Here is a 127,594-nt window from a genome sequence, read left to right on the forward strand (position 1 = left end):
ACTACACAGACACATCAAAATAGTCATCCTTCTGAACTGAGCTGACTTGCAGGACAGTAAGGAACTGCTCAGGGATCTCACCCTGAGGGCACTGGCGACCTAAATAGTCCTGTTGCTGCGCTGGGAGAAAAAAGGATGAATCAAAATTGTAGTGATTCTACTGCAGACTAACTACGACATTTAGTGGAAGGAATATACATTTACAGAATTACACATTCCATAGCAAAAATTGTGTATGCAATAAGAGACTAATGTAACACTGCAAAAAAGCATGACACCAGAATACACTTATCCCAAATGCAAATCCTCAAATTTGCACAAATTCAAAACAAAGCATTACTTGGTAACTACCTCCTGATTCTCAAGCATGGTGGGGGATACATAATGGCATGGGTATGCACTTCACACTGGCAGACTTGGGAGCTGTTCAGATAAAGAAACGAGATGCAAATAAGCAAAATCCTACAGAAAAACAGTCTGCTTTACATCTTACATTGAGAGGTATTCATTTTTCAGCATGATCACTAACACCGGTCCAAATCAATTTCTAATTAGTATTTTTAATCTGCTGTAAAAAATATTGCCAGTCCAGGTGTGCAAAGCTTAGTGTTTATAGAGTATAACCAAAAGCTGTCAAAGGTGTTTCTAATATGTATTAACATTCTCCCAAAAATATTTTGTGCAGATAAAAATAACTAATGCAAGACATTTCAAAAAAGTCCAAATGGGGGGATACTTGTGCAATCCACTATATCAGTGTCAGCTTAGTTTCTGTACTATAGGTTTCCAAGCTGTTATTAACAGTGGAATATGCAGTGTAACGAGTCGGTCAGGGAATAACAACATAAAAAAATCTGTCACACGGGGAGGTGTCCTGACTTAAAAATGAGTAGTAAATGGCATTTCATGTGTGAAGATACATTGTGATGCTGGTTTCTTTAAAAAACGACAACATTGCATACATTTATTAGGGATGGACGCTAAATGCCAATACATGCACACCACAGTTCTTTAAAAGTATAGTGTTGACATTATTGCAAACAATTGTCTCCCTGCTGTTTCATGTATTATATTTTTTATTATCATAGGATAAAAAAACATTGACAATTACATGGGATGCCTTGTTCTGCATAATTTAAACGTATACACAGGGGGAAAAGGAATGGCAATGCTTTAGACATGACAGCCTCTTCATGACCCAGACCCACCCCAACCCACTGCCTGCATGCAGCTTCCACTGCGCAAAGGCCAAAAGTCATTGTCAATTCAGACAGCCTGCAAAGACGAGAAGCATTCACAGTAAAGGAGGATGATGGAAGAGGTGTGAGGGGGAGAAGACAGGAAGAGAAAGATGTGACTGCAGCACTGGCCTTAGTTTCAACAGAAGGAGCAGCATAGTCCTCTTGATTGTTACTGTTTTTCATTGTCTTTGACACAAAGTTTGTATACGTATGGTGTGTGTGTGTGTGTGTATATAAATATATAAATAGACATACACAGATGTACAGTTCTATTCTGGGAAAGTGTCCAAACCTTTGATTGGCACTGTACACCTGTGTGCGCGCGTATATATGCATGCATGCATGCATGTGTGTGTATATATATCCGGAATACACACATATATACATACATATATGTGCACATAAATACATACTTATATATACACAATGTATAGATATATACACATACATATATATAGATATAATATATAGATAGATATATATACACACACACACACACACGTACACCCACATACATGTCTATACATATAATATATACATACGCATACACACAGAGCTACAGCACCTTCCCCCACAGGGCAACAGTGTCAATACCTAGCGTATGGTACATGGCCGTGCCAAAGAAAAGAATACAAATAATATTGGTCGAGATATTCCTTTTTTTCTCCTAAAATTTGACGATGCTCTATTGCCATCTGGGGGAGGAAGGGGGGACAAAGGGTTTTCTTTTAAGATATCATATTCAAGTTTTTCTCCTTTTTTCTCTGGTGTATATATTTTTTCTTCTCCCTGTTAAAAAGAGTTCAAACTTTTGTGATCTGCGTGTGCTGCTCCTCATCAAAAGGTTCATTTTCCGGATCAGAGTCAGTGGTGTCAGAATACCGATAATGGTCAGGCTCATTGTCGCTAACATCCGGAGTGACTGACGTTGAAGTGCTTGCCTCAGAATTTGAAGAATCTTCGACGGTTTTTGTGAAATACAGCATAACCTAAAGCAGACAGAAAAATAGGGAAAGCCATAATGTCAGAAAAGGAAACCTCAAAAGTGGTCACCAAATAATTGACCGCAATCGACTGGTTGATTTTGGGCATTCCTAGTTGACTGCAAAACACTTATGAGAACAGAACGGAAGACATTATTTCCTTTTTAAATGACACTGCTTTTGGCAGTAAATGCACACGTTCAAGCTGTCATGAACACCATTTAGGCAGTGTTATTTTTCCCCCTCGAACATTTCAGTTTGTTTTTCAATTGAATTGTTCACATTATAGGTTACATTAAAAGTGGAAAAAGTTCTGACATGATTTATCTTTGACTGATTATTTTACATCACAAAAACCTGGCATTTTAACAAGGGTGTGTAGACTTTATCTCCACTGTATATAGAACAATAATAAGCAATGACCACTACAGTAGTTCTACATTGGACAAAATCTACAAAAATAAAGGGGAATAACAGTAAATAGGGCAAATGTCTGTAAGGTGTTCTTAAACTTTTTCAATCCCAAGCTCATGCAACTATACCTTCATATTATAATTTCATTGCCAATATACCTAATGTATATGCACTGTATACTAACATCTCCCCCTGCTTAGGGGATCCAGAATCCTTAGAAGAATTTGTATGTAGGACAGAGATACTAAATTCTGGCAAATGTTATGAAAGGACATTCTACTCAAACATGAATAGAAATATGAAATGACACTGAGGCCATCTAAAATGTTTTTTCTACTAATTGTTACATATTGGACCTTGCGTTCAATGTGTTATACCGAAACAAAATTCAAACTTGCAATGTATAGTGTTGTTTCATGAGCTAAAATAAAATATCCCAGACATTTTGTGCACCATTGCAATTGGGCACCATTTAAATAAAATAAACTGTCAGTGAGCATGTCTTCTTTGTAGAGCTAATCCACCTCCTTCTTAAAGGTGTGGCATACAAGAAACTGAATAAACAGCACAATAATTATACAGGTGGACATTGTACCGTGGAAAGTAAAAATAACTACTCAACTGTACAGTGACATTTGCAGTTTTGTTACACAACACTATGCTAGATATTTCAATTTAAAATTGGCTTGCTGACTGCATAGCTCTTGCTAAAGAACTGAATGTTAACTACTCTACCATAAGCTGCCTCAAACATTGAGAATTTGGTAATACATTCAACTAGCCGGAAAACCATAGACCATGTGTAAATGCTCTACATTATGGTTTTTCTAAATGTCTGTGTCCCAGTTGTACGTGTTACTTTTATTTAGAAAATGTATTTATTATAAGAGAATGTATTTGTGTATGCCGCTACCTTGTCTCTTTCAAAAACCTCATTTATTTAATATGCTGTACGCTGTAAGGTAACACTCACCTATCTTAAGGTTTGAAATAAAAAATTTAAATAAACTCCCTCCTGCAACTGGACACAAACCATGTTCATAACCTTTGTGTCATCCTGGACTTGCTTTGACCAACAAATACGCCAGTGAAATTTTCATTCTTCCATCTCTGCAGCATTGCTTAAGGTCTTCCCTGTCCTGTCGCTGAAACCCAAATACATGCGTTCATCTCTTATCTTGACTACTGCAATTCCCTACTCCACGGCATCAGCTCATCATCCATAAGCATCAAATGGTTCAAAAATCTGCTAAAAATAGCCAGCCTGTCACCTCACCCACACCAAGGCCTGGCAGCACATCGCCCTTATCCACCGTGAGCGCCACTGACTCAGTCCCTCAACGCATCACTTACACAATCCTTCTGATAACATATAAAGTCCTTCACCACCTTGCCCGTCCGACCTCATTCCCTACCAGCCCATTTGCTCACTGCATTCTGGTACAGCAGGCCACCTTACCGTCCCCAGACCCAGGCTGCAGAGCTTTGGGGACAGGGCTTTCTCAAGAGTTGCTCACGGGGTCCGAGGCTCCCTGCTGCAAACCATCCGGGACTCTGAGTCAATCATCACCTTCAAGCAACGCCTCTAGCCTCAACCGTTTCAAATTGCATTCCTCTAGCCCAGCATATGGCCCCCTCCTTTGTCTCCTGTCAAAATATCCCCTAATTGTGTTATAACATGTCATTTTCTGTCTATCCGTGTCTACAGAATGACATAGCAATGTAAGAATAATGATACTTTAACCAAATCACAAACAGACATGGCTAATTCCAGATGAGTTGAATTTTCTCATACTACACTTTAAACTACAGAAAGTGACCTCAAGTGAAAGGCATTTACATTATGGCCTCGCTAGCAGTACCCAGAATTTAACCTAAAACGGCAGTCTTAACATAAAAAAATATAGATTTAGATTTAAGGATTCTAAAAGTGCTAATATTTTGGGAAATTAACACAACAGATGTGCAACCTTCATATTAATCAAACCAAGGCAATCCTTTACAACCATGTCTTGAAATGGCTCACCTTGAAATTAGGCGAGAAGTAGCGGTTAGCTTTATCTTTGTTGGCCTTGTCCAGGTCATTCTTGGTGAGTGCGAGAATGAGGTAGTCCCTGTCGCTGTCCCTGTGCTCGGCGCTCTGTGGGAGCTGAGGGGCGCCCTGGGGCTGGTTCTGGACGCCGTCCACGTCGTTCACCACCACGGATCCGTTCTCCACCTTCTCCAGGCTCTCCTCCGGTGGCCCAGGGATAAAAAAGGTGTTAACCCAAAAGTGGAACATCTTATCCTGGAAAGTGGAGAGAAAAAGTGAAGAAATGACAGACTGTAATGAATTTGGAATGACGATCAATTGAAATTAAGTTGAACTGACAACCGTAATGTTTATAAACAGCAGGCTAATGCCAGCGTAGAACAGCAAAATGTTGAAAGTACATACAGTAAATTCCACAATTTTTTGGGCTCTGTATTCCAGCACGTGGGATTTAAAATATTGAATGACAATAGGTTGAAAGTTCAAACTGTTAGCTATAGTTAGAGGACATTTTCATTCATATCAGAAGAACCATTTACACATGACAGCATTCTTTGAACATAGTCCCTTTATTTTAGGGTGACAAAAGGACTAAGGACAGATTAACAGGACATAGACAGGACATAGTCAGTGACCTAACATCTACAGACGCTGGGTATCTTCCCTGGGGATGCCCTGCCAGACTGTTACGGCTGCTCAACTCCTGGAGTGGGACAGCAGGACAATTGTTTGTCGATTATGGTAAGCGTTCTTTGATCATCCACTTTTGTGTCTTCCTTGGTCAACCTGGTGGTTTGCCATCAATGAGCTCACCAGCGCTAGGTTCTTAAGGTCTGTCTCTTATCTTATTCTAATTGATCTTATAGACAGCATGACTGACTTTGACACTTGACTTTTTAGGGCCAATGAGCACATTTCAGGTGTTGTGAGCAGAAATACATACATTTCTTTTTATATCTGTGCAACTTCCTGTGCTCATTAAGAGGTAACCCACCGAAATCTACACTTCACTTTGGAAGTTAATCATTTCAGTTCACTGCATCCAATTAATGAAACAAACTGCAAAAATTGTGTTTAAGCTTGACACTTTCATCACCACGGCTAAACATTCTCTCTTTTAAGGAAAGAGTCGCCATACATATTTTTATTCTTTTGCATGGCTTTAATTGACATTAAGTTTTAGAGGAAGACAAGTGGGGACAAAATTGAAAAGTGAAGATGGGTATTGAACCCTGGTCCCCAGCAGGGAGCTGTAGAAAGGCCACAATTACTCAAATAACGTGTCAAATCTTGAAGCAGATGAAGGCAAATTAGGTTCCTACCCAATACTAGATGTATATCTAATAAAGAGGCCAGTGAGTGTATACACATGGATCCGACAACATCACTACTCAACCACAGCTCCAAGTGGCAGCTTATTTTCTTACTTGATCTGTAGTGTCTTGGGCTATGTACGTGAATTTTATTAACTCATTGTATTTGATTGAAGAAAACACTTCACAAAATAAAATGCATTATTATTACAATGTAGCTTAAAAGATTTACAAAACGTAGGATACCCTCTGCCAATTGATATTCAAGCCTGTTTCCCCTGCCTCACCCCCAAGGTTTTACGCTGCTATATTATTGTGCGGGGGAATAGGGTCAGTTCTCCTCCTTTGTAAATCTCAATTTTTTCCTTGCGTCCTGCTCCGTTTAAACTTAGGAAGACAAGAGCCCTTGGACCACGCCTCAGGACTACCAGGCCTGAATGACTCATAGCTGTCCCTGTCCAAAGTCCTCCTGGTGGAGTTGCAGATCAAGTAGCTGATTTTGGCTGCTACTCCCCTTGTCACAAAGCACTTTGTCAACTGCTGATGTAAAAAGGGCTTTTAAAAATACATTTGATTGATTGATTTCCCAAGACTTTTGCCTGTATTTATTTTTATAAAGCACTTTTTCACTAGCATTTCAAAGACAACTTTTTGAGCTCATGTACAAAGCAGCAATTTAATCACTAGCTAGCTAAGAATATCAAATACGCTCAAATCCTGAGAAGTTGAATGTTATGTTTGATGCTATTGGACCTGTGTGTGCTGGCATTTCTTTAACAGAACAATCCAGAAAGAGTTGAGTGGCCATGCACGCTTGCAGCTTAGAGAAAACATTGCCAGCAACAGACTCCAAATGAAAATGCAAAGCTGAGAATAAAGACTAGAAAAATACAACACTTGAATTTACTAACGCAGTAAACAAACACCTGCCTAATAATAAACAGCTATAGAGCTATCCAAAGAGGATGAAATTAAACATTGCATCACTTCAAATCGAAAGTGCTAGAATACAGACTACGCTCAAACAACGGCCATTACAACAATATTTAAGGCACTATTTAAGACTCACGTAAAACACTTAATGTAAAATACAAGTTTAACATTGGCCTCCCAGTACATGTATGACATTAACCACAATGGGGCTGAAACTGAACACGTCATAAAGGCACTGAAGAGATTTATCTGGAAACTAATGGGCAGAAAAAAAAACAAACCTTCTTCATCATTTTGTTTTGCTTGTGAAAAAACTCCACTTTGATGTCCCCACACACGGGCAGCGGCTGGGGAAACTCAAATAGCATGTGCTTTTCTTCCCTCCGTGTGTGTGCCGGGTTGGACGTGTGGATCTTGACTTTAAGTTGATACACCACAAACTGAGGATCTAGAAAGGAGTAAGTGTTTCAGAGACAAAGGGCAGAGAAGGGGAGAAATGTTGACAAATGGCAAAAAAGAGGTACAGAGTTGGAGAGAAGTTGTGAGTTCTCTAAAACAGTGTTATCTAATATAGAAGGATAGAGGAGTAGGACCAGATTACAAGTAACACCGCAAAGGTACTACAACCAAAGAGATGGGGCCCTATTCTGATGACTGCTGTGCCTCCGTCCATACCTAAAGGACAGCATTACATTTATGAGAATTTAAAATATATCAGAGGAAGTATATTGGTTGGTTTGAATGCCACCCCACTGTAATGTCTTAACACTACACCTTACTTTAGCCATGACTGGAAAAAAACCTACATGTCTATATTTTCTGGGCCTACATTAACATTAGGCTATACAAGGGAAGTACATCAAAACGGATGAAAGACTCATTTACCCCAATGCCAATTCCCTTTCTTGAAGCCCTGAGGGACTGGCTCGCTCCTGTTTTTAACGGTACTGTCCCCTTAGAGAGAGAGAAGTAGATTAACAAACAGCTTGAGCCTTCAGAACATCTGTATTGGTACATGCATATGCTAGGATGTACATTATGTACATATGCAACCACATGTCTAGAAATAACATTTTGATTTAAGCTGAGGGGATTCACAAGCAAAATTAATGTGGGGACTTAAGACAGAACATAATACCCATTTCATACGTCTGTGCCTAGCCTATGTTTCTAAAATGAAAAAATGCTAATTTTAAATTAATCCGTTAAAATATAAGGACTTCAATCCAAAAACCTTTATTGTTTAGAAATTAAGTAATATGATTCAGTCTGTCCAGGTACAGAGAATGTCAAACTCAGAATAGGGCCCTTTTTAGGGAGTGTTAAATGGAAAGGAAAGTGTGAGTACAGAGCAGTTAAAAACATTTAAGTGTTAGATAATCACAAATAATGGCAACTTTGTTTAACAGGAGTTATGTTTCTATGTAAAAGAAGAGATTTTCATGCAAAGATATTTACAAACAAACATATTATTTGCATAAAGAAAATAGGCACATTTGCCTGTAAGTAATGCGTTTCCAAACTAATTTGTTGCAGATGAAAAGAAATGTTTGAGAGATGTTGCACACAGGTACTTTAAAGCTAAATTTTTCATGTATAGAATATGAATCGATAAGTTCAATGCATTTCCATCATTAAATTGTGCCCACTGATCTTAGGCCATGCGCCTTAGCCAGCAGCTCACAGCCGAAGTGCAGGAAGCGTGATAAAAGTATCAATCATTATGTCAGAGGAATACACGTTTTATTTTACCTAATTTTTCTCCCTAATTTCATGACATCCAATTTGTGATTAAGGCCATGGGTTCATCACAGCAAATCCCAGTGGAATAGGGACAGACAATCAAGATGTCTCCCAAAGCACCTCCGACGCTGTTCTGTGTCATTACGTTGCACCCTCAACCAGGATGTCTAGACCAGAATCCTAACATGTCGTAAGGAACCCATTCTCCAGGAAAGGAACAAAATACTTGTCACTGCGTACTTTCATCACGGCATTCATAACATATTTCATCACTAGCCAAATAAACTGAATGGTATCCCAAATCATATTGGGAGATAATTGTGCTAGATTTGGGAAGTACCCGGATTGTTATACTTTCATGCAGACATTGCGAAATCGGTGATAGCAGCACTGGACAACAACAGACTAACTTTTTCATTGGTTGCACTGCTGCTCCTAGCCCACTGAAATTTTAGGAGCATGACAAAATGCAGCAGTATAGAAATTCCAAGGAATTTGTCAGGATCAAACTAAATATGAAAGGTTCAAAGCCCAGTGAAAAAGTTGAGGAAACCGGCATCAGCCCCTTAAAAGCAGATCCATGATAATCGTCTCTCAGGGGGGATAATTACACAAATTTTAATGCCAAAGATACCAGAAAAGCATTGAAAGTGATCATTTTCTCTAAAGCACACCACACCAAGCTGTTCTGATTCTTTCATTACTTTCTACACAACCACAAAGTTTAGGCTAACAGAAACACACTGGAGAGTGCATTCTCCAGCAAACATCACAGATCAAATGTGCCCTATTAAACATTGTTTTTAAACGTGTACTGTTTTAGCTATGTTAACCTAAATTCACTTTTCATAACCCCATTTCCGCGAGAAGTGCAAGCTTGCTGGTTGCCCTGCACTGATGCAGCGATTAAGATTACATTTGCATAAAGTTCTACAAAAAGCATGACTTGCCTACCTGAAATGATTGAGCATCATTTACTGTATTTGTTTGCCTATTATTAGCAAAAACTTGGCAAAATTCCACATTCTATTTGAATACACTTTACTTTTATTGGACTAATGCTCTAAATCAGCCCTAAAATAAGCATGACCACCCCACCTTGAGATTCCAGTCATTTACTATATCAGCAATTGTAGCCAACCATCCATCAATGCAAAATAGCTAGCAAATACATGTTATATTTACTAGTTAGCTTATCCACTCAAAGTACATTTTCCTTCTACTTTCCTTCTTGAATCTCATGTTAACATGCGAGTCACCCATACAATCTAGCAACTAGTAGTATTACAGAACTATCCATGATTAATTACAGCCTCTCATTTAGGCAATGCACAAAGTACCCTTAACATTAACCGGTCAGAGTCTGGCTCAAAAATATCCAAACACCAACAAACAAGGTCAGGTATCTATGAATCAACTGTCATCAAGTCAACCAACATTTTTTAATGCAACACTTACTAGTGAAGATGCATAAAATATTTTTTTTATTTCACAGAATGAGGTTATGCATTAGGAAAACATGGAATGACTTCAAAATGTAGAAGTGTAGACTTTGTGAAGACGTAGAGTGAAGGTCTCATCATCCTGGAACAGTGGTACAATTATTGTTCAGTCTCCAAGTACTCTGGTTCTGATTCCGGATAGCAGAATGCCTAGAAATAGTGAAAGGAAGTGCAGATATTATGCAACAATTTCACAGCATTAAAAATACAGGGCATTATACAATTTCTAACTTAAGACGCTAGATCTTTTGAACTACAGCAACAAAGTGCTTCTTCATATACACAACAGCTAAAGATAGAGTTGCATTATCTGACATGAACATGTAAAAAACAAAGTAGTAATTTATTTTTACATTGTCCCAATCTTTATAGGTTAATTTCAGTCAATTTGGAATGCAATGCTCTACGTTGCCTAGCCAGTGATTTTGTGGCACACGTTATTTCAGTAGCAGATGGCTGATTCCTGAGGTATTCTGTTGTCCTCCACCACACCTCAGTTTCTGCTGGGGGGGCATGATGCTTGTTTGAAGAGCAAGTGGGCAGGCATTCACCTACATTGGCTTCTGTTGTGAAAATCTTTGCCACTTATTGTGCAGTGCTTCTGCAATTTGTTTCTATTAATCATTCCATAAACATGACCTTCCTAAAAAGGACTATATTCTTGATACCTTCTTCCTTCCTGAATGTCATTGGGTGATAATGGTACAAATGGTAATTTCTTAACAGTATCATACATACATTATGAAATTACTGAACATTTGTTCATTAAAAAAACAAGAATTTGTTTCATCTTGTGATTTAGTTTGAAGACTAGTAGCGATGGTCCCTACTTAAGTAGACAGTCAAGTCCTGTTGATACTAAACTATACCTTCTTACCATAGCACCTTCATGTATCAATCTGTGATTACATTATTTTTATTAATACATCATGTGCTCATAAATCAATCTCACCTATTATCGAGGAATGTAGTTCGCAAGTTTGAGGACGCAGGTTTTGATTTTCTGAAGTAACCCCTACAGAAAGATAGTTGTTAGAGGGCTGAATGTTGTACAAGTAAAAATATACAAGTGAAATATACATTGGAAATTCATCATACATTTAGAATTGGTAACAATGTTTAAGATAAAATAAGCACATTTTTATATGCAAGTTCATTTCAGTAAAGTAGGCTGCTTTGTGATGTGCCCATTTTCTATGTTGCCTGTTACCCAGTCATTTATGGCACAGTCCTATCACTTTGTTTAGGCTATTGAATACTTATATAGGCCACTGTTACTGTAAGGAGCATATGTAAACATGTCACAAAACACAGACATTATATTCATACAAATACAATCATGTGAAAAAGTATACACTCTGAAAAAGTTCATTACTTGGCCACATGGATATTTGAGTTAAATTACAAATACATTCATTGATAAAGGTAACAATTTAACATGTCAAAAAAACTAATTAACTTTGAGCATGTTATGTAATTAAAATAAACAAATGCAATTTCCTTACATTGAAAAAGTACACCCGTACCTTTACCATCACATACAAGAGAAAATGAAACACTGCTTTTTAACAGAAGAATACCAACCGTAAAGCATGGATGAGGTATGATTTGGGACTGCTTTGCTGCCTAAGGGCCTGACCAACTTGCCATCATTGAATCAACCATGATGATCCATTTGTACCAAAGAATTCTTGAGGAGATGTGAGAACATCTGGCAAAAAGCTGAACCAAAACCCGAATCTTGCAATAGGAGAATGAAAAACAAAAGTTACAATGGCTATCAAAATACTGTGAGGGTGATCTAAAGCGGGCTGTACATGCAAGAAAAGCTCTTGAACATGACAGTTCAAGCAGTACTGTAAAAAAAGTCCCCAATCCAATAAGTGACTGATAGACGCTCACAGCCGATGGCGGCAACACAGGTTATTGAAGCTGTGTGTAGTAATGTTTTTTCCCCTGCAATATGAACTTGCATTTCTATTGATTTTATATTAAATTAACATTTTTAATTATCAATTGTTAAATTGGGTTACCTCAATCTTCAATAGTGATTAAGAGTACATAACCATACATCCAAATATGTTAAAATGGGTATACTTTTTCACATGACTGTAAACAACACTGGTATTTTAAGAATGTTATTTCTAGATTTTCATGCATACCATTTGTAGGTTATAGACATCATCCACAACGATTCAGACGATTTTGGAGCTGTATAAGGCTGACATGTCTTCGGGTCTTCTCCAACCAGCTTCTTTTCAGAAAGCTGCATCAATGTTTCAGCTAGCTAGTAAGCTAACAGTAGCACAGAGGTAGGGCTGTCAAACTATGCTTAAGAAAATGTTCCCATAATTGAAATTCAAATAATATTCAAATAAAATAATTTGGTGTGAAAAATCTGTTCAGTTGTGTCCATTATGTCCAGTAGAATAAATGAGCAACAATGGAAAGTCTGGTAAACGCTAAACCTTTCACGTTAGTTTTAAAGGAAAATTCCACCAAAATATTAGGGTGTATTTTCAGTCTCCCTAAATAATTTGTGAATACTTTGAGGTTTCAGAATTATGCACCATAGCAGCATTCGAAATGTTGTGCAGGGAGAAATCAACCAATGGCTTTAGTAGTGGAACCTGGCAGATGTTGGAGCTGAATTCAAATGTCATTTTCTGTTTAGTTTCACCAAGACTCACTGTTGTACTGATCATGCAAAGTCAATTCTATATGTGGTCATGGTTGTCTTTCATTGATAGTGATCGGATTTCATTCAGCGATGTTCCTATCAGCAGATACATTGATAAATGTACAAGGTGTCAACATGTATCCTCTAAAAGGCTGCAACTCCACAAGCCATTAAATCCTGCTTTGTCCTAGTCCCTCGCCTACACTCAACGGGTTCTTCCAAAACATTATCCCACCATAGACAGGATACTGTTAGCTGGCTAACTTTACAATGTAACAGTGGCTTTTCGTGGTCATTTGAAATAATTTGGGGAAGTGATCCTACATTGCAATATTTAACCATATATGTACAAGAGATTTGAAAGACAGTGGTATGTGGATAGTGATTTTCCTGCCAGGTGAAATGTGTTCAAACACTGACTGAAGAAAGGATTTACTAATCACATCTAAAACCACAAATGTTAACCAGAACCAAAGGGGGGAAAAAAGTATATTGTATTGATTTGGGTATTGCTTCTAGCTAAACAAATAAGTAATTTACTGCTTATTTTGGCTATGTTAAGAAGTGAACTACTGAAGTATGTTGCTAGTAATCTACAGTTTAATCAAAAGCCAACTTTAGAAAACTTTATTTATATAAATATATATTTATTAACATTTATTTCTATTATTTTTTACTTTGTACAAATGGCTAGTTAGTTGTTATAACAGCAAATTATTTGAGCCTTGCTTACGGAAAAACATGCCAGAGGCATTAACTATAGAAACCTATGGACAGCATTCTACTGTATAATTTATTAACAAATTTGAATGCAGTTACTTGCTGTTATTTGAGCTACTATCTGAACATTTAGTGCAACAAAATGTGGTGCTCTTCATAGAACTAAATTGTGGAAAATTAAAGCATGAATTCTTAGACGAGTATGTCTACTGGTAAGTGTGTTAATGATTTGTGTTTACCGCCAACTGTAGTGATGGCCAAATGAGGCTTCATTAGCATTATTTAGCAGGATATTATGCTGGCAGCACTCAGATTCATTATCACAATAAAAGCCATCATTGAAATGTATAACACCATATAGTTAGTTAATCTAGTATATAAAAAAGAACAGAACAACATTGGAACAGACATTAAACTTAATGACAGACTACATTGACAGACTAGATTGTTAAACTATATCACCTTATATAGTTCAATGAATGCTTTTATTTTGAAAATTTTAGTTAGTGCTGCTAGCATAATATCCAGCTGCTAGAAAAATGGTAATGAAGTCTCAAATGGCCATCACTAGTCAACTGTAGCTGGATATAATGCAAAGGTATAACCTAGGCCTAGTCCACACATAGGTATTTTAAAAACAGGATTTTCTTTCACCTTTGTACTTACATACAAGCACTGTTTCATAAGAAAATCTGTCCACATCAAAACAAACTGTCAAGCACTATCAAGTTCATGCCAAACCAACAGGCAGTGATATAAACCTTAAAGCCATGTTGGCCATTTAGTAGGCAAACAAGGGCTGGATGTAGCAGTGACATCCGTAGTGCATTCTGACACCTATGCTCCTCAGTATAGTTGGAAAGTAACTGTACGTGTGTAAACAAGTTTGCAAGTTTAAAACCAGCACTATTTTGGCTATCCTCCATTGCACAAAATCACATGTAAACAAAGGGGATAATGGGGCAAGCCAAAAAAGCTCTGTTTTCAGTGACCTAAAACAGTTTGCATGTGGACGAAAGGCTAAAACGCATTTTTAAAAAATCTGTGTGTAGACTAGGCCCTAGGATTTTCAGCTAATTAAAACTCCAAATTTGCTTTTTCGCTTACTGAAAACTGTGGCTATGAAAATAAATTTTTGCTAGCAATCTACTGTACAATGCCTACTCTTTTTTTGAAGTTATATTGCTGTTATAGCAACAACGGGTGGCATCCTTTATAAAACATTTAGTGGAAAGTGGAGCAAGCATGAAATCTTATTTCTACTGGTAAATGTGTTAATGTTTCTGCATTAACTGAAGAGATAAAGAATAGTTTTGACAAAAAGATATCATACATGGAAACAATTTCTGCTGGTAAATGAGGTTCAACTTTGTTGGCATATTATATAAACAAGGTAAACACAAACGTGTTTACCATTGTGGAATCTGAGCATTAACAATTACAATGTGAATGTACGTTTCATTGGAAGTCAATGTGCCTAGATAATGAGAACAACAGAAACCTCTGTTTAGATTCTCTGTAGGTTGCGCTATGATAACCAGAGGAATGTTCACATTGACCATTTGGCATGGGGGTAACGGTCTTGGAAACCTGATCTTTGCCAGGTAAACACCCTTCAATGTATATATCAGCTTGTAACCAATATTAGTGAGATGAGATTGAGTGAGATGAGATTGAGGTTGTATAAGGAAGACCAGGTCCATAACCCCATGAACAAGACTATCTAATGCTGCAATAAATAACTGAATTACTCTCTCCCTTGACAAACAGGTATGCGATAATTACAACCACTATACGAAACGGCTGATATCTAACACCATTGAGATCTGTTGTAGCTACTTCCATTTGAGACTGTCATTAACCACTATGCCACGGCATTACAAGTTTCAGCAGTCGCTAAACTCCTTTGAGGATTGTGTTAAATTGGTTTACTAGTACCTACTAACTTCTTAGAATTGAGCAATTGCTAGCTAAACTGAAGATGAACTATTCCATGCCAGAAACAGTCGCAATGAAACCGTATACAGTTTCAGTTAAGGCTTAAGATATCATAACTACATTAAGCCAGCAAATGTGTTTGTGTATCCTGACAAAACGCATGCACGAATGCGTACTTCAAAAATCCACCAGAAATAGTCCCAAAGTAACCGTAAAAACTTTTATTTCAGGCTTGCCATAATGTAGATACTAACGGTTTTAGCCAGCAAAGTTTGTCTATACAGAGTAATTCATAATGCGTACTACGCATCGCCTGCGAGGAGATATGAACTCGGGACCTATAGTTCACAAGTCCGCTTCTCTAACCACTACGCTATTTAACAAGGGGTATTCACTCACTCAGTAAGAGACATTCACTCTTCTTAGCCGGCCCCCACTTACGCGGTCCGGCAAAAACATACATTCAACTTAATACCTGCAGGTTGATATATAAACACTGAAATGTATATGACTTAAATAGATGACGTGAATTACCAGGTAGCACCAAACACAATGGAAGCATTTCAAGCAATGACTTGCCAGGACCTTGCATATCCCTGCTATATACAGTGTGCATAAATCCTTCCCCACTACAAATTGTGTGGTTGAAATTGATTTGTAATTTCTTGTCAACCTACATACTCTAAAACGTTTTTCATAGAATTTCTTACACTGACAAAGAGAGAAAAATAAAATGCTGATTTATCATTCACCACTCAATGGTAATTTTCACTGCTGTGTTTGACAGTGACTGAAATTGATCAGGATCTGTCAAGGTTTTAAGGATCAAAGCTAGACAGCAATATCAAAATCTTGCCATAGATTTGAACTAAAGTCCACTCTTTCAGTGAACAAAAAATAACAGTGGCACGCATGTGGGCATAGCCTAGATGTTAGAAAAAGTATGTAATAAAAATACAAAACAAGTATAACCAAATGTAGGTTATTTATATATCAAAGTTGTTTTCGAAGTATATCTGACGTTTAATAGCTGTAACAGCAGCAGCGCACACTGTAATGAAACTTACTGGAGGAAGGCATTAAATGATTCATTCTGAAGCCCAAGGTATAGAGTGATTTCTTCTGGGGTTTTTACAGGTTTGTTCACATGCTTGATTATTTTCAATGTCAGTTCAAGTCTAAACTGCAAATGCCAACCAAGACATCACAAATAACATTATCAAATAGTTTGCAGATTGAGGTCTAAAAACTATCATCAATAATGAATTAACTACAAAATGTGGAGAAAAGAACATTGAAATATATTGAACTGAAGTACTTAAGTCACAGTTTGGAAAAAGTAGGTAGAGTCTTGATGAATGCAGCTCAGCAAAAATATTGCCATGCATTCTATGTTCTTAAATGATTTTTCTGAGAATACAAGATACCACTTAAATGCTTAACTTGAATGTAAACTATCCATGCTCTCGCCACACCAACACACCTGCAACGTTCATTTATTATGGGTGGCTAAACGGCACACTGCGAGAGCTTGCCAATGCAAGAGTTACAGTGGATATAAACATTTTTTTAAAAAGTCTACACCCCCTTGTTAAAATGCCAGATTTTTGTTATGTAAAAGAATGAGAAAGATAATGTGACCTATAACGTGAAACATAAGTGTGCATACACTTAAACTAATACTTTGTTGAAGCACCTTTTGATTGTATTACAGCCCATTTTGGGTAGGAGTCTTTTAGCATGGCACATCTTGACATGGCAATGTTTGCAAACTCTTTGCAAAAGCGGTCCAAATCTGTCAGATCGCGAGGACATCTCGTGCCCAGCCCTATTCAGATGTTCAATTGGATTCAGGTCCGGGCTCTGGTTGGGCCATTCCAAAACCTTAATCTTCTTCTGGTAAAGCCATGCTTTTGCAGATTTGGACGTGTGCTTTGGGTCGTTGTCATGCTGAAAGTTGAACTTCTGCTTAATCTTCAGCTTTCTAACAGAAGCCTGAAGGATTGTACCAAAATTGCCTGGTATTTGGAACTGTTCATAATTCCCTCCACCCTGACTAAGGACCCAGTTCCAGCTGAAAAAAAAAGCCCCAAAGCATGATGCTGCCACCACCATGCTTCATTGTGGGTATGGTGTTCTTTGGGTGATGTGCTATGTTGTTTTTGCGCCAAATATACCTTTTGGAATTATGGCTAAAATGTTCAACCTTGGTTTCATCAGACCATAAAATTTTACCACATGCTTTTGGGGGTCTTGATGTTTGTTTTTGCCAACTTCAGCCATGCTCTGGTGTTTTTCTTTGTAAGAAAAGGCTTCAGTCTTGCCACCCTACCCCATAGCCCAATCATATGAAGAATACGAACACATGCAGCACACCGCCAGTATTTGCCAGAAATTCATGCAGTGCCTTTAATGTTGCTGTCGGTCTCTTGGAGGCCTCCCTGACCAGTTTTCTCCTCGTCTTTTAATACATTTTAGAGGGACGTCCAGTTCTTGGTAATTTCTCTGTTGTGCCATATTTTCTCCACTAAATGATGACGGTCTTCACTTTGTTCCAAGGTATATCTAATGCTTTGGAAATTATTTTGTACCCTTCTCCTGACATATCTTTCAACAATGAGATCTGTCTGATGCTTTGGAAGCTCTCTGCAGACCATGACTTAAGCTATGAGATGCAACTAAGAAAATGTCAGGAAAATCCTATTAGAACAGCTTAACTTTGTGATTAATCAGAGTCCCTTTAAATGATGGGAGGTGTGTAATGACTTCTATTTAACATGAATGTGATTGGTTAATTCTGAACACAGCCACATCCCCAGTTAGAAGAGGGTGTACACACTTATGCAACCAGGTTATTGTAAGGTTATTATTTTGAATTTTTCCCCTTCGAAGATTTCAGTTTGTTTTTCAATGGCTTGTTTTGTTTTTCAAAAAGTGGAAAAAGTTCTGACATGATTTCTGTCTTTCCTTCACATCACAAAAACCTGGCATTTTAACAGGGGAGTGTATATTTTATATCCACTGTATATGCCTATCCTTTAGGTCAAAGTTCAATTAAAGATGAGTGACTTACTGCAGGTGCCTCCGCTGAACATTGGTAGCGTCTCAAACACCATTTTGTGAAAGAGGAGAGCAACCGGCTTGTAGTCCAACTTGTTCTTGAGCAGGTGGCTGTAGTAGTATACATAGCGCCGTTGGCTTGGGATTGTAACACCCTGAAAATTAAATGAAATAAAAATTGTCAATTAAATACCAAACCGCATATACTACAAATATTCTAATTTTAGTAGATTTTACCTGCATCATACTTAAGTGCCATAGAAAGAAAAATAGTCCTATGTAAAATCATTTACACTCCTTACTATAAGCATAATAATCCAAATAAATTAACTCCGGTTTAAACTTTAGCAAATAGCCAGTTTGTCAGAGTGAACACTGCTTCTACAGTTAGTTCCGGAAATGGACACTGATGTTATTTTGGCTGTTAACCAAAATATATTAGACTTAATGTTAAATAATGAATATGGGCTTAAGGTGCAGTCTCTCAGCTTTAATTTCAGGGTATTCACATCCAAATTGGAGGGAGGATTTAGGAATTACAGATCTTTAATATGTAGCCCACACTTTTTCAAGGTACCAAAAGTAATTGGACAATTGACACCAGCCGTTTCAATGACAGGTGTGGGCTATTCCTCTTATTTTTTCATCAATTAAGCAGGTGAAAGGTCTCGAGTTGATTCCAGGTGCGGCTTTTGGTATATGCGGTCAAAGGAGCTCTCAATGCAAGTGAAACAGGTCATCAAGCCTTATGCTGCAAAAAAAAGATCCATCAGAAAATTAGAAGTGGTCAGATCAACAGTTGGGAAAAAACACTCAGAAAAAAGAACGCACTGGTGAGCTCCGCAAAACATAAAGGCCTGGACGCCCACGGAAGACAACAGTGGTGGATGATTGTAGGATCCTTTCCATGGTAAAGAAAAACTCCTTCACAACATCCAGCCAAGTGAAGAACTCTCCAGGAGGTAGTCATATCATTATCCAAGTTCACCATAAAGACAAGAGAGCAAATAGAAAGGCCAGATTAAACTTTGCCAAAAAAAACCATCTAAAAAAGCCAGTTCCATTCTGGAACAGCATTCTTTGGACAGATGTAACTAAGATCAACCTGTACCAGAATGATGGGAAGAAACAAGTAAGCAGAAGGCTTGGACTGACTCATGATCCAAAGCATACAACATTTTTAAAACAGTGGAGGCAAGGTGATGGCATGAGCATGCATGGCTTCCAATGACACTGGGTCACTAGTGTTTACTGATGTGAAAGACAAGCAGCCGGATGAATAAAAGTGTATAGGGATATAAGGTCTGCTCAGATTCAGCCAAATTTAGCAAAGTTGATTGGACAGTGTTTCACTTTACAGATGGACTATGACCCAAAACATTTTGCAATAGCAACCCAGGAGTTTAAGGCAAATAAGTAGAATATTCTGCAATGGCTGAGTCAAACACCTGATCTAAACTCGATTGAGCATGCATTACACATGCTGAAGACAAAACGTAAGGTAGAAAGACCCACAAACAAACAACTGAAGACAGCCGCAGTAAAGGCCTGGCAAAGCATCACCAAGGAGGAAATCCAGCATTTGGTGATGTCCATGCGATCCAGACTTGAAGCCGTCATGGCCTGCAAAGTATTCTCAACAAATGATTAAAAGTGAAAAATGTTACTGTTTGTGTTAATTGGCCCAAGGACATTTGAGCCCCTGAAATAAGGGGACTGTATGAAAATGGTTGCAATTCCTAAACATTTCATACAATATTTTTGTTCAACTACTTGAATTAAAGCTGAAAGTCTGCAATTCAATTGCAATTCAGTTGTATCATTTCAAATCCATTGTGGCGGTGGGGAGAGCCACAATAATGAAAATGGTGTCAGATTCCAAATATTTCCAGACCTAACTGTATATCCTCCCTTATTCTTACTCCCTTGCAGCAAGTCTAGATAGATGTACACTTGTCACGCAAACATTACCCAAACAGCACTGCTGAGAATTTCAGCTTAAAGGAACATATGCAAATAATTTCCAATTCTTGCAAGCAGGCAAGTAAATTTTGATTAGGTGTTCAGTTAAATTACCTCAAATGCTTCTCACATCAAAGCCTATAAATCAACTGAGCAAGTGAAGGGACTTGCTCTCACAGACAATCATAATACAGCCTTTATCAACATTAGGTTAGAGTTAGATATCTACCAAAGGTTAAGCATACATTTGGTAAAATCGTAAAAAAGTAATATGTAAAATTTTTTACATAAGCAGAAATTTAGATGTGAATGTACAACATTTTACGACTTCCTGCACATTAAATTCTTACTTTATGCCTCCATTTATTTGTTAAATATTTTTTCTAAATACAAACTTGTTTTAGTAATCTGGCATCTATAAAGGTATGACCCAAACATAGCTCTTCGAATCTGTAAAGCTAGCAATAATAAATTGGACCGCTAGCCAAGTGCTCTGCCATAGCAGCAATACCTGATTTTATGTTCAAAATATAAGTCCACAGCTGTTTTCTAAGACCGCATAACATTACACCAGTAGGCTGTCATGTGTTTAGGCATGATAAGTAAAAGGTGTGAAAATAAGACGACAATAGCCTTGCATAGAATCTGTCTGAGCTGCAAAATACGATTAAGTGATTTAGGTCAAGATATAAATTTAAATATTAGTCTGGCATGTGCCATTTAATAGCAGTGGCTTGTATATTTTTGATGGCTCTATGTGGCCTGAAAATACTAGTGATTGCATAACATTGTTTTAGTTATTCCGTATTTTAACAAGTTCTCATTCTACAGCAAGAACCTAGGGAAAAAACAAAGACCCATAAAGTAATGATGTTTGAGTATTTGGGACCACAACAAGTGTGTAGGCCTACACAATAACGCAATTTCTATAAGTGACTTTATTACACATGAAATTTAATCACAAATAAAGAACAGTTGCACACATTGATTACACCCTCGCGAAATCCAGTTCACTATGAATGCATGAAGAGAGAAGAGACTTAAATTGAGACCTTGCAAGATACCCTTTTCTGGACGCCCTGATTCCGTTGTTCACACTGCCTATGCTTGTTATATTAGCTTTCCCAAATGTTTCTGGAGAGTTTCAGAAACATTTGTTTTGTACTTTAGAATTGTAAAACAGAACTCGTACAAGCAAAAATATTCATGTCATCCTAACAGAATGTTTGTATGTTCACAGACCTAATTTTACACTTATGTTTCATGTTTAAAAAAACTTTTTGCTGGACCGCAGTAGCGGAGCCAACCGAGAGGAGCGAATGTGAGTGAATGATTGACTATCCCTTGTTAAATAGCACAGTGGTAAGAGAAGTGGACCTGTAAACAATAGGTTCCATGTTCGAATCTCGTCAGTATGCATTAAGATTTGTTCCAGACAGAAAAACTTTGCTGGCTATAACCTTCAGTAGCTACATTATAATAAGCCTAAAACAAAACTTTACGGTTATATTGCACCTATTTCAGGTGGACTTTCAAAGTATGCACCGGTGCATGCTTTCTGGGGTAATATAAGCTAGATCAAAACCCCTTGGGCAGCAAAAGTGTAGGGGATTCCATGATTCTCCTGTCTTTTAACTTGACCTACACCTACACTCACCTAAAGGATTATTGGGAACACCATAATACTGTTTGACCCCCCTTTTGCCTTCAGAACTGCCTTAATTCTACATGGCATTGATTCAACAAGGTGCTGAAAGCATTCTTTAGAAATGTAGGCCCATATTGAGAGGATAGCATCTTGCAGTTGGAGATATGTGGGATGCACATCCAGGGCACGAAGCTCCCGTTCCACCACATCCCAAAGATGCTCTATTGGGTTGAGATCTGGTGCCTGTGGGGGCCATTTCAGTACAGCGAACTCATTGTCATGTTCAAGAAACCAATTTGAAATGATTCCAGCTTTGTGACATGGTGCATTATCCTGCTGGAAGTAGCCATAAGAGGATGGGTACATGGTGGTCATAAAGGGAGGGACATGGTCAGAAACAATCCTCAGGTAGGACGTGGCATTTAAACAATGCCCAATTGGCACTAAGGGGCCTAAAGTGTGCCAAGAAAACATCCCCCACACCATTACACCACCACCACCAGCCTGCACAGTGGTAAGAAGGCATAATGGATCCATGTCCTCCTTCTGTTTACGTCAAATTCTGACTCTACCATCTGAATGTCTCAACAGAAATCGAAACTCATCAGACCAGGCAACATTCTTCCAGTCTTCAACTGTCCAATTTTGGTGAGCTCGTGCAAATTGTAGCCTTGTTTTCCTATTTGTAGTGGACATGAGTGGTACCCGGTGGGGTCTTCTGCTGTTGAAGCCCATCCAGTACCCAGGACTGCCGCATACTGGATGTTTTTCCCTTTTCACACCATTCTTTGTAAACCCTAGAAATGGTTGTGCGTGAAAATCCCAGTAACTGAGCAGATTGTGAAATACTCAGACCGGCCCGTCTGGCACCAACAACCATGCCACGCTCAGAATTGCTTAAATCACCTTTCTTTCCCATTCTGACATTCAGTTTGGAGTTCAGGAGATTGTCTTGACCAGGACAACACCCCTAAATGCATTGAAGCAACTACCATGTGATTGGGTGATTAGATAATTGCATTAATGAGAAATTGAACAGGTGTTCCTAATAATCCTTTAGGTGAGTGTTAGTTACTGTATCAATGTCATTCACAAATGTTTTTGTGCCATGAAATGAAATAGCGTTGGCAGTGTAAAGTTTCTTCAGTCTCGCTAGAAATTCCTCAATTCTTATGACTATTCCAAGTAGTAGGTTAGTAGATACAAGCGAGCCTATTACTGGCTAATAAGCTGTTAAAATGGCCAGTGGCAAAAGCCACAGATGCCATTTGTGGTAGAGGTAAACTTAATATCAAACGTTAGATTAATAATCCTTAATGGTGTCTAGCAACTGATCAAACCTGTAGCACTGTGGCATAGTGGTTAAAGACACTGGCCCCACGTGGAAGACCAGGGTTCAAATCCAGTCAGAGCAACGACATTTATCACTTAATTGCAGGCCGATTGAACTAGGCTTGCCTGGTTCCTTTTCTAGTTTTCCAATCTTACCAATTTACAAACTGATTTTTGTATACTCCAACAATACAAACGCTTCAGGTTCTCTCCTTTATAAGAGATCAAGACTACTATATACATACACTGGCCACTTTATAAAAGCTACATCTAGTTTCTCACACATCAACCCACATGCATCTATTTCAACGTAACTGAGGATAAGAGACTAAAGTCGCCGAAATACCTGGATGGTTTACATTACATGGAGGTAGGTAATTCTCAAACAGTAATACAATTCCATTGATTGGCACAAGCATACATGTAATAAGTCCATTACCATGGGCTTGCATAGCTTGCTGCACAAAGCAGCTACATATGTCAGTGTTCAGCACAACTTTGTGCAACTAAGGAAGATCAAAATACATAACCCCATGAAAGGGATTGAAATCTATGGTTAGGCTAAATGTAGTACATTAAAGAATTTGCAAATTGCAGAAATTAAGACCATGACAAGTCTGATCTAAAGATCTAGACCTATTGTTCTTATGAGATTTCTCACAATGAGTACTTGTGTGGTCTCCACCCTTGGGATATCACTGACCTTCTTGTCCCTCGTCCGCACTTCGCCGTAGAAGTCGAGGGCCTCCTGGGCTTCCTGGAACTTGCCGCGGTGCAGGAGGTAGGCGCATATCATCACTCCAGTGCGTCCCTTCCCTGCCTTGCAGTGGATAGCTGCTACATGATTGTCATCTTTACTCAACCACTGGTCCAGGTCTTCACAAAACGGCTTAATGAGCTCTAGCTGAGGCGGGTTGTGGTCTTCAAAGGGGAATTGTGCAACTATAAGGAGAGAACATTACATTTGGGTAGGTTACAAATACATGTACCAGTACAGATCTATTTGCTTCTCTTCTAGTGACTTTGCACTGAAAACATGTATTACCCCTTTTACCATTATTTTACCAGGTACTTATTATACAATGATTTGTTTCAGGGTGGTGGAAATTGCCTACCTCTGCAGTTGAATTTGGCAGCATCATAGTGTCGTTCTGCACAACTGAAACGGGAAAAACAAAAGTAAACAGCCATGCAGGGGGGAAAAAAGACATTTAAAAACTTTGATATTAGCGGGAAAATGTTTTGTGGAATTACTTACAGATTGTAAATTTTATAATGGTCTTTATGTTTTGAATCAAGAAACCTGTTGAGGTAAATAACTACATTCAGCATAGTCCTCAATTGCAGAAATGTGTAACATTTATTGACATTGCTACTAAATAGACAAAGGCGCAAAATAGTGAAGATTAAAAAAACTGATTGTTTTGTCAAAAGTTTCTAAACCATAGTTCAATTTGTTTTTCATTGGTAAATAAGCAGAGTTTAAAAATGTGCTAACTTCTATTAGATTGCCCATCCCTGTTCCATGTGGATTAATTACAAAGTCCTCACCTGGTGAGGTCATGATTGGCTGTTACTCACCGTACAACATCGTCTATATTGTTTCTGTACACCCCTTCGAGTCGTTCTGCAGGAAATCCCATAGCAATAATGTTGGGATATATATCTGTAGTTACCAGCAGGTGAAGGACACTAAGTTACAACTAAGAAAATCATAGAAAACAGACAAAATCTAAAGCCTAAAACAATCAAATCTCGCTATTGAAATAATCCTGATGAACCCCCAATTCCCTTTAGTATCACTTCCTGGGTATCACCATGCAAAAGGGGCAAACAGGTTTGATCACAAGTATAACATATGGTGTTGGTGTTGTAAAAGCCAGAGGCCCTGAGAACTTAACTCAAAATAAACATGCAGCGTTACCAAAGATTTAGTAACTCAGTTGACAATCTGAATACTTAAATGTACAGAACAAACCAAAATGCACTACTGTCAAATAGTTTATTTTAGCTCACTAGATAGCGAAATCTGGTTAGGTTAGCCACTACTTTAGCGAAAATATCATCTAATTCCAGAAAGACCTTTTAGTACCTCAGACGTTCTTCCACAACTGTGTCATCTGGTACCTCTGGGTTATTGCTATGGAAGTCTATTTCCCCTCACATCACTACATCAGTCTATGGACTACTGTAGGCTAGACATTATGGCTTTAGACGACCATAGCCATAACTGGTAGTCAAGTCCATAGCCATGACTGGTCAGACCTGTCAGCAGACTGACAACCGCTGTAGAGTAGGTATTGTCCAGCTTATCAATTAGCTTTTATGCGTCTCACTGCCTAATGAAAAATGACTGTCCGCATGCTGGGACACCAAGATTATGGTCTGACCAGCCGATGTATAAAAAGGTTAGCTACTGCTTGTTCCATCTGAAGCACCAAGAGGTTCTTATGAACTGGCTTAACTGACACTGAAGAAAGTAAAGTATCACTGGCAGGCCTACTAGTTTGAAGATTAGCAACAGTGGAATCATGCTTTTATGTTAGCTAATATAACAAGGGCCTCCAACAGGTCAACTGAGCTACTGAAAGATAAGAGCATTTATTAGTAGCTTGCAAAACAATTCTGAAGTACATACAATATTAACTTGCTGCATTGCAAACATGAACATCTCATGTACTTAAACCTCTTTGGTTACCCCCAGCCACATATTAAATACATTGCTGAAAGAAATCATGGGAACACTTAAATCACATAAGGGCTTGATGAAAAAAAAATGTAATAAAGATCAAAATCTTTAAATGTACATTGTGCAATTCGTTGAGAAAAGAATTACATGACAACGGTCAATGGAAACCAAAAATCACCAACCGATTCAGGGCTGGATTCAAACCCACATCAAAAATCCAAGTAAACAATGGAAATCACAGGTTCTTCCAACTAATGTGAATTTCATTCTGGCAACACAATGTGACTCAGTAGAGTGTATTGCCCCCACGTGCCTGTATGCACTCCCGACAACATCTGGGCATTCTCCTGATGAGACACTGTATGGGGTCCTTGGGGATCTCTTCCCAGACCTGGATCAAGCCAACAGTGAGCTCCTGGACAGTCTGCAGCCAGGCCTCAAAGAATGTTGTTTTAAGGACAAGGCCACATGCACTTAACAGGGTTCATAATATGCCAAGGCACCAAGGCCATGAGCCAGCACACTAAGAACATAAAGCAAAATAAACTATTACTATAGTGATTTAAGAAAGCTTGTGTCCTGTTCATGCTTTAACGACAAATTCATAATTGATAAACATCAACTTTACATCATAGTTCTACCCTTGTGTCTGTAACAGTTATTAGAATTATGTTTTTTTAACCGATGTTAACTGGCTCAATGTTAGTCCCTTGTCAAGAAAGCCCCAAAAAACAGCCATTTAAAACTTTTAGTCAAATAAATCAAGATATCTTAAGCTAAAGTACTCATATTGTTATGACCGTTGCAGGGCTTATTTAGCAATCTGATTCAGCACAGATCGTTATCTATATTTAAAATAAATGCAACAACTATACAATTGAAATTAGGCAAGTAACTAACATGCTAGGGAGTACAAAAATACATCACTTAATTTAAGATAAGCAATTTATTATAAATGAATACAGCAACATACAGCTCTGAAAACAATTGAGACCACTGCACCTTTTTCTTTCCTTTCCAAAAAAAGTCAAAAGGGAAGGTTTTGAGTGAGGAACAGAAGAGTTCAAATTAAAGAGACCACTGCAGTGAACGCTTCACTCAAAACTTTCCTTTTCAACTTTTTTGGAAAGGAAAGAGGCGCAGTGGTAATTTTTTTTTCCAGAGCTGTATATTTAGTGTAGCTAGGTCTAGGTTCAGATACCAAAGAGAGAATGATTAAATGTTAGCTGGCATGCTAGTCAACTGCAAAGAAAGACACAAACACTAGCTACCTTATAAGTTCAGTCTAGAAATGAGACATTTTAACAAGAGACAGTTAGCTAGCTGTTGAACAGTCATTAACTAGCTAACAATTGTAATAAGATTACAATTGTCTTAACAGCAGCTAAAATAGAACACCAGTAAAAGCACCATACCGTAACTATAGCGTATTTAATACAATTTGTTGACCTTGCTTTAGTGTTGTTTTTTGAACGACCTGTTGTCCCCTTATGCAGACGATAACTTGTCACGGGTAGGCATGGGCCAATAACAATTGAGATATTGGAGTTCCTGCCAAGTGACTGGTGCTTTGGATAGCGATTGGATAGAGCAGTGTACATTTCACTGGCAATGATCCGGGATTTCTTTCTTTCCCCCAAGCCAACAAATGCACAACAGCACAACGCAATTTATTAGGGAAGCAAGGCATTACGGCCACTCAAGGAGGCATCGGCGGCCACAGTCGTCGTGAAATGTAAGCCATGTCTGTGGTGCTACTTGGCAGCGTCAGATGCACCGATACATCATGTCCCAGAGGTTCTTAATTGGATTTGGGTCTGGAGAACGTGAGGGCCAGTCAATGGCATCAATGCAGTCGTCACCCAGGAACTGGCTACACAATGTGGCCATACGAGGCCAGGCATTGTCTTGGACCAGGAGGAACCCAGGGCCCACTGCACCAGCATAAGGTCTGACGATGGGTCTGAGGATTTTACCATACCATACCATCTTCTTCCGCTTATCCGGGGCCGGGTCGCGGGGGCAGCAGTCTAAGCAGGGATGCCCAGACTTCCCTCTCCCCAGACACTTCCTCCAGCTCTTCCGGGGGGACACCGAGGCGTTCCCAGGCCAGCCGGGAGACATAGTCCCTCCAGCGTGTCCTAGGTCTTCCCCGGGGTCTCCTCCCGGTGGGACGGGACCGGAACACCTTCCCAGGAAGGCGTTCCGGAGGCATCCGAAAAAGATGCCCAAGCCACCTCAGCTGACCCCTCTCGATGTGGAGGAGCAGCGGCTCTACTCTGAGCTCCTCCCGGGTGACCGAGCTTCTCACCCTATCTCTAAGGGATCGCCCGGCCACCCTGCGGAGAAAGCTCATTTCGGCCGCCTGTATCCGGGATCTTGTCCTTTCGGTCACGACCCAAAGCTCATGACCATAGGTGAGAGTAGGAACGTAGATTGACTGGTAAATCGAGAGCTTCGCCTTGCGGCTCAGCTCTTTCTTCACCACGACAGACCGATACAGACTGCATTACTGCAGAAGCTGCACCAATCCGTCTGTCAATCTCCCGTTCCATCCTTCCCTCACTCGTGAACAAGACCCCTAGATACTTAAACTCCTCCACTTGAGGCAGGCACTCTCCACCAACCTGAAGTGGGCAAGCCACCCTTTTCCGACTGAGGACCATGGCCTCGGATTTGGAGGTACTGATTTTCATCCCCACCGCTTCACACTCAGCTGCAAACCGTCCCAGCGCATGCTGAAGGTCCTGGTTAGAAGGGGCCAACACGACAACATCATCTGCAAAGAGCAGAGACGAAATTGTGTGGTCCCCAAACCTGACACCCTCCGGCCCCTGGCTGCGCCTAGAAATTCTGTCCATAAAAATTACGAACAGAACCGGTGACAAAGGGCAGCCCTGCCGGAGTCCAACCGGTCTGAGGATTTTATCCCAGCATTTTTGTAACAGCAGTCAGGGTACCGTTGGTTAGCCCTTGCAGGTCTGTGCGACCCTGGACCATCAAGGACCCACTGCCAAACCGGTCATGCGGGATGATGTTGCAGGCAGCATAACATTCACCACAGTGTCTCCAGATACCGGTCCTGCTGCGGGGTTGATGCCCTTCTACGAACCTGTCCCACTCTCCTCCTGTAATGGCTCTTCCTGTTTTCTCCTCCATGCTCTAGGGACTGTACTGGGAGACAGCAAGCCTTCTTGCAAATACTGCCTCAGGCTACCAGTAGCGACAAGGACACTAGCAAAACACAAAACTAAAGAAGAATCGGTCAGGAAGGATAAGGAGAGAGCAACTGTCTGTGGCCACCACTTGCAAACCCATTTTCTTTTTTGGAGTCGTCTTCGCATTACCCTCTCCAGTGCACTGGTTGTCACTTTCACTTGCTCCAAAACAGGTGACAATGATTCACAAACGCTTGATATCCCTGAAGTTCAAATGACTTGGTGTTATACAGTGATAATTACATGTTCCCTTAATTTTCTTTAGCAGTATACAGAGGACTCCTCTCTTCCTCACAAATACTTTTGGCACCCTAAAAATAGAGGGACTATGTATAAAGTGCTGTAAAATCGAAATGGTATCAAAATCATATGCAGGAACACAAAGCCACTATGCAAACACTTTGGCTTCACTACTCCCAATTCAAGTAAAACACGTTTTTTTTACCATAGCAATCTCACTGGAATAAAGCCCTCAGTTTTGGTCATGAACAAGAAAAAAAATTAAATAAAAAAAAAAACACCTAGCAACTCAAAATGGGACTGCTTTATGTCAGATCCCATCCTCCAAAGGCTAGCACAGTGAATTAATCACATATCACAAACTTCATGTGATTGGCCTGTGTGAAACCTGGATTAAGGTTAACCAATTGAATGCACTAAATGGAGACTCCTTCTCGTTACACTAGTGACCCCAATGCAATCAGCAAAGGGGAAGGTGTCACAGATTTATGACACTATATTTCAATATACACTGAAACAAAGTACTGGGTTTTCATCTTACCCAGTGGTTCACCCAGAGGTTTTAGTCATGAAAGTTATGGAGGCTACTTACTCACTTAGCTCAGCTACTTTTACAGGCCCCTTGTGCCCTACAGTGTTTCTTCTTCAGAAGTCATGGCAGACAATATAAAAATGTCTGGTAACTTTAATATTCAATTACCCTGTCCAAAAGGCCTTAGGAGACATAACTGACAGTGGGGTTTGTCCAACATGCCTCAGGACACATGCATCACCACAATCACACCTTGGATTATTTTTGTCGTGGAATAGGTAGTGGATCTAACTTTGCCTGATATTCCCAGATTATTGTACCATCACCATATTACATTTACAGTCACAATAACTAAACCACATCCACCCAATAGGACAATCTTTAAATGTCATTATATAAATTCAAAAAAAAATCAAAATATTTCCAACCTGATTGAGAACAAAAACAACCCAAAATTTTTGATACAGTTGCAAAGTGACCCAAAAAAGCAGCATTCTCCAAGTGAAGTTGGACTTCACTTCAGCAGTGATAAATAAGCCACATGAACTTCTTTGACAAAAAGACCCTGATCATTCGAAAACAGACTGCCCCAAAAATAATACCATTCCTAAGCTCCGGAAATTGCGTAGAACTGACAGGATCTCCCAAAGTTATTGCATACAAATAAATGAGATTGCCTGCAAGTTTCTTTGTGGAAATAGAATTCATTAAATCGTTTTAAACAACAATTAAATGACACGGTTTGTGCTTAATAATCCTCCAGCTCACTCTTCCATGGTCCTCTCTGCTCTACAAAGTAAGGTCTTCTAGGCCAGATGCTGGCATGAAGCCACATTTGAAAAGCAGTGGAAGGGTCAAAATAGTCAGTGGAAGATGATGTCCGGCACGCTCAGCTCTTCTGACTGTTCAGCTATCAGGTCTCCGCTAACTTTAGAGATCAGCTAGGCTATTGTAAGACAAGCACTCACTGTTAATAAGTCCAATCAAATCGATAAGCTAATTTAAGATAATAATCCTAGAATTAAAATAATTACTTATAGACACATCCAAATGTAATCAGTGAAAATGTTCCCCCTTTTCCCCTAATTGCATTGTCAGTACAGCCTTTAGGCTACACACTCCTAAAATGACCAGTCTTGGCCAGTTCTGTGGAAGTACATTTCAGGTAGCACTTGAGAATTTGAAGTGATTAAGGACCACATCTTCAACTTCTCAATGAAATTACATGTTTCTGACACTTGACTGAAGTGTGTAGAGTGCATAGTGAACAGTGCATTAACTGCTCTTTGGAATCAAATAGCCTATTAGCCATTCAGTCTTTTCCAGTGTCATAGCAATACCACTTTTCAGGGAATTGCTTTTGTTCTTTGTCCACTCTTCATTGTCAGTCAATGTTACTGCTGAGGTTTTGACCCGAATAATGTGCCACCACATTTAAGTTTTAGGCTAAAGCTATGGGTTGCTTAAACCCTCTGCGTCAACACCTTAAATTTACCACAGCAAGAATGCTTGTTTCACGCTAACCTTACATTGAAGGGCAGAGCACAGTAGCACCACTCAACAGGTCAGTTCGAGCAGACCATCTAAATGAAACTGCCTGTAACTGGGCAGACTCCTGTATATAAATCTAGCACATGTCAAACCAATCCAAAGGAGGGCCTAATTTATTCTAATACTTTATACTCCATTCATCAGCTAGCAGATAGGGATAATCAAGGTGGATGAAAACAGGCACTATGCAGATTGAGTAATGAAATGTATCACAAGCGAAGCATACAAGAAATACACACTTTAGCTAGACATTCTAGGTAAAGCTAACAAAATAAAATACAATATGTAAAAACGGCAAAACATTACTTAACAGTTAGTGTTTTTGCTGAAATATGTACGAGGGACATTGATAATGTGCCAAGGATCTTAGCTACCGAAATTCTTCATTCTCAACCCCAGAACATGTGCGCATATCCATGACTCTACACAAACACCCCCCCCCCCCCATTACTTGTACGTACATACAAGTAATGTACCATCAATACCTGCGCTGTAGGTTACTGGAATATCAAAATGATACCACCCTGGAGATTTAAACCAAGCTGAAGGATTACCACCCCTGACCATTGTAAAAGTTGTTCCACCTCAAATTTGGCTCACTGTTGGAAAAGCTACAATTTAGATTTGTGATTACGGTCAAACAGAATAGCAATGTCCTTTCAGCTCAATCAAATTTATGCAACATAGCGTAATTTGCTATTGATTCAGAAAAGCAGAAAAGAAACCAGACAAGCCTAGTTCAGCCGGCCGGCAATTAAATGATAAACATTGTAGCCCTCACTGGATTCAAACCAGTCTCCCACGTGAGAGGCTGCGTCTTTAACCACTAAGTCATGGTGCCATACATTTGCCCAATCGCTCACAATGTGTTGAGCATTGTGGTGAGCATTGTGTTAAACTGACTGAATAACTAACTAAAGTTCACCTGCACCACAAACAGCATCTATGAACTGTGTGGCTTTTGCCACTGGACATTTTAACAGCATATAAGCCAGTAAGAGGCTTGCTAGTATATACTAACTCACTAATAGGAATAGTCATAAAAATTGAGCAATTGCTATTAAGATGAGATTAAATAGCTTTGGCAGTTCATTCCATTATTATTTCCATCATTGGTGAATGACATTTATACAATAACCATCAATAAAGGTGACGATAACTGACTTTCATCAAGCGAAAACACAAGAATCGTGGAAACCCCTACTCTTTAACTGCCAAATGGGGTTTTGATAAGTCTATACAGTTATACCCAAAAAGAATGCATGGATGCATACTTCGAAAATCCACCAGAAATGGTTGCAATACTGTATAACGGTAAACAGTTTTAGTTTAGGCTTACTATAACATAGCTACTGAAGGTTGTTACCAGCAAAGTGTGTCTATCCTGATCCAAAAAGCATGCATGGACACGTACTTCAAAAACGCACCAGAAATAGTCAATTTAACCGTAAATAGCTTAATTTTAGGCTTACTATAATGTAGCTAGTGAAGGTTGTAGCCAGCAAAGTTTGTGTCGATCAGGAACAAATCCTAATGCATAATTTGTTTGGACTGTGACAATAACCAAATGTGGGACCTATTGGTTGCAGTTCCTCTTCTCTAAACACTACGCTAAGAAGGCAGTCAGTAAGAAACATTCGCTCTTCTTGATCGGCTCAGCTTCCACGGTCCGGTAAAAATGTTAAAAATTTAAGACATACATGTACCATATGGTACGGGTAAAAATGTCTACCATTACAACCCTAATGTAGAGTTTTTTGTTCATGGTGGATATAGCCCAATACCATTATGCAGGCATATACCATATTCATTAATGGATCCAAGGTAAACAAAAATATGGGTGTAGAGCTTTCCTTGGAAAGACCAGGGGCCGTATTCACAAAACCCTCATACCACAACCAGAACTCCTAAACAGCACTAAGTTCCTAGCCAGGTTTTCGCTTAATACCTATTCACAAAGCCACTAAGACCAACTTTTACTCCAGAATGGGGAGAGGTCTTAAGCTAGGAGAAAGGGCAGGGTTGACCCCATTGCTAAGAATAATGTCATGTTTCATGAACAAGCCTACTTACTATGCCCACAGTGATTGGCTGACAGGGGAAGGGCCTCTGTCAGTGAATTCATCAAACCAATACTGTAGAACAATGTGTCATGTTGCCATATTGAAATAAAGATATTAAAATAAAAACGTAGGCTAAGTATTATCGATTAAACATGAAACCAAGAATGACATGCTGACATTAGCTGGACATGACTAGTAAGTCTCTTACATGTCTGGCAGCATGTAAAGTGTTCACCTTCTGAGGGTGAAATAATTTGTTCAATTATGTCTCTCACCTATAGCACCAACTACACCAGGTGGTCCAGCTATGGCCATGAAGTCAGCTTTCTTTGTAGTTGGCGAATGAGGAAACCGAATGATTTGTCAGACGATATGCGGTCTGGAGAGCACATTTATTGTTCAAAGTAATAATTCTACTGACAGATGACTGAGTAGTTTGTGCTGCATAACTGCATTTTCTCTGCGGCCAAGTAGCATAGAATTGTCACAGCCTTGATCTCCGAAGTCATTAAGTCGTTTCTGTTTGTTGATGACATGACTGCATCAATTACTAGCGCTACTATGATCACAATACCCTCGCAAGGCGATACCTCTTTAAAAGCTCAGTGTAATTAAATGTTTCTAAAACTTCGTGATTTCGAGGCGGATTGCTGGCAGCAGCCCATTCAGGATTGTTTGTGATTTGGTCATAGTGATTTATGAGTCCTCTTGACTACTCCTAACTCATATTTAGCTGGTTTAGACTTAACTCTTTGTGAAATACTGTTAGGCCAAAAAACTAAACATTCTAAAGTTAGGACTGACATGCCCATACTTTTTTTAATTTACTCCTAAAACAGCAAGTTAGGAGCTACTTTTGTGAATACGGCCCCTGATGAAGACCCATGTAGAATAATATTTTTAATAAAGAAACGTGGAGGAACATGAATGTGCTTGCACTATTTTGGCCTATCACTGGACAGTGTAATGAAATCATGTACTTTACTGCAGCAGACCAGCAAGGATCATAAAATGCTTTGGGTGACCTAGAACAAGCAGGCAGTATCAAAAAGGACTCCCTTAAAATATCGGTTAAAGATATCTTTGCCTCAGCTGGCTACAACACCACCCAAGAGCTTTTCCCTGTCAGGGGAAAAGAGCCAATGTGACCTGCCACGGATAGGGTTCAGGTAAAGCAGCCCAACGAGGGCATCTAGGTTAGCCATTAGCTACCACCAGTATAATGACACCGCCCCCATGTGACCATGTCCAATATTATCCATGTACTCAATCTAATGTAAATATCTCTTGAAATTGATACTTCTCTTGAACACCTAGATTGGTCAATGCATGATTTTTGGATCATATCTATCCCACTATAATACAAACAGCCATTGGAACTTCAATAGATGAGAGCAGCCCATCTGGGTACTTCGCCTTTGCGTTATACTCCCGCCCATTTTTCAGTGACTACAAGATCTGATGTCTTGACCAATTAATTCATACAAAACAAGAAAACCATATTGCTTTTTAGCTATTACGAGCACAAACACTATGGCCAGTCAAGCAAACTATTTTGTCATATAGAGACTACTCAAGAAATAGGAGTTGAATGTCCATTCAGCCTGCCAGTTGCCGGAGGTGTCACGTTCTGATATATACAACTACCTTATTGAATATCCAGGTAACGCATTTATGACATCGGTCACTTTATTTTGCTGTTTTGTTAGCCTGTCCAATGTGATTTTAGCAAGCTAACTAGCTAGCACCCTGCAACTTCAAAGTAGGCTACACTAGACAACAATAATTCCATCCTCACCCGTCACATACAGTTCACACACACAAATGTACTGATTATCGATTCATCACACCAAATAATTTGTGTGAGCGCAGTGCACCAACCCAACATGAATTTTCATACTCTCATACAGGGATTTACACAGCTGGCAAAACACAGAATTACAACTCCCTGAAGGCTCACAAGTATTTTGCAAGTGGGTGGGTAGATGTTGTGCAGCAACATCTACCCACAAATATCAGTATTCAGGACCCAGGTGAAGTGTTTCCCACAGACAGGTTTCGACTGGACAGGACCCATAATTGACCATTTTCACCCTCTCTGTGGATGGCCTGAAGCCACAGATCCCTTTTGCTGTCCTTTGCTTTTTTTTGGGAAGTAAAGAAGTGTAAACTAGGTTTTGTTTCTCATATTCTACACACAAGACAACACATCAGCTTTTAGGCATGGTACCAGTAATATTTCCAATTTTGCAGCGTTGTCTTCAACACTTTTACAGCACTAGTTTTTCCCCCAAAAGGGGGCGTGGTTGTTCGGAACAAGAAGTGACATAGCCGCTCTTAACCATAATTTTAATTATTTTAATTTAGGCTAGATGTAGCCTTTTATCATAATCATCATCGACAGGGAAGACAAATGGGCGGCTCACCCTCAGCACCAACTGCATAAAGAAATATTGACCATTGCAGTTTTTCGAAAAATTTTAATTGACTAAACGAACAAGACTGTTTTTATATAGTGAAAACATCAAGCAATTCCATTCTCTATATTAGGATACATTGGAGCTTTTCTCTTTGATTCAACTTTACTCCCATAAAGTTAAAACACCTAAATATGTAGGTCAGTAAACCAAATCAAAGGATTTAGGTATGTGGTTTGTAGTGACACACCTTGTACTTAATCTTCAGGTCTTTGTGTTGCTAAGACATACTAAACAGTACTAAAAACACTAAATGGCACTCAAATTAGTTAGATTTGGTAATTTAATCTAAACGTGTCTGAATAGCCTCATTATAAATGAAGCCATTACCTTTTAATTGACCAGCTTCAAACAGGCATAAAACAAAAAAAGTTTCACAAATATTTCACAACAATTGCACTATTAGTCTGTAAATTCACAGGTCCCAGTATTCATGTCATCTATGAATGTTCTCTAAAATGGACCTTGTTACAATTTCAGTGCTACATCTTGAGTGATTACATTTTGCTTCATTAACTGCATTTCATCTTGAGGTACCTGTTATTCTATGAAGTTATAGGTCAATTTTGGTATCCTGACAACACTACTGCCATTCATCAGGACGTTATTGGGAAGATCCAGTTACAACTGAGTAGAAAAGACAGACATTGCTTTGAATAATAATTTGGCCATAGTCCCTGTAACATGCCCTAGACTGCTTGTAAGCATTAGAGGGGGGAACATGTTCCTTAGTCATACTTTTAACTGAAGGGGTCATAAGAGAAAACTGCACAAACCATTCCACGACTAGAGTCAAATTCATAGGAGTTAAATAGAAAGTAGTCTGTATGTGCCTACCGATAAATAGCGGTCCGTGGCGAGTCCTTCTGTAACTTTGGTGCTATGAAGTAGTGCCAATGCAATCAGTGGGACTTATTCCTTAAGGAATATGCCACAGACCAGCAGGAATTCCTTTACAAACAGGAGGGTTTAGAAATGCTGTCCTATTCCACACGCAAAAAATGCCAGTGTTTAGAGTAACGATTAAATCGTATGAATTGACTTGTGAATGTAGCAGGATAAATACATCTAATATCCAAAACATGGTGTTTACCAATCAGACCTGTTCTAGATACATAGAGATACATCTGAGAATTGGAGTACTACACATCACCAAGCTAACAAAACTGGGAATGAGCACTTTTGCACTTGCTTGTTATAAATACAGCAAGCGCAGAACACCATGTGGGCATAACTAACATTGTAAACAACTATTGTTTTAGTGTGTCTACTTTAGACTAGTTAGTGGCATTCTGTTAGGGAGACAGCATCTGTGTTCTCTATGAATGCTGGACCTTACAGTATATTAATGAACAGTGAAATTCAAATTTGCTCTTTCTATTAAGACGTATGTTAACACATCTATCCCTTTTAACATTAGTAATTAATACATTAAGTTGAGCAAATGCGAAATACCTTATTAAACTTAAACTTTATAGCTTACATAAAAAGGGTGAAAAGCAGCAAATAGCATGTATGCTCATTCTTTCAGCATCTCTTAGGGTCTTGGCATAACTAAAGGATGCTAGCAAGGAACACTAACCTATTCTCTACATATTTTGACAGTCTTTTCAAACAGGACTTTTTCCCCCATTCATTTGTAATATTGGTCTACTGCTATGTGAAGTAGACTAATCAGCACCTTCGGCCCAGGGCATGAAATTAAGGGCAGCGTGTTGTCACAGGGACAAAATGTCTGGGAGGGTTCAAAACAGACCGGGATAGTTGTGGGAATATATGCCAGATAAACAAAATGCTACAAGAGAGGTTGCATACGAACATGTTTAAATACATGTCTGAAAGACCACTATATTTAACTTATAAATATATATGAATTATTCACATTACAAAACAGTAATGCATTCCCTCATCTTGGCCATATTTCTGAAAAGACAAAAACACGGAGGCAGAGAGGGCGAGGCACACCTGATACAAGCAGTTTTTATAATATGGTAACAGTAATATATAGCCTAATAAGTAAAAAAAAAAAAAGGAATACAAATCTCAGTTCTGGACAGTACAGGGAGACGTTACACATTCTGATGCCAAAATCTACCCACATTTGGTGGGTGTTAATTTTAGGCACTGCAGACGTGATTGAGAGGATCAAGTATATCAGCGCATAGGTGGTGCCAACATATAGCCCACACCTTGCCTGCTACACTCATTCATTGCAAGAGCTGACTGGGCCGCCTTGTTAACTCCCTACTCATGCTGCACACACACATGACGCTAACTAACACACCTGAATAATCCAACACAGTATGTAGACATTTTGGAACTGTCCACTACTGTTTACGAAATGTCAATATAAAGCAGGGTTGGACAGTATGCAGATTTTCTTATGTCACATTTCTATCCCAGGGATTACAGTATTATCATTGTAGACAAAAAGGCAAAAAAATATATTACAATGCAAAAAAACCTGCATAAGTAGTGAGCAAATAAGGCTAATCAAACTTATTTAAAGGCGTGAGGGGGCGTGATTGATACATGGCCATGTCTATGAGCTGTCCTTAGGCAGGACAGAATGTTGTGTGGTTTCATACAAACGACCATTGCCATGTATTACTAGAAATATAGCACAAATAAAGCACATTGTTTTAACCCTGAAATGGCACATGTTATTCAATAAAGGTGATTGGCTTACAAAAATCAGGAGGGCTAGTTTACATTCAAAAACAAAGACTGAAATATCTGAGGTGGGGCCTTGAGGAGAGGTTTGGAAAACCCAGAGCTAGATAACTACTCATTTTGGAGTTTTTAACCTTTACAAGCAAGTGAACATTCTGCAAATTATCACAAGAGCAGCACGTTTTGGGACAACAATGGCCTGAATCAGTCATGCCTTGGCTTAGCATCCTTCAGCAGGCTAGTGAGATTCTACCAGAACATGACCTAACAAGCACATCAAGCCAAGCCATTCTGATTCTGTACCACAATGCTCAATTAAATAGACATTTCCACTGAAACTGACCCACTTGGGAGATCTTAGAGCAATTTCCACACAACCATGAATGACCTTGCAGGCACCACCACAAGGAGCCCCTAACTCAAGGAACTCCCCCTAAGTCACAAGGCGAAGGTCTTTGACATCGCTACCTCCAACTGAAGACCATCCCTTTGCTATATTGAAATATCCTTGGATACAGTATACTGGCTAAAAGCAATAAAACAGCAAACCATGATAACATTAGCTTCCAGTTTTACAGAAACTGTTCTTTAAAGCAGATTGTGACAAAAACGAATTGCATTACCACATTGCTGACCAACTGTAAACAAGATGACCATTTCAAAACAATATAGCTAGGAACTGCAAACTCCTTTCATGATGTAAATGGTGGGCATTACATTATGTTATGGTATCATAGAAACAAAGTAACACAAAAATACAGCAGCCAGTATTCATCAGGTTGCCCTCACAAGCAGGGATACAAGAAATATTTCCAATTTCAATGTGATTTTGAGTTGTGTTCGTTTCAATAGTAAATACAACCTAACCGATGAATGATTTCTTTCCACTTGTCAAAACGAACTGCACACAGCAAATCCCATATGATACTCAAAAACTGCTTACTATTTTTATTTTAGGCTAATATCACAAACGGTTGCTGAAATTCTGAATATTGGTTAATTTGGACGCGTCGAAACGCTTGACTTCTAGGCTAGCTTATCAAAAACATGGGTCAAAAGGTGACAGCGACAGTATACATCGTTTGTTTTAGGAATAACTATTTTAAAATATTTTTTATAGTACTTAATCAGGTAAAAACTGCTGCTTTTGAATGTCTGAATACTAAAAGTACAGTAATGTACAGTACAATGACTAGCAAGCAACAAGACTTGTTAACTAGATGCGAGTCAGTAGTAGTTAATCAACTGTTAACCAATAAATCAGTTTGGGAAGGTCTACATCATGACTGACATTTATATGTATATGCACATTAAATTGACTGGTCAACCCCCATTTCAAACAGGCGTTTTGTCTTAGCAAATTGCTACTGTCTGTAGTAAGTTAACGTAGCTACAAACATTAGCCATCATCACAATGCAGTTGATACACTAACGCGACTAACTAGCATGAAAATATATCGTTACTGCAGGGATCAGTAGTTAAGAAAAGGATACACGTTAAGTCCAAGTCGAAACCATCTTCTTGGTATCTCCTTTTGTTCCGGCTGACCATTTCTTTTATTATCGCAGCCATTGCAACGGTAACGTTGCGTTGGTGACAGGAGTCTCTTGAGTTAAAATGTATTAAACGTTGTGTTTGCTTTCACCTGCCTCTGGATCACCCTTTGCTCTTCTGATTTAGCAATTTCCGTGTGACAGACTAGAAAAACTAGCTGCGGCTCTGTCGTTGCGGAGGATTAACTAGCTAGAATGGGTCCTGATTTCTGGATCATAAAGACGGGCCTTGCTCTGCTCCTCGCAGGCCCGACTTTCCCCAATTCTGGAATCTGGCTTGAAACTCTCACCTGAAAAATACATACAAATCTCCCCCCTCCAAACCTTGAGGTAACCCCTTGATCTACCGTTGCTGCCGTGATTGACCGGCCAGAGGAGAGAAAACTCTCCGGCTCTTGAATTTGAAGACTAACCTCCGAATAACCAGAAGAGTACTGTATCCACTCAGACGTAGCTAGCTAGCCAGCTTGTTAGCAACAGCAGCTAACAGCCCATTTTAATCCAACAACCTCCTAGCGAATCAACATCTTCTTCGATTTATTGCCAAAATACATGCGAAAAAGTGACAGGCTCCACCGTGCATGTATATTGGCTACAAATATGAAATATATGCACAGAGCCGTTTGACATATATGTCCCTGGGAATCATCTTCTCGCGTTCCTGTCCAGCAGTACTCAAGCTTCCATCATGGCTTCCAACCATCCAACAACGGAGAAAAAAGAAGGTAGAGCAGGCTAGGTTTTTAAAATAAATATCCTACCGCCGCACATAGTTCTAGAGAAAAATATAAAACAGTTTATTCTGTTCAAATACAATGCATTTACATACTCAGAATAACTGTTTAAGTAAATGCATTTCAAATCGGAGTGTATTAACCATGTAGTTTTTTTTGGTAATCAGCAAAATAGAATAGTCGGCTAGTTCTTTTGTTGGCAGCGGAAGGACACAAAAACAGCGCAGGAAAGTCTCTTATCTGTCGAAGTGATCACGTGTTTTTAATTAGGGAAGTTGGCAAAATGTCACTTTTTTGCATTTTAATATCGATTATTTCAGTCTGAATTACATCCTTGTATATTCATCCAATAACACAAGACATACACCATCATTTTAGTATATTATTTCTATGATTCTTGTTTACCTTATTTCACTTATCTATGTGGGCCAATTGAGTCCAATGGAAAGTGACCACTGAGTCAAAAGCAACACCTGTATGTGTGTTTGTGTGTGAGTGTGTGTCTGTCCGTCTGTATGTCTGTCTCAGTACAGCCACCTTTTTAACTTTGTTTAAAAAATATGTATTCATAATATTTATTCTAATAAAAGTCACAATTTGTTTTCTCATGAAGATGGGTGTCAACGTGATTGATGTGAGTGAGGCAGTGGCATCGTTAGGCGTAGTTGTCCGAGGCTATAGCCTCGGATCTTTTATGAATAGCCCCAGATCTGAAATTGACCATTAAAAAAAATGACTACAAAAATAAATAGACCCTGATCTATTCATCTATAAATCCGATCGCGCATTATGTTAATGTTTGCGTATAGTCCGCTAGCATGCGCCTCGAAATCTTCTTCTAGCATGTACATTCAGACCCCTATACATTCTGTCCCGAGGGAGGGGCGGGTCTGAGCCCCAAATGTATTGTGATCCTAGCACCGCCTCTGATGTGAGGTACTACAAATGTGTAATACATTTTCAAATGTATTAGGCAAGGAAGGCACACATTTAAATAGACAGATTATTAAAAACTTCTGAAGCAATGGGAACAAAACAATTGCTGAAAACATTAATATGCCACTTACCACTATTAGAGCAATAATTATGAAGTTCAAAACCAGTGGTAAATCTGCCGATACAACTGCATCTTGCCGCCATGCACAGTTAAGAAGATGGTTTTCGAGACATAGAAAAATCCAAAGGCTATAGATGAATAGTTGCAGAATGTGGTTGCTGCATGTGGTCACCAAGTCTCCAAATCTACCATTAGATGCATCTAATTAGATGCCCATGACTTAACATTCACCATCCATACAGTGACATATAGTGGCAGCATCATGCTGCGGGGATGCTTCTCCCCTTTCAGATGAACATAGATCCCAATAAAGGCCAAAGCAATATTGGAGTGGCTCAAGAACAAAAAGTATACTATTTATGAATTAAATGACTTCATGTGTGCATGCAATTATATAACATTACAAATGTTAAATCTTTGAATAGAAATTACATTTCAGATTGCAATTAAATCAAAAGGATATTTTTGTGTGGCACACAAACTTTGCTTATGACTCTAGTTCTTTGCTTGCTTAGCGATATATTGTCACATAAACCATTTTGTGTACATATTACTTTTAGTACTAATCTGATATCATATTTTTTCCTAACAATCACTTGACAGCAGAGAGCAGTGTTGCATTTTCAATCTTGATATAAGCAGCAATACATGTTCTATTAATCCATGTCATACCAACAACCTTTCATCTTTATCTGATTTATTAATTTATTTGTAGAAGACATGAATAGGTATATAATGTGATCTGATACACAAATAAACCTGGCACCTTGTGAGGCAGCCTTGACTGAGTCAATTCATTTCACCTCCCACATGTCCATTGGTAATGCCTATTGGTCTGCCCTGTACAAATCTTTAATGCGCCAGTGTGCCTGTTTCCATACAGGAAGAGGCAAAGTTTCTTATCTCTTGCCAAAATCTTCAAATGCAGGCCTGTCTTCACAGTTATAGGGACATATGTTTGTGTTGTTAACACAAGGACAGAATCATCTAATAATTTAACCTATATGCATATACAGCTCTGGAAAAAATTAAGAAACCACTGCACCTTTTTCTTTAATTTCCAAAAAAGTTGAAAAGGAAAGTTTTGAGTGAGCTGTATATACAGAGCTGTACAGAATATACAGAATCTCACAAAAAGTGAGTACACCCATCACATTTTTGCAAATATTTGATTATATATTTTCATGTGAGAACTGTGAAAAAATCACACTTTGCTACAATGTAAAGTAGTGAGTGTACAGCTTGTATAACAGTGTACATTTGCTGTCCCCTCAAAATAACTCAACATACAGCCATTAATGTCTAAACTGCTGGTAACAAAAGTTAGTACATCCCTAAGTGAAAATGTCCAAATTGGGCCCAGTTAGCCATTTACCCTCCCCAGTGTCATGTGACTCATTAATGTTACAAGGTCTCAGGTGTGAATGGGGAGCAGGTGTGTTAAATATGGTGTCATCGCTCTCACGCTCCCTCATACTGGTCAGTGGAAGTTCAACATGGCACCTTATGGCAAATAAGTCTCTGAGGATCTGAAAAAAAGAATTGCTGCTGTACATAAAGATATAAGAAGATTGCCAAGACCCTGAAATTGAGCTGCATCATGGTGGCCAAGACCATACAACGGTTTAACAGGAGAGGTTCCACTCAGAACAGGCCTCACCATGGTCGACCAAAGAAGTTGAGTGCACATGCTCAGCGTCATATCCAGAGGTTGCCTTTGGGAAATAGACATATGAGTGTTGCCAGCATTGCTGCAGAAGTTGAAGGTGTGGGGGGGTCAGCCTGTCAGTGCTCAGTCCATACGCCGCACACTGCATCAAATTGGTCTGCATGGCTGTTGTCCCAGAAGGAAGCCTCTTCTTAAGATGATGCACAAGAAAGCCTGCAAACAGTTTGCTAAAGACAAGCAGACTAAGGACATGGATTACTGGAACCATGTCCTCTGGTCTGATAGACCAAGATAAACGTATTTGGTTCAGATGGTGTCAAGCTATACACTCACTATTTTTCATTGTAGCAAAGTGTCATTTCTTCAGTGTTGTCACATAAAAAGATATAATCAAATATTTACAAAAATGTGAGGGGTGTACTCAATTTTGTGAGATACTGTAAGTATAAGGTCTACTTTCTACTAATTACTCCTACATGGTGACTTGAGGCTAACAATTTTTCTGGTGGTGGTAATATTGTGCTGTAGCTCCAACCTCTCAGAAGTCTTCTGCATAGGGGCCACTGACATTTACAAACCGATTGAGTTCTACTGTGGCTCCTTTTGGTAGAACACTGTGGTGTTGATCTCCTGTAAACCAACATTGGTTGAAAGAAAGGAAAGCATTGAACCTAGCAAAGGATGCTAGGCAGCAGTTTAGTTTCTCATCCACTGGGGGCATGCAAAGCAGTGCTACCTCCTCCCCTCCATCTAAAGAACACATCTCCCCAGTAAGCTATGTAAAATCATCAAAACCCAAATCTCTGGCTGAGATCACTCTTAAATGGCCAATCGTTCCCTTCCTCCCTCACCTGTAACACTTAGGACAGCTGAAATCATGGAGGCCGCAGAGTCATTGATGTCAGACTTTTGCAGGAATAGAACCCCTCTCTCAAGTGTATCTGGCTGCAGTCTGCAAATGTGACTGTACAACGTGGGATAAATAAGTGCAGCAGAAGCATCATCCAAGCTAATACACACAAGGAAATAATTTAAGGTTTGGTATAAGAAATGTTAAAGCTGCATGAGCGTCGGCATTGTCCATATTTCTCTGGAAGCAAGCCCTCATTTGCTTTAAAAGGTCTGATTTCAATTTCTGTTTAGGTTGTGCATGTGATGCATTATTTCCTACAACGTTAGGCCTCATGAACATGCCCCTGGAACCAAACTGATAATAGCCCACTCCCAACATACACAAACAACCCTCAACGGACAAATCTATAACCCAATCTATAACCAAATATATTAACCCTTCCCACATACATAACCCTCAAATGGACAAAATCTTGTACCTTACATATACCTTTTGTTATTTTTAGTAATTTATTAATGCACAGTCTACTTTTTTATGCTTAGTCCACTGTTCTTAATTGTTTTTTGTTCCTTTATTCCTTTTGTATTGATTGTTGCACCAATGGCCAGAACAAATTCCTTGTTTGTTATGAAACTTGGCAATAAAACAATTTCTGATTCTGAGAGTGTGTACCCAATGTGTTGTACCCACATGACCGACTAAAAGGGAACCACACACAATCAAATACATCTGCCGATGCTGCATCAATAATATCATTACCATGCAATCTGAACACTTTTGCTTTCTAGTTGTCAGCAGTCACCTTCAGCTACAGCTCTGCCCCTAAAGAACATTACCCTCTGAGTATTGAAGCTGTGTGCAATATTGCTAACATGAGTATTATTATTATTATATTTGTTGTATATAATGCCACAACTACAACTTATATCTTGGTTCCATGTGCTAGCATGTCTTGCTAATGTGTCCCTGTTAATCTATAAACTACTGACCCTGTAAACTACTAACCTTTATTTACTGGATATTGTCTGGTAGAACCCCATTTCCCAAAAAGTTGGGACGCTGCATAAAATGCTAATAAAAACAGAATGCAATGGTGTGCAAATCATTTATCCCTATATAAACCACCAGGTTTACTTTTTTAGCATTACACAACTTTTCCAGTCTTTTGTTGCTTCTGTCCCAACTTTTTTGAAACGTGTTGCTGGCATCAAATTTAAAGTGGGCATATATATATTTTTAAGAAACAATAAAATGTCTCAGTTTCAACATTTGATGTTGTCTTTGGAAAAGAGGTTGTAATTATAACAGGTTTAGTTCACATTCCTTGTTAAATACCTGCAAATTATATTGTCTCCTTCAGTGTCCATCGGACTGGTCTATTATCCTTTGTGTTAGTTACAGTCAGAATAGTATTTTGTAATATCCATTACATCTTACATCTATTGCTTTAATATCATGTTTAAACACTGGATGCTCCCAGGTCATGCCTTTTTGTGTGTATGCTGATTTCCTAATGTGTTTGTTGTGCTATTATGCCCTTACTATTGACACTGTCTACTTTTCTAATAATATTTTCTTCTTCCTACAGATACCACACATGAACGCAGAACCTTGTATTTCTATTTCTGTGGGGAGCAGAAAACTAAAAATGTGCATTCCCTAAGCCTAACTAAACCATAACCTCAATAACATTCATGCCTAAACTTTAAACCTTTACATTTCATTCTGAAACCTAACCCCTAAACTGGACATTGATTTTGTCCTTTTGGGGACTGGCAAAAGGTCCTAATAAGTTCACATATTTCATGTTTCACTATCCCTGTGAAAAGGTCCTAATTTGATTATATTGTTGGGGACATGAGACATAACCATGACCCAGAAATCCATATTCCCTATTACCTAGCCCTAAACCTAACCTAACTCCCAATTTAACCTCAACAACTTTAATGTTTAATCTAAACTGCCTACTGTAGACCTAAAAGTAACTCAAATTCTAGCACTTAGCCCAATTATAAGTATTTCCCTGAAACTAAGTTGATTTCAAAGTTTTACTATATTTCAGGGGATTTCATTTTCCCTACATGTACACATAGATGTGGATCAAACACAAACACACAATCACCCATGTTCAGAACTATTCCATTCTTCCGGCTTCTGTGGAATAACATGTTAACAGCGGTTCCACATGGTTTACTAGCATTATACTACACTGAACATTTCAGAAATATAACCTTACATTTTGGTGAAATTGGTTCTGTGGTCAGAGTGTCATTTTTTGCCAGTTTTGGATTATTGTGCTGCTAGAAGATCCAAAAACCTAGTTTTATTGTAGCCTCCTAGCAGAGGCAGACAGTCAACGATGCAGTGTTTCCTAGACAAGATGCCAGGACATTTGGCAGAAAAACATCTCCACAACATTACATACCCACCAGTTCACAATGGGTACAAACATCCCTCTTTTTATACAAAACCCACCTCTTGTGTTTGATGGCAAAAATCTGAACCTGGTTCCAACCAAAGTTTCAATAATGCTTAGAAACTGGTAAACAGCTGCTAACATTTAGATCTTGTAGAGTTTGTTTAGGGAAGACGTCCAAAAATAGTGCTTTTGTAAAAGTATGAAAACCCCTGACCAATTCTGTCAAATAATTAAATTAGCAATGTTACACTGATATTTTGTTCTGTTTGATATTTTATTGTAAAATGCTGAAAATCAAACTCAATAATTGTGAGGTGATATTGATTTTCCTTCTGGAAATATTTTTAAACAATATATAAAATGTACCTGCAAATAGGAGAATAAAAAAAATGCACATTCAGGCACCCTGAAAAAACTATGAAATCCTAATAATGAATTCCTCTTAAAAGTGAAATCTAAATCCTAGCAACATACCCATCTTAAATAGGCATACTATATTTAGAAAAATTCAGGGACAGAGGGGGACATATTTAAATAGTAAATTCTATTGATTTGAAATCAAATAATGAAATGAAACCAATGACTCACAGATAAAATCAAACAAGAAACATTCAGCCCTTGATAGAGCTCTGGTGTTTGGGTAACTAATAACTGCGTAGGCAGCTGTATAAGTGCTATCTTGGTTACTGATCCTTTTGTAGAGAGCTGTAGAACTCAGTCAGGACCTTCCAGGCCTTGGGTGCCATGAATCCATCGGGGGGATTCTCCCCGTTCCGTGCCAGTTTCCTCATTTTGGTCCCTGAAATGAACTCAAACTCAGCATGCCTGGGAAAGGCAGATGAGGGGAAGAGAGATGGCTGAGTGATTAAGACAAAGACAAATAATAATTATCAATGGCACTTCCTGAAGAGAGATGGCTGAGTGATTAAGACAAAGATAAATAATAATTATCAATGGCACTTCCTATTGATAACATTCCCATTTCCCACCACAGGCTTGGTAAAAAATAATCTGTAAATATGTATTACAAAAGCCATAATCAATCTTTCACATTTTGCTCACCGATCCTTGTCATAGAAATCCATGGCCTTCTTGGTCTTGTTGTAGGCGGCCACTCTGAAGGGGATGATCTCTACCGAGGTGAGGCCTGGGGCCATGGTGAGTACCTTACGCCCATGCGTGGGTTCATACATGTCCTGCTTGGTCTCTGGGTGGGGCATTCCCGCTGGGTCCCGACCCACAATGTAGAAGTTAGCTCCAGCAATCATCCGGGCCCTGCAGTGCCATTGTACCTGAGGAAAAAACAAAAGGGGATTCACATTACAGTGTTAAACCCTTTTAGCGCTACTAGGCTAACGCATTAGGCTATTCACAACTCTAGTGTTGTCACGCGACAACATAGGGGGATTTATTCACTATAACGGACTAAATACTGCCTAATGCCCCCAGCCATATAAACATGAAACACTGAACATAGAGTATGGATGTGTTGATGGCTTCATTGAGCTGTACCTCTGTGGGTCCAGCGTACATCATGGGGGAAGGGAAAATAGCCACTATGCTGCTTGTTGGGTCCAATACCCCCTCTTCCAGTACTGCAGCATGTTGTTTCATGCGCCAGTCCAGGGGCACGTCGTCATCTTTGGTCCATCCCCCCAGTGGGTGCAGCAAGAGGACAGGTCTCTTGTAGCCCCGATCCAGGAGCTGTTGCTTGGTGTGATGCATCAATAGGGCATGACCGTTATGGACCGGGTTACGCAATTGAAAGGCAAAGACGGCATCTGGTGGTCATGAAGAATAGGAGAGATACTGAATTTAAAGGGATAGTTGGTCTAAGTAATATTTGGGCGGAATTCCCCATACTGTGCATTGTCTGAATACCATGGTGTCGTAAAGCACAAAAAGCCACCCCAGCCTCGGAGCATAACTGGCATTGTCAAAATGTATGAGTGGAAAAGCTAAAACATGAGCTATAACAAACCTACTTCTTCAAAAACACTAACAAACTTCAATGTAGTTTGCTTCCAATCAAACAAACTGATGAAGTTATATTCCCTCCAAGCATGTTGCAATTTTTGTGATAAAATTATTGTTCATTTGCAAAGATACTTCCCATTAATGTTCAATTCATATTTATTTCCTGCCCCAAGGGGAACTTTCTACTTGCATCACTTCGTAACTTCCAATGGCTGTGGCTGTTAGAGAAATAGTGTCTGTTCTCAGTAGATAGAATGCAGTGGCTATTTCAACACAATGTAATTTAAAAAATATAATTACTAATGCAACAAATAACTAAACCTAGTCTTCGCTCTCAATGCAGTTTTTGTTAAAGCAGTCCAACTCTTTCAGTTCATGAATTCTGACAATGCTAATGAAGCAAAATATAGCATTACATTTTAAATACAGTTCTAAATAATTACTTATTATGGATTGTGATACTATGGGCTTTCAGACACAAACCAGCTTAGGGGAATTTCAAACAAATATGATTTATACACTAGTGGTTGTAAGGAACCTGTACTTGGTAACCTGAGGAAAAATCAAAGATAATTTCTAGTCTGTGTCATTTGCATTCTGTTTACTTATTGTTCAAGTCAACATAATATTTGAGCCCACAACAAAAACAAATATATACATTTTACGCATGTTTTTATGTATTAATAACTATACATTTAATTTGTGGATAAATAAATGAACCATGCATAGTGAAATGTTGCTCATACTATCTTTCTTCAAAGTTGCACACAGAATTGTTTATATTTATCATGCAAATGTAATTTACCATGGTCATTATTGCATCAGGTCCTTAGTCAAGTGTGTTTTTCGAGAAATCAGAAAAACACAATTGCTTTAGCTATTCATGAACTTTAATTTAATGAGACAAAATGTAAAAATAATAATATTTTATCAAATGTGCCATTACTATATTTGTACTTGTCCCATCCAGTTTTAGTAGAATAATGTTTTGTAACCTGCTTTCATTTCTTTAAACTTCTGCTTGAGCTCTAGTGGAGTGAAGCGGTATTGGTCCAGGCCATCATTCCATCTGATTCGCCCCAGCACCTCCAGGTCACCACCTACCAACCAATCACCTCCCTCCATCACCATCTATAAAAGGTGGTTATTGTTGTAGTAATATGAATAAAAAACCCAATATATTTTATTTAAAGGATATCGATGGCATGTCACAAAATTAAACTTGAATTATAACTTTCAATACCTTGAGCTCTTAGAATTGGCAATCACAAGAATTTGCACAATGTTTCTTAATGGAAATATATATGAAAATGTGTAGTTCATCACAACCTTAATGTATGGGTGCTGAGAGCAGGTAGTGCCCCACTGACGGGCACATCGCTCTTCCTTGCGATGCTCGTAGAATTCTGGCTGTCTCAGAATGGCAACGCATGTTCCCTGGAACTCCAGAGCTAGCGCTTCACAGCCGTCCAGCCTCTGCTTGGCCTCCGTGGTAACAGGCAGGACGATGGGAATGGCCTGGTTGATGGTTCCACCTGAACAAGGGAAACGTGTAATGACCGAGGCCAGGGTTTGTGCTGACCATGTGAAAAAACCAAGGGAAACTCAGGGCCCTAGTTTTTGGCTAAGGTAGAAAAACAATAAGGGATGACAATGTCATATCCATCTACTGTCCCCAGCTTTACTGGCTAAGTATTGTTAGGTGTGCACACCTGTAAGGCAAAGCACAACTCAAAATTCCTTACATACCCCTTATTAGTTATTCAATTTTCCTGTTCAGATGCTGTTTACATCTGTAACTATAAACTTTTAAAATCTGCACAGGTTAACATGGATTTAAATTGGAACTATGTAAGTACCAGGCATATTTGCTATTCAAAACGGCCATACTTGGAATTAAGCTATGTTACCAACTTTAAAGTTTCAAGGCTACTGTATTCTAACTTGAAATTCAATTCAATGTCTATTAGTGATAAACTATTGGAACTATTGGAATTTGCTGAATTACGACACCACTAACTAACAACAACTCTTGAACCGTTCAACCAAAATTAATCAATTATATGTTTCACAAGTTTAGACAATCTCCACTCAAAATGTTTAAAAGCTTAATTGGCTATGACTACTACCATAACTACAGTAGCATAAATGAATCCACTAACAGTACTTTATTTCTTGAACTGTTTAAGCTAGAGACACAAAACAAAGTTTGTTTAATATATTTAGCGTATCCCAAAATCTAAATTAAGCTTTTTAAACGTAAACAAGCTGGCAAGCACACCGCATTTACTTCTGTATATTCATTTTCTAGTTATTAAAACTTCTACCCCCTCAGTAAGCTGAAACTCCATAAACCTTGATTGCAATGTGTTTTAGAAGGTGACAGAAATGACAGTTTATCACGGGGACTGAGCACCATGCCATCCAGGACCTCTACACCAGGTGGTGTCAGAGGAAAGCTTGCTCATTCACATATATTATGTGTACACACACACACACACACACACACACACACACACACACCTGTCTTAGGACCTGAGACCTAACTCTGAGCCAGAAATCCATGTTACCTATTCCCTTGCCCTAAACCAACCCACCAATCCTAAATGGATGAACCATTTAAAATTTATAGCACATTTTGTACGTTGCAGTCATAGTGTCCCAGACTGACAGTTTGCACTTCCACCCCATTGTTGTATCATTTAAAATCCTAACTGCTTGAATACAGAGCAAAAAATAAAAAAATAAATCCCCCTGTCCATATACTTTTGGAGTTCACTGTATAAATACATATATCTGAACTACATCATACTCCTGCACTTGGACTTTAATCAAGTTATTGTTATTTGTTATTGCTATTTTCCTAAAATGTTTATTTTTGTGTTTATTCGTTTTCTATTCCTATATTTTACTTTTGAACTGCTCAGTTAACATTGGATTTTCATAAACGTTTGTGTTTTTTACCGTCGAGCAGGCAGCCAAAATGCTGCACCTGGAGGAACTCCCTTTCCCTCATGAAGCCCTTCAGTGGGGTGGCCCAGCCCTCAGCCAGAACCTGCAACCACTGGAGGTCCAACTAAACAGCACAGGCACAGGAGACAATATGTCACACTTTTCAAGAATCAGTTAAATAACAGTCAATCATTTCCCTTGACAGCTTAAATGTAATAAATATTGGCAGCCACTGTATAGAGTTCCACAGGAGAAAAGTAAATGACAAGGAGTTCATTTGAGCATGATAACTGTTTCTTTACACTTCCAACCATTGTGCTAATGCTCACAAAGCTACAACCAACATCATTCAGGACGGTAATCATCTCATGTGACTCTGGGAAATAAAATACAGGACATCTCTGCTAAAATCCCAAACTATGTCTATACAAATATGAGACAAAGTTAGAATATTACTGTCCATACATTTTTCCTACTAACTATTTAGTACTCTTTGACAAAAACAATGGATATCTGTGGCCCTAAGTGGTGCAAAGTTGTTTGAAAACTATTCAAAAGGATTCACTGCTACATAGCTGCTAAAGGCGCCTCCACCAATAATGGATTCTGGGGTGTAAAGACATATGCAATCCATACAATATGTTTGAACGCATTTCCTTGTAAGAATTTAGGAACTTTCCACAACATTATTTAATCTGTTAGATACTGTTTGAAAGCAAAAAAAATTGCAGACTGTGCCAGGGGAGGCTAGACTTGATCTGTGATTTAAGACAGCTCAGTATACAAACAGTAGCTATAGCATCAAACAAACAAGTCAGGACCATCAGATAACAGTCAATATAAAATGGGTTGGAATGTATGAAGATACAAGAACACGGGTCAAGTGAAATCAGACTGTTGAGGCAGGAAAGCTTGAGGCAGGGAAAAGGGTAGTTCCAGTCTGAAATAAAACCAGCATTTGTTTTAGTATTAGTTTTAGCAGCATTAGGTAGGAGATGTTTGGACAGAGGAGTGGTTCTTTCAAAGTCAGGAATATGAAAGAATGTAATGGTACCTATTGTCTGAAACATTAAACCAGATTAAAATGTCCTCCTCAGCTCGATATAATATGTAAAATAGATAAGAGTTGATCATTGACCTTTAATTTGGTGTTGTCAGAACACTGACAACCTAAAACTGAATAAAAAAGACCTCATGTCAACTCTGATGACATAAGAGATACTAGGGGAAAGGTTTTATATTGTACTTTACCTCTGGAACAAGGTCTTAAATGTACCAGGTAATTTCAAACTGCAAATGAGTGTGTGGGTGAAGTGGTCAGAGAAAGTATTATATAATCACATACCTCAGATTACAGGGAACATTGCTTGATGTGAAAGTCAACATTATGCAAATAGAATGATGGTAATCAGACGGTTTTATTAGTAAAGCGCCATGTTGAATGGAAAGCTTATGGCCAGCCTATTAAAAGTCTAGATTACAAATTATCATGGTCATTGAGACAGAGATACACCAGTGGAGCATCATGGGGGAATAACAATTAAGACCAGTGGTGTGTTAGGAGAACCAATTTAGGAGAAGCAGATGAGAACTCATTCATGGATTTTTCCTGTAACAAAAGCACTTTCAAATTGGACTTGAGTTAGTGACCTAAATGTGACTGAGCACAGATCTGTTTAGTGGAGAGATGTCTATTGTACTCTTTAAACGTTATACTTCCACTCTGTATAGAGTTAGTTAGTCAGAGGACATTATAGCCTGGTTTTGAAAATGATTTACCTGTTGGTGTACAGTAGTATATTATGAATATTCTGGTCTCACCAGATTTAAAAATAAACTACACAAGCTGCTTTCTGACAATTGCATCTGCTGAATCCCCCCAAAATCACTATATGCATACTGCTGAGTCTAGTGTAATATTATAATTACTGGTCTGTTCTTCTTATATATTGTTTATTTATTATATTCTATTTCTTCATTTATATTTTACTGTATTTACGTTGCTCTGTGTACTGTCCTCTCTTCAATGCCTGGGGCCAGGTCGTCGCTGAAAATGATGTGTTCGCAATCGACATACCGGTTTAAATAATGGTTAAATAATAAATAAATAAATATTCAGTGATGTGGTGAAAGTGAGACGAATCACACAGCAAGAGTGTACCAAGCTGTAACTATGAAAGAAGGACCTAGTGAGGAAGATATGGCGTGGGAACATTTACTAATCTAAAGGTGGATAGGAGAAGTCTTATTGGCCGGGGTGTGAGGGATTTGTTTTCCGTCTTGTCACTTTTTTGCCCATGTGTACTATTGCTACATATCTAGAAGATTTTTCCTCAATAGACGTGTAAATAGAACATATACTACAATCAACGACACAGAGAGATGAGAGGCTATAGTGAGCACAAATATTGATTCACGGCTATTTGGATCGTGCAAAAAAGATTCAGATTGCTAGTAAAGACTTATGTTACCTTGGTGATACTGATGATGGGAAGTTGGCTAGCGCTGGACTGAGCGAGCTTCAGCTTGTTGTCCGGAACAAAGAGTTCATTAACCTCCTCAGTGATTTCTCTTGGAACAATATTCTGCACAATTACAATGAAAAAAGAAACTAATGAGAGGATGACAAGGGGCAGGTGATGCATTTTTCTAGGTTTGTTTTGCCTCTTTTGACGTTCGTTTTATTTGGTGTAATTTCAGTAGATTCTCCTCCAGAGCAACTTACAGTTAGTGAATTGTTGTCAAAAAAAGGTTGCTGTAAAATACACAAAATTAGTTCTGATTTGTCTGCCATGGCTCATGTCCCTGCTTCCTTGTTCACTGTGTGCAGATGTGTGAAGATTCTACCGCAGGTCTTGAGAATCATCTTTGGAAAATGGCAAACATGTTCCAACTACTACCAACAATATTGCTGTCTAGCACTTTGATGCCATTGAGAGGGAATGCTACCATGCTTACTCTTAATGATCTAATCTATAATTATCAATAATATAGTGGTATACATTATACCAATAAAGACTGATATCATCAAAGATTCCTTTCCTGACTTGGATAAAAACATATTTTAATGAAAAAACTAAAAAGGTTACATTTTGGATTTAGTCAGAATGCTGGAAGGAAGTGGAATATATTTTAGGATGTTTGACATGGCTTGCCTGGAAAGAGTCGAAAAAAGAACAGGCGAGGTATTCATCAATATTCAATAAGAGTCTAATGAAGCTAATGTTACTAATTTAGTTTAGTTAATATTAGAAGCAAAGTTACATAAAGCTCACTAAAATTTCAAATGTCTGTAGTGTAGAATTAACATTATAATGAGCCATTTTTATGTTAACTATACCAAACTGTATGAATTAGGATCATCTTTGTTCATTGATAAACTTCTTAATGTGAGGTAGTACATAGTGAACTGTATGCTCTGTGTTGTAACAACCATGCGATTGATATCTTAGTGTTCTGTTTGCATGGCTGGTTACAACCTACTTATAACTAACTGGGTAAAACTCATTCAGCATCATTTACTTGGTGGCTAAGTTAGTTAAACATATTTTTGTTGAGATGTGAAACTTCTGGTTATATCCATCACCCCAGTTCTCTAACAATATGAGTGAGGTATCTAAATATGGGATATGCCCCCATCTAATTAGTCAAAAGCTCTGACTAATTAGATGACTCGAAACGTATACAATACCCTCCATAACAGTTTGGACAGTAATTTCAAAACCAATATTTTTGCTGTACACTCCAGGCATATAAAAATATTCTTTAAAAGATTAATGAGGCATAAATATAGACTGTCACCATTTATTTCTGTTTTAGCACAAATGTTTTACCAACAACGAATAACAGCACTTCTAGAGTTCCATCCTCCCATGTCTTGCAAGCATAAGTATCAGGCCATCACAACTTAAAGCTAATGTAAGAAGTCTAAAATCTAGCATTTAGTCACAAATCCCATGCATGCTATAACAGTGGTGAGTTATTTGACATGTTTTACCAAGCCATTACTGAAGTAATTTTGAGCTGTTGCTTGTTTTGGGGAGATTCTGACTACAGTCTCCTCTTCAGCATGTGAAGAGCATGCTTTATCATATTTAAATCAGGAGATTAACTTGGCCAAGCTAATACTTTCCACTATTTCCCCCTGATGAACTCCTTGGTTGCGTTGACAGTGTGTTTTGGGAAATTGTCCTGTTGTAATTGTGAAGCATGGCCCAATGTGTCAGGTGGCATTTTCTTGTACATTTGTAGCCGAGATGCTTCTTGTAACGTTGAAGCATGGAGGCAGGACAGATTCACAGGGAGAACAGAGGACGTTTAATAAAATAACTAAAACTTAACAGAAACAAAAAAACACAAGACAAAAGAAAACAACTGTACAAATTGGGTGTTAACAAACAAAGACAAGACGCACTAGATAAGAAGGAACTTAAATAGGGACAGTGATCAGGAACACAGCTGAGGGCAGTAACAGCAAACAGTTTTCCATGCTCCAAATGAGGGAGAGAGAGCGTTGGATCTCACTGGCATGGCATCTGTGCTAGGACGTGAGACTTCTGTATACTTCTGAATTATCTGCTGCTTCTGTAATTCATTACTTCATCAATAAAGGTAAGTGAGCCCACTCCAGAGACAGCAATGCATGGCCATGCCATGATACTACCATCACCTTGCTTCACAGATGAGGTGGTTTGCTTTAGATCATCTGCAGTTCCTTGTTTCTTGCCCACTTTTGCCTTCCCATTACTTAAAGGTTCACCTTCATCTCCCTCGTCTCCGTCCATAAAACGCTGTTCCAAAACTGTACTGGCTGATCTCTTTACTGTTTAGGAAATTCTAATCTGGCCTTTCTGTTCCTTGTTGTTGCGAATGGCTAAAGACACCAGCTGATTCTTTCTTTTTCACAACATTCCAAACTTTTGATTTGGCTATGCCAAACCTTTGTGTTATGGTCATATTGAGTTCCTCTTTTAGCATCCAAATCGCTTGCTCTTCTTTCATAGACAGCTCCTTTTGTGTTAGACTGTACCTACTGTACACCAAACTCAGACTCCAAAGGCAAGAGCAAAGGATAGAACTGAGACAACACATTGAAAGCTCTTTCATGTGTGTACAATCAATGCAACAGGAAACATGTGATCAATTAGAAACACCTCTCTGCCAAATGTCCATATACTTCAGTATATAAATATACAGTACTGTTATTCTTAGTTGGCAAAACACTGATGTTGAAACAGCCTGAAATAAAAGGTAGTGAACTTGTGCCTCATATTCATTATATTTTCATATGCCTTATGTGTATAGCAAAACAGCAATCTTGACTTTACTGTTCAAATACGTATGGATAAGCTGTCGGCCATGTTTACCTGTTCTCTAAGGAGGTCCACCAACAGCTGGACGCACTCATTCACTGAGATCTCTCCTGTTTTCAGCACCAACTCAGCAGCTTCGGGCCGCTCGTACCCTGAGTCTATTCCAGTGAATCCTGAGAATGCAGGTACAGTGAACTCCTAATGTATTTGGACAGTGACAATGTTTTGGTATTATTTGGCCCTGTATTCCAGCACATTGGATTTAAAATGGTACAATGACGATGGTGTTAAATAGCAGACTGTCAGCTTTAACGTGATGATGTATAAATCCATATCAAAATTACAGCACGTTTTGTACATACCCCCCACCCACATTTTAGAGTGCCAATTGTATTTGGACAGTTTGTAACATTGCTCTTCCTGCAGGAGTGTTTGTTAGCATGATTATTGCATGAACAAGAGAGCTGTCTAGTCATGACTTCAGCCTTTGCATTTGGAGTCTGTTGATGGTGTCTGACAACATGAGGAACAAAGTGCCATTGCAAGTCAAGCAATGACATTACACAGATACATTAGAGATGGCCAACATCTTAGACATGCCAAAATCAACTGTTTTGGACATTTATAAAAAGAAAGAAAGCACAAACTACCTGGTAATCCAAGGAACATCTCAATAGTAGATGACCAAAAAGGGCTCACAATAATGAGCCCTTATTGACTGATCAGGGACTGACTGATCAGGGACTGACTGATCAGGGACACTCTCTAGGAGGTAGGTAGGGATGTGTCAGCCACTACCATCCGCAGAAAACCTCACCAACCAATATACAGAGGCTGGACAGCAAGGTGGAAAAATTTTCATCAAAAATCAGGATGGCCTAAAACATACTTAAGAGTTCTAGAAAAATGTACTGTGGACTGATGAAAGATCAACATTAAGGCAATAGGAAAGTTTGAACAAACAAGAAATAAAAACTAGGCAAGCCTTGTAAGACCCGGCCATGAGTAGAAGTGATTGTGATGAACAAGGGCATGGGATTGAAGAGCAGCTATTTATGAGCCATTGTCAGTTTTTTTGTGAGAAGTGGCCAATACTCTGTCGCTGTGCTAATCCAAAACATAGTGTATGGAATGCCATTTGCGAATCAAAAATTTACATTTAATGTGTCAAATTAGAAACTGGCCAGATTGGATATCTGGTCTCCTCTCCCCTAAAGATCGAAATGTGAGTGTGTATGCAATGGCAGTCCTTGAGCATTCCATGAGTTCTGAAGCATTTTGGTGAGGACAGGATTTGTTGCTCTCTTGTCTCTCCCCAGCCTGCATGTACTTTTTGCCTGCAAGCGTTTCCCATTAAGTTTCTGCCATAAAAAAAGTCCCCCCAAATATATAAGCTTTCTCAGTCATTAGAAATTATTTTCAAAAAGTTTATTCATTCATATATAAATGGGACTGATGTTATTTTCCTTATATATTTCCCATATAAGTGATATATTGATGTTAGGAAACTCAAATGTAAATAACGGTCTAAAATGAGTATGTACCTTTGATCTCTCCAGCACGGGCTTTTTTGTATAGTCCCTTCACGTCACGACTCTCACACACCTCCAGAGGAGCATTGATAAAAACCTCAAAGAAGGGTAGACCAGCACCCTCAATGATCTTCCTTGCATCATCACGGTCCTTTTGGGAAGAAATTGATTATCAGAATTCTGTCTAGTATACTTGATATATGGCATGCATTTTAAACCCGAACGCTCTCTACATAACACAATACCCCAATACCAACCAAATGGTTAGACACCAGAACAAATGACCCCTGACCTTAGCGTAAGGAGAGATGAAGCTGGTGATGCACACGAGTCCAGCGTCTGCAAACAGCTTGGCCACCTCTGCAATGCGTCTGATGTTCTCCTCTCGGTCAGTTGCTGTGAAGCCCAGGTTCTTGTTGAGGCCGTGGCGTACATTGTCCCCATCCAGTGAGTAGCATGGGATACCATGAGACACCAGGTACTCCTCCAGTGCAAAAGCTATGGTGGTTTTCCCAGCACCAGACAAACCTGGGTCGGACACATAGAACATGTCCTGGTGACATTAGCCAATGATCAACAGTAGCGACATGTAATAGTGACAACACAGAGTATTGGCCATTGTTATCAGTTTACCTGTTAGCCAGACAGTGCAGCCTCTGAAGCCCCCTCTGTTTCCCACCACCTGGCCTCTCTTGCTCCGGCTCACATGGTGGGGCTGGAACACTACATTGGTGGATCTGTTTAGATCCTGAGAGTAGAAGACACAGTAGAACATCATTGATGTGTGGCAACAACAACTAGTCCATATTCGTTCTCTTTAATTTCCATTCAGGAAAAAATACAGCACTTTTTTCCCAATGTAATGAAATCCCATCAATTCATTAAAACATTAATGTGAAGAGAAGAATTTAGTTTTGACTAATCTCTGAGTCAGTGGCCACATTGATACCATAACCTGTATTTCGCCATGTCCAATTGTATCTATGGCCTTGTGACTTCTCAGCAACTCCCACTAGGTTCATAACTACAGCAAGTCTTCCTTATGAACAATCGATTAAATTCACTTTTAAACCAATTTTAATGACATTATTTATAGACATGGAGCTACAACCGTATTAAGCTCCTAGACGCAATCAGTCACAATGCACTACGATTTAATACTGGTGATGAGATCACTACACAACACTGTATTTTGAAATACAATGTAGACTGTTCCTCTTTACATGTTTATAGATTGACTCATAGCACGCTTTCTGTATGCAAAGCTCTTTTTCAGTAATTACCACATAACCTCTCATCTCTATTAACCTGTAAAAGCATTTCCCACTAGAGACAACCCATCGACTGGATCACCTATTGTTACCTTCAGTTTCCACTATGCTGAGAACGTTTTTATGCACTGAGCTTGTGGAATCATATACTGTACAGAACACATTGAAGCAGATAGAGCTAGTGCTTTTGAGACAATTCCAAACATTATTTGTAGAATGTCTGGGGAGTGTTTATGTTTCTTTTTTTATGATTCAAAGATTTGGTTTTTATTGCTATTTTTCCCTTTCTTTATGATATGTTTATTTTCTATGTTCTATTCTTGTATATTTTCACAAGTTGTTTCTGTAAATGTACGTAGGGTACTCCTGAAAAAGAGGCAGTGGGTCTCAAGAGGTCCTCCCTGCTTAAATTAAGGTTTCGATCATAGTGTAGGCATCAGCACAAAGCTATATTGCTTTTTACACACTCTTCCAGCAAGGAAGTCATGCTGGTCAAAACATGAGGGCATGCTCACTCACCTGATGACCTCAGCCCAAGTGAACTTTGAAAGAAGCTGGAGTGCTATGTAGGCAATACCTTCTTGCCAATGTTCATTTTGGCAGGTATTTTAATCTCAATTAGTTCGACATTGCATCACGCTACTAAAACTCTGGACATCAAGTCAACAGTAAATTATCATTATTAAGGCTTTCTGAATCATGATGAAAGTAATACGTTAAATATCTTAAATATTAGTTCTTTAATAATATACAAATAATGCAATGACTACACTGTGATTAAAATCACTGTCATAGTAGTTTGTCATTTCAGTGGAAAGTACCTCTACAGTAACTGCCATACTGTGCATACTCAAATAGCCTTGTCCAACTACTGTACACTGCTTTTTTCTTGCTACTCTGCGGCTGCAAGCTAACAAATGTCATTTAGTGTGACAAGAAGGCCAGAGCTCAAATCTGCTAATGTTCTTTTTTATTCACAGCAGAATATTAATAGTCATAAATGGACAACTTCTGGAAAAGCATTATTCCTGCAAGACATACTGTATGTATTAAAAGTTAAACATTTGCATACACTGTTAAACTGTTCCCAAATCATAATTTAAGCTTACACATTTAATTTAAGCCGCAAATTGAAATATACAAACTCACAGGATTTTGGCAACAAACATGAATCAAGAGTCAAACTAAATAAAATAATGCCTGGTTCATGAAACATTATATGAACCATTGTAAATTGAACTGTGAATAGGCCCCTGCAGAATTAGTCAGACTGGGACTATCTGTGGCAGGCTGGATGGACAAGGCACTGTTGGGTGCTGCTTGCCCCCCCGCCCCCAGGGACAGAGAGACAATGTGGCTACTGTGCTCCCACTAGCCCAGCGATGATGTGGCAAAACAAGAGCCTGCCTGATATGCACCTCCTCATCTACCTCCAGTTCCTCTTGTGCCCCTGACATTTCCTACCAGAGCCTACTCCCAATAAAATTATCCCAGTCCTTACACTACCCCACCCAGTGTGGGTTACACAAACAAACTCCTGTCATTTACCATAGCAGGGCCCCAACACCCACACCACAGACAGACAGCCTTATATAAGCAAAAGGCACTCTCTCTCTGGTCTCTCTCTCAACATCTCCTACCACACACCAGAGCGACCAGCCAGCCACTTTCTCACACAGAAGAGGGTTGTGAAGAAAACTCCAGGTACACTAAGTGCAGTCTCTCAGGTGGATAGAGGCAAAAGTGTTCCATGAAGATTTACAACAAATATCACAAAGTATTCTTTTTTTTAAGACAGAGAAATGCTTTACAGTTGTCTGTGTGTTCCACGTGCTTCCACGTAGTGAAGCTATGAGATTGCAAATTCAAGTAGTGAAATAATGGGATAATTTTTCACCTCAACGATGACTTTCAAATAATTCAGAGGTTAAATGTCTACAGAGTAACATAGGGCTATAACCATATTAGCATTATTTCCCAATAATTACCTACAGTCCTAAGCAGATAAACGTGGTCAAATTAACAGTACCATTGATTGAACCCAAGCAAACAACCAACACCAGATCCTAGATGTTGCCATTATTATATTTTCAACATGAATACTGCAGAGTAAAACATGTAACACAGGTCATGTTAGAAAAACCTAGACTAGACGGTAAAAGGAGTTTTAGACATCCAAGCCATTCAGCTTTATGAGGGTATGTTCACTTACCAGACAACCTCAGTTAGCTATGTAGACCCTCAAGCCTCCTGATGGAGTCGCTAGTGCACAAGATCAGGAAATCACTGGCGCATGGGCCCCCAGATCTTGTGCCCCCACCCCACACCCTTGCTGTGGCTGCGGGGGTTTCCTGTATGTCATGCCACCTCCAGCGATGGGAGAGCAATTCAATTCACATAGGTGCTCCCCTCCCCCATGGAGAATATGCAGACTACAGTGGTCCTCTATTACTTTGTTGGTACTGCGTGGAACACATAACGGCAGGATTGTGGGTTCCACTCCTGGCACCCACACGTAAAAAAGTGTATGCATGACTACATCGCCTCCGATAAAAGTGTCTGTTAAATTGCATTTTATGACTATTATCGACACTGGGATACACATTTCCCTGTGTACAAAGAAATGGTGTTATTATTTGGTTTTTGTTTACTGTACGTTTTTTGTGCCACGCAAACTTAATCATCACTTCCTCAACAGTAAAGAATTTTCAACTACTTCATAAGGTTTTTAAAAAATATATAAATATAAAGTCTTCATTAAGGCTAGCACTGAGGACCTTCACAAGTTAAATCAATTAAAAGCCATAAGAATAGTGCTGTGACACTCTTTATACGTATGGTGAAACTCATAGATAATCACTGGGGCACGCCGCCCCGTTGGAATCTCGACACCTTACATCAATAGGTCCATTTGATGAGGTCTCTGTGGAGTAAGTACTTATTGTAAAGACTTCAGTAAGGCTTTAATTATGGCTCACTCTAATGTGTGCACATTAAATGAATTAAATTATTTCAATACTTTCCCAGAATATTTCAATAGATCCCACTTACCTGTATCACACGACTGATTAGTGACAATGACACTCCAATTGATTGAAGAATTTTAAGTATAGCCAACCACTGCATCTTCAATCTGACCTCTATTTACAATCATTGATAAACATGTTCCAAAAACATGTTCTCCACATAAATCCGATTATGTAACTCATCAGGACAAGTATAAAGTCCTACGCGACCGCAGAAACACACGTGTCGCACACAGCACAGTTTAAGGTGCATAAAGCCATTATGTATGCATGCTATTAGACAACTTTCTAAATAAATGACAATATGGTGCTCTAAGAAAATCTATACAAGCCTTACCGTCGGCAGCTTTTTGAGATTCGACATCGTGCCAAACCCTATGGACTGTGGACCTTGAGAGTTTATCGACTCTGACAACCTTTAGGAATGGGTCGTTTCGATGATAGTCATTGAAGGACACGGTCTTATAAATGACCACGAAGACACGTAGCATTTTTGGACCGGCCCAGCCTCCAATCCTCTTCCAGAATTAAGAAACCTGCATAATCATAGTGCCGATTTATGAAAAATAATCTGCCTGGATATACCAGATTGTAGTTTATTTATATAGCTAGGATAAGTGCGGCTGCCGGCAATACACCACGCCTGTTGAACAATGCGGTGACTGGGGACGATAAATGCTTTTATTTGTGGATTTTTTAGCACTGTATGTTAATTCCAATACTTCATTAAGTAATACACTATGTACTAACTGGGTTCTGTAGTTGCCCCACCTAATTATGAATGACGAGCGAATCAGCACTGGATAAGAGCGATTTAAGATAAACAAAAAAAGTTGATGTAAAATAAATAAATAATATTAATTTGACAAATAATATATATATTTTTAAAATGTAGTAACTTTTTTAAACAGGTACGTATACCTAAATGGAAATAGGGAAAACTGTTTTTAATGAGAAAATAAATGTTATGGACACTAGCAAAGAAAATATGAATTTGAATAAATTCTCCAAATGTCCAAAATAGGACAATCACTATGAGATTAACTTATAGATTCTCAGCTTTTATTTTAGGGTATTTGTGTTCAGACTGATTTAATCGTTTTGAATGACAACACTTTATGCATAGTCCCTCCATTTTAAAAGACCAAATATATTTCGAGTGATTGGTAGCTCAGCTGTTTTTTTGGAGAGGTGTGTGTCTTTGCACAATTATTCTTTCATCACAACAGAGCTACCAAAAGATCTAGGGTTGATTCTAGGTGTGTCATTTGCACCTGGAGTCTGTTGCGGTTGTCTCTCAACATCAGCAGCCAGTGCCAATAAAGCAGGCCATCAAGAGGCTAAACAAATCTGAATAAAATGTATCAATGACATAGTAAAAAACAAAATGTGGGGTCAAAATCAACCATTTGGTACATTGTTGAGAAGCAAGAACACACTGGTTAGCTCAGCAATTGCAAACAACTAGACAGACCATGGAAGTACACTGTAGTGGGTGACAGAAGAAAGCTTTCAATTGCATAGAAAAAATACAATTTTCAAATGTTGAACTGATCAAGAACAATCCCCAGGATTAATGCATAGATGTGTGAAAGAGTATCATAAAGAGAAGACTATACAAGTGGAACCTCAAAAGGTTTACTACAAGAAGCACATCCCTGGTAAGCCTCAAGTCTACAATCAGTGAAAGAGTTACTACCGCTTTTGTAGGATGAGTTAAAATGAATAAATTATAACTTTAATCAGTGAACTCCCAAGTGGATGTAATGTTCAGGTGCAACTCTCAACACTTACGCCAAATTTTTTTTTTTACACCAAGCTCTTTGTTTTCCTTTGTTTTTCATCTATTTTTCAGTTTTCTTGTCTGCCATTAGATTAGGTTTGCTCAAGCAGGTAGGCACTGAATTGCTTTCATGCAGTTTATAACAAAGATTCTGTCCAAAAAAAATTATTACCAGCCGTTTGGTTAATCTATTTCCACTATTCCTTATGGGTGAAGGCAGACTATGTGTGAAAATAGAATTCTCCAGAGTTTACAAAGTGCACACCATATATCATTTACCATATATATACTGCAGTATAGGGATTATATGGACTAAGCCTCTAAGAGTGTGTTTATGAAAGTTGTTAACTTTAATCATAATTCAAACTGTATACTGGTAAATAATTGTAGATTAGAAAACTTGTATAACTTTTTCATCAATCAGTAAACCAGAAGGCTGGAAATAATTCTTCGAAGCTGGGTGAGCAATCCACTGCCCACATATCCCGAAACATAGAAGACAGTACGCCCAGTACACGGCTTATACGTTTTGCCACCATATGGTCTGTAGAACAATACTGGTGAAAGGTAAATATTACTTTAAAAGTTTTTGCATTGAGATTAAGCCAGAAATGTTTAATAGCCTATGTCTAGTCTAATTTTGATGGGAAATGTGGGAATAATCAAGATAACACTACTTGATTAAATGCCATGAGTATAAAGCTCCACTGATATGGTTCGCTAAGGTTTGGGAATAGAAAGCCAAGATGATGCCTTCAAATTGGAATAACTGAGGACACAAAATAGCAGCTGATTTCTGTTAAGCATTGAATAAGTGTTTCTCACAAGTATTGATAAAGTCAGCCAATTCAGCTGCAGCATCTGAAGTTTAAGTTAGTAATTGTAAAGGTACTTAAACTATTTGGTGCCATCTAGTGGTAGCCTAATATGTTGCGGTGGATAACAGTTTAAAATGCAAAAGGTTTTCTTAAGTTGCTAGGCATGAATTGGGAGACTGCAGTCTTCAACACTATTGTAATTGATTCATCCCTGTTTTCATTACAATTTATGCTTTTTACTTCTCTGTAAAAATTGTTAAAAAATTGAGAACTATGTATTTCTGGTGAATTTCACTGTGATTCACTGTATTACCATTCACAGGGCAACATGAAAGGATGCTGAATTGAATCCCTAGAATGAGAAGGTAAATAGTTGGTCATTCTGTCCTTGAGTAAGGCTGTAAACCCTATTTGCTCCAGGGTTCTTTTCAGCAATTGTTTTCTGAGGTTTATCAGAAAGACAAAGATATTCAAAAAAAACATCCACACATGCGCACCAACCTAATTATTATTATAAACCCCTGAATGAATGCTGAATGGCAAAAAAGATATACTGATGCCATACTCAGCTGTTGTAAAAGTGCCTTGGGCAGTCATTAAATAACAACAATCTTTGAGTGCAACTTTAGCAACAATGGGTTTCCAAAATAGCCCAGATTTTAGCTAAATATTTGGGAAAATAGTCCCTGGTCATTGTAACAGTGTGCATGGAGTACTGATGGTGTATGCTTTTAATCAAAGTATATTTATCACAAGGATTTAAATGAATGTATATCTTTTGTTCTACTGTTTTAAATTAGGAGTTTTGAAATGCCTTTATTTGTAAGAAATCTATAATTTGTTAAAACCAATTTTTATTCAATGATTGTGCAAAGGATACAATTGCACATACATTTCCCTCTAAAGCAAATTCTCTAGCCTAAAGAGTAAAGTAGGGAACTACCACAAATCTGGTAACACATTGCTCAAACCACATGTATAATTTTTATGCACTTGACTGATAAATCTAGAAAGTCAGTCAGGTAACTAACACTGGCTAACTCATTTTGATGGGAACAGATGACACTCCTTCTCAAAATTACAGCCCTGGAGCAGTTCCTTGTAGTGCTCTCTGACATCCTGGTATAGCGGAGCTCCCTGTACTCCTTGGTGAACAGCCAGGCCAGGGAATTCTATAGGCCTCTCATTCAGCATTGCCTGAAGACGGAGCTCCCCGTTGCAGTCATATAGCACCAGGACCAGGTTAGCAGCATAGGGTAGCATCCTGCTGGTGCGGAAGGCACGCTGGGCCTGGTTGACATAGTTACTAGAAGTCAGGGGCATGCTGTCCTTGAAGAATCCCAGCAGGGTCAGTAGAGGCAGGAGTGTCTCAGCATGACCAACCTGGATGGTCACTGCTTCTGTCACATTACTGCCAGACCTGGGGAATGGAACGGTACATAAACATTATACTTCAGCAGGGTTATTATTTGCATTTTTCTTTCCGTCAAGACACAGGTACAGTACACAGAGGCATCAGGCGAATACTTGGCAGGCCTTTGAGACACGTGACCCTCAAATTAGTAATGTTTTATATGTATAGATTTTACAAATAATGTAAAATAAAATCCCTTAACTTAATAATTAGACCCATATTTAATACTAATCATATATAAACAGTATTTTGAGAGGGCAGACTGACTAGAAGAGGCATAGTATACCGCTCCATAGTATTTCCCTTTTAGGTGGTTGACATGCACAGATTAGAGCAAAGATGCAACAATATCCAGCTCCCAATTTTTTTGTTTCAATGAAAGTCAACGATGCCATCTCCTTAGATAGACCATAACGAAAATAGTCGATTGTCTTTACAATGTTTAAAGAGTTTTGACAATCTTTGGTGTCATACAGTTAATGTAATGGGCTGTTGTTTCAGGAGGTCCGTTTATAAATAGTTTTGATCAAGATATGCAGGCTATTGATTCTGCTTTGATGACTCAATAAAAAGAAAAATGTAAGTTGTTTCTCTACTATGCTTACCATGTAGATAGCTAGCAATTTTGTAGTTAGCTTTAGCCAGTTGGAATCCATGAATGGCTACCAATCCCCCATTCACATAATGAGCAACTAAAAATCAATTTCAGGCTAACAATCATGTTGAAGCTTGGTAATGAATACTTGCTGGCAAGGTAAGTAGACTGAATAAGACTTTTACCCAGATATTAGAGAAAATCCAGAAGCATCCATTGTTTCTTTATAAAAGGAACAACCAGTCAAGGATATAAACTTTTAATGTGATATTCAGATTTTCAATCGGTTATGTCACTTGCTTTGAGATTATGAGTGCTTTCTCTTGTTCAGCAAAGACTGCAGCTTTTGAGGGGCGATGGTAACAACGGTTTCTGGGTGACAGTTATGTTTGTGTTCAGATGTTCACATCTTTTAAATTGTTCCAAAAATATTATCAAATATTACTCTCAAAGGTGCTTTGACCAAGGAATTCTAATATTTTGTATTTATTACTCTACTTCACAATAATAATAATAGAAAACAATCCACATAAAGGTAAGAGTATGAGGTGTAGATAAGCGGGCTAAACAACACTCTGCTGCCCTGACACAACCAAATATGAATAACTTAAAGGGGAAGTAGAACTGTGTGCAATATGGCCTAAGAGGCATAAACATTCTTTTTGAGCAATCACAGCTGCAGGTTTGCATCATCACCATTACAGACACCTGTATTTATGTTTTGGTGTGGTGTGGGAGCCACATAAAAATGTGGTCACAGTCCAGGGCAAAGGCGATGTGGTAAGACGATGGGGTGTTATGGGTGTATGATTGCATTATTCTTTTAAATTCTGTAATGACTATAGTTACATGACTCAGCAGGACATTTTACAGGACACAGAATGCAAACAACAAGGTTCATTTGCTATATTCTATTGAGAGCTTGTTTTCTGATGGTCTTCTATTTGTACACTATTACAGTTTTGTTTTTACTACATGGACAATACCCTACCATCAAAAAGCTATAAGCATTACTGGTTGTACACAAAGTAAAGTAACTCTCCTGTTGTCATGTCAAAAAAGGACAGGGCTCCTTTAAAACAATTGCATTCGAAAGAGATTTTGACCTGTACTGGCTGCCGCAGGCAAGCCAAGATTAATGCTAAAGTGTTATTGGTGCTTTTGTTTGGCAGCATAAAGTGTAGCCAACATATTGCTAATTATTTCTTAAGTAGATCCTTACTCAAGGATTTGTGTGAAAGCATTAACTTCTTTAGCCTACAAGATCTACAACCAAGTTGTGGGGGAGTAGGGGAGGCACGTTGGAAATGTCCTTTAAGTGGTTTCAGTGTTGGACTGCGACGCAGCAAGAATGTTGCTGAAAATGCACATGGAAAGTTATTGGCTGGTATAAAACCAGTGACTTATGAGATCTTCTTGCATGACATGTTTTTACTGGCCTGGGCCCAGCTGACTAGCGGACCATCATTAAATTGGACCTCGGTACACTAACAAAGCGCCTATTCACACTACAAGTTTTAAGATGAAGAATTTCTGCAAGATTTGAGTCTGCTATCATTTTAAATCCTATTTAAACTCGGAAGGTAATTTTCAACCCTGCTCCGCAGCACAGATAACCTACTCCGATCACTGCTGTGTCAACACATTGCCATCGCCCAACGCAGGGTTGGAGTGGGACTAAAAAATGTCCCTGGACTTTGACCCAGACAGACACACCACAGCCACCCTGTGAATACTCCACCGCCCCGTTGACAAAAGCATTAAAGCCATTGTACACCAATACAGTACTATTTCCTGAGTGCTACAGAACACATACTGTCACTCCCTGAGTGAACTGGGCCTATCATCAACTTCAAACTGGATATGAATGAACAAAATAATTACAAAGGCCACCAATTTTGACAAATTAAAAAAACTGCACAGCAGCAGCCCAACCAATTAATTAAATTCATGAATAATAATGATACACCTGTATTGGAAAAGCAGCACAACGCTAAAAGTAGGGAATTAAGCTTTGAATATACATTAATAGACATAGGCCTACTAATATATATGATTTAACATGACAGGGCCATACATAACTAGTAATACTGCAAACTGAAGAAATATAAAGATCAACATTTCTGGTATAAAAAAAAGTGAGCTGCACTCACTTTTGAAGTTACAGGCTCAGGTACATGATGAAAATATGAAATACATTATGTTGTTTTATTAAACAAAAGCTGAGGAATAGGGCTTGTAATGGTTTACATGTACACTAATAAACAAACCGTCAGCATCATGATACTCTAGTTAAGCCCCGTGCTTAACTGCTAGCTACCGCTACAAAGAGGCACGCTCCCATTCATTTCCAACAAGAGCCAGCTAATCACGGCGACAGTGGGCAGAGCTTATGGAGATAGATTTCTATCAAAATGTTCTAAACATCTAAGTATCGAGTCACAAATATATACAGCGAATACACAAATACACAATGCAAATGAAATATATGCATATAGTCTCACAAACATGTCAAAATCCGAAAACAAATAATGAATCGTTAAGCAAAACAAAGGTTGATTAGCAAATTAATGTTCAACTGTTTTTAATGTTCAAACATGTTTTTGTGAATGTTACAGCATATGTCACCTGCACGTTAGGTAGTGTAGCTAGCATTAGGTTAATTTTGGACAAATGCTAGTTTACATAATTGTTTAAATTCAGAAACACCACCACTTCTTCACAAAATACATTAACTAGAATGTACATTATGACTTCCTCACCAAAGCATGCTATTTCGTTTTTTGGATCTTGGCAAATGAGTGCAGTGATCTATTTTGATCTCTGTTTGTAGAGTTTGTTAGGGCATAGACATCAGTTTGTTGGCATCAGCTATTTTAATTTGTACAAGTTAATGGAACCTTTCTGTTAATGGCACTATGAGGTCAAAGCTGCTTGTAACGTGAGGCCGCAAAAACTGCTTGCAACCGGAATTATTTTAAATATTTTTCTCTACAAAGACCTCTAGGACGTGAAGGCAACCAGTCACTCACCTGATCTCACTGGCGACTCTATCCAGGCGGCTGAAGACATCATGGAAGAGGATGCAGCTTGACTTGCTGTTGATGTCTTGACCATAACCTCGTTTCCAGAACTGCTTCAGATCATTTGCATATTCCAAAACCTTTTTGGAGCACAGATGCAGAAGTAAACCACGGGATTAGATCATTTATGTTTTGGCCGTATAGATCATTTCAATTTTCAATACCCTGTAAGTGGGGTACTTGTAATACCCCACAGGTATACTACAGAGCATGTTGTAGACTAGATTTATGTACAGTTCACAATGGTGAGTGACACCCACAGATAGCATGGAGCTGTGGTGGATGTCACCTAGACTGTCAAGTTGAAGCACAGGATACAAACACATAGCTAAGCTAAAAAAGAATACACATATTCATATGGTTTGCGGGATTTAAATACATTCACAACTGCAAATGATCTGATCAGCAATAACATTATCTAACAGTAATCAGACAATGGTATGAACCTCCTACTGAAAGGCATTTACTACCTTTCAAACCTTCCTTAGGGATCCCCAGCTAGTCCATGTATTCAATATTTTCAAAAGCTAGCACACTTGAATCACTCTGTCTACTAATTATCAGGCCCCTTACTGCTCGATTTAGGTAAACTAGTCCATGGCTACTACTAAGCTGTTAAACGTCTGTGGGTCCCCAGGAGTAGTCTGAGAACCACTGATTTAGGAATATAGATAACGTACCAATGCATCCTCCTCATCAAGAAGTTGACACCAGGGGGAGTTGATTGTCTTGATGGCAAACTCGTAAGCACACAGGTAAAATGAAGCCTCTGCCATGTCTATGGGGGGGGATGTAATTGTAAAGTGACCCAAGGATCTGTACCATGCAAACATTGAAATAATTACCACAGACCTGTGAACGTCTGTTCTTCGATATAGAAGAACACTGAAGTCCCACGGCTAAATCTTCCCTATTTTCCCCACTCTCATAATAAATAATCTAAACATATTTAAAGAAAATATTAACAGATTGCTTTTCATGAACGTTTTGTTGTTGACTGAAGGAATGTGTATGTCATAATAGTTAACGACAGTGCATTTTTATGAGAACTTCTCAAGTGTGACAATAAAATGTTTACTAAAATGAGACCAAGTGACAAATCATGGGTAAGCTCTGCCCATTGTCATTCAGACCAAAATAAGTCAATTTTAAAGCTGTGGGGCTTTAAAATACAGGTTAATTGCTTTTTCAAAATGGGGACAGGACACATTTCCCCATAAGTTACCTTTTTGTGATTTAAATACAGTTAGGGGAAAAGTCAGAAACACACAAACGTCCGCAAACAGATTGACACAGATTATAGATGCAGACCTGAGGTAATGTTGCTGTAGGGGACCAGAAGCCGGTCTGCCAGCTTCTCCTGCACCCTTCTCATGAATGCACTGGCTATGAACTTGTCCACCTCAGCCAAGGCTGACTGGTTCTTGTCAACCGTCTCCACAAACCTGGTGCATTGGTCAAAGAACCTCATCAGGGTGTCATTCACCTTGAAGTCAAGATCATCTTGAGAAAATGAAATTAAAAGGTCAGTCAAAGGTTATCCTCATGCCCCAGCGTTTGTGCATAGAACATACAGTATAAAATTGTGTAAACACTTAATATATTAATAACGAGGACTTAATAAGGCTCCAATTCTTCTTGAAACGCTGTCATCCAACTCCTGAACTGTGTGTAGTGGAATATTGCACCATTCTTCAAGAAGAAACGCCTCCGGTTCGTTGAGGGATGAAGGTGAAAATCGACTTTGCACTTCAAGCTCTACAACATCCCATAACGTTTTTGCAGCATAGGGTGCACCTGTTGCCCTTATATGACCACGCAGAGCATTCAGCAGACCCAATGACTCCCAAAAGATGGCTGCCCATACCATTACCGATCCCCCACCATGTTTAACAGTTGGCAGCAGACACTGTGGACTGAAGGCATCCTTTCTCCACACGTAAACCCGTCTGTATGTAGGAAATATGGTGAAAGATGATTCATCAGACAATAATTGTCGTTATTGTTTAGGGGTCCGGGTTTTGTGCTGCTTACAACCAAGTTCTGCGTCTTTGTGACTTGGCCCGGGATATAAGGGCTGCCATAAATTCCAGCTTTGTGAAGCTTTTGATGTACAGTTTTTGTAAAAAATGTGCTGTAATATTTACTCAGTTATTGCTTTATATAGTTTACATCCAAAGTACAAAGCCAAATCAACAATGGAATACTGAAACTTCTAATTTACTTTCATTTACTGATTACTGCTGTATTTCATACAGATAAAAATAAAAATTATAGTTAAAATGTTTGTTTATATCCATGTTCCCAAAGTGAGAACTAAGGTACAAATCTTGAAAGGTAGATTTAATATATAACTTCTATCACAGTTCGAAAAATCCTGTAAAAGCTTTGTGTATGCTGTGTCGACAAGAGGAAAAAATACTCATGTAAAGTCTCTGATATGACCAAATGTGAAAACGTTCACAGGGTACGTCATAGACAGAAATGTTACACAAAACGGCGGTCAACCAGAAAATTTCTCCATCCAGACTGGAGAAATACAAAAGATGCTGCAACAAAGACAAAGTTCCCTAAACACTCCGGGGCTCTTTGATTAATGCAATATAATTACAATACGCATTTTGCATGGACTTTCATGCAAACATAAACATACAACCTCGAATAACACTCACCTTCAATATCCCACAGCTTCCCCAGTCCTCCGTAAAAAGAAACGGTACTGTTGACACATCTGTGCTTAGAACTAGTTATGAACTTGATATGACCACCTTGTAAATTCTCCTTCGATATCAACGATGGGAACAATTTTGACAACCTAACAGCCAAATGCCTGTGGTCGAGGACTCCCTTCTGAACGAGGCGGCCATCCATCTCATCAGTGTACCACATCTTCCACTGCCTAATGTTACGCAGCCAGCTCTCTCCTTCAGGTGCGTTCTGTACCAGGTTGTGAAATGCTCGCATTTTCTTAACGTTTTTGGTCGTCGGGTACCTTGTGCCGTGTCGTATGATAGCGGTTAGATGGATTTCGCGACATTCTTCAAAGGAAGGATTCACAAGAGACTTGTTTACAGCGAGTATGTCATCTACAAGGTAAGGGTTTACTTCCTCGTATCTTCCTTTTGTCGTGAAATATTTAGCAATTGCTGGAATGTCATGTCGAGGTCTAATCTGGACATTTAACCATTGTGAACAAGACGAGATGTAACTAAAAAAGAAATGCGCAATAAGAGTTTTAATAGGAATAGCAAACATTACTTAATTTAAACTAAAACGTGTGCGAAATGTCCAGCACTCACCCCCGTGATTTGAAGTTAGTGTGTGTTGTGGGGGAGGAAGAGGTCAATGATGATGCAGTCTTCTTTACCCAACATCTGTCCAAGGTACGCTGATCATTAAAGGGGCACTGTGAGATTCCAGCCTTTAAACAATAACACGACTTGTCTCCTCGCCTCTCTAAAACCGGTTTTGTTTCTCGCTAATCTTTGGTGGTTTAGGGTGGGAAAGATAACAGCCAAACTGCGAGTGTCTAAAGCGAGCATAAGGGGATTACAAGGCAATTCAAACTGAAGACGGTCCTGTGAGAAAGTGAAAATTTAAATATGTCAGTCACTTTTTTGCTGGTTTCCATGCTAGTATAGTACAGTAAACATCTTATGTATTGCCCCTTAAAAAAATTAGCAAATGGATATCATATTTGTCTGGATAGCATATTTATAACTGTATTGGAACGTGTTTATTTGATACCATTTGAGGAGAACCCTTTTAGTTTTATATTCTATTTAGAACCCTCCGTGGTTATTAAGTCCTAAAAATGGGTACCCTGAGAACTCGGAGAAAACATTTCGTACTATTACCTCTTCTAATAGCATTACTCTCTATACCCCATTAAAGCAATATGGATAGTTTTGGATTCTGTCCCACAATCTATGATTTAGTCATAGAAAATTACAAAAATTACCAAACAAATTACAATAGTCTTATTTGAAAAACAACTACAGTTTTGTTTGTAAGTTAAGGACTTGCATGAGGATTGGATTTGTTTAATATTACAACATACACAGACATTTTTCCTAAATGTTGCTAGTATACTTTTTATTATTATTATTATTATTTTATCTGTTTCATGCATTTATGCTTGTATTAATAAAGACAGTGGGAAAGACATTGGGAAAGATAGAACAGGTTTTGCAGAAAGAGCAATGGGCCGGATTCAAAGTCATGCTGCAGCAGTACATGTACACCAGTAACAACAACGTAAACAGCTCCACCAACCTAGGCCGCACCAGCATACAACAAATCCATTTAATAAGGGCAGAGATGCTGGCATCTTATAAGTATATCCAGGATCTCTGTTTTGGCAAATATTAATCAGCAGGCTGAGTTATCTTTCCAAGAGTTCGGTGGTCAGTGTCCTGCTGACACTGTGAAAGATGGTCTTTTGCATAGACAAATAGTCCCAAAAGTGTTACTAACTTTCACCAAGTACAGTGCCCACCCCTTATATTGGCACACTTAGTAAATATAAACAAAATGGGCTATGAAAAAAGGTCTTTATTGTTTATCCTCTTGATTGTTGATTCAAAATATTCACAAAAATCTAACCTTTAATAATAAATAAAAAATCTTAGCATTATACAAATATTTTTCTCAAATAATGTGTGTGTGCCACAATTATTGGCACCCCTTCATTTAATACTTTGCGCAACCTCCCTTCGCCAAAGTAGCAGCGCTGAGTCTTTAATGCGTAACGAGGTTAGAGAACACATGGCAAAGGATTTGAGACCATTCCTCCCAACAGAATATCTCCAAGTCCTTCAGATTCTGAGGTCCACACTTGGGGACTCTCTTCAGCTCATGTTTCTTGAGATCCATGCTGTTATGAATGTGACAACAAAACCACACCTACAGTATGTGAATGTAGCCACATTAAACAACAATCGTGGATTCATGATTCTCCTACATTAAGGCCCCCATTGGAAGTGATGCAAGGTTAAAAAGAATGGCACTATGCCTCATTCGTACTACACAATTACCTGAATTATCATTAAACATCTTACAATATCTGCCCTGTCCAAGAAATCCTGATAGAGAATCTACAATTCTCCAACTTCTTTCAACAACATTTCTGATGCTGCCAATTATTAAAGTGCTACTGTACAACATTCCCAGTGATGGACTATAAATGTCAAGGACTAGCAATCACTTTTTTGTTTTTACAAAAAACTTACTTGTTCTGTTTTTTGTATTTTTTATAAACTATTTATTGTTACCTTACATTTCCTCCATATTGTGATATACATGTATTTCATATATTTTCATATGGGGCACATTTTGAAGCATACATCAAACAGATGACGTCTAATATTTTCATAAACACCAAGTCATTTCTGTAGAAGGAATGTCATCAACTTTCTAATATAATTCACAGGGAAATCCATCTGGAAACAGGCCTTGCCACTCTAAGGTTGGATGTTATCTCGTATTTCTAGTGTCAAGTGATGCAAAAGGGCACATGGTGATTGGAAGGGACTCACCACTAGTAAAGTGGTGAGTCCCTTTTGTGTGGAGACCAAGCAGGTTAGACTGCCCAGTGTTTACTGAAAGGGAACATCTGTGTGACTCCCTTGATAAGGAGGGACAGCTGCACCTGTCCAGAGAGTGACTTGCTTACATATTAAAGTGGGCTACCATAGCACCAGTCTTGCCTGCCACCTCTCTAATACCCTGATAGAACCAGCATTGAAGCCAGCGTGGATACAAAAATAATCTGTTGTTAATGTCCGTGGGAAAAGAGTATAACTATCCATTCACAGATCTGCCAAAGTATATGGTCGCTATCTATTTACAACCCTGTTTCCAAAAAAGTTGCAATGCTGTGTAAAATTTCAGTTAAAACAGAATGCAATGATATGCAAATAATTTAAACCCTATATTCAATACAAAATAGTACAAAGACAACATATCCAACATTCTGTTGTTTCTTGAAAAATATATGCCAACTTTGAATTTGATACCAGCAACATGTTTCGAAAATCTTGGGAGAGAGGCAACAAAAGACTGGAAACATTATGTAATGCTATAAAACTAAACCTGGTGGAATATTAAACAACTTATTAGGTCAATTGGCAACAGGTCAGTAAAATGATTGGGTATTAAAAGATAATTCCAGAGAGGATGGGGAGGGGTTCACCACTCTGTGAAAGACTGCGCGGGCAAAAAAGGCAACAATTGAAGAATACAGTTTCTCAGCGTACAATTGCAAAGAGTTTGGGGATCTCATCATTTACAGTACATATCATCTCGGCCTTGTCCGTACATCATCTACAGACAAGGCCGAAAACCAATATTGGATGGCTGTGATCTTCCGGTCATCAGGCGGCACTGCATTAAAAACGGACACAATTCTGTAGTGGAAATCACTGCATGAGCACAAGTACACTTTAAAAAACCATTGTCTCTGAACACAGTATGTCGCTGCACCCACAAATGCAAGTTAAAACTCTACCTTGCAAAGAAGAAACCATATAAAAACAAAATCCAGAACTGCTGCTACCTTCTCTGGGCCTGAGTTCATTTAAGATGGAATTAGGCAAAGTGGAAAACTGACCTGTGGTCCATCCATCCATCCATCTTCTTCCGCTTATCCGGGGCCGGGTCGCGGGGGCAGCATTCTAAGCAGGGATGCCCAGACTTCCCTCTCCCCAGACACTTCCTCTAGCTCTTCCAGGGGGACACCGAGGCGTTCCCAGGCCAGCCGGGAGACATAGTCCCTCCAGCGTGTCCTGGGGTCTTCCCCGGGGTCTCCTCCCGGTGGGACGGGACCGGAACACCTTCCCAGGAAGGCGTTCCGGAGGCATCCGAAACAGATGCCCAAGCCACCTCAGCTGACCCCTCTCGATGTGGAGGAGCAGCGGCTCTACTCTGAGCTCCTCCCGGGTGACCGAGCTTCTCACCCTATCTCTAAGGGATCGCCCGGCCACCCTGCGGAGAAAGCTCATTTCGGCCGCCTGTATCCGGGATCTTGTCCTTTCGGTCATGACCCAAAGCTCATGACCATAGGTGAGAGTAGGAACGTAGATTGACTGGTAAATCTTTCTTCACCACGACAGACCGATACATCGACTGCATTACTGCAGAAGCTGCACCGATCCGTCTGTCAATCCTGTGGTCTGACGAATCAAAATTTGAAATGATTTTTGGGAATCATGGACGCTGCATCCTCTGGACTAAAGAGGAGAGGGACAATTTGGCTTGCTTTCAATGCACAGTTCAAAAGCCAGTGTCCGTGATGCAATGGGGGTGCATTTGTGCACGTGGCATGGGTGATTTGTACATCTGTGAAGGCACCATTGATGCTGAATAATATAGGTTTTTGAGCAACATTTGCTGCCATCCAGATGACATCCTTTTCAGGGAAGACCTTTATTATTTCAGCAAGAAAATGCCAAACCACATTCTGTTTTCATTTACATTTTAAACAGCATCCCAACTTGTTTAGAAACAGGATTGTAAGATAAAGGCTGAGGTAGTTCCTGAATGTCTGTTGTGTATGTAATATGAACATTAAACCAAAAGAGTCAAATAATTTGCAGCAGGTGTAAATTCAGAGAGAAAGATAAGAGAAATTGCAGTGAAACCACCTCAGATGGGGGTGGTGAAGCTAGTAGACCTCTTCCCTTCACAGAGTGCAGAGTGGAATACTACTGAAAGGAATGGAGAAGTTAGAACAGTAAAAAATACAAATAGTTTTTTGTGTATTTGATCTCAGAATGCCGGTATGACATTAACTTAAGTTACTATAGCTTCAAAACTCCACATCACCACAAAGGTAATCAGAAAAAAATGACAGGTCACACACTGGGAGAGGACTGAGACACAAAAAAAGTAGATTGATGATTTGTGGGACTGGTATCCCAAAACCATGATGTCAACATGCTACTGCTAACAGAAGTTTCCTCCACTGACAGTCTGCCTGCCCATACGAAGCACAAACCACTGATCCGCTGCTTTGCAAACAGTCCTTGACAATGTTCCAAGGTTAAACAATGTGGAGTAGGGGTGTTAATGTGCATAAATAAGAAATAGAAACCTGTTGGTTTAGAACTGAAAGTAGAAAGGGAAAGACAGCTTGACATCATGGTGCCGCCAGTGTAATAAACCTTTACTTTGAAGGGGGACTTTTACTTTGAATGCGTAACGCAAATGTGACTAATCCTTATTGCGGCAAGCTCAACATATGTCAAAACCTTCTACTCCCACTAGTGTAGCTGTTGTGAACCTAATGAAAACAACACCATATCATACGTTACGTCGAACGGTGTTAGATGTGTGTCGTCTACTGATCGGAATTTAAGGAAATCTTTATTACTTTTATTTTAAAAGCAAAAATATTTGTTCCCTCTATGTACGCCCTAAAACGACGCCGCATTCTTCTACGGTAGCTACAAGTAGCCAATGTGATGTTTTATGGGGTAAGTGTCATAGTTAAAGTAGATGGCAAGCAACTTCAATTGATAAAACATTGACTGAACTATGAAGCCAGTTGTTGGGCATTCGGGTTAGCTATTTCTCATGCTAGCTATGTAACTGGACCTTACATGGACTAGCAAGCTAAGTAAAGTAGCTATGATTTTATTCATTGTCGTGCTATTGAAACACCTCTATAATCTAAATTTAAACTGAGATTGTTAATCTGTCTGGATGGCGTGGTCAATAGTGGTGTCAGTTTTGTCAAATGCCCCAAACGATCAGTCCAAACAAGATCTGACAAATAAACTCGTAGACTAAACTGACATTTAAATTGGGCCTATGCTAAAGGAAGCCAATTTGTTTTTAGCAAGCATGCTATTTTTAGCTTCTTTCACAAACATTTCGAATATCACAATTCCCAGAACGCACAGTTGACACAGATTCAGAAATATATGAGTAGACATACGTCCGCATACGCTGGAACGTGTGATAATAGGGGTAAGAAAAAAAGTAATAAGCGCCCATTCGAGTTTCGAAATTAGTCAGTATCGACCATTCAGGTTTTGTGGTTATTCCCTACATACAATAACGGTTTACATTAGTTGTTTATAATGTTTGAAACAATATACATTGGTAGTAAAAATGTTTTTTAGGTTGTGAGATTAACATTCGAAGGGGTGTCAGGGTCAATTTATCCCAGGATTTTCACTCTATTCCGGAGTCACATTGACCTGTCTGTAATATTGGGGTCAATTATTACAAGTAAACAGCATGGGTCAATTTCCTCCACGGTTGAAGCGGCATTGTCTACTTGACTACGGTCAAACGTTGCACATGCGTTTATAATGTGTGAGATTAAGGATCTGTTTACTGTTTGGTTTTTTTGCTTTGGGGAAGGTTGTGTAAGTTGTACTGGACATATAGAAGAGGCTATGTTTACCTATGCTATAATTTCTTCGATCCCATTTTAGAAGTTAGGATTTCTACGCTGTAACACCGAGGTGTTTGAAAATCGCAATTCATACTTGAAGGTGCAGTATTTGCCCAGAAATCGCGATCCAATATTTTATCCAAGTTGTGCCCTTATAGTGAGCATTCTTTTGCTGTACTTTTCTTCCCTGGTGTAGTAGATAATTAGCAATTCAGTACTTCTTTTATTTACCAAACAGTAGATATTGGCACACCGATTGTTTTCTCTATGTATATGATTTGTTTTTATTGATCTGCATCATGATAGCGATTTTGAGTTGTATTGGCACTTTTGTCCTTATTATTATTATTATTATTATTATTATTATTATAATTATTATTATTAATATTATAATACATTATATTTATATTGCGCTTTTCAGGGACCCAAAGACTGTAAAAAAGTGACATAGAAAAGAAAACAAACAGAAACAAAATAAATACTATGAGAAAACAACAAAGATTGAGAGTGTGGGATTTGGCAAGGCTATGGGTTGGTGATTTTGAACAGATGAGTCTTGAGGCGTTGGTGGAAGATGGGGATAGTCTCAGAGTTACGGATGGTTTTGGGGAGAGAGTTCCTGAGACGAGGAGCAACCCTACAGAATGATGCCAAGGTTACGTGCGTGGGGGGATGGAGAAACAACGGTGTCATCGATGCTGAGATTGAAGGTGCCAATTTTGATGAGGGTGGATTTGGTTCCAATGAGTAGTTCTGTTTTGTCACTGTTTGGTTTGAGGAATTTGTCCTTCATCCATGCAGTCAGGCAGGATTCAGTATGGGTCAGAGGTGGGTTGGTGAGAGACTTGGTGGCTAGATATACTTGTGTGTCATTAGCATAGCAGTGAAAATTTAGGTTGAAGTGGCGGAGGATTTGACCAAGGGGAAGGATGAAGATGATGAAGAGTAGGGGACCAAGTACTGAGCCCTGGGGGACACCTTGAGTGACTGTAGCTGAGTCAGAGTTTAGGCCTTTGAGTGAGATGAAGGTTTGGTGAGTGAGATGACGGTTTGGTTAGTGAGATAGGAATTGAGCCAGCCAAGTGTAGTTCCCTCAACACCCAGCCCCTCGAGCCTGGTGAGCAGAATCTGGTGGTTAACGGTGTCAAAGGCAGCACTTGAGGAGAATCAGGATGTGGAGGGAACCGGCATCAGCAGAGAGGAGAAGGTCATTGACCACTTTGAGGAGTGTAGTTTCGGTACTATGGATTGGCCGGAAACCACACTGAAGAGGCTCATATAGATTATTTTTTAGGAGGTAGGCTTGGAGGTGTGAGGCAACAATTCTTTCAAGACTTTTTGCCAGGAAGGGTAGATTGGAGATGGGGTGGAATTTTTTAAGGATGATGTTGTCTAGTGCAGGTTTCTTTAGGATGGGGTTGACAGCAGCAGCTTTGTAGCAGGGGGGGACAATATCGTTGGTGAGGGAGAGGTTGACTATGCTTGTGATGTGTGGGCAGAGAGCAGGTATGGAGGCTTTAAGCAGGACTGTGGGAAGAGGATCGAGTGAGCTGGTGTCTTGTCAGACACCAGCAACTGACTTCAAATGCAAAGTGTAGATTCAGCTTTGAAGCCAATTGTCCAAATACCTTTGGTACCCTAAAATGGGATGATGACATAAAATCATGCTGTTATTTCTAAATGATTCAAACAACATAACTACCAAGTGCTTTTTGACTGCACTGCATTATTATTGCTGTTTATCTCCAATTCTTAGATTAGCAAATTGCCACTCCATGGTCCAGTTCAATCCGGAATTGGACACATTTTGGGGTTTCTAATCAGTTTTCGAGTGGTAGAGATGAAAATAAAGCATGTGCGTTTAGGCCGAGAGAGTGACCTGATTTACTATTAGTTACAATTGGGCTTCTCTAAATGTTCCTTCACCTTGGGGAGAGTGAAGCAATCCGCAAACACTATTTTTACACCTGCATCGGAAGAGGATATAGCAGGCTGTGTATGCAGCCAGGCATTTCTTTTATAAATATACAATCAATGGCAACCTTAAGGACTGCCAAACTTTGTACATACATGGAGAGAGAGGTTGACATGGAATGAACCAGGGAGGTTTGGTTTCATAAGGATGAACTCTGGTCATTGTACTCAACGAATGTTCTTTAATTATAAAAGCATTTGGGGCAGGAGTATTCATCTCTGGCCCCTGAAGCCAGTTTGTTTTTCCTCACCACCATCTAATCAGGAACATGTGGTGTGTGCAATTAATGAGGTAGAACAGAAAACCAGCAGGCTCTGGCCCTCATATGGTAAAGCCCATGATGCATCTACAAGCCTGAAATTGACGCCAGTCACCTCAGCTGCTCCAAAGGGAGGGCTTGTTGGCCCAAAATGTTATTTCTACGTTACAATCTCCACAAATTGTATAGAAGTGTGTTAATTTGTCAGCATGTTCGCTTGTGTTTGATGTCTTGAACATTAAGATATTTGTGTAGTGCACATTTATATAAAAGGAATCACATCATGAAAGTATTCTTGTAAATATATGTTCACATTCATGGTATGACAGAGTGAATGTGTGTTGATTTCAGTGACTATTCTGTATAGTATACAATAGGGCTGTCAAAATACCTCGAATATTCCCTCATAATATTCGAACTAGTCGAACATCTGGTTGCGCATTTTGTCAATTACGCGCATTATGTCAATAACAGGACAAATTATTACAAAGAGACAGACTACCTATACAAGTAGTTAAGTTTAAACATATTTGACAACGTATTACCTACACAAAAACAAGTGAATCAAATGATGACCAAGACCGCAGACCTCACGCTCGCTCGCTCAAGCACTTTCTCTCTCTCGCCCTCACGCTCTCTGCGCAATAACGGTTTAAAATGAACAACAATAAACATATTTTGAATGCTGATCAAGAGTTTTGTGCAAGCAGTATAAGGTCGCGACTATTGTCCCAAATATAGCAGGCTTCATTCAGTGATTGAAACAAATATTAACATGAATTGAAGTTTCACAGTTGTAGAGTATCCAGTAGAAGTAGACGAATATCTTTCAAACTAACTTTGTTGAGCTGAAATGAAGACAGATTCAGCAACTGCATGGCCTATTTCTCGCTTAAAATGTTTTCAGAAACACGTTTCAGTGAACTATTTTTGTAAAATATGAGATCGAATTCTCAACGAGCCGCCATGACAATGTTGAAATTCTCGAGTAGCCAGACCATCCAATCAGCTGCTGGTCAGGGGCGTGGAGCATCAACCATGGCTGTATGACGTCGCGACACCACGCTTCAGTTGTGTCGGACATATGGATCTGTACCCGTCAGGCGCGCTAGCGCGCCCACTCGCAAAGCAGGCAGCCAGACAACCACTGCTACTGCAAATGTTTTTTACCACATTTTTTTTTAAATTCGAATACTAATTTTCACCTTCGAAATTCGTTTTTTAAAACTATTCCTATATATATATTCGAATTTAGAATATTCGTTCACAGACCTAGTATACAAATGCAGCAACCCTTGTTAGTTTTGAAGTAAAATATAATCTGGGCAACAGATTTTTGATTAATGGCGTTTAAGTGTATTCCTGTGAATCCCATTTCACAGGAATAAGCCCCACGGTCCTATGCACTGTTGGAGTGACCTCTGTTGTAATTTATTCTAAAGATGTGTCGCTTAGACATTTCCTTGTTTTTGAAAGAAAAGCAAATTTTTGGTCCATTTTAAAATAACATGAAATTGATCAGAAATTTTGTGTAGATGTTAATTTGTTTTCAATATCTACAGAGGCCCATTATCAGCAACTATCACTCCTGTGTTCCAATGTCACGTTGTGTTTGCTAATCCAAGTTTATCGTTTCAAAAGGGTAATTGATCATTAGGAAACCCTTTTGCTACAATGTTAGCACAGCTGCAAACTGTTGTACTGATTAAAGAAGAATCAAACTGGCATTCAGACTAGTGCAGTATCTTCAGCATCAGCGATAGTGAGTTTGTTTACAGGCTCAAAATGACCAGAAACAAAGTTTCTTCTGAAAGTCGTCAGTCTATTCTTGTTCTGAGAAATGAAGGCTATTCCATGCTAGAAATTGCCAAGAAGCTGAAGATCTCGTAAGGGTAGTGTAGCTCTGAAGGGCCAGCTACATGTTGATATGGGATTGAACATTTGTTTGCCTGGAAATGCTGAAGGGTGTTTTGAGATTCCAGCAAAACATTTGTTATCGCTGAGGGAAATCATGATTTTGTCTAAACTGCTTCCCAATCCTGAATCGTGCAGCTCAGCATCCTGCTGCACAAATTGCTCATCAACGTTACATATTCATTGAAAATGACTTGGAGTGGCGCTTCCACAGTGTGTGCTCTTGGTAGCCGTTTCATGTTCTTAACTGTGTCTATCTGCTTAAAAATAACAATAACCTGCCCCATCAAATTAAGAGTTAAAAAGTGGGTTATCTTGAAGCACACAGTACTTGTTTAATATTTAACGTCATCCGTTCCCCTTTTGGTAGTAATCAGTTCCAACAAGATTCAGCTGGTACTTATAAGGGAGTGAAATTTGGTACCCATCCCTAAGTTTTACAGTGAGTAAGTTTGTTTTAATTTTAAAAAGAATCTCTGCCTCAATCAATATTTAGCAAAAACGATAAGTCTATTCATGTTGCTGTTTAGATAGTCAAACACAAGCAAGCCCCAAACCTAAAAGTGCCTGAATGGCTTGCCTAAAACTACTTCCTACATTGTGATTATATTTGGATTAACCTACTGTCACAACTGACCACTTAATTGTGTAACATGTTGATATGTGTAAAGTCTTAGACTACACCATTTTGTCATTGTTTTGGGTCAGTGGTTATGTAGCAAATATTACAACACCAAAAAGCTGTAGCCTGGTGTAGGATACAGTTGTGTTCAACAGCAGTGGCTTTCTGTAAATTTTACACAGATATTACTGGTCATGGATGTTTGTTAAATATTTGCATTACTACCTGGGTTTGAAGGCCAGGTGGCGTAAGTGATAAAGGTGAGATTAGACAATAGTGATCACACTGGTTAAACAACATCCTTCTCAAAAGATAGAGTTCCATAATGGAAGAGTACCATCATTTTCTTATTGGTTCAGGTTCAGATAGGGTATTCCTAAGGAACAGTTGACATGCTTTCCTTTCTCATGGCATTGGGTTATGTTGATCAGACTGGCTTAATTAAGTGAGACATTAAGACAATTAGTTCTAGAACAGGAGCTGACCTGTTTTAAAATCCCCCTGAGCCTGTTGAGTGTGTTTTCTACAATGTGTAGCCTGCTACTGGTACTCTATATACTTCGCACTTCTGAGGTTTCATGTTTCTTATCACCATTTGATCATTTGTTTTTTTGAAAAATGTGGAATGTACTAATGCTATTCATGGTTTCACTTTAAAGATAAAGGATGAATGAGTTTTGTCCTAACGTATTGTTGAGCTGCTAGCTCAGAATGGGTGGAGTTATCTCCAGGGACTAATGCTAATCCGGACAAAAAGGAAGAGAATGAAACCGAGACCACGAAGGTAGAAAGAGGAGAGACTGAGAAATGGAATAAAGGGACGGTGAAACAAATTCAGATCTGTTTCTCTTTCTCTCAGCCATGTGTTTGTGATTACACCATTTGAAGGGTGAAGAGAACTCACAGGCATGATATAGGTAAGTCCTATGCCACAGGTGCCTATTGGACATGTAATTACATTTGTCAGACCAGGAACTTTGGAACCTGGGGTAATGAGTGTGACGCTTTAACAACCTGCTAACAAAATGTGTCAGCAAGCTACATTGGCTTATTGTCAGCCTCAGTGCAGAATATGGATATTTTCTGAGGATTTGTTCACAATTTGCAAGTCAGAATGTCTTCTTTACATCCCTGAAACAGCCTACTTGTTTGGGAGAAAAGGTTCAACTGTGTGACGTGCATTACGGTATGCAGCTTTTAGGTTCTTACCTTTCTCCTCCTTCACACCATTACTTAAACCTGGACGGGAAGAAATATCAGCATGTAGGGGTATCGTTGGACTGAAATGTGTGGTGTGTTCGAGCTCTTGCCAAGTCATTTTTAAAAAGCCAGAAATGTCTGCCTCCTCCCATGATCTGGTATATGTTTGCACTATGGCATACCGTTGTTAGCTACTTGAAAAATACATTTGAAGACTCCTGATGCGCTACCATTTTTAAAGAAATGTTGTTTCTGGAGTATACTTTGTAGTTTGATTCTGTCAAATGTTATGGTTGTATAAACATGGCATTACTTTGTACAATATCAATATGCTAGGAATTACGTTCATATACAACTCATCTGTAAAACAATAACCATTACATTCAAAATCAACATATCACCAGTGCTACTACATTCAATATAAAAATATAACCATCACCCCACCCCTGCCTTTTGATTGTGTCAAACTTGCAACCACTGGCCACAAAGCAAACATCCACTCCCTGTGAATATGCTAACAATTCCCCTGGGGCCTGGTTCCAACGGTGACAGCCCAGAGTCATACAGTTGTCATCCATGTTGATACTGAAAGTAATCTCAATGAAATGTAATCCCAGTGCCCCCATGTGACAACGTCAGTCTGACTCACTCTGGAGCAATTTTCCTTTTCTATCCTTAACAATCTCAGTTAGGTTTAGATTTGGCAATTTGGCCATTCCAGAAAGTTAAATGTGTTGCTTTTCATTTACTGTAAAGCTGTGTCAATTCCTGATGTTTTGCTATTGTTGGAGGAATTAAATGACAGTTCATTTTACTTCAGCTATAAAGAACCATAAACAAATCCAAGTCTAAATTGGAATTACAACTGCATGAAATACTCAGGAATCTTCTTGAGCATTGTTTTGTGATGAAGCAAGTTTAAAGTATTTTAATTATAGGAGACCAGCTAAGTGAGCATGGAGTTTTTCTTCTTGAACTCGCCTTGACTGAAAGCTCTTTGCAATGACCCTTGTGTTCGCTGCCAGGTAACTAGGTAAACAAAGGCCCACATGTCATTGATGACTTGAGTTATGATCCATTTTTGTGCCTCAAACCATTTTCTGAGTAAACATGGCCTTCATTGTTCATGGACAGTTGTGTATCTGTAAAAAAGCAGCAGCAATATACATGCAATTGCCATTCAAATTACATAAGCGAGTTCACTGAAACTTCACAATTTATGTCTAGTTTGAGTCACCTTAAGCTAAGACATAAGGGAAATACAATATACAAAGGGTGTACTTGGCAATCTCTTTTGTTCCTCTGCATTGGTTACAATTCCCCCAAATTTTTAGTGTTTCCAAGATGTTTCCAAGTGGTTGGTAGCTCACTTTGAGTAGCTTGCAAAATAATTCCCTTAATGTATTCCACAAAAAAAAAATAAACACCTCTCACAAGGGTCAGACATAGTCAGATTGCCAGATAATGTCTACTTTTCAAGTTGGAATCCCAAGTTGAATGACCATTAAAAAAAAAAAAAAAAAAAATCAGTCATATTTGGGTTTCAGTTGTCCTGAGAGCTCTGACATTTGAGGTCAGCTTTCATAATACAGTTCAGACAGCCACTGTTGAAATAGCTATGTAACATTGGCACCCTCAATTCACCTCAGGAAGTTGGGATAGTGTAATAGCAGTTTTGAAATTCAGCTCAGATTTTTCTCTTAATGAACACAGTTGTGTTATTTTTAAATCATGATTTGTTGAATATTTAGTCATAATTCTGGTGTTCTTTGGCAGGAGGTTCTGCAATAAGCAGTGCACTCATCAGAATTTTATGCTCCTACCTATTCATTTAAGAGGATTTTTGAGTCTGACAGGTTCTGCTGTGTGAAAGACAGCTTAGTTTGTGCAGGCTCTGACTTCTAGTGGTGGAAATGCGGGCTACAAACCTGCTCCTGCGTATGTCAAACATGCTTAACAGCCAATTAGCAAGCGACACTGATGCATTCTACATTACAGTGCTGGAAAGAGGAGAAGTCATTTCTCGTGTAGATGTGCGTTTTGTTACGGTTTCCTTTTTGCTCTGTTTAAAAAAAAATTGGGGTCTTTTGAGTCTCCTGGCAAAACCTATTGACCATTCTCCACAATTAGGCTAATGAAGAAACTTCCTCCAATTTCTAATAACATGCTGCATTCATCTTGCCATACATTTTCACAAGATTCCCCATGTCTTTAGAGCTCACACACCCCCAAAACATCAGTGAGCCACCACCATGCTTCACAGTGGGGATGGTATTATGTTCACTATAGGCCTTGTTTTCCTCTCTCCAAACATAGCGCTTATGGTTGTGACCCAAATGGTTGTCACTCCAAATTAGTGTGCCAGATGCTGTGAGGTGTGTCAAGGTGTTTTTTGTGGCATTGGCGCAGTATAGGCTTCTTTCTGGCAACTTGACCATGCTGCTTATTTTTGTTCAAGTGTTGTTGTATTGTGCTCCTTGAAACAACCACACTGTCTTTTTCCAGAGCAGCCTGTATTTCTCCTGAGGTTACCTGTGGGTTTTTCTTGGTATCCCAAACAATTCTTCTGGCAGTTTTGTCTGAAATCTTTCTTGGTCTACCTGACCTTGGCTTGGTATCAAGAGATCCCAGATTTTTCCACTTCTTATTAAGTGATTGAACATTGGATATCTTTTTATATACTTTTCTATCTGTATAAAGTTCCATTACTTTGATACGCAGGTCTTTTGACAGTTCTTTTCTGCTCCCCATGACTCAGTATCTTGCCTGCTCAGTGCATTCACGTGAAAGCTAACAAACTTATTGACTATTTATACACAGACACTAATTGCAATTTTAAATAGCCAGGGATGTGGGAAATTAACCTTTAATTGCCATTTTCACCTGTGTGTGTCACCTTGTCTGTAACAAGGCCACACATTCAAGGGTATGTAAACTTTTGATCAGGGCCATTTGGGTGATTTCTGTAATCATGATTTGAAATGGAGACAAACAACTATGTGATAATAAATGGTTTCATCTGATCACTATCCTTGAATATCAGTCACTTTTTCAAAATCAATGCCAAAATTTCACACTTTCTACTAGGGTATGCAAACTTTTATGAGCATACCTGTACGCTTTAGGGGTGTGAACAAGTCGAACTGTCACGATGTCGACAAGGATGGCATTCTACATATCTACAAGGGAATGAACATTTTGAAAGCTACCAAAAACTCTCTACTACCGATTGACTCACTTGGCGACAGTGTTGACGGGTTATTTCTCACAGACTAAACAAATCTGGCTAACGCCCAAGTACAGGAAATGATCACAGCTAACGAAAGCATACCTGTGCAACCTGGCAGCGTCTCTACCGGCTGAAAGGGTTTTCTCGCCTACGGGCCTGGTAGTCAGTCAGCCTGCTATTCTACTCCCGGAGCACGTACGTCGACATGCACATTTTTCTAAACAAGAATAAATTATCATAATTATATGGACATTTCTTAATGATTCTTTACATTTTTAAGATCTTACGTCTATGGATGCGCTAGCCAGATGTTGTTTGGTTTTTGTTAATTAATTTTATATAATTTATTCCAGTTGAGCTTTTTCCAAGGATGTTTTTTTATTCACTTGAACGTGTCGGTATAGGTGGTATTTGATTTAATGCAGACTGTAACGTAACTCTGTTAGTCTATATATTAAGTGTAGTTTGGTTTGGAAAGTATAGTTTTAAGTGACTGTAAAAAAATAGCTGCCTATCGTCTAATACATTTTGTATTTTGGTGTTATGGACAGAACTTTAATGTTAGAAAGACGTTAGCTAATTTAAGGCAATTCATACATACCTCTGCGCAAATTAATGGAAGATAATGCACGTTTTCTGACGACGTTTATAGTTTTGCGATTGTAAGTAATGGAAAAGCTTGTAACAATAATTTGAAGTAAATCCCGATAAAACACTAACTACTCGACAGGCCTGTGCATTAGGTTATTTCCTGCCGTTTTGGCATTTTTCAGTCTAAATGTCTCTTGAGTAAAAATATATCTTGCTTAATTGTTTATACTAAAACGTTATTGAGCTTAACTACATTTTTAAATAAGATGTTGAATTTATCGCATAACATATTACAGAACATATAAAGTACCTCTCTTCTTGGCACGAGTGGGTGGGGACTACTATTTGACAAGGAATTATCAATTGTAAAAATATTTGGCATGCACATCCCCATACGCATCCGTGCACGCTTTTTGGGGTGATATAGATCACAGCCCATTGCGCAGTAAAAGATGGGTTTCCACGATTCTCTCATCTTCACTTGACGACAGAGTTGTCACCTATATTGAAAGTTTATTGATGTTATTCACGAATGAAAGAAAAACGAACGTTGTTGTGCCATGAAATTAAATAGCTTTTGTAGTGTAAAGTTAATCTTCAGTCTCGCTACTGGTAAGTATATAAAATCCATCATATATATGCTATTTGTGGTGGAAGTAACCTTTAGAAATGTTAATCTGTTTAACACAATGATTAATGGTGTCTCGCTAAATATTCAAACTTGGCTTGATGTTAATGCATGACAAAATCATCTAATGTCAAGACGCAATTTTCTGACGAGGTACAGTATGTACCAGTCGTTCGCAATACTGGCATACGAGCTTACAAAACAGCACGCACTTCACCAACATCCGCAAAGTACATACTTGTAGTATGTAGGTCTATGTGATTTGAGTCAAGCGTAGTGGGTAGCTATTAACTATTATTGTATGTACGACCATAGACAGGAATCTGTACGCAAGAGTACACTTTAGTTCTGTTAATAAATATTCTGTTGTCCATGTCATTTCAGCAAAAATGTAATGGCTGATGTAAAAGTTGCATTCCCGCTGTTCAAATGGCGTAATTGTTAAAGACAGTCTGCAACATCGGAAACTGCGTCTCGAAACAAGCCAGGGACGACAACATTCATCCCTTCTAATCGCTGATTCCTTTTCTGGTTAATACTTGGTCACCCTACCACATTTACCTATTTAAATGCTTAGTCTGATCCTGGGGCCATGTGTAAACTGTGTTCCTATTTACATACACAGAACTGTTTGGCTAATAACTCTTGCACAAGCAGGGCATTCTCATCAGGGTTATGTTGACCTTTTATAGTGTGAAAAATAATATAATAATTTTTTGGGGGAAATCACATTTTGGAGTGCAGTGCACTCTTACACCACAACGGACACCACAATCTTCCTTTTCATTAGAACAAAACCATCCACACTCATTTGCCAGTTGTACAAGTGCCTGAATCTAAAAAAATCAAGAGATTAAGGGGCTTGAAGATGCATGCTGGTAGTCCACTGCTCAAAAAAATTAAGGGAACATGTAACCACAGTTCAACACCAAGTCATTTCAACATCAGGGATATCAATCTGTCCAGTTAGGAAGCATAAGCGATTGTGAATCAATGTCAACTGTTTTGGTGTAAATGAAAGTAAATACGGGTGCACTGGAGAGGCAACGGCAAGACAACCCCCAAAAAGGGAATGCTTTTGTAGGTGTTGACTACAGATAATTGCTATCTCCTTGTCCTTCCTTACTGATTATTCTCTAGGTTTGCGTTTTGTTAGTGTCCTTGTCACTTTTGGTAGCATGAGGCTGCACCTGCAGCCCATTCAGGTTGCACAAACACTCCAGCCCCTCCAGGATGGCACATCCATCCATACGTGCAGTTGCAAGGTTTTCTGTGTCTCCCAGTACTGTCTCAAGAGCACGGAGGAGATAACAGGAGACTGGCAGTTACACGAGGAGAGCTGGACAGGTCCGTAGAAGGGCATCAACCCAGCCGCAGGAGAAGCACTGCCAGAGCCCTACAAAATGACCTCCAGCGGGGTACTGGTGTGAATGTTTCTGACCAAACTGTCAGAAACCGACTCCATGAGGGTGATTTGAGAGCGCAATGTCCTCTAGTGGGACCTGTGCTTATAGCCCAGCACCATGCAGTTCGATTGGCATTCGCCAGGGAACACCAGAATTGGCAGGTCCGCCATTGGCACCCTATTCTCTTCACAGATGAGAGCAGGATCACACTGAGCATGTGAAATAATCTGGAGATGCTGTGGTTAATGTTAGGCTGCCTGAAACATCATCCAGTATAACCGGTTTGGTGGTGGGTCAGTGATAGTCTGGGGAGGCATATCCTTGGAGGGTTATGTAGTTTGCTTCTACAAACACAATAGCACTTTATAGATTAGAGTAAATACAAATAAACATCAGCACAATAAAACATGTTCTGTTGTTCATTAAGTAAGTGATATCATGTGAGGTAGTTAGTAGAAATGTAGAAGGTATAACTTTGATTAAACTAGACAGAAAATTATATAAATAAAATAAAGTGAATTAGAAATGTTATGAGAAAGATTGTTGGAATTCAGTGTGTTGACATTTACTCGATCTTCATTTAGGCAGAGAGTCAACTGAGACCTAAGTCACAGATAGACAGGAAGCCTGGTATGCCACCGGACGTAAGACATATTCTGATGCATCAGGGTGTAATTTCCTCCCTCACAGTGCAGAGGACGCTTTTGGAGTGAGATGGAACTGTACCGACATTTTAATCGTTTTATCATTGTATTAATATCTGATCGCCATTACATTTTCTGTTCACCTAACATTCGTAGATGAATAAAGTAGTTTATTTACCAAGAAGGCCTGGTGAATTGAGTTGTTTCACATTTCAGAGTTGAAGTTTCCTGTCAGAAATTAGTTTGAATGTGCCAATATTACCCAATATAATATGCATAACAAGAAACGTTCCTTTAAAATATATATATATATATATCTTTGACCAATGCAGATGTAATGGTAAATACATTGGTACCTACAGTACAGCTCGGTTCAATCTGCAGTGTTCAAATTTCATTAATAACCTGTTTATAATAGTAATGTGGAATCTCAGGGGTTTCAGTAAGGCTTGTGTCTAAGTATTGTACTTTATATTGGCATTATTCCACAACCCCTTGTGCCTTTAGTGCTATTATATGTATATTTTTCTAATATATACAGAACTAAATAAAGAGTACTACCTTGTATATGAATTGCTTATTTGGCTCCTAGAGACACGCAAAGAGATTTGGGCCAAACTCAAGAGGTAAAATGTTATCGATAGCCTTTCTGGACCAATTTGGGTTGACCGAATTACTCAAGGGCAGGGCAGATTTTTCACCATGTTGGCTGTGGGATTAAATCCAGCTATATTGTTGTAACTGGCCCAGTGTTCTGTAACGTTAAGAATACCTGCCACCCAAAATAACTGCACAAATGATGGTGAATGCTCAAGCTTTTAGAGCGATGATATGATTAATTATTATCCACCATATTGCATGGCATATCCCAGTCAATCTCTGGGCTCATGCTCATTTTAGATTAACTGAACCGATGTGGAAAACATTTGAGATTATTTTTGGGAATCATGGACACCCCATCCTCTGGGCTAAAGAGTAGAGGGACCATCCAACTGGTTATCAGTGCACAGTTCAAAAGCCAGCCTCCATGATGGTATGGGGGTTCACTAGTGCACCATCTGTGAAGGCACCATTAATGCCAAACAATGTATACAGCTTTTGGAGCAACATATGCTGCCATCCAGATGTCTTTTTCTGGGAAGACCTTATTTATTTCAGCAAGACAATGCCAAACCACATTCTGCATGTATTACAACAGCATGGCTCCGTATTAAGAGTCTGGATGCTAAACTGGCCTGCTTGCAGTCCAGACCTGTCTCCCATTGAAAACATTTGGCGCATTATGAAATGAAAAATACAACTGTTGAGCAGCTGAAATCCCATATCAAGCAAGAATGGGAATACATTTCACTTTCAGAACTACCGGAATTGGTCCCCTCAGTTCACAAACACTTAGAGTATTGTGAAAAGAAGAGGTGATGCAACACAGTGGTAAACATGTATGCAAACTTTTTTGAAACATGTTGCTTGGATCAGATTCAAAATGGGCATGTATTTTTCTAAAAACAGTAACATTTCTCAGTTTCAACATTTGAAATGTTGTCTTGGTATAATATATAATAAATTATTTGCACATCATTGCATTCTTTTTTGGAAGTGGGGTTTTAGTGTAGCAATCATTTGATCTACAATTTTTTCTATAACATTCACCCCGACATCTACAGACTCTTTCACGTCTGTCACATTCTCAGTGTGAACCTGCTCTCATCTGCCAATTCTGGTGTTTTCTGGCCAATGCCAATTGAGCATGTAGTTATGCCACCCTCTTGTAGCCAGTTTCTGACAGTTTGGTGAGAAACAAAATGGGCACCGATGTGCAAAAGAACACACCCTGGAAAGAGGGAGAACTCTACCTAGATGGCCAGCATTCCAGAGTCACTGTTGACTTTGAGACTGGTGTTTTGCAGGTACTGTTTAATGAAGCTACCAGTTGAAGACCTGAGGCGTCTGTTTCTCAAACTTGACACTAATGTATATCCTCTTGCTCAGTTGCCTCAGGTCCTCACACTTCTTTTTCTATTCCGGTTAGTGCCAGTTTGCGCTGCTCTGTGAAAGGAGTAGTACACATCGTTGTACGAGATCTTCAGTTTCCTAGCAATTTCTCACTTGGAATTGCCTTCATTTCTCAAAACAAGAATAGAGTGATGTTTCTGTCCATTTTGAGCCTGTAATCAAACCCACAATGCTGATGCTGAGCATAGTCTATAGGCCAGTTTTATTGCTTCCTTAATCAGCACCCCAGTTTTCAGTGATGGTAACACAATAGCAAAAAATGGTTTTCTAATGATCAATTATCCCTTTAAAAAAATAAACTTTGGAACACAGGAGTGATGGTTGCTGATAATGGGCCTCTGTATGCCTATGTAGATATTTCATTGAAAATAAACAGTCATTCTACACTGTATTTCCGATCAATTTGATATTTTAAAGGACAAATATGCTTTCCTTAAAAAAATTAAAAATTAAGTGACCCCAAACTTTTGAAAGGTGGTGTACATCTGCGATACTTGGATTCATTGGTATATTTTTTGTTGCTATAGGATATGTTATGAATTTGCAAAAATAATGACATTAATTTGTCTTGAACCCTAATTGATGCTGCAATTCACCTAGTGTCCATGTGGGGGGAAAAATCTAATAGTTCCCCTTTAACAGATCCCTAAAGAAAACAACTACTACACTAAACAAAATTATAAACGCAACACTTTTTTTTGTTTTTGCCCCCATTTATCATGAGCTGAACTCAAAGATCTAAGACTTTCTCTATAAACACAAAAGGCCTATTTCTCTCAAATATTTCGCATAGCCATTGAAGAGGAGTGGACCAACATTCCACAGGCCACAATCAGCAACCTGATCAACTCTATGCGAAGGAGATGTGTTGCACTGCATGAGGCAAATGGTGGTCACACCAGATACTGACTGGTTTTCTGACCCCCCCCCGGACCCCCCTATACAGTGAAACTGCACATTTTAGTGGCCTTTTATTGTGGCCAGCCAAAGTCACACCTGTGCAATAATCATGCCGTCTTATCAGCATTTTGATATGACACACCTGTGAGGTGGATGGATTATCTCGGCAAAGAAGTGCTCACTAACACAGATTTGTGAACAATATTTGAGAGAAATAGGCCTTTTGTGTGCATAGAGTCTTAGATCTTTGAATTCAGCTCATGATAAATGGGGGCAAAAACAAGTGTTGCATTTTATAATTTTGTTCTGTGTATAATTGCTTGTGTTCATTTCAAAGTTTTGATTTTTGATTTCAGCGACCAGTAGTACTAAAATTCAACAATTTTGTTTGCTCCTTCGGGTTTAAGGCCAGGTGTTTTGTAAAAGCACCTTGTGACAATTGCTGATGTAAAAATGGCTTCATAAATACATTTGATAACATTTTATTGATTGATTGATACTAAAGGTGATGTTTTCTTTCTATTTTGTCTACTTTTCCAGAAAAGAGCAATACGGGAACCACACTCAAGTAATGAGGTGAAGCACAAAGAGGGCTAAAGCAGCTTGTAACTACTGCTACTAGTTACCGTCCATACTCTGCTGCATGTGAGCCTTGAAGACTAACCCAAGGAGGAGAGTTGGTCCTCCGAGTGTACTCATTCAATGCTCCAGAAACGCCATGGGCCACAGCTGGGGAACGCCCAATACGCCTTAGACTACCACATCTCCTGCACCCCTTCCATCTCCGTCCTAGGCCCCCTCTGACCCCCCCTTCCCCATTGGCCAAAATGCAGAAGGTGGGGCAGTGGTCGGCAGAGGAGGTGTCCCATTGGCTGAACGAAGAGGGGATGCAGGAGTACACCGACTCCCTCCAGCAGATGGACGGCTCTGCCCTTCTGCGACTCACACAGGCCGACTTCCTGACGCCACCGCTGTCGCTGGTCTCCTCCGACAATGGGCGGCAGCTCTTGGAACGGCTGGAGACCCTACGGATCGAGCACCACATGAATGGCCATGCCAATGGCAATGCAGGGCTGCCAAATGGCACGGCCAAGCCCCAGCACAACGGCTCGCTGGGGCTCAATGGCTTCCGGAAGGAGATGGTGCAAATCCCTATCCCCATGGCTGTGGTTGAACGCTCTGGCTTCCCCCAGGAGTGGGGAAAAACCGGCGTGGCCTTTGTCTACGCAGTCTTCTGCTTCGTCACCACCTCCGTGATAATCTCTGTGGTCCATGAGAGGGTGCCGGCCAAAGAGCACACCCCACCGCTGCCTGATAAGTTTTTTGATCTGTTTGACCGGGTGGAGTGGGCCTTCTCTATCTGCGAGATCAATGGCATGCTGCTAGTGGGGCTGTGGTTGGTGCAGTGGATCCTGCTTAAGTACAGGTAAGACTACAGAAATGTGCTATTGGAGTAGACCCTTGGAGCAGCCTTTGCGAAATTTGAGAAAACAAATCTGGGTATGGCTGCATTCCAGACATACTATATTGCAAATGTCTGCTAGGTCCTAGCACACCTTTTAGCATATCAGTCATTGGTTAATATGGGAATCTGTTTACTGTACAGTCATTGATGTGGCATGCAGCCATTTTCTGATGCAATTGAATGTCTGCCTTGTAAGTATGCCAGGAATGTGACCAAAGATAACCATCCAGTAACCCTGTATCTCTGTTTCTAGATCAATTATTGGACGTCGTTTTTTCTTCATTGTGGGCACCCTCTACCTGTATAGGTGCGTCACAATGTACATCACTACTCTGCCTGTTCCAGGGATGCACTTCCAGTGTTCTCCAAAGGTTTGTCTCCTCCCAAATCCAAGACACAATATGCCTTTTGCTTATACACGCTGTGCCTCGCTGTGACTATTTCTGTCAGTGATGTCACTATGCTATAGCACTTTGCAACTCAGTATTTTGACTCTTTAGGCATTTTGTAATTAGTTGTAGTTTTCTCTCAAATTTTTTTTTAGCTTCATTGAAAATGGTTATACTGAAGATATTGGAAGGGAATTAAGTGTGCCGGGCTGCATTCAAACCCATACATAGTCTGGCATACAATTATAGACCAAAAGTTGTCAGCCTTGTAGTTTTCATAAATAATATTCAGTATTTCTTTAAAATGTTAAAACACCTTATTGTATTTTCAACATCGCAGATAATATTTGTTTTGTTAATAAGATAACAATATGTTTTTCTAGCCCTTAGTGAGCTTGTTGCACCTTTCTACTGGCACTTTGGCCCACTATTGTGGAACGGGCTGTTCAAAATGTTAATTGTTTTAGGGTAATAGTTCCCAACTCTGGTCCTGAAGTACCCCCAACAGCACACATTTTTGTCATAGCCCTGGACATTCACACACAATTCAACTCAATGAGAGCCTTATAATGACTTTAGTAGTAACTCTAAGTAACTAACTATTGGCCAGTTTCACAGACAGATTAAGCCTAGTGTAGGACTAAACAATCTAGTTCAGTAGAACACTCCATTGAGCTGGTTGTTTAAGTCTTAGACTAATAGGGCTGTGTCTGTGAAACCGGCCCTAAAAAGCTTAACTTAATTTCAATCTGCAGTACTTGCCTGGGGCTATAATGAAAATGTGTTTTGTTTTGGGGTACTTGAGGACTAGATTTGGGAAGCACTGTTTTAGGGTACATACCAAACTGCTGTTTTCAGCTGTGGCTATAGGTTATGGATGTTATTCAGATCTGGACTCTTCCCGTCAACATTTCCCAGCAGTTTAGTGTTAATTGTTCACCATTCTAGGCTGTTTTTAATTTATCGTCGTTTTCTTGCAGGAAGACCCACAATCACTTTGTTGTTAGCTTATAGAATTGGAACCCATTGTGGTTGTCTGTTACAGTAGCGGTTTGTGACAAGGAAGGTTTTGTTGCTTAACAAAAACAATTCCTACTCTCTTTGTTGCTGAAGGCCAGTTGGAGGGATGTGTACTGTACGGTTTTAATGTTTCCACCCCCACCCCCCGTTCTATCTTCTCTGCCCCCTTTTCCCACCTTCCAGCAACAGATGCAGGCTTTTCTATGTACTATAAACCTGTTTTTTATTAACCTTTCTTAATAATCATAAGCTACCCTTTTTGGCATATACCTCCTGTGTGCGTGTGTATGCACACCATTGTGTGTGTGTTGTGTTTGCTAGGACACACCACCTGATTTAACCGGGTACCACCACAAGACCCATTTTTTGCATATTGCAAACATAAAGCGTATTATTGGAGAGCACATGGACATGTGAATAGTTTACTAGGCATTTTTTTATGATTGACACGTCAAATATTATTCACACAATGTGTATGTTGTTATAGCTGTTTGGAGACTGGGAAGCTCAGATGAGGAGGATCATGAAGATGATCGCTGGCGGTGGCCTCTCGATCACCGGATCCCACACCATGTGTGGAGACTACTTGTACAGTGGTCATACTGTCATGCTAACGCTAACCTACCTTTTTATCAAAGAGTGTAAGTATTACATGCACCCAGCCATGCTAACGCTAGCCTCTCTGTATCAGAGAGTTTAACTACATCTTTATGACGCAATCAATTGAATAGCTCTTCACTCGCCGACCTTTTCTCTGCTTTCTTCTTTTTCACAATCTAAGACAGCCAGTTAGCGGTTTATCACTGCTCAGTACAAAGGTTTTGGAATTGCCGCAACAGTTTGCATAAGCAATAGAGAGATAAGCTGATTTTCTTATGCATTTGTTTTCAGTGAGCAGTGGTCGCGTGATGTTATTGAACTATCCTGATTACTGTTTATGCTGCAGTGCCATCTTGTGGATTAATGTGGAAGTGTGGATTGAAAGACTAGTATGGGCTAGCAAACAAATGTTGCCTCAATGTCCCAAAATAGTTTGGGAAATTTGCCATGCTCCCTAGCTTTTATTTTGGTTGTTATTGGCAAGCGGGACGCAGGCAGGAAACATATACAGTGGTCCTTTATCATTATATCACAGTTTTTACAGTTTCTGTAAAAGCACTTTGTGACAACTGCTGTTGTAAAAAGGGCTTTATAAATACATTTGATTGATTTATTGATTAATGTACTATGAATTATGGCCCTCATGTCAGGATCCTGACATGTTTGACATCCCTGTCCTACAGTTTGTTTCAATGATAATTATTATTTTGGTAATTAACAATATGATGCATTTGCATAATAACTATCTCCTTATATTCCATTCATTGCACCGTCAGATTCCCCTAAGAGGTTTTGGTGGTACCACTGGTTCTGCTGGACTTTGAGTGCAGTCGGCATCTTCTGCATACTGCTGGCCCATGACCACTATACTGTGGATGTGGTGGTAGCCTACTTCATCACAACACGCCTCTTCTGGTGGTACCACACCCTGGCTAACCAGCAGGTGGGGAGCTAGCCCATCCATCTCAATTATCTCGCCTGGCTTATGCTGAGAAGTTGTGTTGACTGATTTTTTTTTCCTGTTGCATTTTCATTCAGGCACTGAAAGAGACGTCTCAAAGCAACCCGTTCTCCAGAGTCTGGTGGTATGGACTGTTTCAATACTTTGAGGAGAATGTCAAGGGTATTGTCCCCCGGAATTATCAGCTACCATGGCCGTTGCGATTGTCACCGTGGATCCGAGGTGTGAAGTACAGCAGACTGGACACCCAGTGACCCAGGTCCTATGACGGGTGGGAGCTGAGGGGATAGACTTCCTGAAGAGGAAGGAGGTGTTGTTTTGCCAAGACATTGCTTCTCCCTTCATGTGTATGGTTCTGAAGTCCAACTGACTAGCACTGTGACCACTGTCTGTTTTACTTTTCCTTGAAAATGTAGAACACTTATTTCATAATTTCTTTTTCTTTGGACACTGTAATTGCTGCTTTGTCTGCGGCAAATTTGGCTATAATTTCAATATATTTCAAGAATTTTGGTTTGTTTTGACTATATCTGACAAGCGAGTTAAATTTGTTTTCTTAGCATACTGTTCCTATAAGGTCTACAGAGTTCAAATTATGTCACAGACATTATTCTTTTACTAGAAAAATGCCATACACAGTCTGAGACTTTTAGATGCAAAGTTTTCATTTTTTACAAATGTTTTTGTTTTGTAAAACTGCAACATGGCAATGGTGAAAAAATAATTTTCTAACTTTAATCTACATTATTTTTAAAAACAAATGATGTCCATAACAATATTTTTAGATTTCTACCTTTTTCAAGATGGAACACTGAAAGCAGAAGAGTCTAATGTGGTAGTTTTTCTAGTGCCTTCTTTCGCTTGATTGTATAATGTGTCTGTGTTCCTCTGCCTTGTGTGTCTGTCTGTCCACAAGGTTTCTAATTATCTTTCATGTCCTGTCGCATGAATGTAACAATAATAACGCCAGCCTTACAGTATATGACAATTGGTCTTCCCCAAACAAGAAATGGTGACATGTGAAGTATCCTGTCTATTACAGTATTTCTTTCTTGTTTTCCAAAGTCAGTGTTTTTATAGCAGTTAAATGACTGTTAGGTTTTTGGACATTTATTTTCTTGTTCGGTCATCATCCTAACATCAGGAGGTAGTGTCCCCTTTTTGCTGAGATGTCTGTGCAGGACAGGGGTGCATAACCTCAGTCCCAGAGGATTTATGAAGTCCTAGTAGCATGTATTTTTGACTGTAGAGCTCTTTGGTTTGCTAACCATATTTTATGAAACATCAACTTTAGTTGCTAACTTAATAAAGGCCCTGAAGGACTAAACTGGACTAAAGTTGTGCAGCATACCTACACATCTTAAGAGATTTGGATCCCGTCTCTTGTCAAATAGTAGTCTAAAGACCCACATATTGTGTCTTAGAGGCTGATGTCGATGTGGCCAATAGAACTCTGTTGCTGAATGTACCCTGCGAGAATGTCTTACTGATAAATCTATGATTCAAGGGACTACCAGTGAATGTCTTAAAGACAAATTAGGTTTAGCCTCAGCTTAAGAAAGGAAGCAGCAGCGGTTGTTGTCCACACACAGCGTCACCTTAGTTGTGGTATCTTTAAGTGGTAGATGACCATCTCTTTATTGATCATTGTACATTGAGGTTCACAAGGGTAACATGTACCAATGTAACAAACTGCTAATCTCATTGACAGTCTGGAAAGTTTAGAAATATGAATGTGAATGACAGAAATGTCTCTAGACTTCTTGATTCAACCCACATAATATTGCTGTAACAGGAGAGTAGTTGGGTGATAATGCCCAATGGCTCTTTTTATCCAGCCATTTCTCTCTTAGGAGAAGCTAGAAGGGTTGGCATTGTTAGGCCAAACTACAAAAGAAATGTAATTTGTCCTGAATGATGGTCATTTAAGTCAATATGTTAATGTTTATGAAAGTATGATATTTGGACTTGAAATGGAAAATCCTAGAAATACACCTCCAATTTCTCAAGGAGTGTTTTCATTTTCTTTTTTTGTTAATATTATTTTCAGCCTATGTTTTGATTGAGGCCTAGTTTTTCTTTTTAATGTTTCCACCCACCCAGTGAGCCAAACAACTTCCCTGTAGCGCTTTCCTAACCAAATGTGACATGTGAATTTAACACATACAACTGAGAAATCAACTTGAGCAGCCTTTCAAATGGTAACTACTAGTGGGTTCCAGTCAGTCATACTTTAGTCATAGTTTAATTCTCCAGCTTCAGGAAATGACCTCTGTAAAAATGAAACGCTACAACCAATATTTAAACAGTCTGTTTTGATAAAAAAAAAAAAACAAACATGAATTGCAGTTGACACAGCTTGTTAGACATGCACCTATCAAATCAGTGAATGCATCAAAATATATTGAGGCTTCACAGCTGGTTATTATCCACCTCATGCTTGTTTACGAATGCATCACTACACTTGGCTGGATATGGAGCAAATGCAAATAGAAGGTGCACTTGTGTTTTTGCACCAACATTTTTACAAACCAGATCTCATATTCCTTTAGATTTTTTGTTTTTGAAGTATTATATAGTTTTTCTTAATTGCTCCAAGATGAATGGTTTTAACCACTGCATGTACTGGTAGTAAATGTACTACTTTGGTCCAAACTGCTTCAATGTTGGTTATTCATGTTAGGCTACAAAACCAGATCATTTCACTGTTCCACATGTGTATTAGTATCATACTTTTGGTGTTTTCAATCATTTCAGAGGTCTACTGACATTTGCTGCACAGTAAGAGCCATACTTTGATTTGAGGTGAACATACTCAACTTAGTTGGGAAGTGGAAGGAAAAGTCAGATTGTGCTTTGAATATATATCAAAATAATTTAAATGTTTAAGGGAGAGAAATTAGTCCATGCTAATCAATGACAAATACTGACAGTTGATGTAATTGTATGTTTACTTTGTGAATCAACAATCCAATTAATGTATTTTGTGGTGTATATCAGATGTTTGTAAGCTATGATGAATATGACAGAGGATTATATCTGGAAAGCTTTCGAATAAAATATATATATATTCAGTATTTTTAGCAGTTTTCTTTGTAAATTATTAGAACCGGACAGATTATTTGTCATATATTCCACTTGGGTAACAGAAGGGGGTGCCATTACACAAATTCTGAGAAGGTTTTAACATGCAGTAGCAGTTCATGCACTACCTATTGTCTATTACTCTGTAATACTTTGTACATTTTTATATGAAGAGAGTGGCCTTAAAAACACAGGGTATACATTTGTTTCAAGCGAATGTTTAGACCTCATTGCTGAACATTCCTGTTCTTTGGAGTGAGTTTAAAAACCCTGAGTATCATCTGAGTAATATGTTCAAGCGATCTTCATCAGGGAGATAAATGAACCTGTAATTTCTGGGTGATTGGTCTGTCACTTGGTTGGTCACATGGTATGACACTAGGTGCATCCCAATGGAGGAATTCAAACTGGGTTGAATGTTTAAATTTATTATTATCATCATCAATCATCATCATATAATACTTCCTTTTATGAAAAATGTCATTTTTAACCTAGGTTAAGTTTAAGTAGTTATATATGAACTTAATTGGAGATGCCAACAGTTTACAAACAAGCAACGGATTGAATCCTATTCAACAAAATACTGCCAAACAACTAGACCGTAAGGTTGGAAAACCAAAAAGCATGGGAGGAACAGGAACGGACATGTAGCCTTACTTCTTCAGCTTCCGTTGGCCCTGCGGTTCGAACCAACTGCATTTCACATGTAAACGTAACCTTTGTGGTCAGCAGAATCGTAGTGTCCGGTGCCATTCCAGTTTGGAAGACTGCGTTCATTCGTTTCAACCAGCAGAAGAAACACCAGCTGGATTATATAGGGCTCAATTTCCAGGTGCACTAGGGGTAAATTCCTATTCCTTACCCTGGTGGCAAGAATGCAGAACTGTTCTGCAATTGAAATGGATACTGCTATATTCATTAAGGCCAGCTTACCAACATTTCAGGTAAATGGCCAGGCTCCACTCATAACAGCAGAGAATATTTGGTTAAGATTTACCTTGAATATCACAAGTATATTACACATCTATAAGCATTTCATGAGTGTCTTAACATGTGCCAACTACATTATTCAAGTTAAATGAAATGTCCATTGCATTTCTGTAGCGCATTCATTTCATACTACACAAGAACCAGGCTTGCCATCAGATCCCAGCCCTGAGCAATTTATTCCCAGTCTCCTCACTGAGGTCAGCGATGCTTGAAGATCACCTAAGGGTTACAGTAAATACTCAGGATACATTTTGAGGATCATATTGTGTTGTCATTATCCTTCCACAGGAATAGCCACTGCTAAGAAATGCATTCTATAAATGCATTTTCTTGAAATTATATTTTTTACCAAAATATTTCCTCTAAAGGTGGATTCCACTCACATAATCATTGAAACTGCCAAAATTCAAAAAATGTGCTCTCACCTTGTCTAAATGTGCCTTCAACCCATCTCAGACATCACTACCAATCATAAACCCAGTCTAAATGAGGTTCAGCTGTGCAGCAGGTCCTTTGTGGTGGGGGATGCTTGCTTTTAATAGGCTACAGATTTCACTCTTATTTTGTGCTCTAAACTGATTAACCTGTAAGGTGGAACTTTTCATAATATGACCAGTGTGCACCTTTGTCAATACTGACATCAAACAATAATTCAAAGATAGTATAACTCAGAATACAATGATTGTTTTGTTGTTTTTTGATTGTTAAACTGTTCAGGATTTTAACTTCAGTGCATTTATTCCTTCCCATACAGAAAGATATTAAAAATATATTTTGGTATATATTGGACATTTTTTGTAACTGGCAATTAAATGTTTTGTGTTTAAATGCATTTAATACATTTGAGTATGTATGTCTAAAAGTATTTGGAATAATACATTGTAAATGTAAGGTGAAGTGTATTTTGTAAATGTATTTATAACATGTATTTTAACACATTTAGATTTTTTTTATTGTATTCATTCTATTACATTTTTTACAAATTTTTAAGCCAGGAAATTTCAGCAATTTTCAGATAATGTTGGGTAAGCGTACCTTTTTAGCTGATTAAAATCTTTAGACAATTTTGATATACTGTTTACTGCACAACTTGTGTATCAACAAAGTGGAGATAGATTCTCTTTAAACACTCCCCTTCCATGTCAGGTGAAGATATTTTATTGTGGAGTGCATTTAATGGGTAGTCATTGTACCCCTTAGGCTTACTTGGAACACCCATGGGCTTGGTCATACTGTAATTTTGCATTGGTATCATTTTGGAATGTGTAGCAGAGTTACTGAATATTTGAGACATAACCAGCTGGTTTCTGTCTAAAAATGTTATAATCCAACAATTTACAGCAAAGGACTTACCGTGACTACGAGTGGAAAGCAGAGGCAGCTGAGGGAGGCAATTCCTGATAAAAGATAAAAAGGACTCACTTCTGCTTTCCTCTTTACAGAATCATGGCTAAATAAATTAATTCCAGTGCAGTGGATTGCATCCGAGAAAAATGCAATGAATCCAATAATCTGTGTGTTTTCCTATCAACGAAGTTACTGCGAAGATGTCACAAAACTGTCTAAATCATACTCTCCAGATGTGGAGTATATTTTCATTCACTCCAAATCCCCAGTGGGAATTCTGAGGTAATGTACCCAAATTCTACTACAACCATCATGGTGGATTTTAACCACACATGCCTCAAAAAAGATTTGGCTTACATAGAAGGGAAGGAATATTGTGAGTCCATCTGTCAAAAAGCTGAAGTTGAACCAAACATGCAACAGGACAATAACTCAAAATACAGTGGGGAAAACTAGTATTTGATACACTGCCGATTTTGCAGGTTTTCCCCACTTACAAAGCATGTAGAAATCTGTAATATTTTGCATAGGTACTCTTCAACTGTGAGTGACGGAATCTAAAACCCAGAAAATCACATTGTATGATTTTTAAGTAATTATTCAGCATTTTAGAATCAGAAAAGATTTCAGAAAAGCATAACTTAATATTTTGGACAGAAACCTTTGTTTGCAATTACAGAGATCATATGTTTCCTGTAGTTCTTGACCAGGTTTGCACACACTGCAGCAGGGATTTTGGCCAACTCCTCCATACAGACCTTCTCCAGATCCTTCAGGTTTCGGGGCTGTCGCTGGGCAATACGGACTTTCAGCTCCCTCTAAAGATTTTCTATTGGGTTCAGGTCTGGAGACTGGCTAGGCCACTCCAGGACCTTGAGATGCTTCTTACGGAGCCACTCCTTAGTTGACCTGGCTGTGTGTTTTGGGTCGTTGTCATGCTGGAAGACCCAGCTACGACCCATCTTCAATGCTCTCACTGAGGGAAGGCGGTTGTTGGCCAAGATCTCGCGATACATGGCCCCATCCATCCTACACTCAATACGATGCAGTCGTCCTGTCCCCTTTGCAGAAAATAATCCCCAAAGAATGATGTTTTCACCTCCATGCTTCAAGGTTGGGATGGTGTTCTTGGGGTTGTACTCATCCTCCTTCTTCCTCCAAACACAGCGAGTGGAGTTTAGACCAAAAAGCTCAATTTTTGTCTCATCAGACCAAATGACCTTCTCCCATTCCTCCTCTGGGTCATCCAGATGGTCATTGGCATACTTCAGACGGGCCTGGACATGCGCTGGCTTGAGCAGGGGGACCTTGCGGGAGCTGCAGGATTTTAATCCATCATGGTGTAATGTGTTACTAATGGTTTTCTTTGAGACTGTGGTCCCAGCTCTCTTTAGGTCATTGACCAGGTCCTGCCGTGTAGTTCTGGGCTGATCCCTCACCTTCCTCATGATCATTGATGCCCCACGAGATGAGATCTTGCATAGAGCCCTAGACCGAGGGAGATTGACCATCATCTTGAACTTCTTCCATTTTCTAATAATTGCGCCAACAGTGGTTGCCTTCTCACCAAGCTGCTTGCCTATTGTCCTGTGGCCCATCCCAGCCTTGTGCAGGTCTACAATTTTATCCCTGATGTCCTTACACAGCTCTGTGGAGAGGTTAGAGTCTGTTTGACTGAGTGTGTGGACAGATGTCTTTCATACAGGTAACGAGTTCAAACAGTTGCAGTTAATACAGGTAATGAATGGAGAACAGGAAGGCTTCTTAAATAAAAACGAACAGGTCTGTGAAAGACGGAATTCTTACTGGTTGGTAATTGATCAAATACTTATGTCATGCAATAAAATGCCAATTATTTATTTAAAAATCATACAATTTGATTTTCTGGATTTTTGTTTTAGATTCCCTCTCTCACACTTGAAGTGTACCTATGCTAAAAATTACAGACCTCTACATGCTTTGTAAGTAGAAAAATCGGCAAAATTGTCAGTGTATCAAATACTTGTTCTCCCCACTGTATAGCCAAAGCTCCTACAAAAAGGCTCAAAAAGAAATGCATGCATGCAAGAAAGCCTGCAAACATGACCGTTTAAGCATTGCTTCAAAAAAGACTGAGCAAAACTATGCATGTAAGAGACCGACAGACAGTAACAAGAAATTGCTTGCTTTTTCCACACAATGAAATTGCATTTTTGTAGATTTTCTTTATGAATAAATGCTAAGTATAATCTTTCACATTCATTTGTAAAATGTGGTTACCCATCTGTGAGGTAACCTTTGTCTGTCAACAGTGTTAGTGACAATTACACACATATACACATATACATATATATTATATATACACATATACATATACATTATATATACACATATACATATATATTATATATACACATATACATATATATTATATATACACATATACATATATATTATATATACACATATACACATATATTATATATACACATATACACATATATTATATACACACATATACACATACACATATATTATATATACACATACACATACACATACATATACATATACATATACATACATACATATACATGTCCAAATATTTGAAGAAAAATACATATTTTCAGGGAGTGTACTTACTTTTTCACAACACGACTGTAGTTTTCAAACCAGGCTAGACAGTTTTCTGATATCAATAGACTTAACAACCTAGTGTTAAGGATGGAAGTGTTGTCAGAGCACACATCAACATCAACAATACACCCATGGCTAGCTCTAAAGACTGACTAAACCGCACAATGTGGGACTCCTAACTACCAGCCATTTAAAAACCTCAGGCAGGAAGGAAACGGGTGTTCCTCCTTTTTTTACTTGAGCATATCCTAATTAAGGTTGCTTAGTAACCAAAACTCTAAAGAGAGATAAGGAGCAATTAGTTCACTTAGGACAAGGAGATGACAGATAGGTCTATAGTAGATGGCAACGGTGGGAGAGATGTTCCTAGAGAATTCTTCAAAAACAAATTTAAATTCTTAAAAGCAACAGCTCCAGCTTTCCAAGCTGAAATTTTGAAAACATAATTGAACGCTGAGCAATAAATTGACCTAATGTTCAAAAGTACATATGCATAAATCCTTGGATTTAGTGGTAACCGAAATCAACATCACAATGTCAACATCTTCAACTGCGAACAGATTATACAATGGGGCCTTGATTTTAATGTACATTTCCAGAAACAGGTAACAATCATAAGACAGGAATACAGCTGTGAACTTAGCACACTGGACGCTAAGCATCGGAGAGAGTTTTATTAATGATCAGCATTTGATAAAACTGTTTCAATACCAGAGTAGACAGAGGTAGAATAGGAGATTTCACAGATTATAATCAGCAATGTTCAAATGTATATGGGTAAAATTAGATGCCATTTGACTTCTTAGATGATAGAGGTAATGAGCTCTCTATGCAGAAGGTACTCAGTCGATACTTTCTCAACAGAGCATATTACTGCGATAGAGGTTCCCTCCAGTGGATTTTTTGTATTTTTTATTTCAATTAAAATGTTGTCCTTATAACTTGTTAATGTGAATAGCCCACCTGTTTCTCTGGTATGTCTGTCTGCTAATCGTTTTATCTTGACTCCTTTACCTTTTCCTTTCCATCTACTTTCAACTCCCTCTGATACCTTCTACACTTTGACTTCTCCATATCTTTGTTAAAATCCTATTCTCTAATGTCCTTTTTCCACACTGTATCTCAGTCTTAGCCCTTTAAATCTATTTCAATGAACAAGGAACTGTTCCCCTTGGTATTTTCAGGCATGTTTATAACTGCTACCAGTTGGACATTGTAGTAAAAGCTGAGGAGAAATAAATAACCCCAGGTTGTTAAACCATGAGTTGTTGACACTGTGCATGTGGTGGCCTGCTTATTGTCCAGCTGACCCAGGAATGTGGAGCCCCTGTGGGCATGAGGCAGCTGAGATCTATTTCACAGCCGAGGGAAGGAGGAGCATTACTAAGTGTTTACTTTACATACACCCACACTTAAGATAGGAGACAGACTTAAAATGACACCTAAACATATATGGTCGTGCAAGTTCCGAGAACTGCTTCCGGTTCTAACAAGTGCTGTTCCATTAAGTTTTCAGCAATGTAAACGTTAAGATTTTTTTCTTCTTCATATTTCGACAGACAATATAGTTATACACAGAGCTAGCCCATTCAGCCCTATACATGAATACAGGCCACCTGTATAGAACAAAGGTACATTAAGCACCTGAGGGTCGGCTTATGAATGCACCACAGAGGGGTTGAAGAGACAGGCGTCAGCTTAGCAGAGGTTAAGGGTCACTTTCTTCCTTGCCTACTGGTCCTAAGGCCCTGCGGCCCCCTGAGTAATGGCTGTCTCTTTGACTGCCTGCATCTATCTTTGGCCAGGGAGACTTTTACAACAACGTTACAAAGACAAAGATGGCAGGCAGGCCTTTATCCAGCCGCGTGCAACCAGGCCTCTGATGTGACTGACATTAGTTCCTACAGTTGCATAAACATACCCAGGATGCCTGCTACTTAGCAATGCCATGATGGGGATTTTTGAAATGTCATGTTCGTAAAGCCTGGTAAGTAGCAGAGAGGTATGTGGTGGGAACAGAAGTATCATAGGCTATATGATAGCTGTTGGTCTAACTAGCTAAACCCTGCCCAGACTGGAGCAGAATATATTTGCATTCTGGAATTAGGTCAAGCAGGAATACTGTACCTGTGCGCCATGGAGGAAAATAATGCAGAAACCAAAGGAACCTGCCTGTAATGACCAGAAACAATATTCATAGTAATGATTCTGCTCTATTGCAATAAATGAAGCCAGTTATACAGATCCTGGTTGCCCCAATGCAAAACATAATGTAAAGCTTATCTTCAACAGACCTCTTCTATAAATAGGAGTATTGTTCCGATGATGGCATGACACCTTGCTAGTTATCTAACTGAAACGGATGTTGTAACATGTTTTTCTGAGGGGAGAACACCGTTGGCATCCATCAGCTATAGTTTGCTATTTTTACCCAAGTAAAGTTGATTTTATATTCAGAGATTCAACGGACATTCAACAGCTTGGTGATGATTAAAAGAGTTTATTGCCTTTTGGACCATGTGAATGTATTTGCATGTTCAGAAGATACGAATGCAAATACACTGTTCCTTTATTTTTAAAAGTTAAGAACATTATGATTTGCTATAATGACCAGGCCTAAGGCATTACTGCGCAAGACAACAGAAAATTCCAGCTAAATGCACTATGTACAATTATACAAGGTTAGAAAACAGATAACACCAATTAAATACAAAACAAGTTTGTATATATGATTTCATTAGGTTTGCTATATACTAGAATTTTTCAAAGTCCAGCCTAAAATAGAATATTTTGTTTCTATGATATTATTTTATTTTATTATTGCAATATCATTGGATTTTTCAATGTTAGAAACTGTGTATGAAATCTAAGTGGGATGTGTTGATCAAATCCAAAGTTTTAAAAGTTGTCCAGTCTAATACAGAATATTTTGAAAGGTGATAGTTGTCAGTGAAGAAAGCAAGTGATTTTTCATGTTTAAATATGTTTACAGCGAATGTCTGTTGAATGTCCGTCAAATCTGATTATAAAACCAACTTCACCTTGGTGCTATTTTTCCTCACCAGCTGTCCCAGCGTTTGAGGCACTGAGGGTCTACTGCATAACACCCAATAAATCATGTTGACATATCCATTACAAGTGATAGTGTAACCACTACTTAAAAAAACGAATGTATGTTAAATAATTAAGTGACGTGAAGTCATATTTAAGTGCTGAGGTCAACAAGCTAATCTTTATTAACATTTGAAGACTCAAACGGCGTTCCATCATTTTGTTGGGTCGTCCATCCTTTACCAGGGTGCAAGTGCATATGTCTATGGGTCTGTCAAGCTGATCTCTTTGTTGAGATTTCACAATGTATCAGCACTTGAAGACATACACAAGAAATACACTAAATATTTAATCTGAGGGATTCAACATAACTTTCTGGATCACAGCTACTTTCAGTATATGCGGTTTCTTTCAGAAACCTGTGTCAATGGCTGAGGAAAAGACTCTAAACAAAACATGGACAGACAGATATTATCCACCTGTCTCTTCAGTCCTTTACCTTTTCACACAGATCTTACCCTTTTTCCAGTGCCACTCAAAGACAGAAACAGAGGAGCTGAACAATAATCATCCAGGTGTTGGAGGTTCATTGGAACATGTTTTATCCTTCACCATACCTTGGGTCCAAACATTTAAACTGAGAAGTAATTCCACTGGAACAGAGTGAGGCCAAGTCTCTTCTTGAAGAGAACACGTCCAAGGACTGTTGAAGGCTTGATCAAGAAAACACTGGAATTAGTGGCTGCAGACCGTTGTGTGGGAGGTGATGTTCATTCTCTCATTTGATTTGATAAATATTTTTCCTGTGTTATCCAGTGCGAGTATAATAGGAAAGTTCAACACAGCGCTGAACTTGGAGCAAACTTCACACCCTGACAGATTACATTACCACCATCACATCGTAAGGTGTAATTACCTTGCTTGACTACCTTTTGAAGTTAGGGTATATAGGAATACAAGATAGCTGGCAATGCTCCCACATTCATGAAACAGATGGTAATCTTGGCAGAAGCAGGATTTTTGTTTGACTAAATACATAGCATAGCAGCAGTCTCTCTGCTTTTTCTACAATGAACACCACCCTCCATTTAAACCAAGTGGAGGCACACTAGGCAGGATGTCACAGGTGCCGGCAATCAATAAACTAAAGGTTGTCTGGCAGTCAGCTCACAATTAAAGAGACAGGCAGCTCACTCTAACAAACTCCAGCTGCGCTCAACCAGGCCTATGTGACTGACGTCAGTTCCTACCATTGCATCAACTTACTTGGGTTGCCTGCTTTAGTTCCATGGTGGGCATCTTTAGATGATCGTGTTCGTGAAGCCTGGTGGAAAACGGAGATCATTTTGACGATAGAACATTTTTAAATAGCCCAAGGGTGTGAATATTTCTGGACATAACTTTGAATACGGCACACAATGCAATCACACAAAACTTCAACTAAATTCTACTCTTTCAAAAGAACATGAACGCGGACATGTCACCCATTGAGTATGTTTGCTATGCTCTAGGTTGATGTATATGACAGGGTTCCAGTTCCTGACTATATCCAACATCTTCACACAGCCATTGAAAATAGCGGGACAACATTCCACAGGGCACAGTTAAAAGCCTGATTTGTCACACTGTATGAGGCAAATGAAGGTCATACTAGATACGGACCTGTTTTCTGATCCATGCTGTTGCTCATTTTTTCAAGGTATCTGTGACCGATACTGGCATGTTTGTATTCTCATAGATTCAGGCACAAAGACTGGATTTCAATTAACCGATTTCCTTATTTGAAGTGTAACTCAGAATTCTTTTTTATATTGTTATATGTTGCATGTAGATTTTTGTTTAGTGTAATTTGACCAAGCCAGTGGATTTGATATGAAAATAATCCTTAGAAAGTTATAATTTTAATTAAGGGCCACATACCATTGTTGAAATAGAATTGCTGAGATAATGGAAAGATTGTTTTGCTAAACTCTAACCCTAACCCTTGAAGTGCAGAGCACTATATTAGCCAATGCTAAAGAAATATGAACTGCTCTAATGGTCCTCTTTGTAGCAAAATATCAATTTTTGCAGGTTAAGCGAGCAACAACTAAGCAAGCCAAATATAAAATTTTGGCATGCAACCTCTTACTCTAAAAGACCTATACCTCTATCCTCCAGCATTTATATTCTTTTGGACCTCAGTGTTGCTTTTCAACCTAGTAGATCACACTACACTACTACAGCGCCTCGGAGTGCTGTGCCAAACTGTGGAACTTCCTTAAGCTGTTTCACCTCCTGCCTCTCAAACCTCAGGCAGTAGGTCCCCCTTGGTGATTTAAGATCATAGGAGTAAAATATTACCTGTCCAACCAGAGAGGGATTGGTGCTAACTTCCTATTCTCTTCCTGCTCTATATGCTGTGAAATGCTTGATCTTGAACACTTTACAAATGTAATTCATTATTATTACTGTGATATACAGTGCTTTTAAAATAAGGCTGTAACCTAACAAATTGTGTAAAAGTTAGGGGCCTGAAATCTTTCCAAATGTACTGTATGTAATATCTAAACAATTCTCCAAATCTTTACTTCATGAGAAAATAGTCTATGGAAATCTGTGAGTGACATAGTTCAATTGAAATGCAAACACTAGGGGCCGGTTTCACAGACACAGATTAAGACTAGTTTAGGACAAAAAAAACAAGCTCAATGGAGTTTTCTATTGAACTAGATTTTGTAGTCCTAGACTAAGCTTAATCCGTGTCTGCGAAACCGGCCCTAAATGTGTATGCATAGTTCAGCACAGTGACAATATATACAGTTAAGTGTGACAACTGAACCAATGAGCAAGAAACATATCTAACTATTGTATGATTAGGTATTGACCTATGTAACTATGCAAGATCTCCATTTATTACAGAATGTGCTGGTCTCGCGAATACAGATTAAGCCTAATCCTGGACTAATAACTCAAGCTCAGTGGAAGTGTCCATTGTCTTGTGAATCTAATACAACATATAACAAAATAATTTAACACAGCAGAAGTGGAATAAGCAGCAACATTTGCTCTGACTGAAGTCATGATTTGTGTTTCTTGTGGTAGAAGACTTCTAGTCATGTGAGAAAAGATCTGTGTATTCTTCTACCAATCAAACTGTGAACATATCACCGGTAGCACATGTTTTTTGCTTTCCCCAAAGCACAATAATCCTTTTTAAAACTGCAGGGATATCGTAGAAGATCATTTTAAAATAATTGTGTTCTTTCTGAATGGAATTGAATTAAAATTGAATTTCTGGTGGGTGGATACATTTGTGCAGTGTTTTAAAGAATAGTTCGATTGATGGCCACACATTTGGTTTTCTATCCTTATGGGGAACAAAACGAGAAATATATGTTTCTGGTACCCTCACCCTGAGGAATAGCCTATAATCAATCGAACACATTTTAAGGGATCAATCAATGTTAGAGTTTACATAGCTGGCCAAAAACCGAATTAGCATTTTACCTTATGGGTTATGTACAGCCTTTGGAAAGAGTTTCTAAACCATTGCTTTACACTTCAATATGATTGTGCTAGATCTCTACATTACATTGCAAGTTCTGTCAGATATTCAGTCATCCCAATTAATCCAATAACCCCTGATCTTCCAGAATCTGAATTTTTATTTAAACATAACCCAAAATATAATGATGCGTAAGGCTATTCTGTTATTTTTGTTTCATTCATGTTTTTAAGTGCTTCAAAACATTGTTGAAAAAGAAAAGGCAATTACTCGAAAAGGGTATTGACATTGTTGTATATAAAATTAAGATATCCGTAGCTTTTAGCGCATAAACTAAATCTGCAGTAGTCTGATGTTTTGCTCCACAACCATCAACATTAACAAAATGTTGCAGAAACCCCAGGCACGCGAATACACGTTTGCAATCGTGAACACCCGCAAAGAAATAAGATTTTCCCTTGCAAACATAACCTCCGATATTTAGGGCCATTGGATTTTCTAAACACAAATTAATTAAATAAACTGTGATTATGAACCTGCACTCTTAGCTTAAAGTAAATGACGTCACCAGCCAATGATAACCAATATACACAATATTCAGAGATGCAAAGCAAGCAGAATCACATGGCCTACCTGTATAGACGGAGTTCATGTGGCTGCGTGAAATGCGAATAATCATAATTTGGCAGAGTGCTTCCCAACACACACCTTTTCTCTTCAAATGTTGTGGTAAATTCCATACACTGTTTTATCTTGAAGTCAGTGCCATGTTACAGCTATCTAACAAATAGTTGCCTAATCTATTAAACAATCCCTGTCTAAGATCTTCTGTGCGTTTTGTCCTGCCTGTGTTGTTCGGTGCATTTGACAAATAAACCTTGAAACTTGAAAAAGACATAACACAAGGTAGGCCTATTGCCTACCATCATTGTTCTGAAAAAAGATGCATTGAGTACTTAACTAAATAACATTTTATATGGCTCGGCTAATATTATCGTAGATATACTCAGTTTTTACTAGCCATCCAATCAACCAAAACCGGAGAAAATTAAATTAACGCTTCATCTGTCACTAATCTGGTTATGCCAGCCCACCTTTGCGCACATGATGATTAGGCACACAATTCTTATTTTGGTTGAAATAACAATATTTTTTAAACATTAAAAAATTATCTCAAACGTGCAACGTGTCATAATTATTTCGCGCACCTATTCTTTTTATATTGAAGTAATCCAAAATGAATCGTACATTTTTCGTATCTGTTATCCGATTACAATATTGTTGTTAACGTAACTGATTACATTTGCTGTTTTTTTGTAATCTGTTACAAGTAACCGATTAATTGTAATCTGTTACACCCTAACTCTGCACACAAATCAAAATGTATAGAATCAGATGGAGCAGGGCTGGTTATCTCTGCACAATAAGTTGTTTTCTGGGAAGGCTCTCACATTACGTGCTTTTTGACTCTCACACAACTTGCTGGTCTTGCATCACAGTAATCGAAGTGAACTACTCTGGAGAATATACAGTCTGAAATCACTCAAGTGACAAGGTTGCATGGAATATCTTTCTCCTTGTCTTTGTAGTCTGCAAAATATGGACAGGGTCCTTAGCAAGCCCTATAAGTAACATCACCATGTGAAAGTTAGGAATAGTACTTCCTGGGTCCTCCCACACACTACACAACAAAGCCTTTCCCACAAGAAAAGTTCAGTTCCAATAGTAACACAGATAATAATAGCTTGTGTTTGTGAAAGGTGAGGGGGGATTTTACTTTTAGTGTGCATGATGTTAAACATTACAAAGGGTCTCAGTTGATGAAATATCTCTAACATGTGACAGTTCTTCACCTCATATGACCCGGTAAAGAAGTACTGCAACAAACACTGACCATGGCAGGCATAGTATGTATGTACACTATGTGTGTGTGTGTGTGTGTGTGTACAGGTGTTTTGAGGTGTATTAAGACAGTTTCTCCTCTATATCTGCACTCAGCATGGATTTTCAACAAGGATTTTCATTGATTCTCCACCACCGGGTTATTTTCACCCTAACATTATGAACATAATGTTTTTATAGAGGCCCTTGAAACTATTACATTTCATAAAATTTTCGTCTTTTGTTTTTTATATGTTCATAAACACAATCTTAAATATATTATCAAGTTTCATGCAGATCAAAATAACCTAAACGGTACTGTATTTCAAACATATCAAAGTCTTAAAACGGGTCAATTTGACCCTAACATAACTTGAGGGTTAACCTCTACCTATGTAATATGTTCGGTGCAATGGATTCCCGGATCCCTTCTCACACACTAGTGGAGGAGGGGTGCTTTTTACGCAGCACCTGTTGAGCAAGATGGACCTGGCCCAAGGGTGGACAGGAAATGACTAATGTCTGAGGGGTTATAACAAAGGTCACTTTTGTAAAATGTGAATAGTTTCACACAATACGGACCCAATTCATACACACACTAATTAAAGTGAGGCATTAGGTTGGTAATATTAGAACCACAAAATAAATATAAATATTCAAGTGTTATGAAATTATATTTTAAAAAATAATAACAAGAATACTTTTATCTTTATATATATTTATTGAGCATTTATGCAAAAAAAAAAAAAAACATTTTACAGACACAAAATCCCAGGTTACACCATCCAAGGCAACAAAGCATTTTTAGATAACATCTATGAATTGAAAGATGTATGTCTGAGGCACATTGAGAGTCTTTCACATACATTTGTAATGAAACACATTAATATAAATGATTTTCAATCACATCAACTGTTCAGATCCAGATCTCTGTATAGTTCACACCTCTGAATGCAACAAAGCATTGTCAGATTGCTAAAACGAAATGCCATGAATGAAATGAAAAATATGCTTAAATGACAGATGTCAGTGTGTACTCACAGAAGAGGTAAAAAATTTAACATATCAAAGGAGGACACACAAGGATCAATTATTGGTCCAAATGTATTTCCCCTTTACATAAATTATACTGGTCTATCTGCTGAAGTTTGTAACCTACATCTCTATGCAGATGACACTGTGTTATTTGCTATTGGTCCTACAGTTGACCAGGCTCTTTGTGGGCTATGGTCTGCATTGAAAGTCCTGTAGAGATTTTGTTGGTGTTCAATTCTAAAAACAAAACAAATGTGTGTAATTTTCTAAATCTAATATTTCGGTTTGATTACTCTCAATTGTGCTCAAACTGAACATGTCCCAGCATAGGTGTACATATACCTGGGCATATGGATAGATAGATAGATAGATAGACAGACAGACAGACAGACAGACAGACAGACAGACAGACAGACAGATAGACAGACAGATAGAAAGAAAGATATACTTTTTCCTTTAAAAAGAACATGTAGATGAACTTGTTAGAAAACTGATGATGAAAATTGTGTATATGTCTATATATGTATATGTATATAATTATATAATATGTCTTGCCTTACAGCAATAATATGTCTTGCCTTAATTTGCTTTGTGGCAAAAAGCTAATTAATCAACTGACTTTCATGCAGGTTATTATTGTGATATAATTTATATGAATGCTTCTATCTCTGTTTTAAAACCTCTAAACACAGTTTATCCTAGTGCATTTCGCTTTATTTCAGGTGTTAGTTTCTGCACATACAGTGTCATTGCTCTCTATGTCAGAAAGTAGGTTGACCCTCTTTGAAGTCACATAGATTCATGCATTTCACACTTTATGTTTTTAAAGCTCTCCTGCACAAATTGCCACCATATATTACTTGTCTGCTGACATACATAAATAAAAACTAGCAAACATAGCCTCAGGGATGGTTAACTCTAGAGATCTTTAATCTCCACAGAGTTAGGTAGATCAGCTTTTTGTTTTTCTGCACATTACATTTGGAATAAATTCCAACATAATTTTAAACTGAACAAATTGGTCCCTCTAGGGTAATTCAAAAGGATGATAGAGGAATATTTCCATGAAGAAAGTTTTTGATTGTTATGAATTGTTTGTTCATATTTTTATTTCGTTTTTATTTGGGGTTGGTGCTCTCCATACTTTCTGTTGTTCATTACTTGGGTCGATGCAAGGCTATGCTGAGGCATAGTAAATTTCAAAGTAATTTACTGCAACTAAAGATTAGCTAATATTTAGCTACTGTAGTTGCAATCGGTCAAAATGTACAATGGACTTGAGACACTAGCATGGAGGTAACAACTAATCGTAGTTTAGGAGACTTGATGACCCTAAGATTTAACCAACTTGATCCTTTGAGAATATTTTTAGCTTTCTATCTTCCTCACTGTATGTTGGGGCAAAATACACTTGGATCCTCTTCCAAGCAAGTTTATCACAGCTTCAATTCAATCTTACAGCAGTTGTAGGCCTCATGAACATACCCCTGGAACCAAATTGACTATAGCCCGCTCCCCACATACATGCAGAACCCTCAACAGACAAATCTAACTCTTTCCCACACACACACACACACAATCCTCAACTGGAAAAATCTATTACCCCTCCCCACATACATAAACAATTCTCAACTGGACAAAATATTGCACCTTATACCTTACCTATACTTTTTTGTTGTTATATTTAGTAATTTATTAATGTACAGTGTACTATTTTTATGTTCAGCCCACTGTTCTTATTTGTTTTACTTCCCTTATTCCTTTTATATTGTATCGATTGTATCGAAACGTACTTGGCAATAAAAACCCTTTTTGATTCTGATTCTGAATTGGTTTAAACCTACTTGCCCGATGAGTAGAGGTGGATATTTTCAAGGTGTGTCGTTATTTTTTTTCTTTGAGCAATTTTACATAAATTAAAAGTTCGAATTTTCATTTTTTCATTGTAAGATCAGGCTGATGAACAACATTGATGTTTTTTGTAGGCTTTGTTTCTCATCTTTATCAAGGGTGACAATAATTCTGGGGGGAACTGCATGTTGGTCTAGTATATTTTACAACATGTTTAGGCAAATTGATTAGGACTCACCCAACACACTTTTCCTTCATTATATAACAAGATTAAGTGATTATGTTAGCTGTTTAGTCTTGTAGTAATCTTGTGCACCTCTACTTAAATCTTTACTTTAGCCATACATGTCATTTAAAAGAAATACACTATACTGTAGCACGTTTTTGGACTGTAGATACAAAACACAACAAACAGTAGTGGTATGTTTGACACAGCCACTTAAAGATCAAGGGGTCTATTGCCTGTCTGCATTCCTGTGTTAACTCATCTGTGTAATGAATCTAGACCCAGAATTGTACTGATTTATAAATTGCTGTGCTCTCTCAGATACATTTTTAGATGTATGTCTTTCTTTCCCATTAAGGTGACGTGTCTACATTAATATATAAGCTATTTACAACGGGTAAAGCCGTAATACAACATTGCATTAATCCATTTATATACAAAAGTTTTGTACATGAGAGAACTTAACAACTACTTTTTTGGCTGTGTTGCGTTAATAGGAAGGCTAGTTTTTAAAGATAAAGATAACTAACCATTTAGAAAAAGCTAAGACATTCATACGTGCAGCTGAAATTTAGTAATCTCAACGATGTATTTTCATCTATCTTTCAGAGCAGAAAAAAAAAATCAACGTCATTTTGCTTACTGGCTTTTCATCTTCATTGTATCCTAAAACGAGTATCTATCCGGTATGATGACGGTCTGCGCACCCGAAGAATAGGGGGCAGCTCTAATTGGTTTCTCAATGAAGGATCATCACTAGTTCTCTTGAGGGTCACGGTGTCTGTGGATCTGCGCTACGCGGAACTGTCAACCACCCGCTAGGCTGTTATAAACACCGATTTAAATCTGGTCTGTTCAGCACCTTCCGAAATTAACACGTGGATTGCAAAGAGAGCCTACTCCACACGCACGCAGGAGCCTGCTTCATGTATTGGAAAGAACGGAATTTTGACCAAAAACCTGTTTAGGAATCGTTGCCTGTCTGGTTAATATTCAAGGGGAAATCGTAAGGCTGAAGTTTCCGCAGATTTCAAAATGAGTAACCTGGAAGATGACTTTGCCAAGATTTTAATGTTGAAGGAAGAGAGGATACGGGACTTGGAGATGCGTCTGGCGGGCAGGGAGGACGAGATACAAGAACTAAAAAGGAAACTGCACAAATGTCAGTCCGTTTTGCCCAGCGCTCAACTCATACGACCGACGACCAGGACTCGGGCACAAGGCATCTCTGCCGAGCCTCAAAACTACCAGGACCTGTCGTCACAAGCCTTTCGAAAATATGCAAAGTCCGACCGGTAAGATTATATCGGCTATTAGGTTGTATTAAAGGAAACAAGTTTGATTATCCGTCTTGTCAACGAGATGTGCTATTTTTATTGGTTGCATTTGATTACTTTAAACACATAGGTAATCAGTGTCAGCCTACTGGATGTATCTGACTCAATATTACAGCAGGGCAGAGCCCTAATACTGGAGATGGAAACGTGAATGGGGCATAGCGATCGTGTTCAATCCTGGGGCTGATGACGTAACTCTAAGGCAGCTTCCGAGATGCGTTTGTAATTGATCCGATCCATCACTGCATTCCCACCGGAGGTGGAGTGGAGGAAGCACTATGCATTATTGGCTTTTAGTTGCTGCTGAGCGCCCAAAGTGTACGTATACACTATATATATATATAATCCTCCATCAGACAAAAGCTTTTGGCCTTATGCTTTCCCATACACCTCCTATTGCACAATTTCACCTTCGTGTTTGATGATAAAAATTATAAGGGTTTATTCTTTTATGAACTGACTCCATAGGTTTGATAACTGACTGTAAAATTGTAACACGTCATGAAAACCAACACACAACGGATTTAAATGCCTATTCTGTAGGCCTGTTAAATCATATATATATATATATATATATATATATATATATATATATATATATATATATATATATTTGGTCTATACATTAAATATAAACTATGTCACTAAATATAAACATATTTGGATTTACTCCTGACCATTTTACAATGGCATTTTACTATATCATGACCATGAAACGATTGTTTAGGATATTCCACACATGCTAGGGGGAACTTGCTAATTGGTTGTGGAAGTTGGTGGAAAACACATTGAACATTTCAAGGGGCCAAAGGAGGCTCACAGAAATAAATGATTAAATTAACTCACAGAGATTTATTAGATATTTAAAAATAAAATTATGACTGTATAAAAAGTGTAATCTTAATGGTGAAAACAGTATAAACACAATACCCATCCCCTAAAAAGCTGATTGTATGTACTTCATCCTCACAGCAATTGTTTCATTTAAAATCCAAAATGGTGGAGCTGAAAGAAAAAAACTATTTATTTACTGTCCCAGTGCTTACAGAGGGGACTATTTACACTCTATGGCCAAAAGTATGTGGACACCAATATGAGGTGGTGGGACCTCCCATTTCAAAATCATTGGCATTAATATGGATTTGACCCCAGCCCCAGTTTGAAACTATAACATTCGGCACTCTTAGGAACTTGTGTCACAATTAATCCCAGAGGTGTTCAGTGGGGTTGAGGTCAGGGATCTTAGCAGGCCCCTTGAGTTCCTCCACACCAACCTCATCTAACCATGTCTTTATGGACCCTGCTTTGTGCACAGGGGCACAGTCATGCTGGATCATGGGGACTGTGGTGAGTGATGCAACAGATGATAGGCGCTTCAGCACTCGGCTCACCCCTCTGTAAGTTTGCATGGTCTACCACTTCGTGGCTGGGCTGTTGTTGTTCCTAGACACTTCCACTTAACAATTATAGAGCTTACATTTGACCGGGGCAGTTCTAGTAGGGCAGAAACTTCCCAAACTGACTTTTGGCAAAGGTGGCATCCAATGACAGTGCTGAGCTCTTCAGTACAGCCCATTGTGCAACCAGTGTTTGTCTATAGAGATTTTATGGCTATGTGCTGGATTTTATGCCCCTGTGAGCAATGGTTGTGTGAAACACCTAAACTCAATAATTAGTAGGGCGTGCCCACATACTTTTGGCCATATACTGTAGTGTACATATATACAACCCTGTTTCAAAAGATTTTGGGACGCTGCGTAAAATGTAAATAAAAAGCAAGTGCAATGATGTGCATATCATTGAAACCCTATATTCAATAGAAAATAGTGCAAAGACAACATATCAAATGTTGAAACTGATATTTACAATGCTGAAAACCAATATTGGATGGCCATGATCTTCAGGCATTCAGATGGCACTACATTAAAAACAGACACGAATGTAGTGGAAATTCCTGCATGGGCTCAGGAACACAGTACATTGCTGCATCCACAAATCCATGTTAATACTTATCATGCAAAGAAGAAACCAAACATAAACAAGACCCAGAAATCACAGATTTCTCTGGAGTCAAGCTCATTTAAGATCAACTGAGGCAATGTGGAAAACTGTATTTTTGGAAATCATGGACGCCGCGTCCTCCAGACTAAAGAGGAGTGGGACCATTCGGCATCTTATCAGCGCACAGTTCAAAAGCTAGCATCCATGATGGTATGGGGGTGCCTTAGTGCAGATGGCATGGGTGACTTTAATGTCTGTGAAGGCACCATAAGTGCTGAAAAATATATACAGGTTGTAGAACAACATATGGTGCCATACCGACAATATCTTTTTCATGGAAGGCCTTGCTTATTTCAACAAGACAATGCCAAAACACATTCTGCATGTTTTACAACAGCATGGCTCCATATTTAAAGATTCTGGGTGCTAAAATGGCCTGCCTGCTGTCCAGACCTGTGACCCATGGAAAACATTTGGTGCATTATGAAAAGAAAATTTGACAAGGAGACCCTGAAATGTTGTGCAACTGAAAGCCTTTTTGGCAAAAATTGAAAAACATTTCACTTTCAAAACTACAGCAATTGGTCTCCTCAGTTCCTAAACGCTTACAGAGAAATGTTAAAAGAAGAGGTGATGCAATACAATGGTAAACTTACTCCTGTCCCAACTTTTTAAAAATGTGTTGCTGGCATCCAATTTAAAATAGGAGTGTATTTTTCCAAAAACAATAACATTTCTCAGTTTCAACATTTGATATGTGGTCTTTGTACTATTTTCAATTAAATATAGGTATAAATGATGTGCACATTATTACATTCTGTTTTTATGAGCATTTTATGCAACGTCACAGCTTTTTTGGAAACAGGGTTGTAAATTAAGGCAATAGTTACAGTGTGTGTGTGTGTGTCTGTGTGTTTGTGTGTTTGTGTTTGTTTGTGCGTGCGTGCATTTTTTGTGGCATATGGAAACGTGCGCATGTGCCAGATTTACTTGCCATCGTCCTCAGGTAAATTGGTATTGATAATGTTTTCTTTTAATAGTTACCTGCTGATGCCCAACCATATTTTGCTATGTTCCACCTGGTATATTCTATTACATATGCTTAATAGTAAGTTGAGAGCCTGACTGAATTCATTTCATGATTTCAATGAATTTCTTCTGGACGAATAATCATCATACCTGCTAGTATTGGTGTCCCAAGGCAACAGGCACCTGATGAAAACCATGTATTTCTTTACTGATTAAAGAATAGAATGGGTTTTGATATTTTACAGATCTGTCTGTCCCGACCTGTTTGTAGCTCCACTAGGGGTCAGAAACACTGAGACAGTGACCTCCATTTGTGTCAGAACCTGGCACCAGCCCCCATCGGATTACATAGCCATAGAGCAATGGATCCTGTTGATATTGATCGCTATAGGAATGGCTGAGTTGGAAGAATGGTGAGGTGAAATGTAGAGCCTGTTTCTGACAGAGGTGGTTTGAAGGGCATAGAGAAGCTAAGAGACAGACAGCTACTGTATCATCAGACAGGGTTTGAATGCAGGGAACACAATTATTTCCGGGTGGGGCAGAAGCCGGTGCTCATTTCCTCAGGAAGGTGCTTGGTCGATGAGGCGAAAGTAGGATTCTAGTCTATTTTTAAGCTATTTTTTTGTTATTTTCCATGTGGACAACATATAAATGTAGTCTGCATGGAGATATAGCAACATGTATGTCTTACACCAAGACTAGCTGACTTACCCACTACTGCTAAGTTGCTACAGTGGGGTGAGTAGTTTGTATGTCAGTGAGAAAGATTAATGCAAATTAGTGCATCAATAAATAATTCAAAAACAAAGCTACACAGTGGCTTCCGCTACTATTGGCACCATTGGTAAATATGAACAAAACAGGCTACAGTGCCTTCCACTAAAATTGGCGCCCCCTGGTTGATGAGTAACACAGGTTGTGAAAAAACTAAGTTCTTACTGTTTATTCTGTTGGTCTTTCATTCAAAATATTCACAAAAATGTAACCTTTAATTGAAGTAAATTATTTTTAAAAGGAAATATGAAATAATCAAAAATGTCTCCAAAACATGTACCACAATTATTGGCACCCCTAGAAATTCTAATGGAAAAAATGTGTATGTAAAAAGTATATTCCCATTCATATTTTACATTTTTAAGTTCTCCTCAGTGATTTGGAACACTTAGGTGGTAAGCCATGACTTCCTGTTTCACTGGGGTTTAAATATGAGGTGAAACAGGGGCCAAATTCCCATATTCATCCATCACAATGGGAAGGAACCTATAATACACAAACCAGGAAATGGCTATAAGAAAAAAGCTAAATCAATGAAAATGCCAGGGCAAGAAGGTCTGTGCATGGTTATGTCCAAAGGTCCTGGACAACTTGTTAGGATAGAAGATGTAATTGACTTCATCAAGTACCACCAGGTATTAAATCAAAACCTGACTGCCTCTGCCAGGAAGCTGAAACTGGGCCGTGGATGGAAGACCTAAACCCCCATAGAAAAGCATATGCATGGACTTTGGAATCTGAAGTATCTGGAGAGATACTGTGTAGAAGAATTGTCTCAGATTCCTTGCTATGTTCATCCTGGCAAGTTCAACCTGCGAAAGATGTGTTGGTGCATTTCTACTCTGCCATCATAGAGTCCATCCTGACCACCTCCATTACCGTCTGGTATGCTGCAGGTACTGCCAAAAACAAGGGCTGGTTGCTGCTCATCATCCGCTCTGCAGAGTGGGTGATTGGCTGCAATCTGTCGTCTCTACATGACTAACACACCTCCAGGACGCAGAGGTGAGCGGCAAAGATTGGGGCTGATCCCTCTCACCCTGGATATGTACTATTCTGAGCTCTCCCCTCTGGCAGAAAGTTGAGACCAAAACCTCTTGCCACAAGAACAGATTTTTCCTACAGCAGTAGGCCTAATGAACAAGTCCCCGGAACCAAATTCACTATAGCCCACTTCCCACATACACACACAACCCTGAACTGGACAAATCTATATCCCCTCCCCACATACACACAACCTTCAACTGGCCAAATCTTGCACCTTAAATTTTTTGTTATTTTTTAGTGATAACAGTCTTCTATTTTTATGCTCAGTCCACTGTTCTAATTTGTTTTTATTTCCCTTATTCCTTATGAATAGATTGTTGCACCAATAACCAGAACAAATTCCTTGTTTGTTGTGAAACTTACTTGGCAGTAAAACTCTATTTGATTCTGATGTTTTCTCCAGCCTAATTGAGTATTATAGGAGATTACTTTGTTATCTTGGCAAAAGGAGGTCGCACAAAGTATATAATGAAGGGGTGCCAATATAGGTGGCACGCATGTATTTGAGAAAAATATTTGTTTTAAGATAACATTCACATTTTTTGTGCAATTGTTTTACTTTAATCAAAGGTTACATTATTGTTAATATTTTTAATGGGAGATCAAGAGGATGAACAATAAAGAAAACATTTTTCACAGCCCATTTTGCTTGTATTTACCAAGGGTGCCAATATTAGTGAAATGGATTGTATAAGTGTTATGATGGACTGAACGTGTTTTTAATCAGAGAAGTGTTCTGGAACATCTCAAGTTGTGTTCATATTCAGCTATCACATATAACCACAAGAGGGCAGTTTTGGTCTATCTTTAAGTCATGATAATATCTGGTGACTGGCCATTGTAGAATTGAAAGAGGTTGAGGCCATTCAAACTGTAAATGTGATTGAGGTACAGTCCTGTATTATGATGGTCTTTACTTATGTCTCTTTTCCCTTATGGTTGTAGCAGGCAATGATGAGGACATTTCATTAGTAAAGATCAACCAACATGACTCAAAACAATTGTTGTAGTTCTATAGCTTTATTATACATATCAAACATACAAAATGGAGAAAGTGTTATTTGTATTGGATAGGGAAATAAAAAATGCTATTTGTAATTATTTTCTCTAAAATAAAATAAGGGTCAGAATTATGGACAACTCTGTTTTAAAAACATTTCAATTCCTCATCTCGAGATAAACTGAACCTTTTTCTAAAACATTTTGGCAAATATATTGTACTCTGTGCTTACAGTAAGGATTACAGTCTAAATTGAAACTACAGGTTAACTGAGGTGTCCAGTGAAAAAATGTGTCTTCTGTGGTTTGTTCTTGGTGTTATTGTCTTGTTAGAAGATCCACTTGCAAGTGTCAGCCTCCTGGCAAAAGCTATGAAAATAGTTCCCAAGATGCTAGTCATTTTTACATTGCAGGACACTTACAATTTAGAAAGGAAAAAAAAACATAAATGTTTGATAAATTGATAAATGTTAAAACGAAAAGGTCCTCTGTAAATACGCATCCTGTGTACATTAAAATCCCAGTATTAGCTGCAACATTGAACATTTTGATAGGTCCAGCTGCTTGATCAAGAAAACAGGAACTGGTTACATAAATCTGTGCTTTTTCAACACAGTTCTGTGC

The 127,594-nt window shown here is 38.8% G+C and overlaps 4 protein-coding genes and 1 long non-coding RNA gene across 8 annotated transcripts; 1 reads left to right on the plus strand and 4 right to left on the minus strand.

The window, feature by feature from the left end:
* Positions 1 to 1,718: 1,718 nt before the first annotated feature.
* On the minus strand, positions 1,719 to 41,403 carry ptena (phosphatase and tensin homolog A). Of its 2 annotated transcripts, XM_010870117.4 has the most exons (10): positions 40,439 to 41,402; positions 25,083 to 25,167; positions 24,760 to 24,804; positions 24,617 to 24,660; positions 24,205 to 24,443; positions 18,573 to 18,714; positions 7,802 to 7,870; positions 7,198 to 7,364; positions 4,665 to 4,925; positions 1,719 to 2,230 (listed from the first exon to the last, which is right to left on the minus strand). In XM_010870117.4, exons 1-10 carry the CDS (start codon positions 40,515 to 40,517, stop codon positions 2,045 to 2,047), a joined length of 1,317 nt encoding a protein of 438 aa, XP_010868419.1. In that variant the 5' UTR covers positions 40,518 to 41,402; the 3' UTR covers positions 1,719 to 2,044. The 2 variants fall into 2 exon arrangements, with proteins under 2 accessions (XP_010868419.1, XP_010868420.1); XM_010870118.4 differs by lacking the exon at positions 7,802 to 7,870 and having other exon boundaries at positions 40,439 to 41,403.
* On the minus strand, positions 10,292 to 12,305 carry LOC109615872. The gene is made up of 3 exons (XR_002196875.1): positions 11,746 to 12,305; positions 11,114 to 11,176; positions 10,292 to 10,311 (listed from the first exon to the last, which is right to left on the minus strand). It is a non-coding gene; the product is annotated as an uncharacterized LOC109615872 (long non-coding RNA).
* A 5,537-nt stretch (positions 41,404 to 46,940) lies between the features above and the next one.
* LOC105010649 (bifunctional 3'-phosphoadenosine 5'-phosphosulfate synthase 2-like) lies at positions 46,941 to 63,826 on the minus strand. 2 transcript variants are annotated; one of them, XM_010870114.4, is made up of 12 exons: positions 63,326 to 63,595; positions 59,637 to 59,751; positions 59,296 to 59,531; positions 59,016 to 59,154; positions 57,526 to 57,644; positions 54,631 to 54,744; positions 52,172 to 52,283; positions 50,537 to 50,742; positions 50,203 to 50,338; positions 48,743 to 49,011; positions 48,293 to 48,522; positions 46,941 to 48,055 (listed from the first exon to the last, which is right to left on the minus strand). In XM_010870114.4, the coding sequence occupies exons 1-12, from the start codon at positions 63,398 to 63,400 to the stop codon at positions 47,914 to 47,916; spliced, it is 1,893 nt and encodes a 630-aa protein (XP_010868416.3). In that variant the 5' UTR covers positions 63,401 to 63,595; the 3' UTR covers positions 46,941 to 47,913. The 2 variants fall into 2 exon arrangements, with proteins under 2 accessions (XP_010868416.3, XP_010868417.3); XM_010870115.5 differs by lacking the exon at positions 63,326 to 63,595 and adding an exon at positions 63,638 to 63,826 and having other exon boundaries at positions 46,943 to 48,055.
* Positions 63,827 to 66,738: 2,912 nt separating this feature from the next.
* On the minus strand, positions 66,739 to 74,448 carry LOC105010648 (multiple inositol polyphosphate phosphatase 1). The gene is made up of 5 exons (XM_010870113.5): positions 73,666 to 74,448; positions 72,305 to 72,496; positions 71,674 to 71,771; positions 70,943 to 71,073; positions 66,739 to 67,321 (listed from the first exon to the last, which is right to left on the minus strand). Exons 1-5 carry the CDS (start codon positions 74,246 to 74,248, stop codon positions 66,943 to 66,945), a joined length of 1,383 nt encoding a protein of 460 aa, XP_010868415.2. The 5' UTR covers positions 74,249 to 74,448; the 3' UTR covers positions 66,739 to 66,942.
* A 4,765-nt stretch (positions 74,449 to 79,213) lies between these two features.
* Positions 79,214 to 103,286, plus strand: LOC105010646 (phosphatidylcholine:ceramide cholinephosphotransferase 1). 2 transcript variants are annotated; one of them, XM_010870111.4, is made up of 6 exons: positions 79,214 to 79,467; positions 96,318 to 97,203; positions 97,496 to 97,613; positions 99,139 to 99,292; positions 100,028 to 100,194; positions 100,290 to 103,286. In XM_010870111.4, exons 2-6 carry the CDS (start codon positions 96,605 to 96,607, stop codon positions 100,464 to 100,466), a joined length of 1,215 nt encoding a protein of 404 aa, XP_010868413.1. In that variant the 5' UTR covers positions 79,214 to 79,467; positions 96,318 to 96,604; the 3' UTR covers positions 100,467 to 103,286. The 2 variants fall into 2 exon arrangements, with proteins under 2 accessions (XP_010868413.1, XP_010868414.1); XM_010870112.4 differs by lacking the exon at positions 79,214 to 79,467 and adding an exon at positions 85,762 to 86,083.
* Positions 103,287 to 127,594: the final 24,308 nt, after the last annotated feature.

Source organism: Esox lucius, chromosome 6 (assembly GCF_011004845.1).
Source record: "Esox lucius isolate fEsoLuc1 chromosome 6, fEsoLuc1.pri, whole genome shotgun sequence".
NCBI lineage: Eukaryota > Metazoa > Chordata > Actinopteri > Esociformes > Esocidae > Esox > Esox lucius.

Coding starts and splice junctions, on each gene's coding strand:
- LOC105010648 (XM_010870113.5), bottom strand. CDS start 74,248: ATGTTTGCTATTCCTATTAAAACTCTTATTGCGCATTTCTTTTTTAGT. Junction 71,074..71,673: donor TTGATGAGGAGGATGCATTG/GTACGTTATCTA, acceptor TGCTCCAAAAAG/GTTTTGGAATATGCAAATGA. Junction 67,322..70,942: donor AGAGTCGCCAGTGAGATCAG/GTGAGTGACTGG, acceptor TCCATTCCCCAG/GTCTGGCAGTAATGTGACAG.
- LOC105010646 (XM_010870111.4), top strand. CDS start 96,605: ATGCAGAAGGTGGGGCAGTGGTCGGCAGAGGAGGTGTCCCATTGGCTG. Junction 97,614..99,138: donor ACTTCCAGTGTTCTCCAAAG/GTTTGTCTCCTC, acceptor ATGTTGTTATAG/CTGTTTGGAGACTGGGAAGC. Junction 100,195..100,289: donor ACACCCTGGCTAACCAGCAG/GTGGGGAGCTAG, acceptor ATTTTCATTCAG/GCACTGAAAGAGACGTCTCA.
- ptena (XM_010870117.4), bottom strand. CDS start 40,517: ATGGCTGCGATAATAAAAGAAATGGTCAGCCGGAACAAAAGGAGATAC. Junction 24,444..24,616: donor TGCCAAATTCAACTGCAGAG/GTAGGCAATTTC, acceptor CTCTCCTTATAG/TTGCACAATTCCCCTTTGAA. Junction 4,926..7,197: donor AAAACAAAATGATGAAGAAG/GTTTGTTTTTTT, acceptor TCCACTTTCCAG/GATAAGATGTTCCACTTTTG.
- LOC105010649 (XM_010870114.4), bottom strand. CDS start 63,400: ATGCAGTGGTTGGCTATACTTAAAATTCTTCAATCAATTGGAGTGTCA. Junction 57,645..59,015: donor CCGTGCTGGAGAGATCAAAG/GTACATACTCAT, acceptor CTGCATTCTCAG/GATTCACTGGAATAGACTCA. Junction 50,743..52,171: donor TTTTGGCTGCCTGCTCGACG/GTAAAAAACACA, acceptor TCCCTTGTTCAG/GTGGAACCATCAACCAGGCC.